This window comes from Schistocerca nitens, chromosome 6, assembly GCF_023898315.1.
Source record: "Schistocerca nitens isolate TAMUIC-IGC-003100 chromosome 6, iqSchNite1.1, whole genome shotgun sequence".
Lineage (NCBI taxonomy): Eukaryota > Metazoa > Arthropoda > Insecta > Orthoptera > Acrididae > Schistocerca > Schistocerca nitens.
In genome coordinates, this window is record NC_064619.1 from 328,981,149 (window position 1) to 329,125,327 (window position 144,179).

The 144,179-nt window shown below is 41.2% G+C and overlaps 1 protein-coding gene across 2 annotated transcripts; it reads left to right on the forward strand.

The window, feature by feature from the left end:
* Window positions 1-3,003: 3,003 nt before the first annotated feature.
* On the forward strand, window positions 3,004-118,627 carry LOC126262832 (uncharacterized). Of its 2 annotated transcripts, XM_049959685.1 has the most exons (7): window positions 3,004-3,086; window positions 3,346-3,489; window positions 23,953-24,161; window positions 64,627-64,801; window positions 93,304-93,387; window positions 110,034-110,205; window positions 116,642-118,627. In XM_049959685.1, the coding sequence occupies exons 2-7, from the start codon at window positions 3,460-3,462 to the stop codon at window positions 118,126-118,128; spliced, it is 2,157 nt and encodes a 718-aa protein (XP_049815642.1). In that variant the 5' UTR covers window positions 3,004-3,086; window positions 3,346-3,459; the 3' UTR covers window positions 118,129-118,627. The 2 variants fall into 2 exon arrangements, with proteins under 2 accessions (XP_049815642.1, XP_049815641.1); XM_049959684.1 differs by having other exon boundaries at window positions 3,005-3,489.
* Window positions 118,628-144,179: the final 25,552 nt, after the last annotated feature.

A 144,179-nucleotide genomic window follows, 5' to 3' on the forward strand; every position in this document is an offset into this window, starting at 1 on the left:
GAAAAGTCATCTGTTTCACTCCTTAAAAAAAGTGTAAGATCATAAAAATCCACAATTTCTAATAACTTCATCAAATACCATATTACATTTATCTGTTCTTATCACTGCATTATGTTCAATTCATATGACTTGTCCTACATTTAACTGTAATGGAAATGATTAAATATATCAACAGAAACAATTTCTACCCTCCAGTTATCTGTATCATAAGTAATTCTTCTCCTGCCCCATATCTGAATCGAACGTGGAAACAATTTGTATGTGGTTCAATGGGAAGTGCCATCTGCCATGTGCTTTACAGCGATTTGCTTAGTATGAATGTAGAGGTAGAAGTGAGATTCCCACTGTGAATAATGAACAGTTAACCCAGGGCCAGAACCCAGCAGTGACAACACTTGGGGCGCCAAGTGGAGAGGGGCGCCACAACTGAACGTCGTGCTGGTGTGTATCATAATAATTAATAGCGAAAACTGACACAGGTGAAAGTGTGCAAACAAACAGGTGTGGTGTCTGTGTGTGTGGAGCGCGCCATATGATAAATCGCTTGTTTGGAAAAATGTTCTCGAACCGGCCCTGAACTGAATACATGAATGTGTCCTTACCTATACTTCTTCACCGCCTAGTTTCAAATGCGTCGATGCATGTATTACAGGCCCGGATCTAGGGGCCAGGGTAGTGGCAGGCGGGGGGGGGGGGGGGGGGGGGGGGCAAGCCGAGGTATCTGCCTAGGCGGCAATTTCAGGGGGCGCCAAATTCAGATTCTCGAAGAAAAAAAAAACTTCGTTTCACAAAGCGCCTAATATTCAGTGCACGTCGTTCTATCGATTATTCATATGATTTTCAAACACATTCCTGTTGGTTTCTGAACATTTTTGAACACATTCCTGTAGATTTTTGAACGAAGTTGATTTTTGAATGAGTGCATAGTGTACGTGATATCTCTGCCAGGGGACACTCCGTTGCATCAAGAAAGAAAAGCTTTCCCACAGACAAAATGGGATGGAGCTACATGAACTGAGCCGAATAAACCCGAACCGGTGATTGCCAATTGCCTTTTGTTTATGTGGTTGATTGGGTGTGCGAATGATAAACATTGTTGCAATTATTAGCAAAATCCATAGATTCAGACTACCAAAGTGGAAATTAACGAGTAATAGGAATAACAGATAAGAAAGATCACATATTATCTTTTCGGTGTATCCAAGAAAATGAAATTTTTGGCAGAAAGTTTTGCCAGATCTCTACACTGCTAAGGGCCAATTGCACAGTCCCCGGTTGGCAGGCGCTTCTCCTGTTCTCGAGATAGCGCGAAAACGCGTTTTACGGACACGTAATAACGCCGAACCGTGAATAAATGCGGTGTAACTAAATCGGTGATTCTGGCAGGCTCAGTCATATTAACAGGAGAATATGCTTTGCCAATGGCAGGAATAGTTACAGAATTAGTGATGAAGAGATTGTTTGCTAGAACGAGGAAGGAGAAGAAACTGGGACATCACTCAAATTATGTGGAAGAATATGACGATTCCAAATTGACATAAAACTTTTGTACTACTACTACTTTTCGATCTCATGCTTGGAAAACTGGAACATATGAATGAAATGTGAAACTATTTCCTAACATAAAACTTTTTGCTTGTAATAGGCATTTGATATGGGTACTTAATGAATTACATTCCATCGTGTTATATATGTAAATGAGGTAGATAAAAATGACCATTTGCGATGAAACAGTCTTGCCTATTGGCGTGTATTTGCTGCAATATTAGACAGGCTTATTTCGTTTTGTCTAGCATACAGTGACAAAATAGACGTAATCAAATCGAGAAAACACACCGCACTTGGATATTTTTAGTATTAACAACATTTTCAGTATTAGACAACGGCATTTTGATTTTTCATGTAGCAAAACGTTTGACGAACTTTGATGAGGTAACAGATTCTTTCGCAGAAAGAAAAGAACGCCTTCTAAAGCTGTAGCAAGATTAGAGAGAAAAAATGCTGGAACTTAAGGAATGAAGAACTGTGTACTGCCTTGCTTGTGTCTTGTCCATACTTGTTTATGTTCCTTTATTTAATTTTATGTCACACAAAAGAGAAAGTCATTAGTTAATAGGCAATAAAGAGTGGAAATTTTCTTAAGAGATCTTATCCTCTCTGCCACAGATAACCCCGCCTAGTATTAATTGTGAGTTTTTTTGAGTGACGGTAGGATGTCAGACCGGCCCACTGGGAGTAGGAGAGGCAGCAAAGGCTGTATTCATTTGCACTGTCCTGAATATAGGTTTGATGGCTTCCATTACAAAATACACACGTTTGAATTCCACAGAGCGAAATACAGTGACGTGCGATAGAAGAATGCCGTGTGAAGAGGCGTGGCACTGAACTTTGGCACACTTAAGACAAAGTAACGATTCTTACTTTTCCTCGAACGTATATGTTTTGTATATCAAACCCTTCAGAAAGGTGTGCGCTACAAAATCAACATATTTTTGAAAAATCATTTTTTTTAAATTTCTGACTTCATGTCAGATTATCGGGTTGCCGGCCGGGGGGGGGGGGGGGGGGTCGTCGCCATTATCATGTTTTTGCCCCGGTTCGGAAATATCGTAAATTCGGGGCTGGTGTATTATCACATATAGTTTTTATAAGATACTTAAATTGCTGTTGTATTCGTTATATGACAATATACTGAAACGCTTTTGTGTACTATTTTAATTAGTGCTGTATTCGTTGTACGACAGTATGCCAAAATATTTTATGCTATGATCATAATTCTGTCCATTCACCTTCAAACGGTTCTTCCTCGAAACTAGGGTATCAGACGAAGCTGTCTCATTTTTTTTTTCATTTTGAAAATTAAAAACAAAAACAGGAAAACTATATTTGTGCTCATCCAGGGATCATCTTGATTCCTCGAAAATTTGGTATTCTTAGCAGTACTCGTATTGTGCGCTTTGAGCACTGTTTACATCATAGGTATCATGTTTTCTAATAGGTGGTGCTGTGAGTAAACGTCATACCGAGTGAGGTGTAATATGGTGCTCAAGGAGGCTGGACGTTAACAAGTTAATAAGATATTTGTTGTAAGTTCCAAAAAATTAGTAGCAGCAGCTCTGTTACTGTGAATCGTCTTTATACGTGTCACTTCCAGGATTTGAAGTAATCGTTGAGCAAATAAAAGCAGTCACTTGTTTCAGTCATACGTTTTTCGGGTTCAGCGAAATCAGCGAGTGATTAAAAGGGAAGAACTAAATTACAACTTGGCCGATAATGCAGACTAAATGTTCCAATAATGGAACTGGATTATCAAAATGTTCATGCGGCGCACTTTAATTCTTGCAGTTCATAAAATCTGTGGACCAAAACAGCTGTTCAGAAGGAGGTTATGACAGCTCTACGGCGTAAAGACATACTGACAGCAGCACAGTTTACTCTTTCGTCGTCATTAATTTGGAGATGGCACTTCAAACAGCGCCCATGTGTAAGGTAAGAGAGAATGTAGAATTATGCTTTCGATCTTTCCTACTTGATTATATAATTCCTTACTGTTTTGAAAGTTTTTAATTTCGTGCGTAGTGGCATATACAGTGCCAGGTGCCAACGACCTTGAAGCAGTATTAAAAAACCCATAGTGTGAATATCATAAAGTTAACAACACGCCAATAGCTAACAGACGTGAACATACATAATTTTGTATGTATGTTTGATCCTGTACATATTGTCATTGTGGTTAAGCTATTCCGAATCAGTTTGAACTTATTAGTGTTGTGCACAGTGTTTCTTGAGATATTTTACATGGACTAGCTTATAACATTTGTTGGTATTGAACAGCCAGTAATGACATATCTCTTATGAAGTTGTGGCATAATATGCTAGTTCTTGTTCAATATATATTTGTAGCTTTACTCAACGTGAACAGTACCTATCATAGTAAGAAATCCTGTGAATATCCTAACTATACTGAAAAGCAACAGCTAGTAGTCTTTCCTTGATTTTTGTCACTTATGGTGTGTCTGCTTTGCTATTGGTGTCACATTTTGTTTTTTGAGAGAGACAGCTGCCAAAGGCATAGACAGATTGGCTAGAAACCTATTACATTTTGATGTAGTGCCAAATCCTTCCCATGTTGCATGCATCACAGCAATTGATATTGTGTAACCTGTCTCTGCAGAAATAGCTAGAAACTTTTCTTAGCTGTGGCTAAGTGTGGGTGGTGTGCGTGGGGAGAGCTCCCGATGGAGTAGGTGGCACCATGGTGGATGACTTGTGTATTAAACTTTCTCCTACTAGTGGTCATATAGCCCCAGCTGACTCTTCGCAAGGAAAGAAATCATTCAACACAAAGGGAGATGACCACAAAATGTTTCCTTCCTTGGGTACACTGTAGGAGGAGGGGGGGACTAAGTGACCAGCAGAGAAATACTCCCCAGTACGTGGTTTACACAAAGGCAAGTGGAGAATCTTTTCTGTCCACAAATCCTTTATTCTTTGTAGAGAATATAGAGGACAAGTTCGGGGAAGTTGTAGCCATCTCTAGAGCGAAGAGGGGGGTCAGTTTTGATTAAAGCAGTATCCCCTGCCCAATCATGAGCATTGTAAGCTTGCGACAAGCTGGGTGACATTCTGGAGACTATCACTTCCCACAATAGTCTAAAAATGGTTCAAGGCATCATTTTCCATCTAGACCTTCTCTTGCAGTCTAATGATGATCTACATGCCAACTTGGAGCGATGAGGTGTACACTTCGTCCATCGTATTCATAGGGCACCAGAGGACAGTAGGATTGCTACTGGGGCCTTTGTCATGGCCTCTGTGGGCAATTTGTTGCCTGAAAAGGTCAAGGTGGTGGTATACCGATGTGTGACGGAAAACTGTGCATTCCCTCCCTCTGCTTCAAATGCATGAAATTGGGGCACATGTATTTGCATTGAAAAGCCAGTCCAATCTGTAGGCGTTGCGGATGACCATTTCACGTAAAGTTCCTTTTGCACCTCTCCCCTTCCCTCCTGTGTCAACTGTGGAGAGCAGCATTCTCCCTGCTCACCAGATTGCACAGTCTTTCTAGAGAGGAGAGAGGCTGTGTGATCTTCCTCAGTCCCTGAAACAAATTCAGAAAAGCCCACCCATTCATTGAAACCATCTAAGGAAAAGAAAGTTAAAAAGAAGTCTTCCAAGACAAAGAAGGTTCCGGTGGCTCTCATTGCGCTGAATATCACATGTTCTGCTTCAGTGCCTGAGATGGAGATCCCAGTGGCCCCTGAGGCTCCAGATCGCACCACGCAACATGTCTCAGAACCTAGTTGTGGTGGTACTGTAACCTCTCAAACCAGTGACAGCAGGCAACCTTGGGGCGTAACTGGCTTCCTTGCACCCTTCACACCCACACAGTCTACCAACGGCATGATTCTCCAGTGGAATTGTAACGGCTTTTTCCACCACCTGTCTGAGTTAAGACATATCTAAATAAACTCCTTTGCTGCTTTCTGCATTGCCCTTCAGAAAACTTGGTTTCCAGCATCACGGACTCCTGCCCTTCATGGCTACTGGATGTATTTTAAGAATCATGCTGATGTGCTCGGTGGTCTGAACTGGCGCCTACCCTTCCCATCTTTTTATTCTCCTTATTGTCTTGCACTTGCTGTTTTTATTGTTTAATGTTTCGTAAAATTTTATAGTCTTGTATGTACTGCTCACTGGCTTGTGGTTACAGAGTGCTGGTCAGATGCAGAGGGTGCATCTCCCATCGCATACCATGCTCAGAAGAACCTCAAACTGTATTCTGGACAGAGATCCTTACTCCCTCTCACTCCTCTCCTACTTCTCCTTGCTTTCATCTCTGTATTTTTGTCTCTTGGTTCCCTTCAGCCTTCCCAGGATTTGCCTTTTGTATGCTTTTTCTGAAGATTATTCCTGGTTCAATACATGTAGGATGAAGAGGTTGATGACCTCGCAATTTGCTCCCTTTAACTTCAAAACCCAATCAGTTCACACCTGCTCTCTGACAATATCTTCCTACCTCTTCCCTCTGACCATATCCTCCTACCCCTCTCGCTTTCTGTCTTCACGTCCCCCTCTTCCTTTTCCACCTGCGCAATACCCCACTACATCTTCAACCTGCCTCGTGCATCTCCTCCTCCACCCCTTCTCTCTATCCAATTTCTCCTCCTCCTTCATCCATCTCAACTTATCTCCAGCCAGGCTCATTGGCACATGTAGGCCTGACAGTACAGTTCAATAAAGCAGGCTGATTCTACTACACAGCAACATGCCTGTCATGAAGGGCAGCTTACATACAGCAGCCTGGAAAACTGTTGCTTGCCCCCAACATGTAGGCTACCCTGCAAAACAGGCTGATTTGGCAGATACTGTTCCCACACAACATGCTTATTGTGCCAGATGCTGGAGAATAACGCATCTTTCCAATATCTCCGCTCTTATGTGGTTATAAACCCCACAGTGCTGGTACTTGTGAGGGCTGCAGTTTATGTGCCCAGTTCAGTTGAAATTGATCCAGAGGTTTGGAAAGAGGTTAACAAAAGCTCAAAACCTAATAAATATCAAACATTACAAGATCTATTCAAAAAATTCCAGAACTTTATTGCCAAAATTTTTCTATGCTTACCTTTCACTTATTGTGCATGGTCTCCTTTGAAATACTCAACTCCACAACTGACATACTGCTCCACATACCATGTCAACTTCTGGAAGCAGTCTTGGTACACCTCTTGCTGGATTGTGTGAAGTGCTATCTGCAAATTTTCTTTTATCTCGCCTGTCATTGCAAATATTCGTCCTTTCCATGGGGGTTTTCAACTTTGGAAATTAAAAAAAAAAATTCAGAGGAACCAGAACTTGAGAGTACAGAGGATGACGCAGCACAGTGATTTTGTTTCTTGTACAATAGTCGTGCACCAACAGGGATGAATGTTTGGGTGTGTTACTGTAATGCAAGAGCCGTGAATTGTCTCACCACATTTCAGGCCGTTTCCTTCTCACAGTTTTTTGCAGGTGTCACACCATGTCCCACTAGTACCATCAATTAACAGTTTGTCCCCGTTGTATGAATTAATGATGAACTAATCCTTCAAAGACAAAGAAAACTATCAGCATGGCTTTGACATTTGACCCAACATAATGAGCTGTTTTTGGCCATGAAGAACCTTCCCCGACCCATTGTGAATAGTGAACCTTGGTCTCAACATCATAACCATAGACCCATGTCTCATCACCACTTATGATTTTCTTAAGGAACGTCTTGTTCTCATTCGAGCAATCCAAAATCTCTTCACAGATTGCAAGGTGCAGGTCTGTCCAGTCTTGACTCGTGAGCCGTGGGGCGAACTTGCCAGCAACATGATGCATTCGAAGTTGGATTTCACGGCATGATCCAGCTGAAATGTTACATTCTTCTGAAATCTCTCGGACAATCAGTCTTTGATTGGCATGCACAATTTTGATGACATTCCTGACATGAGCGTCATCGATAGATGTTGAAGAGCATCCTGGACAAGAGTCTTCATTAAGTCCCATCAAGCCAATACAAACCATGTAAATCATTCATAACACGAAGTATGGCTTAAGCACTTATCATCGTAGGCTTCCTGCATCATGTAGTGTGTCTCTTTAAAGGTTTTCTTGAGTTTCACACAAAATTTAATGCAGACACATTGCTCCTTTAGCTCTGTCATCCCAAAATTTGCAAACTGTGACACAACATTCTAGTCAATACAGTGACAAACAGACATATAGTAATTAAACTTCCAGCAGTTACACATTAAACACAGGCATGTGCAGGAATACTTGCATCTCACTCCAACACATCACTGGCATGAAATTACGAATAATCTAGAATTTTTTAACAGACCTCATACTTGAGGTATAAAAAGTTAACTTCTCTCTTTTATGAAAGCAAACGTGTCTTTTGAGCTTTAATGGAAAGGCGCAAGTTGTAAAAAATGTATTTGAACGCTAGAATTTTCATTACTTATATGTGGATATGATTTTACCAAGTATTTCTTATTTATAATACAGGCTTACATTGAAAATATTATTAGAATTTTTAAAGTAATAGAAGTATGGTAAGAGAAGTTCTAGTAGAATGTAAATAATTTAGGAGTAAAACAGATCACTCACACTGTAGTTAAAGTGTTGTGTCATTGACAGGCACACAAAAAAGAATAGAAATTTGCTAGCTTTCAGGCAAACCAGCAACATACAATGCCAGGATTGTAGTTCGGCAGGAGGATTGAGTCAGGTGAAAGCATGGATTGGGAGCGTGTGATAGGGCAAAGGAGAGGAGACTTGGATAGAGGGTGTGGATGCAGTGGGTTAGCAGAGATTGAGGTGGAGGGATATGTCCCATCTGCATATTCCAGAAAAGCTGATGGTGGCTGAAAGGTCCAGGTGGCACAGGTTGTCAGTCAGCCCTTTAACTTGAAAATGTGCTCAGTGGCGTATTATGCTCGAACCCATCAACCAGCAACAGTACCTGCATCTTGACAACTGTCACCCTTTCCACGCCAAAACCTTGCTCTCATTTAGCCAGGCCCTCTGTGGATGGTATATGTACAGTGACAAGGAGTCACTTACCCAGTATGCTGAAGGTATCTCAAAGGCCTTTATAGATATATACCACTCCCAAAACTAGGCCTCATAGGGATTATTCTGTGCCATGTCCTCACACTCCTAATCATCCCACCATCCCCAAGAATGAACAGCAAATATCACTCCAGACCGTTGCAACTGTACCATGTTTTTTGCCATGGCTTTGATTATCTACCATAATGCCCGGAAATGATGGATATTCTACACACATTCATTCCCACCCCTCCTTAAAGTGGTACTCTGCTACCCACCACTCTGCTGCTGCATCTTGGTGTAACCCTACGCCACTGTCACACCTGACCCCTTGCCACAGGGACATATCCCTATGGAAGAGTAAGATGAAAGACCTGCCTGATTCATCTACCCAGCATGTCCTCCTCCAGTCTTGTCACAGGCTTATCGTGTACCATCAGAAGCAGGGCCACCTGTGAAAGGAGTAGTGTCGTATGCTATCTGTGATGCAATTTTTGCACAGCATTTTAAGTGAATACAACCACCAACTAGCTGTCTACAAGAATGAATGGCCACTGCCAATCTGTGCCCAAGAATGGAATGGAACACCCAGTTACAGAACACATTGTTGCACAACATGGTAGAAGTCAGTGGCTGCTTCACAACGCATGCCAACTGGATCCTTGCCCCCCAGCACCAGCTTTCCTGAAACACACAGATGGGTTATATCCTTACTCCTGTAGTCCTTACGGCCTCATTCTCTGCTAACCCAAAGCAATCACACTCTGAACCCATCAGATTTCCACTCTTCCACACAATCCTGTGCCTCTACCTCCCACATTCTTATATCACGTACCAGCAACCTCCTCCTAAGCCATTAGATACCACTCCCCAACCCCTCCTCTGCCCATCCGATCCGACACAACCCCTTATCCCAGTCCACCTGCTAACCTGGTGTTGTATATATGTATGTAAAATACAGTCAGTTTTACCCCTGACGAAGATGACAGAGGTAGTCATCGAAAGCTCGGGATTTTATCCAAATTTGACGCGGCAAGTAAACCGAGAACTATTTATGCAAACAGTTACTTTTTTTCATATTAGTAATAGAAGTACTAAAGAATTTATAAAAGCACAAACACAGAAAATTTATCACAGCATACATCAGTCTTGCCATCTGAATTAGTTCTTCAAGAACTTACTTTCTTGTTAGTAAATATTTAGCTTTGCATCCACAATTACGAAGAAATTACAGTGTTACTATGTGTATTTTACATAGTGTAGGGCACTTTGATCTGCAGTGCAAGAAATACACCTACAATAATGAAAGATCAAAATTTTTTAAATGTGATTTTGGTTTCATTTTTGGTGGAATGACCCAGGCAGTAGTATCATCACTAAGCGCTATCAAAACTTTGTCTGATTTTAGTTTGCTAATGTTTTCATGTTGTTAGTGACATAAGCCATTTCCTGATCATTTTTTAAGGCTCGTGTGTCTCCCATGTTAATGGTTTTAGTAGTTATTGGTATATTATCACATTGTTAACTAGTACTACTTCCCTGCCATGTTTTCCCATGTCTTTTACCCCTGTACCATTAGGATATCTCTGACTTTTCTTTCCTCTTGGAATCCATAAAAGAACTTACTTGATACATTTACCATTCATTATTGTAGGTATATTTCTTGCAGTGCAGTTTAAAGTGTCCTACACCATATAAAATACACATAGTAACACTGTAATTTCTTCATAATTGTGGATGGAAAGCTAAGTATTTACTAATAAGAAAGTAAGTTCTTGAAGAACTAATTCAGATGGCAAGACTGATGTATGTTGTGATAAATTTTCTGTATTTGTGCTTTTATAAATTCTTTAGTATGTCTATCATTAATACATAAAATTTAACTATTGTGTTGTAGTGCAAACATACCTTTTAATACAATAAAAAATGCAAGTTTTATTATCATGTTCCAACAAAGTAAAGCAAATAAGTTTATATTATCGTTTTCACACACACACACACACACACACACACACACACACACACACACACACATCGTGCCAGCTGTACACACAATGCTGGGTTAGCAGGTGGACTGGGGTAACAGGTTGTGTCAGGTCGGATGGGCAGAGGGATAGAGAGAGAAAGCAGGAGGGGGGGTTGGGGAGTGGTAGCTGATGGCTCAGAGGGAGGTAGCTGTTGTGTGGTATAAGAACATGGGAGATGGAGACACAGGATGTGAAAGAGTGGAAGACTGATGGGTTAAGAGTGTGTTTTGGGTTAGTAGGGAATTTTTGGTTTAGTAGAGATGAGGTGGTAAGGATTACAGGAGTGAAGGATAACTCCCATCTGTTTGTGCCAGGAAAACTGGTGCTGGAGCAAAGATCCAGATGGCTTGGGTTGTGAAGCAGCCTTTGAACATTAGCATGTTCTGTTCTGCAATTGGGTATTCCATTCTGTTCTTGGGCACAGATTGGCAGGGGCCATTCATTCATGTAGACAGCTGGTTAGTGGTCATGCTTAGATAAAATGCTGTTCAGAAATTGCATCACAGATCGTATATGACATGGACTTCTTTCACAGGTGTCCCTGCTTCTGATGGTACACGATAAGCCTGTGACAAGACTGGAGGAGGATGTGCTGGGTAGATGAATCAGGCAGGTCTTTCATCTTACTCTTCCTCAGGAATATGTCCCTGTGGCAAGAGATCAGGAGTGGGGGTGTCGTAGGGATATGCTAGGATGCTGTGTTTGTTGGGCAGCAGAATATGACTTTAAGGAGGGGTGGGAAGGAACATGTGTAGAATATCCCTCATTTCTGGGAATTATGGTAGATTGTCGAAGCCCTGGCAAAAGACATGGTGCAGTTGCTACAGTCTGGAGTGATTTTTGCTGCTCGTTCTTGGAGATGATGGGATGATTAGGAGTGTGAGGACATGGCACGGAATAATCCCTATGATGTCTAGGTTTGGGGGGTGTTACCTATCTATGAAGGCCTTTGAGAGACCTTGAGCATACTGGGTAAGGGACTTCTTGTCACTGTACATATGCCATCCATGGGTGGCTTGGCTAAAAGAAGGGGTAACAGCTGACAAAATGCAGGTGTTGTTGGTGGTTGATGGGTTTGAGCAAAATAAACCACTGAGCAAAACATGTTCAAGTTAAAGGACTGATTGACAACCTGTGCCATCTGGATCTTTTACCCAGCACCAGCTTTTCTGTAATACTCAGAATGGACTTATCCTTCCAACATCCTTTGCTTCTGTAATTCTCCTGGCCTCAATCTCTACTAACCCACTGCACCCACAACCTCTATCCAACAGTCTCCCTCTCCTCTGGATGGGGTGATACCCTTCTCCTCCCAGAATCGTTAATGGTACAATATTACCTATACTATGCAGGAGCTTAGATCATTCTCTCATTTCATCCCAATCTTCTGCCACAGGGCTGGATGATATTCATATTAAGATGTTGCAGCACCTTTCTCTTACAGGGCAAGTGCTTTCTCCTTCATACATACAAATGCATTTGAGTGTATTGTATGTTTCCCAAATGCAGCCGTGAAACCATTGTCATACCCATACCTAAGCCCAGTGAGGAAAAAACTTTCCTTCTAGCTACCCTGCCCCATTTCTCTCATCAGCTGTGTTTGCAAGGTGGTGGAATGTGTGATTCATGCCCAGCTGGTATGGAGGCTTGAGTCTTATAAATGTGGGTTTCGGGCATGCTGTACTGCAATGGACCATCTTGTCGCTTTGTAAACCTATGTCATGAACAGTTTTCTGCCAAAATACCAGACTGTAACCCCGTTTTTTGATTTGGAGAAAGTCTGAGACACCTGCTGGAAGACTGGTATCCTCCATGCTCTCTACATTTGTGGCCTCTGAGGCCACCTGCCCAGTTTCCTTCAGGAGTTTTTAAAAGACAGAGTTTTCAAGTTATGTGTGGGTTCCACCGTGTCAGACACCTTCATCCTAGAAAATGGGGTGCCTCAGGCTCGTCCTGAGTGTTGTCCTCAATGGGGTGCCTCAGGCTCGTCCTGAGTGTTGTCCTCTTTGCTATCACCTTTAACCCTGTCAACCGCCGGGCATCTCTGGCTACCTTCTGGTTGTGATTTTGTGATTAATTGCAGTTCTCCACGGACTTGTGTCCTTGAGTGGCATCTTTAGTGATGTCTGATTGCCTTTACTCGTGGATCATCGACACTGGCTTTTGCTCTTCTGCCGACAAACCTGTTTGTGCGAATTTCTGGCGGTGCAATGGGGTTTTTCCACCATCCGTGCATCTTGGGCTTGTTGCTCTTCCGCACTAAAACTATAAAATTCCTGGACCTCATACTTGATAGCAAACTTGCTTGGCCCTCCCACTTGTCTTACCTGGTCCCCTACTATACCTGGTCCCTCAGTGTCCTAAGCAGTACTTCCTAGGGAACAGATTGGACAACCTTCCTCTGTTTGTACTTATCCCTTGTCTGTTCGAAAGTAGACTATGGGTGTTTTGTTTATGCAGATGCATGCCATCCATCTTATGCCATCTAAGTACAATCCACCATTGTGACATTCGTTTGGCCACTGGTGCCTTTACACGAGCCCGGCTGAGTGTCTGTGCAAAAGCTGCTGGACTACCACTGACATAAGGATGTGATGTTGTCCTCAGCGGATACACATGCTGTTTTTCTGCTATGCTTGGCCATCCATGCTATGCCTCGTTCTTCATGACTGCCCGTATGGGGCGTGTCTCCCTTCTCTGTTACCTCTTGGAGTTCGCTTTCAGCTATTGCTCAGGCAGCTTACTTCGCACTACCTGCCATGTTCCTGATAGATGTGAACCCTTCACCACATTGGCTTTGTGTGGCAGCCCATGTTCACTTGGACTTCATTTGCTTCCTAAGGATAAGACTACTCCAGATTCAATCTTTACGTGAAACATAGTGTTAGTACCTCTGTGTACACTGATGACTCTTGGACTGACTGACTGTGTGTCGGGTATGCCTTCACCATTGGCCCCATCCATTTGTGGTATTGGCTTCCAGAACACAGCTCAGTGTTTACTGCAGACCTATTTGCCCTTTATCAGGCCACACAGTACATCCGTCGACACAGTCTTTTCAATTGTGTTATCTGCTCCAATTCTCTCAGTGCACTTCAGAGCCTCTGTATGCTGTAAACAGTCCATTCCTTAGTGCAGCAAGCACAAGAATGCTTCCACTTGCTCACTCTTGAGGGAGCCACTGTAACGTTTATAAAGGTCCCAGGTCACATTGGTCTGATGTGAAACAAGGTTGCTGATGCTGCTGCCAAGACTGCAGTCCTCTTACTTCGGCCTGCTAGTTCTTCCATTCCTTCCAATGATCTCTCTGTTGCCATTAGTCAGCAGGTGGTGTCACTTTGGCATCACCACTGGTGTCCTCTTCATGGGAACAAATTCCACGGAATTAAACCTCTCCCAGCTGCTTGGCCGACTTACTCGTGGGGCCTCTCACTGTGAGGAGATTATTTTAACTAGGTTGTGTATTGAGCACTGTCGTTTTAGCCATTGCCGTGTGTTAAGTGATGTTCCCCCACCACTTCGTGCTCATTGTCACCATTGTTTGATGGTTTGCCATTTCCGAACCAAATGCTCTTTTTTTTTAACCACTTATGTTCTAATGTATGTTTGCTGTCTGAGTTATTGGCTGTTTTAGTGAACGATGTGGGGGCTGTCAACTGCGTTTTACTTTTTATCTGTCACGACAACATGGCAGAGGACATTTACTCTTTATTTCGGGACCTCTGCTGCCTTTATGGCGTATTTTGTAGACCTTTCTCCAAGTCGTTATTCTTAGCTCTTTTCTTCCAGTGATCAGGCGTAATGTGAAGTATTTTTTAACTCCTTTTTTTGTCCTAGTGTTCTGAGGTTCTCACATGGGTGTGTATGACCTTAGTTGTTTTTGCACCCTAAAAAGCAAGTTCCATGCCAACCAGCATGGATTTTGAAAACATTGATCATGTGAAACCTAATGTGCACTTTTCTCACTTGACATACTGAAAGCTTTAGAAAAAGGCAGTCACATAGATGCAGTCTTCCCCCATGAACCATGGACCTTGCCGTTGGTGGGGAGGCTTGCGTGCCTCAGCAATACAGATGGCCGTACCGTAGGTGCAACCACAACGGAGGGGTATCTGTTGAGAGGCCAGACAAACTTGTGGTTCCTGAAGAGGGGCAGCAGCCTTTTCAGTAGTTGCAGGGGCAACAGTCTGGATGATTGACTGATCTGGCCTCGTAACATTAACCAAAACGGCCTTGCTGTGCTGGTACTGCGAACGGCTGAAAGCAAGGGGAAACTACAGCCGTAATTTTTCCCGAGGACATGCAGCTTTACTGTATGATTAAATGATGATGGCGTCCTCTTGGGTAAAATATTCCGGAGGTAAAATAGTCCCCCATTCGGATCTCCGGGCGGGGACTACTCAAGAGGACGTCGTTATCAGGAGAAAGAAAACTGGCATTCTACGGATCGGAACGTGGAATGTCAGATCCCTTAATCGGGCAGGTAGGTTAGAAAATTTAAAAAGGGAAATGGATAGGTTAAAGTTAGATATAGTGGGAATTAGTGAAGTTCGGTGGCAGGAGGAACAAGACTTTTGGTCAGGTGATTACAGGGTTATAAATACAAAATCAAATAGGGGTAATGCAGGAGTAGGTTTAATAATGAATAAAAAAATAGGAGTGCGGGTTAGCTACTACAAACAGCATAGTGAACGCATTATTGTGGCCAAGATAGACACAAAGCCCATGCCTACTACAATAGTACAAGTTTATATGCCAACTAGCTCTGCAGATGATGAAGAAATTGATGAAATGTATGACGAGATAAAAGCAATTATTCAGGTAGTGAAGGGAGACGAAAATTTAATAGTCATGGGTGACTGGAATTCGTCAGTAGGAAAAGGGAGAGAAGGAAACATAGTAGGTGAATATGGATTGGGGCTAAGAAATGAAAGAGGAAGCCGCCTTGTAGAATTTTGCACAGAGCATAACTTAATCATAGCTAACACTTGGTTCAAGAATCATAAAAGAAGGTTGTATACCTGGAAGAATCCTGGAGATACTAAAAGGTATCAGATAGATTATATAATGGTAAGACAGAGATTTAGGAACCAGGTTTTAAATTGTAAGACTTTTCCAGGGGCAGATGTGAACTCTGACCACAATCTATTGGTTATGACCGGTAGATTAAAACTGAAGAAACTGCAAAAAGGTGGGAATTTAAGGAGATGGGACCTGGATAAACTGAAAGAACCAGAGGTTGTACAGAGTTTCAGGGAGAGCATAAGGGAACAATTGACAGGAATGGGGGAAAGAAATACAGTGGAAGAAGAATGGGTAGCTTTGAGGGATGAAGTAGTGAAGGCAGCAGAGGATCAAGTAGGTAAAAAGACGAGGGCTAATAGAAATCCTTGGGTGACAGAAGAAATATTGAATTTAATTGATGAAAGGAGAAAATATAAAAATGCAGTAAATGAAGAAGGCAAAAAGGAATACAAACGTCTGAAAAATGAGATCGACAGGAAGTGCAAAATGGCTAAGCAGGCATGGCTAGAGGACAAATGTAAGGATGTAGAGGCTTGTCTCACTTGGGGTAAGATAGATACTGCCTACAGGAAAATTAAAGAGACCTTTGGAGAAAAGAGAACCACTTGTATGAATATCAAGAGCTCAGATGGCAACCCAGTTCTAAGCAAAGAAGGGAAGGCAGAAAGGTGGAAGGAGTATATAGAGGGTTTATACAAGGGCGATGTACTTGAGGACAATATTATGGAAATGGAAGAGGATGTAGATGAAGATGAAATGGGAGATAAGATACTGCGTGAAGAGTTTGACAGAGCACTGAAAGACCTGAGTCGAAACAAGGCCCCGGGAGTAGACAACATTCCATTAGAACTACTGATGGCCTTGGGAGAGCCAGTCATGACAAAACTCTACCATCTGGTGAGCAAGATGTATGAGACAGGCGAAATACCCACAGACTTCAAGAAGAATATAATAATTCCAATCCCAAAGAAAGCAGATGTTGACAGATGTAAAAATTACCAAACTATCAGTTTAATAAGTCACAGCTGCAAAATACCAACGCGAATTCTTTACAGACAAATGGAAAAACTGGTAGAAGCGGACCTCAGGGAAGATCAGTTTGGATTCCGTAGAAATGTTGGAACACGTGAGGCAATATTAACCTTACGACTTATCTTAGAAGAAAGATTAAGAAAAGGCAAACCTTCGTTTCTAGCATTTGTAGACTTAGAGAAAGCTTTTGACAACGTTAACTGGAATACTCTCTTTCAAATTCTGAAGGTGGCAGGGGTAAAATACAAGGAGCGAAAGGCTATTTACAATTTGTACAGAAACCAGATGGCAGTTATAAGAGTCGAGGGGCATGAAAGGGAAGCAGTGGTTGGGAAAGGAGTGAGACAGGGATGTAGCCTCTCCCCGATGTTATTCAATCTGTATATTGAGCAAGCAGTAAAGGAAACAAAAGACAAATTCGGAGTAGGTATTAAAATTCATGGAGAAGAAGTAAAAACTTTGAGGTTCGCCGATGATATTGTAATTCTGTCAGAGACAGCAAAGGACTTGGAAGAGCAGTTGAATGGAATGGACAGTGTCTTGAAAGCAGGATATAAGACGTACATCAACAAAAGCAAAACGAGGATAATGGAATGTAGTCAAATTAAATCGGGTGATGCTGAGGGGATTAGATTAGGAAATGATACACTTAAAGTAGTAAAGGAGTTTTGCTATTTAGGGAGTAAAATAACTGATGATGGTCGAAGTAGAGAGGATATAAAATGTAGACTGGCAATGGCAAGGAAATCGTTTCTGAAGAAGAGAAATTTGTTAACATCTAGTATAGATTTAAGTGTCAGGAAGTCGTTTCTGAAAGTATTTGTATGGAGTGTAGCCATGTATGGAAGTGAAACATGGACGATAACCAGTTTGGACAAGAAGAGAATAGAAGCTTTCGAAATGTGGTGCTACAGAAGAATGCTGAAGATAAGGTGGGTAGATCACGTAACTAATGAGGAGGAGGTATTGAATAGGATTGGGGAGAAGAGAAGTTTGTGGCACAACTTGACTAGAAGAAGGGATCGGTTGGTAGGACATGTTTTGAGGCATCAAGGGATCACAAATTTAGCATTGGAGGGCAGCGTGGAGGGTAAAAATCATAGAGGGAGACCAAGAGATCAATACACTAAGCAGATTCAGAAGGATGTAGGTTGCAGTAGGTACTGGGAGATGAAGAAGCTTGCACAGGATAGAGTAGCATGGAGAGCTGCATCAAACCAGTCTCAGGACTGAGGACAACAACAACAACAACAATAGATGCAGTATTTCTTGATTTCCAAAAAGTTATGATATGGTTATCAAGTGAAATTTTTGACTGGCTTGAGGACGATTTGGTAAGGAGGACATAGCATGTTATCGTGGGTAGAGAGTTATCAGGAGATGTAGAAGTAACTTCGGGTGTGCCCCTTGCAGTCTTTGTTGTTATCAATGATCTTGCAAACAAAATTAATAGTAACCTCAGACTTTTTGTAGGTGAACATTTATCTGTAATGAAGTACTGTCTGAAAGAAGCTGCACAAATATTCAGTCAAATCTTGATAAGATTTCAAAGTGGTGCACAGATTGACAACTTGCTTTAGGTGTCCAGAAATGTAAAATTTTGCACTTCAGAAAATAAAAGGAAAAAAAAACCATAGTAGCCTATGACTATAATATCAGTAAGCCACAGTTGGAATCCACCAAGTCATATAAATACCTAGATTAGCACTTTGTAGGAATATGAAATGGAATGATCGGATGAAATCAGTTGTGGGTAAAGCAGGTATATTGGTAGAACACTGGGGAAGTGCAATTAGTCTGCACAGGAGATTGCTTGAAAATCACTCATGCGACCTGTTAGATTAGATTAGATTCAGTTTTCGTTCCATAGACTCAAAACTGAGATGATTCTTGTGGGTGTGGAACAAGTCAAAAGTAAAACATAAGAAATATAAAGCATTTAAATATAATACTCACTACCCAGATCATTGGTCGGGAGATTGTCAAAATAGCTGAATACATTACAGTAAACTGGAACTGTCAATATTTACAGAATTATTACAGCGTCAGAATCAAATGTACGCTTTAATAAATTTATTATACACAAAATACCTAATTTTGTGTGTTGTGACCAAGTCTGCCAAAACTGAAATCTAACAGACATCTTTACTTAAGCTGGTCTAACACCCCATTAAGATACTCATCTATGGAGTAGGAGGATTTGGCCTACCAAAAAGACTTTGACTATGTTTAAACTGTGATTTATCTGAAACTAAGTTTTTAATGATTGCTGGCAATTTATTGAAAATGTATATTCCTGAACATTGGACCTCTTTTTGAACCAGACATTTTTACTTATGTTGGTCTAGTATTCCCTGTTAAGATATTCACCTATAGAGTAGGAGTAGTCACCTACCAAAAAAATTTTCAAACTCTGTTTAAACTGTGCTTTATCTGAAAGCAAGCTTTTAATCATGGCAGTTTATTGAAAATGTGTGTTCCTGAATATTGCACCTCTTTTTGACTAAGGTAAGTGATTTTAGGTCTTTATGTAGAGTGTTCTTATTCCTAATATTGATACTTAGTAGTGACACATTGGTTGGAAAGAGAGAGATTATTTTCAACAAATTTAATTAAGGAATGAATATACTGAGAAGCAGTGGTTGGAATACCCAGTTCATTGGACAGGTTTCTACATAGGTTCTTGAATTTACCCCACAAGTTAGTCTTATTACATGTTTTTGTTCTCTAAAAACCTTTGCTTTTAGAGCCTCTTTCATTTCAAGTTGTTGCACCTCTGGCACCCCCTCTCAGCTTGGTGCCCCAAGTGGCAGCTTATGTTGCTAGAGCCTTAAACCAGCCTCGATTCTACATGCTTTGCAATTCAGGATCGTAAGTCCTCTATCATCCACAGAAGCCATCTTCTTCATTTCTTTGGTAAAGTGTCACCATTGTATAGCTGTTTAAAGCCCATACAGATGAGACAATGTTTTGAATCAAATACACTTAGCTTCTTCTCACAATATGAATGCAGATCCAGCCTTTCTCCACCAAAGCAGTTCCAGCCTTTGTCCACCAAAGCAGTTGAGAGCATGGTAACAAAAATATGTAGTTGTTTTGAAGATAGAGATATCTGTGCAACACTTTTGCACCTAAGGAAAGAATATGGAATGATCTCCCATGACATCGTTAAAAAAAGCACTCCTCTAGAGAGGGAAAGACAATGTTCTGTCCTAATGCAGTCTACTTAACAATAAAAAAGAATTAGTGAAGATAAATAATCAGAAGAAGTCAAAATGTCTTCCATTTGTAATAGGTGCACCTCAGAGATTTGTTTTTGGACATTTCCTTCCCCTTATTTAGACAAATGTTTTACCCAAAGTTGTGACATATGATGCAGTCTGATATGCAGATAACACAACACTCATCACTTGTGAAACTAACTTTGAAAATGTGCAACACAGCATGGTGGTAACGGTGGAGAGATGTACTGACTGATTTGAGGCAAATGTACTGCAGAAAAATGATGCTTAAACTGAAGACATTGCGTACAGTCTGAATGCTTCGTCATAATAAAAAGCAAAATATTAGGATTTTGCATAGACCAAAAGCTCAGCTGGGGAATCCACACAGGGAAATGCTGAAGTGCAGTGTCTACTCCCACATGAGTTATGGAATACTAATATGTGGTTATTGGATAATTCTGTGGGCTCTAATTAGTGTTTAAATGGCAAAAGAAAGCTATCAGTTGCACTGCAGTACTTAGCTGATGTATACACGAGAATGCCAGCACAGTGTCCAAATAAATTTAAAGGTAGTATTGTGAAATGGATAAAAAGTAAATGATTTCACTCTCAAAAAGAATTCCTGGAGTGTGTGACAAATGACCTACATTTCTTATAAGAATGAACTATAAATAAACTACAGACCTTATGTTATGGTCATACATGTACTTCATGCTGTTTACTATTTTATTACTGTCTTGTTGTCATTTGCCTCTTTAATTACTTATTATTTTTGCACTCACCTAACTATGTAAAGCATTTATCTTGGAATTGTTCTATTATGTTAGCTAGTTTCATGTTCCATGGATATTTTGCATGATAAATCATGATCTAGAACAAGTTATTTTACATACACATCACAACTTAATTTTCAAATATGGCTACATGCTGAATATTTACAGATACATATTTTTTTTTTTTATCTACGGACATAGTTAGTAATTCCTGCCCACTGTTTTTTACACATTAGAGTAATAGAAATTCTTCTACAGAATAGGAGTTGTCAAGGAGGAACTTTTTTAGTTTGTTTCCAAATTTTACTTTGCTGTCTGTCACACATTTCATGGTTAAGTTATCAAATTTTTGTTGCAGCATTGTGCACCCCTTTTGGGCTTAAGGTTGTCTTTATGTGGAGTAATGAATGTCATTTTTCCTTCTGGTATTGTAATTCTGTACCTCACTGTTCCGTTTGAATTGCAGAGTATTAATTACAACAAACTTCATGAGGGAATTACTGTGAAGCCATAGTCAAAATGTCCAGTTCCTTAAACACATGTTTACAAGATGATCATGGGTGTGCACCACATATTACTCCAACAACACATTTTTCTGCAATGAAGACTTTTGTTTTTAAAGATGGAGTTGCCCAGACGTTATTTCATATGATATTATTAAATGGAAATATTTCAACTTAATTGATTCTCTCCCCAAGATTTGCAGTGAATCTAAGTGCAAATGTGGCTAAACTAAATTGTTTTAGCAGTTCCAAAATGTGCTTTTTCCTGTTTTCAAGTTTCCACTTTATTTATTATTTTGTCACAATGTGTTACAATTCACCCCTAGATGTGCAGAACTGAATTTGTTGTGTATTTTTCAAATTGAGGGTGAGACCATTCACAGAAAACCAGTCAATGATACTTTTAAGAACATTGTTGACTGTTCCTTTTGTTTTTGTATGTGTTCTCGTATTGATTACAATACTAGTTTCATCTGCAAAGAGATTAATTTTGCTTGTCATGTATTATAAGAAAGATCATTACATATGTGAGGAACAATAGTGGATCTGAGATTTGAACCTTGGGGAACCCCATACTTGATTTCTCCCTAGTTTGAATAATGTCCTTGAATAAATTGGTTGAATTACTAGGTATAACTTTCTACATTTTTTCGGTTAGATATGACATTGTCAATTGGTTTGCTACACCATCAATCCTATAAAACTTCAGTTTATTTTGGAGAATACTGTGATTTGCAGAGTCAAATGCCTTAGATAGGTTGCAGAAAATACCAGTCGGCACTATTTTATTATTTAATACTTGTAAAATTTGGTGACTGAATGTGTAAATGGCATTCTCAGCAAAACAACTCTTCTGAAATCCATACTGTGATTTGCTGAGGATATTATTGTTGCTCAGGTGAGGTACTATTTTAGAATACATCGCCGCCTTAAAAATTTTAGAAAATGACATCAGCAGTTAAACAGGTGGATAGTTATTGACATATCTCTTTATCACCTTTCAGTCTCTCTGGAAAAATGTCTTACGTTAGTGATGCTTTTATGTATTTTAGCTAACACAGCCCTTATGAAATGAGAACAAATCTTTAGTACTCTATTGGAAACATCATCAGATTCAGATGAGCTTTTATTTTTGAGAGAATGTATAATTTTCATAATTTCATAAGGAGAAGTGGGTGATAAATTCATTTGATGGAATTCTATGAGGGTTGTTTTTGCAACATACTGCTGTGATTTTTCTGTTAACTGCGTGTCCCTCAACTTTTGACTATATTTAAGAAATACATATTAAATATGTTTGCTACCTGTGACTCATCATTTGTTGCCATTTCATTCAGTTCAACAGTGATGTTATCCTGTTCTGTGTGTGGTTGTCCTGTCTCTCATTTAACTACATCCCATATAGCTTTAAATCTGTTGTCAGGATTACTGATTTCTGACATAATGTGCATGTTCCTTGAGTTTTTAATAACTTTTATTAGTAATATTGAGTAGTTTTTGGTGTATGCAAGTACTGCAGGTCCTCTACTTTGTCTTACAACCAGATATATTTCTCTTTTTCATTCACAAGAGACGTTAATCCCTCTAGTGATCCATGTTTTTTTACATGGTTGTTTAATGTCCTTTCTGATTAACTTTTGTGGAAAACCTTGTAAGAGATAGCAACACATTACCCAAGAGTATCTACAATGTGATAGCTCAGGTAAGGATCAGTTTGGGAAATAAGTCCCAAATTTATAATTATGCTGATTTGTATGAGGCAAAACTATTTTCTGCATTGTATCCATCAGTCTGCGGATTAAACAAACAATAGTTAACTCTGTTCTATACTTCTGATAATTTATGGGCTGTGAAATTTTGTATTTTGCGTGTATTTTTCACAATAATTAAAATTGTTGGATTTCATTTCAAAGTATATTCACAGTGTAAAATATAGTCAGTGTAAGTTCATTGTTCTCCACCAGCTTCTAATCTGCCAACAATAAAAAAGTTTCTTCAGCGATTTTGGTATGCAGATATGTACATAATTTCTAAATCTTATTAAATCTTGTAGCAACAGGCGTCTCTCAGTTGAAACTTTCTGGCAGATTAAAACTGTGTGCTGGACCAAGACTCAACCTCTTGCCTTTCGCGGGCAAGTGCTCTACCAATTGAGGTACCCAAGCATGACTCATGACCCGTCCTCACAGCTTTAATTCCACCAGTACCTCGTCTCCTACCTTCCAAACTTCATAGAATCTCTTCTGCAGAACTTGCAGAACTAGCACTCCTGGAGGAAAGGATATTGCAGAGACATGGCTTAGCCACACTCTGGGGGATGTTTCCAGAATGAGTTCAATCTCGGCCCGGCACACAGTTTTAATCTGCCTGGATGTTTCATATCAGTGCACACTCTGCTGCAGAGTAAAAATCTCATTCTGGAAGCTGTGGCTAAGCCATGTCTCCGCAATATCCTTTCTTCCAGGAGTGCTAGTTTGTAAGTTCCGCAGAAGAGCTTCTGTGAAGTTTGGAAGGTAGGAGATGAGGTACTGGTGGGATTAAAGCTGTGAGGTCGGATCGTGAGTCGTGCTTGGGTAGCTCAGTTGGTAGAGCACTTGCCAACGAAAGACAAAGGTCTCAAGTTCGAGTCTCGGTTGGGACACAGTTTTAATCTGCCAGGAAGTTACATATCAGCACACACTCCGCTGCAGGGTGAAAATCTCATTCTGGAATCTCCCAGTTGTCCAGTTGTCTGTATTGCTCTGCTAAGTCTCTGCACTTAATATAATTGTCATATTTATTTTTTCAGGAATGTGGATGGAGCTGTAAAAGCTGTGCTGATCAGTCTAATCTACATCTTCATGTTGAAATTGAAAATTTAAAACAACGCCTTCTAGAACGAGAGCATCATATAGTTACCATGGAAACAAACTTTTTAGCTGAGGCAGAAAAGTTTCCAAATGGAGAGTATGCCGCTCTTACCGAGGAACTTCTAATGTGGCAAGATAAATATTCAAGGTAATTCAGAACTGGAAGCTAATTTTTCCTCACAGTTGTACATAGACAGAAGTCCAAAACCATCATCATTTCATTGTTTCTCTCTCTCTCTCTCTCTCTCTCTCTCTCTCTCTCTCTCTCTCTCTCTCTCTCTCTCTCTCTCACACTCTTTTCATGGGTGCAGGGGGATAGAGTGTACAGCACAAATGACTGCAGGCTTAGAAACTTTAGGGTAGGGTTAGTAGTATGTGAATGTTATATCTTTTGGCAAGAATGGTTCAGAGGGTGATAGAAGGCAACATTGAATGATTAATTTTGGAGAGGTCATTGGTGTAAGTTTTGAGGGACTTAATGTTGGAGCAGATCCGTTTACCATAGATGATAAAGCAGTCGTCACATGGGACGTGTTTCTCATCACAGTGCATGCCAAATGTGGTGTCTGCCATGGTTGCTAGACACTCTGAAATGACTTGCTACATCTCACAAAATGTGCTCTTCATCGTAATTTGTGACTGCAGCACATTCCACCGGCAGATGTCAGCTGCATTCACCAAACTAATCACACAGTTTCCTTATGAAAATGGGCATGCTTCAAATAGTTGCATTAACTCTGTTAGCAATAGTCAAATAACAGTGGAGAAAATCCAAAAGGAGGTTCTGGACTCATCGATGGCTTGAACAGCAAATTGTTGATAGAGGTTACACTACATACAGTGCCCAACAATCTAAGGTACATACTAGTAGAAGTTAGTCATTAACTCAGTTGGTTTTCCATCACATTTTTGGTTTTAAATTGAATATAATTAAAGTATAATGTCTAATATCAGCTTGCACATGCATAATAGCCATATTCTTAATGTTGCGTTCACTAGCGTAATTCTGAAGCAAAGTATTTCATCACATAGGTTTAAGGATTGAGATTCCTCTTGTAATTTCATTCAATTCATTAAAATGAAAGAGGTTTTTTGCAAGCTAGACACTGTTAATGAAAAACGTACTTGCCACAAGATACAAACATATGCCAGTCCATTAAAACAAGAGCTGGGTATATGTCTTTTGCACAAAGTTTCATAGTAGCAGAAAATTCCAGTGTGTATTTCGTATTTACATTCTGACAGACTGCCAGTCACATAAATATTTCTGGCCACCAGAGAAACTTTCAAGCCATTGGTCCAAGCAACAAGAATTGCAGAAATACGTTATGTATAAAAATGACATCAACTATTGCATATAATACTGCTAATAAATTAATAAGGAAATCCCAGAATCTTTTAGGAAATAAAGGGTAGAAAAAAATATTTGGATGTACTACCTAGACTTGAACTTGCTACCGTCCTCTCTATAATAACTATGCTATTGACTATGCTTTGACTTCAACATGAGAGCAATGCCTAAGTTTTATGGTTTAAAATGTCTAAAGGCTGTAACTACACATTGATGACCTGCTGAAATGTTTGAGTTCAGCCACTTATGCAATAAGGGTCATTGCAAATTTTGGTGATAAACATCTTACTAAATTAGCGTACTATGCCTATTTTCACTCATTCCTTTCATATGGCATCATATTTTGGGGTAATTCATCACTGAGGGGTAAGTATTTATTGCACAAAAGCATGTAATCAGAATAATAGCTGGAGTCCACCCAAGATCATCCTGCAGGCATTTATTTAAGGATCTAGGGATATTCACAGTAGCTTCTCAGTATATATACTCTCTTATGAAATTTGTTATTAACAACCAAACCCAATTCAAAAGTAATAGCAGTGTGCATAACCACAATACTAGGAGAAAGGATGATCTTCACTATTCAAGATTAAATCTAACTTTGGCACAGAAAGGGGTGAATTATACTGCCACTAAAGTCTTTGGTCACTTACCAAATAGTATCAAAAGTCTGACAGGTAACCAACAAGTATTTAAGAAGAAATTAAAAGAATTTCTGAATGACAACTCCTTCTACTCCATAGAGGAATTTTTAGATATAAATTAAGAAAAAAAAACAAAAAAAATATAAAAAAATAAAATAAACACAAAAAATAAAAAAGTTGTTACATTAACTTAAGTATGTTGTTAAATTAACTTAATTATGTCATGTATTGGAAAATTTGACTCATTCCACATCATTACGAAATATCGTATTCATGATCCATGGAACTAGTATTAATCTAATCTAATCGTTATTTGATATTTAACTATGGCAAATTGTACTAAAAAGACACACTTTCATTAATCATCATTGTGCTGTAGTGCTGACACGGTGTACTTTCATAGTATCCAACTTACAACACGAGAAGCATCAAGTACGAGAAGCCTTTAGCCACCAGTACATAATTTCGTGTGATTTTATTATAACAAGTCCTCAGTATGGTGCTTTGAAATGGCTTATTTATGTTCATCCAACATACACTACAATATAAAAATGGTGACATATGAGTTCAACTTCTACAACTTAATACAGTGTGGTGTCTCCTCAGTTCTGTTTGTGATGTAAAACCAACACTGCATCTCATTGACCATTTTCCTCTCCATGAGACAAAAATCAGATATGGTAGATTCTTCCTTCCACACTTCTCAGTGTATTGGAATGTGGAATTCCATACTGTGATGTCACCAGCTGTTCATCCACATCCATGAACACAGGCTAAGTTTTGGACTATAGCTTCAGTGAGATGGACATCAATATCTGGGAAGGTGACTTTGAGTTTGAAGAAGGAAAAGACAAGCACAGTTGTAGGCAGTAGTTACTGTTTCAAAACCTGGAATGGTTCTTCACTGTGAATCCATACCATTGAGACATCAGAGACACTGCTGCTGCACCTGAACCAAGCCAGAGGACACAGTGTGGAAGTTGAGGAGTAGCCCTCAGCAAAGAGCTTGGGAGTAATAATAGACGAAAATCTAAATTGGACGGAGCACGTAACTGCAGTGTGCAAAAAAGCATCAGCATTGCTTCATGCCGTTCAAAAATATAAAAAAAACTCTTCCCTTTTGATCTGAAAAAGAAATTGGTATGAACACTTATACTCCCAATCATTCACTACATCGATATTATCCTACAAGGTCTCTCTCAGGAAACTTCGTGAGGTCTGGAACTGGTCATGAATGCCTGCACCCGATATATCTGTGACGTTCGACTTTTTGATCGCATTTCACCAGCAGATGCACAACTGTCCTGGTTGCGTGCAGACAAACGCAGAGATTTCCATACACTCTGTCTGATTTACTGCCTTATAAATGTACACTGTCCCTCATATCTCTCCTCGTCCTTAATGCTCGTGTCTGACATGTCAGAACAACACGACAGAAACACACATTCCCATCACAATAAAATCCTCTCTGTTCCACTACATCGCTCAGCCACCTTCTCGAAATACTTTACAGTAGCAGGAACCTGACTCTGGAATAACCCCCCTCGTTATATTAGAGAAATTAAAAGAATGTCTGGCTTCAAAAAACAGTTAATGACATATCTATTTAAGTAACAGTAATGCCTTCCTCTGTACATGAATGCACTTCACCTCATTACTTCCTTCTTTCCTACTACATCTCGCTCAGTTCCCAGTTTTTTCTTAACTGATGCGTCCTCCTTAAATCTCCCTTCGCCAAAATTTGCTATACCAGTAAACATCTACTTTATACACCAATATATTAATGTACATCTGCACAAATCTTCATTACTAATGCCAATTTTTCTCATGTTTTGCTATTTCGTTTTTCTTTTACTGTTGTTGTTATTGCTTTTATCATAATTTTTATGTATAGCAGCTGTTGTAAAAATACTGCCAGTAGTTAAGTTACTTTATTAGGTCTTAGTCATTACTCTTTATTCATATTGTCACTAGATTAACCTATTTTTCTTATTCAAACTACTGTCTTGGTGTAACTATGATGTGTAAAATGCTGCATGTGTGTAACACTGGTCTGATGTAAGAGAGGGCCTGATTGCCCTAATCTGATCAGGTTAAATAAATAAATAAATAAATAGCCTATTCCACATGATCCATGAAAAGATTTGTAGAAGACTGTCCCCATAGCCATATACTTCCTGTGGCTATGAAGTTTATGATGGAGTCTTTGCATAAAATGTTTTTATTTCACTTGCCGTGTCTCAACAGACACTTGCCGATCATTCCATCGAGCGTCAACATCACTTTAAATACAGATATTCGGATAAATTAGTGGTGGCAGAGCACAGCCTGTTAAAAAAGTATAAGATTTTGTTCGAACAGATGAGAAGATTAGTCACACATCAAACTGTTGGGACTCTTTGAACAGAGAAACAATTGAAATTAAACTTTGCTAAAAAAGATTCAGTAGAGACACTGGCTATGTGCTTAGCAATGCAGGTAAGCACACACTTGACAAGAAAAAACCACAGAGGAATACTTCTCACAGTTCACTGCCTGATGTGATGGATGGTGCTGCAAGCAACACTATATAGTGCAAACAAAATTTACGGACATAGAGGGCGCCACCTCTGCACACACTTTCATGACGTATTCCAGCCAGTCAGATGCCATCCTTTGGGTGTAAAAAAAGGCAGTTCATTCTAGTCAGTTTTAAACCCTGACAATGGTGATGGAAGGTATCATCAAAACTTGGAATTGTATTAGTATTTGACAAGGCAAGCGAACTGAGAACTTTTTATGCACATCCCTCCTGTGTGTGTGTGTGTGTGTGTGTGTGTGTGTGTGTGTGTGTGTGTGTGTGTGTGTGTAGATCTGCCTTTTTAAGGTGAAGTAGTTTTGGGTATAATGAAGTTGGTTAGTGCAACAATGAAAGAGTTTTTCTGGGAGAGTTCCAGGTGGGCTTTGGAAGCAATAGTTGTCAAAGGCTGGGAGGCCATGTGTATATGGTTTGTTGGTGTAAGAAGAGGTTTTGTCTGTACTGTCAAAGAGAATGAATATAGTAGTACTAGTCAGAATGTTGTCAGTATATTTTACAGAAGTTGCCTGGAGTAGCTTCTTCTGCTTGTTAAAGTACAGTAATAATTACATAAAACATTATTTACGGATTTAGTTTATAAGTTAATCTTCAGCAATCTAATATTCTTTTTCCATTTGATAATCTTTGAGCATATTTGGAAAATTTCTGTATGTTTTGACAAGAAAACTTACGAACTTCAGACCTGAGCACTGAGATCCTTTTCCAAGCACTGCCATTCAACAAGTTACACTTTTTACTGGTTCTTCTTCCATGTTCATTTGTTTGCTTGCTGTCTGTGTAGCAGTCAGTTTTCAGACATTGTCATAGATTTCAGTTCACATATACAAAGGTTTAGTTAACCTACATAAGTGCACACATTGATATAAATAGTGAAAGTCAGAAATATTTATTTTTGTGTTGCAAAAACAAACAATTCTGTGAAAATTTTCCATTCCCCGTGATTGTACCTATGTACATTACAGTTTGTTACATTATGTTATGGACTCTGTTACACACACCTTATTACCTGCAGGATGTCACATAGAGTAGGTGGTTAGTTCTTTATATTTTCTGAAGGTTTCTTTAGAAGGCTCTCTCTTGTTAACTTAGTTACCACTCTTACTGCCTTTTGTGTGGTCTGAACATCCTGTCTGTATAGACAGCTGGTGCCCCACCTCATATCTCAATACCATACTGAAGATGCGGATGTATCACTCCGAAGTATATATATCTGAAGCTATCATGATCCAGGAAAGCTGAGACCCTTTTCAGTAGATACACATTTGTACTGATTTCGTATAAATATGATCTATGTGTTCTTTCCATGACAGGTGTTTGTCAACAATTATACACAAAAATTTGTGTGTGTTTGTGTAGCTAAGGGCCAGTGGATGTGTAAATACAGTTCTATTTATGTTCTGACTATAGCTGAGCATAAATTGCATTGTCACTGTCTTTCTTTTCTCTTTATTTACAAGTAGCTTATTTGCAGTAAAGTAACATGACAGAAAATTACAATTAATGTCACCACTGGTTGTAGTAATTTGCAGTTTTGGGGTTCAGTTAAATTGTTAACATATACAAGAAACAGAAAAGGCTCCAATATACTTCCTTGGGGCACACCACATTGAAGTACCTTGTGGAGTGATTTGGTTGTTACCAATTGTTCATTCCTTTTATAAGTTGATTGACAAGCTGTTTTCTCCTCTTTCATATAGGAGGTAAGTAGTTGTAAGGCTACCCCTCTCATCCCGTATGCTTCCAATTTGTGCAGTAGAATTGTATGATTAACAGTATCAAAGCTTTACTCATATTCAGGAAGGTGCCAGTTACTTTGTCTCCTTCATCTAGCTTGTTTAATATTCCACTGTTAAGAAAAGGGAAGTTGCCACTCACCATATAGCAGAGACGCAAATGCAACTGACACACAGTGACAGTCTTTTTGCTGTTGTATCTGCAACTCAGCATCTCCGCTATATGGTGAGTGGCAACTTTCCTTTTCTTAATATTATTTCATTCCATTCTGGATTATCCGTTGTTTAATATTTCATTTATAAAAATTGCTATTGCTGTTAGAGTAGATCCTCCTTTTCTAAAACCATGTTGTAGATTGTTAAATAGATTAAGTTTGATGGAAGATGCATCAAATTGATTTAATATTACTTTCTCTTAATAATTTCCCAAGCTCTGAAGTTAATGATATTAGCCTATAGCTTTTATGGCAGTTTTTATTCCCTTCTTATATATGAGTGAGATTTCAGTGATTTTTGAAAGATCAGGGAATTCTCCATGGAAGAGGGTGATATTATTTAGTTATGTCAGAGGCTTCACTAATTTGTCTCTGCATTACTTTAGCAGCTTGGTGAAATGTCATCCCTGCCACAAGACATTTTAGCTTGAAATTTTGAAATGATTGCTAGGAGATCCCTCTCAGTAATACCTTGGATGAAAAAAGATCAGCTAGTTTCTGTAACATTTAAATTGGATGTCCAGCCATGTGTCTCATTGGTGCCAAGAGTGTGTAATAGTCTTTAATGTTCTTTCACAGTCTAATGATTTCTGGAGGGAAATTCTCAGATTTGTGATTAATAGCTTTGTTTACTTGTTTTACTAAAGGGCATGTTTCATTTAAAGTTTTATTGAATAGTTTATAGAAATTTTTCAGTGTATCATTGACATTTGTGCATTGTAAACTGGTTCCCATGTTTCATTGCCTAAGCCTTCTTAAGTTTATTACAATTAAATTTTCTTTTCTACATAAACAGATCACTTTCAGTTACATCTACATTCCCAACACCAATTTCCGTAGTAAGATCAGATATATCAGATATGTCATTTTCTATGGTGGTTATGTTTAAGTTCTCCTTTGTTATGTTTGTGAGAATGTAGTCGGCGCATTTCTGTGTTTCTACAGTAATTCTTGTAGGTTCCGAGTTTATGTGATAATAGTTATAACACTGAAGTAAGTCAATATAATGCAGATAATTATTGCTATTATTTAAAGAGTCTATGTTGATGTGTCCAATAAATAGCATATTTTTTATATGCTGATGTCTTCTCCAGCAGGTCCTCCAGACAATTGAAAAATTCTTCAATACTGCTTCCAGGTGACCTAGACAGAGCTGCTATTATCAGGTTGCTGTTCCCTCATTTTAAATTTATTGCTGCAAAATCAAGTACCCTTTTTTTACTCAAATCATCAGTACATTTGACTTTTTCACATTCTATATCATTTCTGTTGTCAGTGCCTACCCCTCCACCTTTGTGTCCTTCATCAGTACAAGTTTATGAGTTTGTAATTTCTTAGCCTGTATCCATATGCTTCTTCTTCCTTGCAACCTAATTCACTTGTTATGAAGAAAAGTGGTTTTGATTCATTCAGGTACATGTCCTAGTGCTCTGTTTATTCATTGTATTCTGAACATTCCAGTACATAATGATTAAATTGCTATGTTTTACTCTAAAAAAGCATCCCTATCACCTTGAAGATTGATGATTTTGTGTAAGTCCTCTTTCTCTGCAATAATTTTGTTTATTTTCTTATGTGAAAGTTTCTGGCATCCCGTGTTTGGTATGTAGACATTTGTCCATTTTACCTATATCCTTTGTTCTGTATTCTCGAAACGAAGCACCCATCTGTTTGATTTTGATATTTGTTTTTCGTATCTCCATGTCAATGTGCAAATTATATATTAAGTCATGCTTGTGAGGTAGCATTTTAACCATTGTGTTTTGAGTTTTGTTAGCTTCTAAGAACTTTTCCAAGCTTGCTAAGCAATTTTGTGCCTCTTCTTGAGATGTCATTGGCACCAGCTATGCACACGACATGCTTATTTTCATGTTTTATTTTTTCATGCAGGTTAACATCGGTAAAATTTTTCATACTTGCACCTGGTTTTACTACTCCTTTTGCTTGGAAGTCTTTGTTATTGTCTTCTAAAATACTTACTAGGTTTCTGCCATAGTTGTCTGTTAAGAAAATAATGTTGTCATTTTTTTTTTCTTTTTGTCAACTGATTCTTGGCTCTGATGTTACTGTGTCTTGTTGTTGTTTCGTTTGCTCCACCACTGCATTGTTAACGAACATCATTGCCATCGCACTTCATGCTTTCATATTTATCACTAACGGTCATTTCAGTAGTAATTGCGGTCCACCAATTTGGAAGAGTTCTGGAAGATCTGCAGCGGATAGGCACTTGGTGCAGGGAGTGGCAACTGTCCCTTAACATAGACAAATGTAATGTATTGCGAATACATAGAAAGAAGGATCCTTTATTGTATGATTATATGATAGCGGAACAAACACTGGTAGCAGTTACTTCTGTAAAATATCTGGGAGTAAGCGTGCGGAAAGATTTGAAGTGGAATGATTATATAAAATTAATTGTTGGTAAGGCGGGTACCAGGTTGAGATTCATTGGGAGAGTGCTTAGAAAATGTAGTCCAGCAACAAAGGAGGTGGCTTACAAAACACGCGTTCGACCTATACTTGAGTATTGCTCATCAGTGTGGGATCCGTACCAGATCGGGTTGACGGAGGAGATAGAGAAGATCCAAAGAAGAGCGGCGCGTTTCGTCACAGGGTTATTTGGTAACCGTGATAGCGTTACGGAGATGTTTAATAAACTCAAGTGGCAGACTCTGCAAGAGAGGCGCTCTGCATCGCGGTGTAGCTTGCTCGCCAGGTTTCGAGAGGGTGCGTTTCTGGATGAGGTATCGAGTATATTGCTTCCCCCTACTTATACCTCCCGAGGAGATCACGAATGTAAAATTAGAGAGATTAGAGCGCGCACGGAGGCTTTCAGACAGTCGTTCTTCCCGCGAACCATACGCGACTGGAACAGGAAAGGGAGGTAATGACAGTGGCACGTAAGGTGCCGTCCGCCACACACCGTTGGGTGGCTTGCGGAGTGTGGATGTAGATGTAGATGTAGATGTAGATCATCTGTAAATGTACACAATTTTCATAGTGATAATAGTTCACAACACTTCTTAGACATTAGTTTTTTTGTATTCATATTAGGAACAGATTGGCTATCAAGTGAAAGTATACACGATTTTCATGATGGCTCACACTTTTCAGATGTAAGTTTTTTTCGTATCACTCATTAGGATATTAATTGTTAGTTGAAGACTACTCTTATGATCATTTGACTTTCTGATTTGACCCCTACAATTAGTGCACACGCTGCTTTTACCCGCATAATTTTCACTCCTTTTTTGCGTGAACACTACATGTGTCTATACAAGCTGTCATCTGGTGAGGGGGAAAGTGGAAACTCACATTGGTTTTCCACTGTGGACTATCTTTCGTAAATTAAAAAGAAGAGTAATATGTATAGAGATTTAAAGGTTAAGGTGCTGAGGCATTTGTAGTAGTTTTTCTGTGATTCATGTTGCTTTTTCTCCCTATACAGTAATCATAAATACTTGTTTCCCCAATGTGAACCACTTCCTGTTCCTGAATGTATGTTTCCACATACAACATGTATAGTAGGTACAGACAGTTGTACACTATGTGCAGAAGCTGTTTTCCTTATGCCGCTGTAGGTAATGGTCTCTTTATCAGCAGACTGCTAAATTCTAATTTTTCTTATTTGCTTATCTGCCCATCTTGGCGGTACATCTCTGGATGTAGTGTTCAAACTAACCTTTTGGTTTGTGATTGCTTTACATATTTTTTGAGTTAATAGTGGTGAAATGTTTATCAATGTCATTTCCTATTACCCCTTTGCTTAAAAGTTAAGCAGAAGCTTGTGTGCTCTTATATGTGAATCTTACAAAATAACTATAGCTTCAGTGTTGATTTACTTAAGGTGTATAAGTCTACCTAAGTTATATTCTGAATATATTTTGATTAAGTTCCCAGTGATATCAGGTTGAGATTAGTTTCAGAATTACTTCTGGACAGTAGTGTCAGTTATGCTTGGCGGCATTTTAATGGATATTGCCAGGGTCATGAATTAGTTGTTGTTCTTGTGGTGGTGGTGGTGGTCTTCAGTCTGAAGACTCTTGATGCTACTCTGTCAAGTGCAAGCTTCATCATCTCTGAATAGCTACTGCAACTCACGTCCTTCTGAATCTGATTACTGAATTCATCTCTTGGTCTCCCTATGAGCTTTTTACTTCCATCCAATACTAAATTGATGATCCGTTGGTGTCTCAGAATGTGTCCTATCAACTGATCACTTCTTCTAGTAAGATTGTGCCACAAATTTCTTTTCTCTCCAACCTGGTTCATTACCTTCTCATTAGTTGTTACATAATGTGCCCACTTCATCCTCAGCATTCTACTGTAACACCAAATTTCAAAAGCTTTTATTCTCTTCTTGCCCATACCTAAACTGTTCACTGTCCATGTTTCACTACTGTACATGGCTACACTCCATACAAATATTATAAGAAAAGATTTTCTTACAAACAATATTCAGGGTTAACAAATTTCCCTTCTGCAGAAACACTTTCCTTGTCATTGCCAGTCTATGTTTTATATCCTATCTACTTTGGTTATCATCAGTTATTTTGCTGCCCAAATAGCAAAACTCATATACTAATTTCAGAGTTTCATTTCCTAATTTAATTCCCTCAGTATCACCAGGTTTGATTACATTCAATTATCCTTATTTTCCTTTCGTTGATGCTCATCTTATATCCACCTTTCAAGACTGTGTCCTTTCCATTCAACTGCTCCTTTAAGTCGTTTGCTGTCTCTGAGAGAATTACAATGTCACCAGCAAACCTCAAAGTTTTAATTTTTTCTCCCTGTACTTTAATTCCTTTTCTGAATTTTTCTTTGGTTTCCTTTACTGTTTGCTCAGTGTACAGATTGAATAAGATTGGAGATAGGCTACAACCCTGTCTTACTCCCTTTTAACCACTGCTTCCTTTTCATGCCCCTTGACACTTATAATTGCTGTCTTATTTCTATACAAGTTGTAAATAGCCTTTCACTCCCTGTAGTTTACCCATGCTACCTTCAGAATTTCAAAGAAAATATTCCAGTTAACATTGTCAAAACCACCTATAAGTTTACAAATGCTATAAATGTAGGTTTACATTTCCTTGACCTATCTTCTAAAATAAGTCGTAGGATCATTATTGTCTCATATGATCCTCATTTCTCTGGAATCCAAACTGATATTCTCATAGGTTGACTTTTGTCAGTATTTCCATTCTTCTGTAATTATATTAGTATTTTGGAACCATGGCTTATTAAACTTATAGTTCAGTAATATTCTCACCTCTCAGCACCTGCTTTCTTTGGAATTGTAGTTTTGTAGTCTGAGGGTATTTCACCTGTCTTTTACATCGTACTTACTAGATGGTAGAGTTTTATCATGGCTGGTTTTCCCAAAGCTACCAATAGCTCTAGCAGAATCACATCATTGTTTCGACTTAGGTCTTTCAGTGCTCTGTCAAATTCTTCTCGCAGTATTGTATCTCCCATCTCATATTTATTTACATCCTCTTTCATTTCCGTAATGTTCCTTTCAAGTTCACCTCCCTTGTATAGATCCTCTTCATACTCCTTCCACATTCCAGCTTTCCCTTCTTTGCTCAGAACACTTTTTCCATCCGAGCTGTTGATATCTATACAGTTGCTTCTCGTTTCTCCAAAGGCCTCTTTAATTTTCCTGTTGGCACTCTCTTTCTCCTGTTGATATATGCTGTTAAATTCTTACATTTGTCTTCTAGCCATTGCTGTGAGCCTTTTGTACTTTCTGTCAGTATCACTTTTTAAACATTAAATTCAATATCCCCTATGTTATGCAAGGATTTATACTAGGCCTTGTCTTTTCACCTGTTAGATCCTCTGTTGCCTTCACTATTTCATCTCTCAAATATACCCATTTGGCTTCAACTGTTTTCCTTTCCCTGTTGTAGTCAATTATTGCCTAATGCTTTCTCTGAATCTCTCAGCACCCTCTTGTTCTTTCAACTTACTCAAGTTCCATCTCCTCAATTTCCTACCTGTTTGCAATTTCTTCAGTTTTAATCTACATCTCATATTCAGTAAATTGTCTTCAGAGTACACACATGCCACTGGAAATGTCTTAAAATTTAAAGTCTGGTTCCGAGCTCTCTGTCTTACCATTATATAATCAATCTGAAACCTTTCACTGCCTCCAAGTCTCTTTCACATAGACAGCCTTCTTTCATGATTCTTGAACCAAGTGGTAGTGATGATTAAATTATGCCGTGTGCAAAATTCTACCAGGCAGCTTCCTCTTTGTTTCTTTTCCCCAGTCCATATTCAACTGCTATTTTTCCTTCTCTTCCTGCTGTCAAATTCCAGTCCCTCATCACAATTAAATTTTCATCTGTCTTAACTATCTGAATAATTTCTTTTATCTCATCATACATTTCTTCAATCTCTTCATCTGCAGAGCTAGTTGGCATATAAACTTTTACTACTACAGTGGTTGTGGGCTTCATGTCTATCTTGGTCATGATAATGCGTTAGCTATGCTGTTCAAGGTAACTTACCTGCACGCCTATTTTCTTATTCATTATGAAACCTAGTCCTCCATTACCCCTATCTGATTATGTATTTTTAATGCCGCATTCACATGAACATAAGTCCTGTTCCTCCTGCCACCAAACTTCACCAATTCCCACTATATATAACTTCAAACTATCCATTCCCATTTTTAAATTTTCTAACTTACTCACTCAATTAAGGGATCCAACTTTCCCTGCTCGGATCCATAGAATGCCAGTTTTGTTGCTCCTCATGACGACATCCTCCTGAATTGTCCCTGCCCAGGGATCTGAATGAGGAACTATTTTACTTTCAGAAATGCCATCATCAGTTACCCATGCAGCAGAGCTACATGCCCTCAGGAAAAATTATGGCTGTAGTTTCTCCTTGCTTTCAACTGTTTGCAGTTCCAGCTCATCAAGGCCGCTTTGTTTGATGTTACAAGGTCAGATTAGTCAGTCATCCAGACCACTGAAAAGGCTGGTGCCCCTCTTCTGGAACCATGTTTGGCCACTCAACAGATATACCTTCTTTGTGGTTGCACCTATAGTACAGCTCAGCTACCTGTATTGCAGAGCACACAAGCCACCCCACCAATGCTAATGTCCATGGTTCATGGGCATGGAACAATTCATTATTTTTCCAAATTAAAATGCATTCTTGTCCACCAGTACTGAATGTTAAAAACTAGTTTTAAATCCACAGTTGCATGAATTTTTGTGTTCTTGACATTTTGAATACACTGTCACTTATTAAAACAATTCCTCCTTCCTGATACAAAATTTAGAGCAATAGGATTACTTTTATGAACAATTTAAACATTACTTACTTAAGACAAAAATCTCAACCATTAAAAGTTGAAATTAAGTTATCACTATGATGCAAGACTCTCTAAACTGCATCTGGGGTTTGCCAAGACTTTGTGCTTTGTGGTCTAATAATTAACATCACTGCCTCTAGATTGCGAGGTTCTGTGTTTGATTCCCAGCTGTGTTGGAACTTTTCTTCCCATCATCTTTTGACACTTTCTCGATAAAGAAGGTATCATTGTGTAGGAATATTATGAACTTTTTTTATGTGCCGAAACCCAGTGTCTCTTCTGGAATTTTTTCAATCTCAAAACCCAGTTTAACAGCAAAGACGCATGTCACATTGAAAAACTGTTCCATCGTATAATGGAAAGCTTACTCACGTTACCGAGCGAGGTGGCGCAGTGGTTAGCACACTGGACTCGCATTCGGGAGGACGACGGTTCAATCCCGTCTCTGGCCATCCTGATTTAGGTTTTCCGTGATTTCCCTAAATCGTTTCAGGCAAATGCCGGGATGGTTCCTTTGAAAGGGCACGGCCGATTTCCTTCCCAATCCTTCCCTAACCCGAGCTTTCGCTCCGTCTCTAATGACCTCGTTGTCGACGGGACGTTAAACACTAACCACCACCATTACTCACGTTGTTGTGGTCTTCAGTCCTGAGACTGGTTTGATGCAGCTCTCCATGCTACCCTATCCTGTGCAAGCTTCTTCATCTCCCAGTACCTACTGCAACCTACATCCTTCTGAATCTGCTTAATGTATTCATCTCTTGCTCTCCCTCTACGATTTTTACCCTCCACTGCCCTCCAATGCTAAATTTGTGGTCCCTTGATGCCTCAGAACTTGTCCTACCAACCGGTCCCTTCTTCTCGTCAAGTTGTGCCACAAACTCCTCTTCTCCCCAATTCTATTCAATACCTCCTCATTAGTTATGTGATCTACCCATCTAATCTTCAGCATTCTTCTGTAGCACCACATTTCGAAAGCTTCTATTCTCTTCCTGTCCAAACTATTTATCGTCCATGTTTCACTTCCATACATGGCTACACTCCATACAAATACTTTCAGAAACGACTTCCTGACACTTAAATCTATACTCGATGTTAACAAATTTCTCTTCTTCAGAAACGCTTTCCTTGCCATTGCCAGTCTACATTTTATATCTTCTCTACTTTGACCATCATCAGTTATTTTGCTCCCCAAATCCAAATAGCAAAACTCCTTTACTACTTTCAGTGTCTCATTTCCTAATTTAATTCCCTCAGCATCACCCAACTTAATTCGACTACATTCCATTATCCTCGTTTTCCTTTTGTTGATGTTCATCTTATATCCTCCTTTCAAGACACTGTTCATTCCATTCAACTGCTCTTCCAAGTCCTTTGCTGTCTCTGACAGAATTACAATGTCATCGGCGAACCTCAAAGTTTTTATTTCTTCTCCATGGATTTTAATACCTACTCCGAATTTTTCTTTTGTTTCCTTCACTGCTTGCTCAATATACAGATTGAATAACATTGGGGAGAGGCTACAACCCTGTCTCACTCCCTTCCCAACCGCTGCTTCCCTTTCATGCCCCTCGACTCTTATAACTGCCATCTGGTTTCTGTACAAATTGTAAATAGCCTTTTGCTCCCTGTATTTTACCCCTGCCACCTTTAGAATTTGGAAGAGAGTATTCCAGTCAACATTGTCAAAAGCTTTCTCTAAGTCTACAAATGCTAGAAACGTAGGTTTGCCTTTCCTTAATCTTTTTTGTAAGATAAGTCGTAAGGTCAGTATTGCCTCACGTGTTCCAATGTTTCTACGGAATCCAAACTGATCTTCCCCGATGTCGGCTTCTACCAGTTTTTCCATTCGTCTGTAAAGAATTCGTGTTAGTATTTTGCAGCTGTGACTTATTAAACTGATTGTTCGGTAATTTCTCATCTGTCAACACCTGCTTTCTTTGGGATTGGAATTATTATATTCTTCTTGAAGTCTGAGGGTATTTCGCCTGTCTGATTCATTTTGCTCACCAGATAGTAGAGTTTTGTTAGGACTGGTTCTCCCAAGGCCGTCAGTAGTTCTAATGTAATGTTGTCTACTCCTTGGCCTTGTTTCGGCTCAGGTCTTTCAGTGCTCTGTCAAACTCTTCGCGCAATATCATATCTCCCATTTCATCTTCATCTAGTCTGGCCCCGGTAGCTGAGCGGCCAGCGTGACGGAATGTCAATCCTCAGGTCCCGGGTTCGATTCCCGGCTGGGTCGGAGATTTTCTCCGCTCAGGGACTGGGTGTTGTGTTGTCCTAATCATCATCATTTCATCCCCATCGACGCGCAGGTCGCCGATGTGGCGTCAACTCGAAAGACCTGCACCAGGCGAACGGTCTACCCGACGGGAGGCCCTAGCCACTCAACATTTCATTTCATCTTCATCTACATTCTCTTCCATTTCTATAATATTGTCCTCAAGTACATCGCCCTTGTATAGACCCTCTATATACTCCTTCCATCTTTCTGCTTTTCCTTCTTTGGTTAGAACTGGGTTTCCATCTGGGCTCTTGATATTGATACAAGTGGCTCTCTTTTCTCCAAAGGTCTCTTTAATTTTCCTGTAGGCAGTATCTATCTTACCCCTAGTGAGATAAGCCTCTACATCCTTACATTTGTCCTCTAGCCATCCCTGCTTAGCCATTTTGCACTTCCTGTCAATCTCATTTTTGAGACGTTTGTATTCCTATTTGCCTGCTTCATTTACTACATTTTTATATTTTCTCCTTTCATCAATTAAACTCAATATTTCTTCTGTTACCCAAGGATTTCTACTAGCCCTCGTCTTTTTACCTACTTGATCCTCTGCTGCCTTCACTACTTCATGCCTCAGAGCTACCCATTCTTTTTCTACTGTACTTCTTTCCTCCACTGCTGCCAGTTGTTCCCTTCTGCTCTCCCTGAATCTCTGTGCAACCTCTGGTTTAGTCAGTTTATCCAGGTCCCATCTCCTTAAATTCCCACCTTTTTGAAGTTTCTTCAATTTTAATCTGCAGTTCATAACCAAAAGATTGTGGTCAGAGTCCACATCTGCCCCTGGAAAAGTCTTACAATTTAAAACCTGGTTCCTAAATCTCTGTCTTGCCATTATATAATCTATCTGATACCTTTTAGTATCTCCGGGATTCTTCCATGCATACAACCTTCTTTTATGATTCTTGAACCAAGTGTTAGCTATGATTAAGTTATACTCTGTGCAAAATTCTACCCGACGGCTTCCTCTTTCATTTCTTAGCCCCAATCCATATTCACCTACTATGTTTCCTTCTCTCCCTTTTCCTACACTCGAATTCCAGTCACACATGACTATTAAATTTTCATCTCCCTTCACTACCTGAGTAATTTCTTTTATCTCATCATACATTTCATCAATTTCTTCATCATCTGCAGCCCCAGTTGGCATATAAACTTGTGCTACTGTAGTAGGCATGGACTTCGTGTCTATCTTGGTCACAATAATGCGTTCACTATGCTGTTTGTAGTAGCTTACCCGCACGCCTATTTTTTTATTCATTATTAAACCTACTCCTGCATTACCTCTATTTGATTTTGTATTTATAACCCTGTAATCACCTGACCAAAAGTCTTGTTCCTCCTGCCACCGAACTTCACTAATTCCCTCTATATCTAACTTTAACCTATCCATTTCCCTTTTTAATTTTCTAACCTACCTGCTCGATTAAGGGATCTGACATTCCACGTTCCGATCCGTAGAATGCTTGTTTTCTTTCTCCTGATAACGATGTCCTCTTGAGTAGTCCCCGCCCGGAGATCCGAATGCGGGACTATTTTACCTCCGGAATATTTTACCCAAGAGGACGCCATCATCATTTAACCATACAGTAAAGCTGCATGCCCTCGGTAAAAATTATGGCTGTAGTTTCCCCTTGCTTTCAGCTGTTGACAGTACCAGCACAGCAAGGCCATTTTGGTTATTGTTACAAGGCCAGATCAGTCAATTATCCAGACTGTTGTCCCTGCAACTACCTCTTCAGGAACCACACGTTTGTCTGGCTTCTCAACAGATACCCCTCCATTGTGGTTGCACTTACGGTACGGCCATCTGTATCGCTGAGGCACGCAAGCCTCCCCACCAATGGCAAGGTCCATGGTTCATGGGGGGGAGCTTTCTCATAGTCAGCTGTAAAATATTTTCCAATAGATTTTGACATTCAGCTGCATTCCATAAACATTTTAGGAGACTGGATATTAAAAGTTTGTTGATGTTAGTTGCTAGCAACCACTGAGTTCTTGGCTGGTTCACTCATTTCATAGCACTTACAACAAGGAGACACCCACATCTGATAGTTTCAGCACTCTAAGGAAGATGTTGCAGGTTAAGAGTTTTTGTCCACAGCATTCTCATCTTTGACTACTTGTATAGATTATTTGTGCTGTTAGCAGGGGGAGGGGCAGGTGCAGAGACATTTGAATAGGGCCGCATCAGTGGTGTAACTGCTAAGGCCATCCTCCTAGAAGTATTTTTATTTTGCAGTTGTTATGCTGTAAAGAAAGTAAAGCTGTGCTCAGTCAAAAGGTAGCTTTGATCACTGCAGTGTTGGGGGACCTAAGTTTCAGTATGCACTCTGAAACACAGTGCAACTTGACTTGGCATTTTTGTTTGTAATCGTTAAAGGTGAAAGAAGTGATAAGTAACAGAAAATCATAGGACCAATGGGGATCGAACCCCTGACCTTTAGTTTTATAGTCTGGAACTTAACCCATTGAGCTACTGATGCACATTTTTATACAAACCATTAATAAGTTATTTATCAAATAGAAACTGCACATAGCCAAGGGAACAAGTGCCATATAATTCTGTAGAAGTAGTAAACAGAGAAAATGTAGTGATTGGCATTCTGTGTTGTTCGTTATTTAAGTTACACATAATATCTTTGCAAATTTGTTTGAATGATCTGCTTATTTGAATAATTATTTAGGTAGAAATTTATTTAAATTGTGCCCATGTCTGCTTATCACTGTACCTTGCGCTTCCTTCTTCTTCGCTGTCATTGTAGTAAGTCCTAGTAGTATTGTAATAAGTCCTAGTATTTCATTTGCTCAGTTTATTCAAGAGAGCCTACAATATAGCTGGATTGAAATTTCTTTTGTTAATTACAAATAATTTTTCATTTATTCTGTCTATAAAACACGTCAGTGTCAGTGCAATTCTGCACGATGGCCCAGATGAAAGTAAGTTTTAAATGCAGTGAAATTACAGAAAGAAAGAGCTACGATGGATTTACAGTTACAGTGAAAAATTCATTTACAGATGATGTTGAAAGTGACCCCCTCCAATATCAATACACAGCTGTCCATGTCTAAGCATATTCATATACGCCCAGCGTAAAGTTTGGTTATCAATGGCAGCAACTTCATGGCTGATGCTGTCTTTCAGTTCCTGTATTGTGTGTGAATTTGTTTCATAGTGTGTGTATTTCAAGTGTCGCCAGAGGGGAAAAAAAATCACACATTGTTAGATCCAGTGAACATGGTGGCCAACAAACTTTTGCTGACAGTGCCTTCCTCAGATAAGAAATCATGGACTTGTTCCAGGGATACCTTACGTATGTGACATCTTGCCCCATCTTGCTGGAAGAAACAGCGTTGAGCACAAAAGGCATCAAAAATTTCCATATATGCAACTTTGTAGAGGGTGCTATCAAAGAAGATCAGTCCATTGTGTGTGTTCCTGTTGCACTGCACCAAACACCAATTTTTTCATGATGAAGTGGTTGCTGACACACAGTGTTAGGGTTCTCTGTTGCCCAGTACCTCATGTTCTGTGAAATCACATAATGGGAAACGTGAGACCATGCTTCATCACTCATGATGAAAGGGTCTAACAAACCATCATTGAAGTTATTTAAAAGCCTTGTGCAGTAATCTATGCATTTCTGATGGTCCTCCTCCCATAATTGCTGCACAATTATCACATGATATGGCTTAAAACTTTTCAATTTCCACTAGCAACTCCTCCTACTTACATGCATCTGTTGGCTTAATTTATATGTAGAGTTCCTTGGGATCTGAATAATTCTTCGGCAGATGTCTGCTGTAACTTCTGGTGTGCGAACTGAAGGACTTCTTTGTCGTTTTACATTTTGCACAGATCCGTAGGAATGCCAATTTTTATACAGACTTTGTATTGCTCTCTTGTTGGTAGTCCTCTACCTTGATGCCTGACCCCAAAAATTTCATGAGTTTCCTTAACCGAACATTTTTTCACATATGTTTCCACAATTTCAATTCTTTCTTCCCTCAAGAAAGTCAGTTCGCAGACCGCAAAGAGAAATGCGTAACTTTACCGATGAAATAAACTAAAATACTGACAGAAGAATACTAACAATCGATTATTGCATAAAACTGTCCATTGTTGTAGCTATTCACTCTATTTCAGGAGTCGAACTATTGCTTTCGCATTCAATGCAGATGTGGGCTATTTTTAACTGCGCCACCCTGTAGCTGCAGACTGAATGCGAGCATTATTTCATCGTCTTTCATCCATGCAAATTCACAGTTCCACAGCTAAATCAGTGACCTTCAATAACATTCAATACTCAATTATCACTTTACATGTTGTTATACATAATTGTTCTCGGTCACTGTGGTAATACTTAATGAACCTCGGGTATACAGCATTCACTTTGTCCAAAGAAAACATGGAAAATCGACAGCTTCTAGTAAATTCTAATTCTAAATGCGTTCCAGTGCTTGCAGGGCCCATTAGTGCCACTATGTTGTGATGAAGCTCTATAAAGACAGTGTTCCCACAGTCACATGGCAAGGCCACATGCTTGTTGTCCTTGACTCTGTGAGTGTGCTCCACTTGATACCAAGCGAGGAAATTGCTGGGTGCGTACTTCCACAATGTGTGCAAAGTGACTGATGGGCAGCGAGCACTACTCACATGGTTTTGCCTGTTGTATACAGTCCTCTAATGATTAGGGGTACTTATGATGAATAGTGGACAGAAGTTCCATAACTCTGTGAGTTTTTACAAGAAAGCGTCAAAAACAGTTTCAACAATGCAGTTCCCATGTTGTGTGTTGTTTGCAAAGCTCCAGCTAAAATCAGCTGCCAGTAAATTAATTGATATATTCATCTCTCTACCCTCTTATTCATGTAACACTAGATTTGGTGGTGACTGATGTCTGACTTACACAACTGTTCACTGCAGGATGTTAAAATTAGCAATTCATGATCTGATAGAGCTCCACCAGCAAGTCTGACATCTATATTTACATTTACATATGTACTCTGCAAGCCAGTTCATGGTGCACAGTTCAGGTTACCTTGTACTGCTACTAGCTATTTCCTTTCACCTTTCCCTAACAATGAAAGCATGGGCAAAATGACTGTCTACACATTTCTGTATGAGCCCTAATTTGTCTTACCTTCATTGTCCATATGCAAAACGTACATTGGTGGAAGAAGAATCATTCTACAGCCTACAGTGAATGCCGGTTCTCTAAATTTTCTCCTTAGTGTTTCACAAAAAGAATGTCATCTTCCTTCCAGAAATTCCCATTTGAGTTCACGAAGCATCTCCATAATACTCTCATGTCGATTGAACCTGCAGGTAACAAATCTAGCAACAAGCTTCTGAATTACTTTGGTTTCTCCCTTTAATCCAAGTTAGTGGGATCCAAACACTCGAGCACTACTCAAGAATGTGTCACACGAGTGTTCTATACCCAGTCACCTTTACAGACAAGCTATACTTTCTTAAAATTCTCCCATTAAACTGAAGTCAACCAAATGGCTTCCCTGCTACTGTCCCTATGTGCTCTTTCTATTTCATATTGCGTTACACCCCCCAGGGGGTCCACAACTCTTTTGTGGATACGTGCATAGCGAGCACGGGATCCCGAGCTAGTGTGGCCCTCTTTCCTTTCTGGGCTGCATACCTTCCTTTTCCACATCCTTCCCCATCCCCCATCTTCCCCCCTCCCCCCCCTCCCCCCCACCTCCGCCTCTTCCCTTCCCTTTCTCCGACTCTGGGAGTATGTTTAGTGCCTACGTCCGGAGATGGACGCTTGAAACAGTCTCTCTCCTTCGCTTTCACTGCTGGCAAGTCTCTGTCTTTCCTTTGTCCTCCTCTTTTCCTTACCTCTTCTTTTTAACCTCTTCTCTGCTGCGGCGTTTGAGACCTCTCTTCTTTCCTTTCCTTTCCTTTCCTTTCCTTTTCTTTTCTTTTCTTTTCTTTTCTTTTCTTTATTCCTCCCTTTCTCTTTTTTCCTCCCTGTGGTGTCTGTAGGCTGACCCACACATTCCCATGCATAGCCGGTGACAGGGTAACATGTAATTCCCCGCCCTGGGTAGACAGGTAGGACACATATGTACCCCTGGTAATGGCCAGGTGCAGGTAGGGGCGATTACCCGAGCTGGTACCTTCTGAAAGTGCCGATTGGTCCCTCTGTCCGTTTCTCAGGAGGTGTGACGTGAGGTGTGAACAATCACCTAAGGCGGGAGTGCCCTCAGAGAGGGCCCCCACAAGGAAGGAGCGTGCCATCGGAGACGCCGGTAATCATGGGGGATATTTCCGCAATGGTTTCATCATCATCTACTATGTCTGCTCTAAAGCGAAAGTTAAATGAGTCTCAGCCATGGACAGTTCTTCCATCAGTGCCACAGTTCCTTGTTGTTCCTTGGTTGGATGAAGGTCAAGACTTCTCCACAGTCAACCCTTTCATTATTTAGAAAGGTGTCAACACAATTGCAGGTCCTGTAAAGTCTTGTTCCCGATTACAAAATGGCACCTTGTTGTTAGAAACATTCAGTGCCCTCCAGGCACAAAATTTGCTGCGTACTTCACTGTTACACATCTTCCCTGTCTGGGTGGTAGCGCACCGCACTTTAAATTCATCACGTGGGGTGGTTTATACATGCTTCCTCGACGGACTGTCCGACGAGGAAATTCAAAACTACCTGTTTGACCAGGGCGTAACAGCTGTTAGAGTCATGTCTTCTTGACGTTTGACAGAGTTCAACTTCCATTGAACATAAAAGCGGGCTATGAGATAATTTTGCGTTCACCCTTACATCCCAAACCCTACGCGTTGCTATCGGTGTCAGCGGTTCAATCATACCAGCCAGTCACATTCCAATCCGGCCAAATGCGTAACGTGTGGCAAGGATGCCCATGAGGGTGCTTGTCCACCTCCATCCCCTCGTTACATCAACTGTATGGGTGACCATGCTGCTTCCTCTAGAGATTGCCCCATTTTCAAAGACAAATGGCTCATTGAGGAAATCAGAGTGAAGGAAAAGGTGTCGACCTTTGCTGCTCGAAAGTTATTCATCAGTTGAAAGCCCACTGTGCCTAATGCAGGTAAATACAGCACTGTCCTTGCCACTCCTCGGCCTACAAAGGAGGCAGCCACACAGACTTGTGATCTCACCTTTAGTGCCACGGTCGTCAGATCGGCCAGCGCAAAGATCGCCTGTTCAACCTCTCCACTATCACCTGCTCACTCTATGGCTCACCCTTCATCAGGTTCTGCTAAATCACGAGCCCCAAAATCAGATACCCGGACTTCCAAAAGAGAGCCTGCTCATGAAGATTTTTTACATACCTCAACTTCACAACCATCGATTCCTCCCTCATCTCAACGTCCTGTTTCCAAGAAGGCTAATAAGAAATCCAATTCCTCTCCTTCTCCACCACCGTGTGTCTCATCTACAGCACCACCTGGCAGTAACTGCCCTCAGCCGTCTTCTGTGTCGCCAAGGCACACTGCTGGCGACCGATCAACCGGCCAATCGCTGGTGGCAGGAGCTGCTCCAGAACAACCTATGGATCAGGATCTTCTGCCTTCGGCAGAATGCCGTTCCACACTGTTGGCCGCTGGGTCGGAGCAGTCGTTGAGTTGAGGGCAACCTTGGTCACATTCTTCCCTTTTCTGTCCACCCTATGTCCAATATCCATTGGAATATCCACGGCATTCGAGCCAATCAGGATGAATTGTCGGATCATCTTACAATCCTACTCGCCAGTCATCTTCTGTCTTCAGGAAACAAAGCTGCGTCACCCAATTCCCTTAAACAGTTCCTTCCAAACTGTTGCTGTCCGTGTTTCCCTTTCTGGATACACCTTCTCTCTTTGTACTGTATACATTCCATCGTCCACACCAATGACAAGAGCTGATCTCCTTCATCTTCTTGGTCAGCTTCCGACCCCCCCTATTGTTTGGTTGGGAACTTCCATGCCCACCACCCGCTTTGGGGGATCTCCGCGTCCTTGTCCGCGTGGCTCACTATTGATAGACATCTTCCACCAAGCAGATCTTGTTTGCTTCAACACTGGGGACCCTACATTTTTGTCTGCCTCCACAACAAATTTCTCTCATTTGGACCTTCCGGTTGGTACTGTTCCCGCTAGCTCGGTGCTTTGAATGGTTCGCTCTTGCTGATACAACACTCGAATGACCACTTTCCATGTGTCCTTAGATTGCAGCCACGACTGCCATATGTGCACCCAAGACGCTGGAAGTTTGCCCCAGCCGATTGGACACTTTTTTCATCTCTAGCGACATTCTATGACCGTCACTTTTCTAGTGTCGACGATGAGGTCACTCATATTACAGAAGTTATTCTTACGGTTGCAGAACGTTCAATACCTCACACCTCCAATTTGCCCTGGCACTTCGCCAGTTCCTTGGTGGAATGAGGCATGCCGTGACGCAATACGTGAGCGGCGACGTGCTCTTCACGTTTTCCGCCACCATCCTACTTTGGCCAACTGTTTCCACTATAAGCAGTTCTGTGCGTGATGCCATTGTGTCATCTGCGATAGCAAGAAGGCAAGCTGGGACTTCTTTACTAGCTCATTTAACACATTCACTCCCTCCTCGGAAGTTTGGAGTCAGATTCGATGGTTATCTGGTGCGCCTAGTTTCTCCCCGGTCTCTGGGCTCACTGTCGCGCATGATACCTTAGTGGACCCTGTTGCAATTTCTAACTCCCTCGGTCAAAACTTTGTTGAGATTTCGAGCTCTTCAAATTACCCGCCAGCTTTTCTCCCAAAGAAACGTGCAGCGGAAGTGCAACCTCTTGCTTTCTCCTCTCAAAATCGTGAAAGCTATAATACTGTTTTCTACATGCGTGAACTCCAACATGCACTCTCTTCTTCTCGCTATTCCACCCCAGGACCGGATGGTATCACATTCAAATGTTGCTGAATTTATCATACCATAGTCTGCGCTACCTCCTTCGCCTTTATAATCGAATTTGGACCAACAGTACTTTTCCCAGAAGATGCTGGGAAGCTATTGTCGTTCCTGTTCTGAAACCTAGAAAGGACAAACATCTCCCCTCCAGCTATCGCCCCATTTCTCTCATGAGTAGTGTATGTAAGGTTTTGGAGCGTATGGTGAATTGCCGTTTAGCCTGGTGGCTGGAGTACCCAAGTATTTTAACACCTGCCCAATGCGGTTTCCGAAAGCATCGTTCTGCCGTTGACCATCTTGTTGCTCTCTCCACTTATATCATGATCAATTTTTTCAGGAAACGCCAAACAGTAGCAATATTTTTTGATCTGGAGAGAGTATACGATACCTGTTGGAGGACAGGCATCCTCCGCACACTGTTCTCTTTGGGCTTTAGAGGTCGGCTGCCGCTTTTTCTTTGTGAATTTATAGCAGAGCACACATTTAAAGTGCGGGTGAACACTACTTTCTCCCCTACTTTCTCCCAAAAAAAAAACGGTGTACCCCAGGGCTGCGTGGACGATTTTGCGATCTACTACAGCTCTCAGCGGATCAGCCTTCTTGAACGACTTCTTCAAGGATGTCTCAATCGCTTCGACTCTTGGAGCATCAAAACCGGCTTCCGCTTTTCTCCCAATAAGACCGTTTGTGTCAATTTTTGGCATTGTACGGAGTGTCTTCTGCCTTCCCGACATCTAGGCCCTGTCAACCTTCCGTTCGCAGACATCGCTAAATTTTTGGGTCTTATGTTTGACAGAAAAGTGTGCTGCTCCTCACACGTTTCCTATCTTTTGGCTCGCTGTCTGCGATCCCTCAACACCCTCCATGTACTGAATGGTACCTACTGGGGAGTGGTCCAAGTGGTCCTTCTCTGCATTTATTGCACCTTAGTGCACTCGAAATTGGTCTATGGAAGCATAGTTTACTCCTCTGCTCGGCCGTCTATTCTTCAGCGTCTCGAAGAGTCCACCGTGGATTACGTTTAGCGTCTGGAGCTTTTTACACCAGCCCTGTGGAAAGCCTTTGTGCTGAGACTGCTGAACCTCCGCTGTCCAATCGGAGAGCTGTCCTTCTGAGTCGTTATGTTAGCCATCTGTCTTCCATGCCTGCTAATCCGGCCCATGACATTTTTTCGACGCCTCCTTGGATTTAGGGTATGCAGGCCACCCTTCCTCTCTACCACCACCGGGAGTCTGCTTCCGTCAACTGCTACATTCTCTTTCCTTCCACTTTCCTAAAACTTTGACAACTTGGGGTACAGCACCGCCTTGGCTCCGGCTCTGGCCCCGGACCTGCCTGCTCTGTGACCTTTGTCAGTTTCCCAAGGATGGTACCCCTTCTCTTGTTTATCAGCGAGCATTTGCTGCTCTATGCGCACAAATGAAGGATGCCACATTTATTTACACTGATGGCTCAAAAACATCATTTGGTGTTGGGAGTGCCTATATTGGTGGCGACACCACTTATCGATTTCGGCTTCCCGACCAGTGTTCGGTTTTTACTGCGGAGCTTTACGCTGTTCTCCAGGCTGTCCAATACATCCGTCGCCATCAGCGGATACAGTATATTATATGCTCAGATTCGCTCAGCTCTCTCCTCAGTCTCCAAGCTCTCTACCCTGTCCACCCTCTGGTCCACCGGATTCAGGACTGCCTACGCTTGCTCCACATGGGGGGCGTCTCTGTGGCGTTCTTCTGGATCCCAGGACATGTTGGTATCTGTGGAAATGAGGCAGCCGATAAAGCGGCCAAGGCTGCAGTCTCTCTTCTTGAGCCTGCTGTTCGTATGGTTCCCTTCACCGATCTACACAGAGTTTTACGTCGTCATGTTGCTCCTTTATGGCACGCACATTGGTTGACACTTCCCAATAATAAATTGCGGGATGTAAAAGCTCTTCCCTGTGCTTGGACCACTTCCTCCCAAACTCGTCGTCAGGAGGAGGTAATTTTAAGTAGACTCCGGATAGGGCACTGTCTTTTTAGCCATTGACATCTTTTAAGTGGCGATCCTCCCCCGCTTTGTCCCCACTGCTCTCAGCTGTGGACGGTAAGACACCTTTTACTTGAATGCCCCTATTTTACTCCATTACGCGCCTGCCTACAGCTGTCGCCTGATGTATCTTCGATTTTAGCAGAAGACACGTGCTCAGCCGAACTCGTTCTCGAGTTTATTAGTGTCAGTGAGATGACGTCAGTCATTTGAAGCTCTTTTTGGGGGCAAACAACCCCCCCCCCCCCTTTCTATGGCAGTTTTTTAAGCTTTCCTTCTGCTTTTAGTTTCCCCACTTTTTTTAGTTTCGCTCCCATTGCTGCTGGTTTCCAGTTTGGTTTTTTACATTTTCCTAAGTCACAGACCGGGCACTAATGACCGTAGCAGTTTTGCACCCTAAAACCATAACAAAGAAGAAGGGGGGGAAAATGCATTAAGACATTATGCCTAGATATTTAATCGATGTGACAGTGTTAAGCAGCACACTACTAATGGTGTATTCAAACATTACAAAAAATGGTTCATATGGCTCTGAGCACTATGGGACTCAACTGCTGTGGTCATCAGTCCCCTAGAACTTAGAACTACTTAAACCTAACTAACCTAAGGACATCACATACATCCATGCCCGAGGCAGGATTCAAACCTGCGACCGGAGTGGTCACGCGGTTTCAGACTGAAGTGCCTAGACCGCACGGCCACACCGGCCGGCTCAAACATTACAGGATTGTTTTGTTTTTCCTGGTCATCTGCATTAACTTACATTTTTCTATATTTAGAGCAACCTGCCCATTCATCACTTCAACTAGACATTTTATCCAATTTCTCTCGTATCCTCTTGTAGTTGCTCAGCAACACCACCTTCAAATACGCCACAGTGTTATCAGCAAACAGCCACAGATTGCTGCTCATTCTGTCGGTCAGAGCATTTATGTGTGTAAAGAATAGCAGTGATCCTATTGTGCTTTCCTGGGTCACTTCTGATGATACCATTGTCTCTGATTAACCCTCGCTGGCAAGAACAGTATTCTGAGTTCTATTACTCAAGATGTCTTCAAGCCACTCACATATCTGAGAACCTAATCCACATGCTCAGACCTTCGTTAAGTCTGTGGTGACACACTGTGTCAGTCACTATTTGGAAATCTGGGAATATGGACTCTGCTTGTTACCCTTCATCCATGGTTCACAGGATATTGTGTGGCAAAAAGGTCAAGTTGCATTTTGCTTGAATGATGGTTTTTAAATCACTGCTGCTTAGTGGATGGAAGCTTTTTCTTCTCAAGGAAAATTATTATACTCCAACTCAGAATATGTTCAACAAATCTGCAACAAACCGAGCAATAAATGCAAATTAAGTAAGGCAGTCAGTGGTGTAAAGTATTCTCTGTAAAACTACATTGGATTCCATCTTTACCAGGGGATTTATTTGTTTTCAACTCTTTCAGTTGCTTCTCTGTGCCATAGACACCTATTCCTGAATCCTCCATAAAGAGGTATGTGTGATAGTCAAATGTTAGCATATCTGTATGATCCTCCTTCATGAACAATTCCTTCATTGCAGAATACAAAGCTTCAGCTTTCCTTTCCTGTCTTCTGTTGCCATGTCAGACTACTCAATAAGTAACTGGATAGAAGCTTTAAGTCTGCTTAGTGATTCTACGTAGAACCAGAATTTTGGATTCTTGGCAAGATCTCTCACTAACGTATGACTGTGGAAGGTGTGTGCTGCACTCATCGATCACACATACCTAGTGAAAAATCTATGTAAATAAAAATGTAAATGTATGTATGTTCAAAATTGTAAATCCTCCAGGGGTGTCGCTGCACTTTTGACCGGTTAGTGCTTGGCTAACATGGGGCCCCAGCATTTGCAGCATCTTTTCCTTTCTGTGCTGCTGGTGTATCCTATTGCTATTCTATTTCTCCTCCGTTGGGTAACATGTCTGGGGTGTTTTTGGGAATGTGTTCTACATTTTCAGTAGTTGACATAAGAACAGTCTCACCTCTGTTTTTCGTTCCTTTTTTTCCTTTCTTCGTTCACCTTTTCCTATCCTTCCTCCACTTTGGCATCTGAGGCTCCTCTTTTTCTTCTTGATCCCTGTGCAGTCCCGAACGTCGGCCCACATGTCTGATGAGTAACAGGTGACTCAATAACATGTAATTCCCAGCCCTAGGTCAACAGCTAGAGTTCACATGTACACCTGGTACAGGCCATGCCCACAGAGGGGTGATAGCCTGAGCTGCTACCTTCTCAAATTGCCAATTGGTCCCTCTGTCAGGCTTTTGGAGGTGTGACCTGAGGTGTGAACAATCACCTAAGTGGATAACCCACTTCTGAGGGGGGCCACTAGTTGGATGGAGTGCACCATCGGAGATGCCGGCAATCATGGGGGATTTTCTGGCAATGAGCCAATCATCATCTTTGCAGTCCACGTCTACCAAAGTAAAGGGGTTGAAGCTCTAGATTCAAAGACCCTCCTAGCTGCACCACAGTTCCTCATGGTTTCAAGTACTGAAGATGTTCAGTCCTTTGCAACGGTAAGTCCGTTTCTTATTCAGGAAGGTGTTGATGCAGTTAGTGGCCCTGTGAAGTCCTGCTCTCATTTAAGCAATGGCACTTTGCTTTTGGTGACTACTTTTGATTCTCAAGCACAACAACTGCTTGCCACTTTGCTTCTCCACCGCTATCCTGTTCGTGTCAAGGCCCATAAAACTCTGAATTCTTCCTGTGATATTATTTACACTAGGCTGCTCGAAGGTCTGACCAAGGCAGAAATCCAAATGTACCTCTGTGATCATGGTGTCATTGCCGTCCATTGGGTGATGAAAAAGGTAGGTTAATCCGTAAGGGCCCACATGCACTCTTCTCAATTCTGATAGAGTGGTGCTTCCATCAAAGATCAAAGCAGGCTGTGAAGTTATCACACTCTGACTGTACATTCCAAACCCGATGCTCTGCTAGCAGTGTCATTGTTTCAACCACACTTGAATGTCTTGTCAACAGCCAGCCTAATGTGTAATCTGTGGTAGGGTTGAGCACGAGGCCGATTGTCCACCACCTTCTTCCTGCTTCCTGCTGTATCAACATCTATGCAACAAGCCACCAAACTTTCGCCTTAAGGGCAAAGACACATGTTGCACAACTGGCAGGCCGGAAAGTACTGAAGGAACACTCCCATGAAGACTTCCTATGTCCCTCCACCCAACAAACATGTGAGTCTTCCTCTGCCAACCAGAAAGCCTCCAAGAAGTCAAACAAGAACAAATGGTCTTCTCCTTCACCGACTTGGAGATCCAGTTCAACGGTGTCACCACTGATACACTCCCCCAGCCGACCTCAGTGTCGCCAGTGCGCACCACCAACTGTTTTTCTGCTCTGGAGTCCACAGGACAACAGGGGAGGGGGGGGGGGGATGCTGACACCTCTGTAGATCTCATGGAGCAAGATCCTCCAGCCTGTGCCTCCTCTAGCAGTGAGTCTTCGAAGTCTGGCACTCAGCTGCTGCCAACGTGACACCCCTTCATTTATTTCCCTCCTCGCTTTTCTTCATTATCAATCTTCTCTAATGGAATGTCGTGGCCTTCAATCAAACAAAGATGATTTATGGATGCTCTTAGAATCACAGCGTCCCCTTGTTCTCTGCCTCCAGGAATCACAATTGCGTCCTCATAACCACTTTGAGCTCTTGCATTTCTTCCCGGTCCGTTTTGACCTTCACCCTATGGGACAGCATTCCATCATATAGTGGAGTTGTGCTGCCCATGTGGGGATGACATTCATGGGCAATCCATCTCTCTGACTACCTGCCTTCAAGCTGTTGCATTTTGCTTTTTCCTTCCTCACTTGATCATTTCCCTTTGTACCCTTTGCATCCCTTCGTCATTTGATGTAATGAGGGCAGACTTCCTCCAGCTTGTTGGGCACCTACCTTTCCCCTGTGAGCTGCTCAGTGACTTTAATGTGCACCAGAACCCGTCAGAGAGGTGCCGTCTTGGCTGACTTTCTCAATCAACTTGACCTCCTATGTCTTAGCACGGCAGCACCCACATTCTTTTCAGACTCTATGCACACCTTTTCACATTTGGACCTCTCCTTCTGCACTGCCCAGCTTGCCGATAATCTCAAGTGGTCCATTCTCTGACACATACTCGAGCAACCATTTCCCGTGTGCTATCCATTTGCTGATTCCTACCCCACCTACGTGCCACCTAAAAGGCTGCTTACTAAGGCTGACTGGAGCCTTTACTCCTCCATGGTGACCTTCAACGAACATTTCCCCAGTTGTGATGACCATGTAGAATATCTCACAAATATTATCCTTACCACCGCAGATCGTTCCATTCCTCGCACTTCCTCTTTACCATGCCATGTCCCAGTCCTTGGTGGACTGAGGCATGCTGTGATGCAATTCACACAGAGACGTGCTCTCTGCATTTTTAACAGTCATCCTATGATGGCAAACTGCATTCAATATAAACAATTGCATGCACAATGTCGCAGTGTTCTTCAGAATAACAAAAAAGCTAGCTGGATTTCATTTACTAGTTCTCTTAACAGTTCCATACCCTCTTCCATTGTATGGGCCAACCACTGAGTGCTCTCTGGAACCAAGATCCATACCCCAATTTTGTGGCCTGAGAGTAGCAGATGATGTCATAGTGGACCCTATTGCTATCTCCAACACCTTGGGCCACCATTTTGCAGAGATTTGGAGCACCTCCCAGTATCACCCTGCCTTCCTTCATCGGAAATGAGCAGAGGCGACATGGGTGATACCCTTCTCTTCTCCTGGGGCAAGACAATTTTCACTTTTAGATTTTGCACCACCATTCTCTTGCAGGCAGGCACTTTCTGTTTCATACGTACAACCACATCTGGGCAGAGGGCACAATTTCCAGATGTTGGCATGAAGCCACCATCATACCAATACCTAAGCCTGGTAAGGACAAACACCTACCTTTTAGCTACCGCTACAGTGTAGATTTCAAGTGCGCCATTCTGCAGTTGACCATCTGCATGCCCTGTTTCCTTTAGAAATTTTTAAAAGATCAAGTTTTCAAGGTATGTGTGGGCTCTGCCTTGTCGGACATCTCTGCTATCGCCATTAACCCTATAATGGCCTGTCTCCTGCTGGGCATCTCCGGCTCCCTATTTTTTGCTATCTATTGCAGTTCTCCACGGACTTGTCTCATTGAATGGCATCTTCAATGAGATCTCGATCGTCTTTACTCATGGAGCGTTGACAGTGGCTTTTGCTTTTCCACTGAAAAAACTGCTTGTATGAATTTCTGGCGTCGTCGTTGGTTTCTTCTGCTGTCTTTACATCTTCAGCCTGTTGCTCTTCTGTTTGTTGAAATTACAAAATTCCTGTGGCTCTTGCTCAATAGGAAACTTCCTTGGTCCTCCCATGTGTCTTACCTAGCAGTGCGCTGTATGTAGTTCCTCAATGTCCTATGTGCCCTCAGTGGTACTTTCTGGGGAGCAGATCGAACCAAGCAGATCGAACCACCCTTATCTGTTTGTACCGGTCCCTACTCCGTTCGAAACTAGTCTGTTGGCGTTTTGTTTATGCATCTGCACGTTCATCCCTCTTAACAATGTCTCAATACTACCCACCATTGTGGCATCCATTTGGCCACTGGCACCTTTTACACTAGCCCAGTTGAGAGTCTGTATGCAGAAGCTCCTGAACTACTGCTGCCCTACTGCTGTGACTTCCTCCTTAACAGATATGAATGCCCTTTCTCTGCCATGCATGGGCACCCATCATATGCCTCCTTCAATGATTCCTGTGATCACCACTATGGGGTGCTTCCCTCTTGTCTGTTACCTCCTGGAGTTCTCTTATGGTTATTGCTCCAGTAGCTTAACTTCACGCTACCTGCCACTTTCCTGATGGGTGTAAACCCTTCACCACCTTGGCTTCATCTGGCGGCCCATGTTCATTCACTTCCTAAGGACACTACTCTAGCCTTGCTCCATCACCTTCAGTTTCACGACCTTCACACGGAACTTTGCAATAATACCTTTGTTTACACTGATGGATCTCGCATTGGCACCGACTTTTTTCAGTTCTGACATCTGGAACACCATTCAGTATTTACAGCAGATCTCTTCACCCTGTATCAGGCCACGCAGTACATCCGGCGACACAGGCTTTTCAATTGCGTCATCTGCTCAGACTCTCTCTATGCCCACCAAAGCCTCTGTGTGTTGTACACCATCCTCCCTTAGTACCAGGAGTCTAGGAAAGCGATCACTTTCTCACTGTTAATGGAGTCACTGTGATGTTTATGTAGGTTTCTGCTTATGTCAGTCTGACAGGAAACAAGGGCGCTAACACTACTGCCAAGGCTGCAGGCCTCATACCTCAGCCTACTAGTTCTTACATTCTCTCCGATGGTCTCTGTGTTGCCATTTGTCAGCTGGTGGCGTCACTTTGGCATCATCACTGGTCCTCCCTTCATGGGAAGGAGGTACGGGTTATTAAGCATCTACCAGTGGCTTGGGCAACCTCCTCTCGCCTTGAAGATATCATTTTAGTTAGGTTGCATTTCGGGCACTATCTTTTTAGCCATTGCCATTTGTTACGTGGTGCTCCCCCACCACTTTGTACTCACTGTACTCACCCTTTGATGGCCCACCATTTCCTTGTGGAAGGGCCTTTTGTTAACCGTTTACATTCTGGTGTGTGTTTGCCTTCTGAGTTATCTGCCACAATGACGTGCGGGCTGTTGACCACATTTAATTTTTATCCATCATTGCAATATGGCGAACGCCATGTCATTTTTAGTTCAGTACCTCCACTTCCGAATGGTGTATTTCATAGACCTTTCACCACATCCCTGTTTTTATCTCTCTTCTCTTCCGTCTATTAGAATTAACGTATAATCGTTTTTAACTCCTCTCTTTGTCTTAGTTGTTCTTCAGTTCTGACGTAGGCACATATGACCCTAGTTGTTTTTGCGCCCTAAAATAAAACAAAACAAACCGAACAAACAAAATTGTAAATCTCCAAAAGTTCTTCACTGATTGCTTCAAAATTTTGACACAACATTGCTTTCAAATACATGCATGTTTTTATATATCTGTTTTTTTTAATTTATATGATACATAAACAAATATGCAATGTATAAAGGGGAAACATTATTACCAAAAATTGTGATTAGCTCTTCGCCAATTTACTTCAGATTTTTATGTAATACTGAAATGAACTTTTCAGTAGACTTGGGTTATATATAATAGTGAAATGTTGTTAGCAAATAGGAAAGTTGTATTTATGGTTAAAAATACTACCACTGATTGTGAATTTGCAGTAACAATAAACCAGGCTCGAGGAGAAGGATAGATGGAGAGAGGAATGGGGGGAAATAGACATAGAAAATGGAAAGGTGGAGATAGACAGGGAAGGGAGGCAAGAGAAGATGGGGAGGGAGGGGGGAGGTGATAGCTAGAGAGGAGGGACAGGAGGAGTTGGAGAGAGAACAGGGGGAGAAGAAGGTGGACAGAGAAAGAGGGGGTGATGGACAAAGTAAGGGGGGGGGGAGAGCAGAAGGGAGGAGACTGACAGAGAGAGGAGGCAGGAGAAGATGGAGAGAGAGGAGGAGGTGATGGACAGGGAGGGGTGTAGAGAAGGAAGAGGAGGAGGTAGAGAGTGTGGGAGAGGAGATGGACTGGGGGGGGGGGGGGAAGGAGGAGATGGGCAAAGAGAGGGTGAGATGAAGATGGACAGAGATAGGTGGAGGAGGACATTATGAAGTATACTCAATTACCATACATATTGGAAACATGTGCTTTCTTGTTTCTTCATTTTCCATTTAACCAGACCGAGCCAGAGCGACACATAATCGGGAACAGATAGTTAACTGTGGTATTATCTGAGCAATCATTATTCCTTGTGGTATTAAAGAGACTTTGGAGAAAAGAGAAACAGGAAATATCAAGAGCTTAGATTTCAAACTGGTACTAAACACAGAAGGGAAAGCTGAAAGGTGTGAGGAATATCGAGGATCTGTACAAAGCTGCATCCACAGCACACACACAGTACAGCACCATGCCACAAATAAACACATGGCACAGACCAGGTCAGAACTGCACAGAATGGAGCAGTGTGTATGTAGGTGTGCAACAGTGTTCCATTATGCCTACGTGTGTGTCAATAAATATGGAAAACAAAAAAGGACATGCAAATGGGGCACTCACAAATGAACAGTTCCTTTGCTGTACCAGTGCAATGTGGAACTTGTTCATTATTGCACGAGTGGCAGGTTTGATATCCACACCGTGGTGCTGTGGTGCACCAAACTTCCTTCCTAGGTTTTGCGCAGTGCAGTGCGGTTTGGCTGTTGTGGGCATGACTTAAGGGAAACAAACTTGAAGATAATATTGTAGAGAGAGACATAGGTGACGATGAGATGGGAGATACGATATCACGAGAAGAATTCAACAGAGGAGTGTAAGTGGAGTAGACGACATTCCCTCATAATTACTGAGATCCTAGGAAGAGTCATGTATGACAGAACTACTCCACCTGGTGTGAAAGATTTATGAAACAGGCAAAATACCCTTTAACTTCAGAGGAATGTAATAATAGTAATTCCAAAGAAGGTAGGTGCTGACAGGTGTGAATACTACTGAACCATCAGTTTAATGAATCGTATTTGCAAAATATGTTGTGAATTATTTAAATAAGAATAGAAAAACTGGCAGAAGCTAATCTTGAGGAAAATCAGTTTGGGTTCTGGAGAAATGTAGGAATATGTGAGGCAGTATTGACCGTATGACTTACACTAAAAGGTAGTTCAAGAAAAACAAACCCTATATTTATAGCATTTGTAGATTTAAAGAAAGCTTTGGCACCGTGGGCTGCACTACACTATTTCAAATTTTGAAGGTAACGGAGATGAAATACAGGAACCGAAAAGTTATGTACAACTTGTGCAGAAACCAGACTGTGTATAAGTATAGAAGGATGTGTACGGGATGCAGTAGTCGAGAAGAGAGTGAGGCAAGTTGCCTATCCACTATGTTATTCAATCAGAATATTGTACCGTCAGTAAATGAAAAACGAAAAATTTGTTAAGGGAACTAAAATTCAGGGAGATGAAATTAGAACTTTGATGTTAGCCAGTAACGTAATTCTCTCAAGGCCGGCAAAGTACTTGAAAGATCAGTTGAACGGAATGGGTAGTGTCCTGAAAAAAGATTGCAAGGTGAATATCAGAAAAAGTAGAACAAACATAATGGAGTGTAGTAGAATGAAATCAGGTGATGTTGAAGTAATTAGATTAGAAAATAAGACACTTAAAGTAGTGAGTTAGTTTTGCTATTTAGGCAGTAAAAAACTGATGATGTAGAGAGGATATAAAAATTTAGACTGGCATGATAAGAAAAGTGTTTCTGAGAAATAGAAATTTGTTTACACTGATTTTGAATATAAGTGTTGGGAAGTCTCTCCTGACGGTATTCGTCTCAAGTGTAGACTTGTATGGGAGTGAAACATGGGTGATAGGCAGTTCATAAAAGAACAAAATACAAGCTTTTGACACAAGATGTTATATAACGATGCTGAAATGTAGATGAGCAGATCATACAACAAATTACATGCTGCTGAATCAAATCAGGGAAACAAAGAGTTATGGCACAACTTGACTAAAAGAAGAGACCAGTTGTCTAAGGATTGAAGGCAATTGGATTTGTCACCCATCACTATGAAATTTTCATCTGCTTTTGTGTGAGAATATATCAGTTAATTCTTCTTCATCAATGGGTCTTGAAGGTATATAAACTTGTGCTACTACGGTGGGTCTTGGCTCTTTGTTTTTTCTGTTGGCTTTGATAATGTGATCACTATTTTGTAGTAGTTCATCTGTATTCCAGTTTTCTTATTCACTATTAGTCCTACTTTTATATTACCCATATTTGATTTAGTATTGATAAACCTGTATTCACTTGACCAAAAATAATAGTCTTCTAACCTCAACATATCCATTTCTCTTTTCAAGTTTCCTTACCTTTCTACCCGATTAAGGAATCATTTCACATTCCACTTTCTGATTCATAGAATGACAAATTAGGTTTTTCTAATGATAACAACCTCTTGGGAAATCACCAATTGGAGATCCCAATTCAGGGAGGAGGGGGGGGGGGGGACTATTTCACCCAAGATGGTGGCATTATCATTAAACCATACAGTGTAGCTGCATGTTCTTGGCTAATATAATGGCAGTGATTTCCCCTTGCTTTCAGCCATTTGCAGTACCTAAATCTAGCAAGACCAAGTGTCCAGTGTTGCATGGCAAGATCAGTAGTCAATCACCTAGATTGTTCCACTTGTAATTACTGTAAAGGCTGCTGCCCGTCGTCAGGAAACAAAAGTTTGGCTTCTTCACAGAATCCCATCCAATTTGGTTGCACATATGGTATGACGGTCTACTATATCATTCAGACACACACACCACACCACCACCACCACCACCACCACCACCACAGCAGGGTCCATGTTTCATTGGGGGGGGGGGGGGGGTAGTAATAAATGTAGAAAGGAAGAGTTCACTAATTGTGTGCATATGGGGTTTGGGGGGGGGGGGGGGTATAGTGTATGACAGAATTTGGAACTAGGCAATAATGTTACATGAGCTGCCCATGAAACTTCGTTTAGAAGCACGCTCTGAGTGAGATGGCACACTGGTTAGCACACTGGACGGACTCTCATTTGGGAGGACAAACTTGTGACCGGCCATCTTGATGCAGCTTTTTTGTGATTTCCCTACATTGATTAAAGCAAATGCTGGGATGGTTCCTTTGAAAGGGCATGGCCAATTTCCTTCTCCATCCTTTCCTAATCTGAGCTTGGTGCTCCATCTCTAATGCCATTGATGTTAACGGGACGTTAAACAAAAAATGTTCTTTTCTTCCTTCCTATAGCAGCACATTTCATTATATCTTTTTTTTTCTTTTGTTTTGTTTGAATCTGTTGATACAACTAATTTTGTTTCTTAATACATCATACAATGTCTTGTCTTGAGTCATTTCCATACAAATTGTTGTCTTCTTTTTTTACTTTTTTTTAAACAGCTGACTTTAGAAAATTTCATTTGTTAATCATCTCTTTGCTTACTATCTTGAACGAATTTGAAACAAATTGTAGCTATTTCTATTAAATGACCCATGAACAATGATATTATGATAAGAGATTCTGCAAGTGTTTAAATTTTTTGAAATATTTATTATAACAATTTCAGATCCAATAAGTCACACTTTATTCCTAGTTTTAATTACATGTAATGATTATCTTTAGATCTGATTAATCTAAGGTGACCATATTTTTGGAAGCCTAAGCTGGGACCAACAAGGGTGCCCATACAGGAGGGAAAGGGAGGCCACCCCCACACCACCACCACCACCACCACCACCACCACCACCACTGATACAATAACTACTCACTACTCAGAATACAACAGCATTCTATAATTGTTATACTTTATTAAAGTTTGCACTGAAATAAGTAACACGTATCCAATGACAATATAAAAAATGTAATATAAAACATAAGACACATTCACAGTTACTGTATAATAACGATGTACCAAAATATTAAAAGTTAATAAAGTATTTGATTATATAACCATATACAACTTTAAAAATTCAGTTGCTGATGCCCCCATATTTTTGTGATGAATGAATTTTATTTAACAAACGTTTACTTTCTTTTAAGTTTAGGAAATCGTAGAATTCTGAACAGCTCTGTTTCAGGTTAATTTTAACAGTCAGAATTGATATCAGTCTCTATTTTCATTAGAGTTTTGTCAGATATCCACATCGTATTCATCAAAGAAAAGACACGCTCAACTGCTGCATTTGTACCTGGAAGACACAAATTCCACAATCCTTGAAATATTCGCGTAAGGAATTTGTTTCGATGTGAAGAGCTGAAATGTATGTACCCAACACATATCAATGTCAGTTTTCTCTACATTCCATTTGTTTTTTTTTTCTGAGGGCTGACAAACTGCTGAATATTAACACACTCTTGAAATAATTACTACCTATTGATGTTACAGTTTGGTAGTATGTTTATGAGCAATTTGTGGCATTTTTATACCTCAGCCCATGTAGGTACATTGTAAAAAGAACCCATATGAAGTTCGAAAAGGCGTTAAAATGATCTGTCCACTGCTCATTGTATTGTGCTATGCTATCATAAAATTAGCGATGGTTTCAGTGAACTTAATAAAGTTTATGTCACCCCTCAGATTCAAGTTTGCTTAAAGCACTTCTTACAACATGTGACACGAATCTGGTTTTTCGTTCTTCTGTCATATTCACTTCCAATTCACGAAATGCTTCTCCAACCTCTGCATATGTAACATGCTGGCCTTCTATCTTCAATATTTCTGCATGAAAAGTTGATGCTTGATTATGTAAAAACATAAAGATGGCTTCAGAACATGTATCTCGTCTGTGCCAAAGATTGTATTCTCGCAAGTGTTGGCATTGGTGTGGAACGGCAGGAAAAGAACTAGCAGTGGGTGTGGTAGTTCTTTCAAATGTTCTAGTGTATAGTAAAAACAATTTTGTCTTGCACCATTCCATTGTTGTTGTACAATTGCATGCCTGTACTTATTTCGTCATTCATGTGACCAGCAGTAATATGAAAATAAACATTGAAATGGGTGACAAAAAATTTACAATCCATGCAAGAAAATGACCCAGATTCTGGGCTAGCAGTGCAATCCGACTATGAGGCAGTTGTCTATGACATCATGAGTAATTGAACAAGTGTTTAGCAGAAATCTGATGCAACAATGTTGTTTAATGCTCCAAGGAGGACATTGCTGTGAGGTAACACTTGAACACAGGAGCTGAGTGATATAATGAAAGTTTATTTTGTTATTGTTTAATTAAGCAGTGATTTAGCTCATATAATACAAGTTTATTTTATCATTGTTTAATTAAACCAAGATTAAACTGTAATTTCGCTCATACATTTTTGCCTTGATAACATGAAGACAGCTATTCTTAGACATGTAAAAATTATGAGTCGTGTCCGCTCGTGTTACAAAAAATCGGCACGCCTGCTTGAGTGAGTGTTAAAAAGAACATAGTGAAAGCTGTAAAGTAAGGGCAACAACACAATAGTACATCTATGACAACATTCTGTAGCTTCTAGCATTTTACTAGATGCCAAGGACTTTTGTCACAGGTGTACTATTGTGCTGTTGCCTTTATTTTACAGCTTTCACTGTTTTTAAGAAGTTTGACTTTTCACAATTCATGATGAATCAGATCTGAAGATGATCATTACATGTGATCAAAACTAGTTATCAAGTTGATTGTTTGCGACTTAGGCTGTTATGATAAATATTATAAAAATGTTTTGCTTTTGTATGCTCATTGCAGTATACATTGGCCTCTGGAGTGCATGAAGTACATTGTGCTTAGTTATTTTAAGTGAATTGCAATTCAGATATTTAAATTTCTAAATTGTCATCTTGGTACATTACCCTGTCATTTTTTTTTTTCCTTCCAGACTGTACGAGTCATATAAGCGAGTCCAAAAAGTGAACCAAAATTTGGAAGATAAATTATTAAGAATTGTTGATAAATGTGAAACAGAGAAAAATGCTTTAGTTCGTGAAGTTGCTTCATTAAATCAACAACTTACGGACTCAAGAGTCAAAGTGAATTACCTGCAAAATGAAAATGTAAGTATGTTGTGAACTGTCATTTCATTATCTTTATCATTCATGAACTTGGCTGTCATGTAGTAAAATTGACATGATTAGTGGGTAATGTGAGAATGTGTAAAGCCAGATGAAGTGTACTGGGACTTGGATTCAACCCAAGAAAAGATGAATGGAGAAGTTATTTAAGAAAACGAAAGTATGGAGAAGCTTTGTGTCATTTGAATATCCCTCTAGGCTCTTATATTTAAGGTAAAGGAACAATCTGCATTACAAGACTTGTAAATGATGTTATGTGATTAAAGTGTGTGTGGGGGTGGGGCCACGGGGGGGGGGGGGGGGGGGCATGTCTGCGGGCGATTGTCTCTCCATGTCCTCAGGACAAGTCATAGACATTTTCTCTGGTGTTTTGACAGATATTTTCAATTCACTTTTGCAATGTGTGGAAATAGTCATCTGAAACAAATAGTGCTCATCACGTGTTTCAGGCGACGCGCCGTGATAACAGAAATTTACGGTTTGTTTCATGTTGTAATAAAATGTTTTTCTTAAAGTGGGATTTTTATTGGCCATTTAATAGAACTGTTCCAAATCAGCGTTTTCACGATGACAGTAAAACATTAAGAGTATTAATTATGACAACAGTGATTAAGCAGTGCTGTTGCATTGTAGTAGTGCATACAGGGCAAAATGGGCAAGGAATCTTTAATAATTATTTATTTGCCAGTGATCATTTTACATGAAATATCATCATCATTTTATCTTGGAACTCTTCCATTTGGATCCTTTTGCATACAAAATATTGGGAAATAAATAAATAAATGAATAAATAAATAACAAAAACTGTTTTGCATCAAGGTGGACTCGCAGCTCCCATATTGAAGTGTCATATCACATCCCAGCAAGAAAAATGACCCAAGTCAAAAAACCGCAATTTTTAGTTTGTCACTGAAAAATATGTGTGAAGTACTCCAGTGTGCACAAAAAATATGATGGAAATTACTGCTAACGATTTTTACTTGAAATTTAAAGGAAGCTTATACTATTCCAATTTAAGTTTTATAGAGTTAATTCAAATTGGATTTTTCTTAAGTATTGCATTGTTGATTTATGTTACTCTTTTTGCCAGGGTGTGATAAGTAAATAACGATAGTGTAGTCAAATTAAAGGATACAACTACCATGCTAAATAATAAAATCAGTATTGTCCATATCAAATGAAAGATGATGATGATGATGATGATGATGATGATGATGATGATGATTGGTTTGTGGGGCACTTGACTGCACGGTTATCAGTGCCCGTACAATTTCCCAACCTTTGCTCAGTCCAATTTAGCCACTTTTGTGGATGATGATGAAATGATGAGGACGACACAAACACCCAGTCATCTCGAGGCAGGTGAAAATCCCTGACCCCGCCGGGAATCGAACCCGGAAGCCATGATACATTGAATTAAAAAAGTACCAATGAGTGACACAGACCAACAAAGTGAAATCAATATAATTAAAACAGTTGCTCATAATAATGGATATAAACCCATAATAATAGAAAAATTCCACAACAAAATGCAAACAAAAAACACAGTTCCCGTAAACAGCAATCCACACAACATTCACTCCAAACCAAATCAGTATGCCACAGAAGCCAAACCTAAATATGCTGCTCTCCCATACTATTTATATTTTAGGATAACTAATCAGTAAAATCCACAGCACATATTCTAATGAAAGCATGAAAGCCTTCTGACAATGAATTATAATGATCAGAAACTGGTAATGGTACTTTTTGTATAAAGGACTAAAAATAAATTTGTGGCTGGTTGCTTTTCTCAGCACCATCAACATTTGTCTTTTGTATTGTAATATGAGTTTTTCATTAGCCAGTAATACAGTTCTATTTTGAAATTTTTAAATGGCAAAGAACAAGCAGAGAGGGGAAACGACGTAAAAATTTTGAAGACATTCATTTCGTTAGTTTTCTGTTCTTGGTAGTCTGTGCCTTGGAATGTCAGTCTTCGCCTTATTTCTATTGTCATGCTTGTGAATTTCTTCTGCAGCAATGCATTCTTATGCTGTTCCAGGTAAAAGGTGCAGAGACGTAGACATAAAAATTTACAACTTTTAGAATTTGAAACTTTGTAAAAAAGAGGGTGTCAGAGCTCCATAGGACCAGCCTTCCATATTATACATTCTTTTAAACATGGAGTACCCTCATTTAATTTGGCCTTATGACATGTGAGTGAAAGAGCCCAAAATAGGTCATAGAGAGATGGTTACTACTAACTATATCTTTCCACATGATGTAGGACATCGAGAGATCTTTTTGCAAACTTGGTTGATATGCTTTTCCCATCTGAGTTGGTCTTCAATATGTATTCCTAAAAGATGACACATTTATTTTTTTATTCTGTTAAACAATTCTAACGTAAGCTTTTGAGTTTTTGTCTGTATTACAAACCAGTTTTATTTGCATCACACCAATTTAATGTTGGATATCATTACACTGAGTAAGTAAAGTTGTGTCTTCAGCATAACAGACCTACAGTAGTGCCGTTTATTCTGGACACTTTCTATAGATTCATTGAATATTGCATTCAGGAGTTTATTTTAGTTGAAATGTATACTACTATGAAAATTGCCAGAAGACATGCCTTAGTGTCCAGTATTTGAAAATTAAAGTTCAGATATACAAACTTATTGTGAAAAGGAAAGTTGCTGCTCACCATATAGCAGAGATGCTGAGTTGCAGATAGACACAACAAAAAGAACACATGCAAATGCAATTCACACACGACTGCAGTCTCAGACAACTGAAACCACACGCCTGAGACTGCAGTCGTGTGTGAGAGGCGCGCGTGCTTGTGTGTGTGTGTGTGTGTGTGTGTGTGTGTGTGTGTGTGTGTGTGTGTGTGTGTGTGTTTTCTTTTTTCTTTTTGTTGTGCCTATCTGCGACTCAGCGTCTCTGTTATGTGGTGGGTAGCAACTTCTCTTTTCATAATATCGTTACATTCCATCCTGGATTTTCCATTGTTTAATATAAAAGCTTAATTATAAGTATTTAAAATCAAACAAAATACTCACAACCCAACAATTACAGAAAGTTACAAATTACTTGGCACAAAAGTTATTGCAATATTTCTCAATATTTTGTGGGATAGCCCAATGATTTGATCACTGTATTGACTTGACTTGGCATGGCACTGAGTCCACCAAATGTCGAAGACCTACTAATTTGATCAGTTTGAGCCACAGATTGATGATAGCATCTAGGAGCTCCCTCTAGTTGTTGGGATTCCATCATGAAACCATCATTTTAAGCCTTGACAGCCCGTTCTCATTTGGATTGAGGTCAGGACTGTTTCTGGCCAAGCCAGCACACTAATTTGGTAGTCATTGAACCATTTCGTATTGATTGTCATGGTATGACATGGTTCACTGTCTTCCCAGTCTCACAATGTCCATTCACTCTGTGTAATGCCCATTGTGCATATTTCTGCCTCTGTATTTTGTTCAAATAAGGCTTCTTCCTTGAAGTCCTCACTTATAAAACATTTCCAAAAAGTTACTGGCTGATGGTTTGATCCAGATACTTCAACCCCTGAAGTCTTCAAGATAGCATTGATGTCTTTTGTGGTACATTGATGATCTTACTGAGAAAGACGACAGGTTCTATCACAGTCTTGATTAGTCAGTATTGGTTTTCTGCTGGTTCTTGCAGCAGTTTTGATTGATCCTGTTACTTCATAGCAGTTGCAGGCTTTCCTCACACCTGCCTTTGCAGCATATCCACCCAACGTTTTTGCTATTTCCGCATCGTATAACCTTCTTTACAGAGTGGTACTGCCTTAATCCATTTACTTGGTGATCAGTCACCACATTTCTGTACAGGAGACGTCATTTTCAATCCATCATCCCCCTCAACTCAACTCTCTCTAAAGAAACTGTAAACACCAACAACAACAACAATGTATTGCTGCTACTGGAGTTACAACAATGATCAGAACACTTCTTATCACTCCATAAAATAATATTAACATGCTTCCCATGATTGATTTGTTGGAGCAGAACAAATTGAAAAAAACTGCACTAGCAGATAAGAGTGAAGTTGTTCAATCACTGACAGTTAAGTCATTTTTTTTTAATAAAAATTATAACATCACAGTCTCTAAAAATGATAAATATTCAGCAGGAGATACCATAAAAAAATAAGACCATAATTTATTAATTAGGTATATCAATACTTAGTTACATCTCACAATGTTAAAATGAGCAATCATTTCAACAAAGTGTCCAGAATTAACGCCATTACTGTACATGCAAGACATGTGCGTACATTCTCTCACCACCATCACCTAGTCCAGTCTGATCACAGGCATCACTTATCTCATCAAAGGCAGGGCCACCTGTGAAGGCAGTCACCTGATCTACAAACTAAGCTGCAACAACTGTACTGCTTCTTATGTGGTGTGACAGCCAACAAGCCATGTCCGCATGAATGGCCACAGACAAACTGTGGCCAAGAGACTCCTGGACCATTGAGTTGCTGAACAAGCTGCCTATCACAACATGCTTCACTTCACTTTAATGGCTGCTTCACAACTTGCACCATACGGATTCTACCTACCATCACCAGCATTTCTGAACTGTGCAATAGCGGAATCACTCTGCAATATAGCCTACATTCCCATAGCCCCCCTGGCCTCAACCTTTGCTAGTCCCTGTCCTTCACCCACCTATCCCCTCCCCTGCTGCCATTCCAGCACTACACAGCCCTCTGTCCCACCACTGTGCCCATTAACAATATTGTGAGAAGGAAAGTTGCTACTCACCGTATAGCGGATGCTGAACCGCAGATAGGCACACCAGAAAGATTTTCACACTTAAAGCTTTCGGCCAGTGGCCTTTGTCAACAACACACACACACACACACACACACACACACACACACACACACACACGACTGCAGTCTCAGGCAACTGAAACCACACAGTTGTCAGTTGGCCGAGACTACAGTTGTGTGAGTGGGTTGCGTGTGTGTGTGTGTGTGTGTGTGTGTGTGTGTGTGTGTGTGTGTGTGTGTGTGTGTGTGTACTGTTGACAAAGGCCATTGGCCAAAAGGTTTAAGTATGAAAATCTTTTTGTTGTGCCTATCTGCGACTCAGCATCTGCACTAAATGGTGAATAGCAACTTCCCTTCTCATAATACTGTTACATTCCATCCTGGATTTTCCATTGTTTGGCTGTGGCCATTAAGTTTTTTCTGCCTCCTTTACTTCTCTCCCTTCCCTTTCCCTTCTCCAACCCCTCTCCTCAAACCTCCTGACTACACCTAGCAGCTCTACCGTATTCCCTCTCCTCTCACATCCCTGCATGCTCCCACAAGCAACACACACCTTACCCTACCCTGTCCTGCTGTCCCTCTCCCTCAACCCCTCCCCCTGCCCCCAGCCTCCTCCTTACCACCACCACCACCTACAGACTGCTACTGCCATTACGCACAGATGCTGTGTGCAGTCCGGCATTAGTGCCCAGAGGCAGTGGTCATGTGTGCTTATGTGAATGTGTGTGCATTTTCTACTTTAGAAGCACTTTTGGTCGAAAGCTCAAGTGTGTAGCAGTCTTTCTGTTCTGGCTGTCTGTGACTCATCGTCTCCTCTATAAGGAGAGGAGCCATCTTATCATTTCCATAATATTGTCGACATTTATTAAAATAATGTAACACAATACAGTGTATACAGGGTGGTCAGAAAGTGTCTGAAAAGCTTGTAAGGGTGTTGTAGGGAAGGCTGGGTTGAGAAATAATTGTTAAGGAAAAAATCCAATACATTGGGCTGCTTCTGAGAGCATTGAAGTTAGCCAATCAGGCTGTTGTGTGCACAGATTCCAGTGGCCTGCCAGATTCAGTCAGTGTCGGTTGTCCTCATAGCACAGATAATTGTGCATGAGACTGCTTAGCCTTTGGCTCAGGACTCTGGATTTCACTATACACTTGGCATTTAACTGTCAAACTATCACTCGTAAACAGCAGCTTGCTATTACAGCAGCAACTATTGATCTACGATGGCTGATGATAACTTTAGACTGGAGCTATTTCGGGGTGAACTGTGACATAAATTCTTGGGTGAACTGTGACATAAACTCTTCAGCTGCAACTGAAGAACTATAGAACTGCAGCAAGAGGAGCTCCAGGAACTGACTGAGCAGAAAGTAATGTACTGTATTTCAGTGCATTCTGTGGTGGTGGATAAAGCCAATTCTCCAAAGGATTTCATCATGGAAGCATAATTTGGTTACAGATTATGAGCGCTCTCTACACAGCAACAGGATGGAACCTGTTGTGATACCTGAAAGGTATCTGTAGGCATCACTGTCTATTGTACAACTACATACACAGCATCCTCCCCTGGGGAGGGGGAGGGGGAGAGCTGATGAAGTTGGCAACATTAGCTGCATGCTTTCTCACTTGCTGGTGTGCAAATACAGTGGCTGCACACATGTTGCTCCTGCTGGCATTTGCCTGCAATGCCAGACAAAAACACATCCAAAACATAACATCAGTGATGGGGCAGTCCGACAAGCATTGGGCCACATCTGTCTCTATAGACTCTTCTGTGGGGTGAGGTGTGGCATCCACCTCCATATGGTTATCACTGGTTGACTGCAGCAGTGCCTTGCTGACAGAGGTGAAGTTGGAGATGACTGCTGTGGCTGCATTTGTATATCCTCCAGACTGGTGATATTATATTCTAAACTTGACGTTGCCGCTGTTCTTGTCAATGGAGCTACATACCCATAGTCACTAATGTTCCCCCAAAGGAAAAGCCACAAGATACTGGATCAAGTGACCTGAGGGTGGGGGGGAGACAAAAGAAAAGAGTCGCATCATCGTCATTGCTACTCCCAATCCATTGATGCAGAAGTTTGTCATATAGATAATGGTGAACATCACTACCCCATTGAGGGGGTGCCCAATCTTGTTAGAAGATGAAATTCTTGGGAACAGCAATTAGTTGTGGAAACAATCATAATTGCACAATTGCAACATATCAGTGTAGGAGGCACCAATCACCTTCAACAGAAGAAAAACTATCCATTCAGCTTCATCTGTGACCTTGCACAGAAAACCTTAATCTTCAGTCAATCTTATACATACATTACAATTTCATGAGGATGTTCAGTGCACCACACCCACATTGTGGCGACTAACCATTTCTGATAAATGGAAGGTTCTTTGTCAGTGAATGTCAGCTTCAAGACAAAATGTTCATCTTAAGTGCTTCATGCATTGTGATGCAAAATTGAGGGCACGAGCTGTGATCATCTGGTTTTAATTGTCACGTGAACTGAAGATGTACAGGTTGAAATGTAACTGCTGTTGTAGTATCTTGCACATATTTTGCTGCAGTATTCTCAGATCATGGCATGTGTAGACCATTGATTTTTTGGGCTGCATATAAATTACACTCCCATCCTCTCCACAGTTGTGTCTGACGCACTTGGTCGACCAGTATTGACACACACACACACACACACACACACACACACACACACACACACAGAGAGAGAGAGAGAGAGAGAGAGAGAGAGAGAGAGAGAGAGAACACCAGTGTCACTAAATTGTCAACACCAACGTACAGTGCTCTGGTTACATGCCGATTGTTTTTCATAATTTCTTTTGAATCCACACTGCACTGTTGTAACACATAAACATGTCACACATTCAAACGCTAAAACTCTTTAATTGCTTTTTCGCCATTTTGTCAAATCATGGCAGTCACAACGCCAGCCGGTGGGCACAGTGCAAACTAACTGAGTTCATGGTTCTATTCTTGATTGAGTTGCATTTGTACATGTAATACTTTTGAAAATGCAGAACTTTGAAAATGAACTACTCATTTGTAGTAGCCCTGTATTTTTACAGTAATGATGCCTCTCTGGCAGTGCACGTGGTTTATACTCTGCCACAGTGACATTGATGTAACATTTGAAGTACTTTAGATTTAAGTACCTTAGAATTCTGAACGTTTACAGCTTTATAAACTGTAGGTCCATGTCTCATGTTCCAGTGTGATGTAATCTTGGGCTACTCTGTCTGAATGTACTGTTTAATCTTAGATAAAACTGCATCCTTTGGCGCAAGCTCTGCAATTAAGCTAGAGTTCAACAAAAAAATTTCCACGGTATCATGACTAATTAAATCTAATGGAAAAACAAACATGCTGGTGTATGAAAACTTTGGTCCTGCTTCACTGGTAGTTGTGAAAGTACATCTTCATTCGCATGTTGAGCTGTTGACCTGAAAATTATTCCATAGTCAACTGACAAAACTAGCAGTCATTACTGCAATTGTCGAGCTTTTCACAAAGGAACAGTATCGTTTGGTCCAAAGATAGCCACCAAAGACTTGTGGTCCGTGAGTATAATGAATTTACCACCATAAATATATTCAAAAATAATTGCAGGAGCCTTCTTCTCAATCTGACTGTACTTTTCTCTGAGCTGCTGTCAGTTTTTTGATATGGATGCTATTGGTCATTCAAAATCATTTTGTCAGTATGACAAAACAGTTCCGATAGAATATTTTGAGGCATCTGTTAATATTTCGAGGCATCTGTTGTGGTTGTCAACATTTTACTTGGATCATATGTCATAAGACATTTACCATCCAGCAAACTTTGTTTTATCAAATGCACATTGGCATCCACTGTTCAAATTCAGTTTTGTGCCTTTGCATAATAATTTATGAAGTGGTTCACTCATGGATGCTGCATGTGGGATGAACTTCCTGTAACAATTAATTTGTCGCAATGCAGCATGCAATTGCTTGATATCTTCAATTGGGGGAAGATTTTCGATTGCTTCAATTTGTTGCAGTATCAGCCTGATGCCATACGTAGACAGTAGGTGTCCCATGTATCATGCTTCATGCTGTAAGAATGTGCAGTTGTCTTTGTTACATTTTAAATTTCCCACTTTTAAAATTTGAAGACAGATTCCAAATTATGTAACAACTGGTTGAGAGTTTTTCCTGAGGCGGTGATGTTGTCCAGGTAATTCACAGTTTTCAGGGCTTTCCAAATTAATTGTTCTTTGTTTCACTGGAACAGATTCAGCACACTGGCTATTCCGAACGGTATTCTTTGGTTTCGGTATAACTCAATGGGACATGGTTGCACTGAAAATTATGTACTTGGCACAACTGAGTAAAATTAAGGCTTTGCCTTCAGGTGCTCAAAGACTCCAAATAAATGGGTCAAGCCAGTTGAGGTGATTATGCAGTATGGCACACTGATTCAGCAGCAACTGCTGCACTGAGACTGAGATGGTTACTTTTCAGTTTTCTCGAGCTGAGCGACCAGAGGCATGAAAGACTGACATGGCAGGACAACCTGTGTGGACGGCCTGATTACCTTGTGCTCCAGCTAAAGTTCTGTTATGACTTGACTGGATGAAACCAGTGCTTTATCAGAATAAGCATAGGCCAGGCCCATACAAATATTTCTCACTTACAGTTAGAAGTATCTGTATGCTGGCATCCAGCTGCAAGGACAGACCTGTGACAGTCTGGAGTCCTCATATCTACTGATTTTCAGGTTCCACGGGTGCACGCATCTTCTCTTGTGAACTTAGATGCTGCTAACCTCGACGCTGTGCTCGTGTAGAGTGCAACACTAGGGACTAGTCTCTGTGCAACTGAAAGGCCTCTTGGTGGCCTCTAATTTGTGACGAGGCATGCAGCAGCCCATATGCGCCCACTTGTGTTGGCAAACTATTTGCTGCCTGCACTGTTCATGCGGGAAGACTCCACTGTTGAGGGGAGCTCCTTCTACTTGCAATCTATGCTGTGGTTGCCTACTAGTCGCCTACTCTTGAGGCTGCTAGTGGTCACTGGTACATGAGTGTGACATAGCAGGCAACTCTGTGGGTTTAAGAGCCGTGCAGCATCACTGATGCTCATGATGTTGCTTCCTTCACCGCCACCTGCGTGCAGCTGTGAGCCACATGCTGGTCAGTGTCTATCTCAGCAGGCATGTACTACCAGCAACCTGCAAGTGCTGGCTGTCCAGTATGTCACTCATACTGAAATACTATGAATAATAAATATATGGTTTGTTAACACTGTTTCACTGACACATCATGGGGCATTTCACAGGCACCCATTCATTGTACAACTGCTCACCCACGCTACAGGGTGGTGGTTCGTTGACATCTTGACCTCAAACTATCCATCACATTGTCACGATAATGGCCTGAAAACTTGGTAGTTACATCTGATGTCAGAATTGGGATGTAATCTCTACATTTATGTGATAGAAGAAAAGATAATGAGTGTTAGTTGATGTCATTTTGGAACAGGCAGTGTTTTTCAGTTTCAGCTGGAAGTGTGGCTCATTATGTTTAAATATGTGACAGTAGTAGCAATGAGTAGCGATTCAGGCAGAAAGTTATGTTATAAGAAGTGTTATGCTAGTAGCGTATTTAAGTATCTGTATCATCATTTTATTTTGTTCTCTTGATGTTTGTTTGGTTTTATTGGGGTTATACCAATACCAAAGATTACCATTTGGAGTAGCCAGTACGCTAAATTTATTCCGCCGAAACTTAGAGAACAAGTCATTCTGAAAGTTCTGAATTATCTTGACGAGACCGTTGTATCAGTAAAAACTCCAGTCAAATCCGTACATAATATTAGAACAGCAAATTTAAAATGTAACAAACACAACTGTGTATTCTTCCAGCATGAAATATGGTAGTTGGGAAATGCTACCCGTACATGGCATCAGGCAGACACTGCAACCTACCAAACAATCAAAAACCTTCTGCTACTCAAAGACATCAAGCAATTATATGCCATATTAGGACAAATTAATTATTATAGGAAGTTCATCCCACATGCAACATTCATACGTGCACCACTTCACAAATTATTATGCTAAGTCACAAAATAGAATTAGAACAGTGACTACCAACAGGCATTTGATGAATTAAAACAAAGTTTGCTACGTGCTAAACTTCTTATGTCATATGATTCCAGTGAAACGTTGACAATTGTAGCAAATGTTTTGGAATACAACACTGGCACCATTTTCTCACATTGACAACATGAATTTGAAGAGCCAATATCATTTGCATCAAAAACACCGACAGTGGCTTAGAGAAAGTATAATCAGACTGAGAAGTAGGCTCATGCAATTATTTTCAGGTGAAGAAGTTTCATGAATTTATTTACAGCCATAAATTCATTTTCCTAATGGATTGCAAACCTGTGGTATCTTTGGACCAAGTAATACTGTTCCATTGCAAACATCTCAACAATTGCAGCATTGGTTGCTGGTTTTGTCAAATTATGATTATGAAATAATTGTCAGCTAAATATCTCAAGACACCAATACAGATTTACCTTCACAACAGCCAGTCAGGAAGAATAAAATTTTTGCTTCATCAGCAGATGTTTGTTTTTCATTAGATTTCATTAGTCAAGATAGTGTGGACAATTGCCCATTAAACTCTACTTTAATTGCAAAGCTTGTGCCAAAGGACCCAGTTTTATCTAAGACTAAAAAGGCTTTCAGTTTTCGGTTGATCAGTAGAAAGGATGTTGGTGGCCCCTTAAATTTTTCATAGCCATTTTTTCTTTCCTTCAAGTTTGGCTAGATGCGCGAGCAACATTTCCTTTGCTGAGGAAAGTTGCTGCAGCAAGATTTTTGTAGGTGGCAGTACATCATGTTGAAGTAATGGCAGTTGAGACTTGTCTGAAAAGTACAACTCAGAACGGTGTACAAAGACTGTGAAATTTTCCTGGAGAGGAAGCGGGGTTAGCAGTCCATAGTACATACAAGAAATCAATTAAGTATAAGCCACACTCTAATCATGTTGCCACAGAAATAGATCATAAATTCACTCAACAAATTCTTTATAAATATTGGTTGCACGTGTTAAGATTTTCATTTGTCCTTGAAAACCTAGTTTCACTTTGCCGCCATTTTTAGTGGTGCATTAGAAAAAAGTTTCTCTTGTAGATTGCATTTTGGGGCATAAATTCTTAGTTTTACCTATTTGCATGCTTGCAACTTATGTACTGAGAGGTCACTATCTGTTAAACATTTGATATGGGCAACACAATGTCAAACATGTAGTGAACACTTATTAAAATATGTGGAAAATAAATATAAAAATACTCAACTTTGAGTGCTGCATGACACTGGAATCCATCACATCACACGTCAAAATAAATTATCCATTATATAGAGTTCTGTTCACACTCTGATTGTGCCACCCATTGTTGAAGAAGTTACTGTTACCATGATTGAGAATTCTGGACACAATGTACAACCTTCAAGGAGTGCACAAGCTGTGTCAAGACAGCTAAACATTCCATGGTCCACCACTGAAATAGTGCTGCGAACAATTGTGAAATAGTACCCAGACTGTCGTGGACACAGATAGTCATGACATTGAGCAACGTTTGTAACGTGGAAAGTAAACATGATATGCAGTTAATGAATGTTACTATCTCATGTGGAAATTAAAGTATTTCATTCTGTGGGTTATTCATTATTTCTCTTTTCACATGTCCTTACAAATGGGCCCACTAATTTTAATTGTCCTACAACCACTCATTTTTATACAGGCTCTTTCAAGTAGCAAAAGGTTAATTATAACCACTCTGTGCAGTAGTATCTGGTTAAAAATTTTCATCAGTGAGCAGAAACTTCCACCCATTTTTATCTCAGTTAACGTGAAATGCCAACTGCACAGTTAAGAAAATCTGATGTTTGTGGGAAGAATCTAGATGGCATAAGCTTTGAAGCAGTTGTTAAAGTCAAGCACATTGTGTTTGGGTGACATGCTCAGCAACTGGATGGTCTAGTTGTGACAATTTGTTGGCTGTTTAGCCCACATAGAATACTTAAAAAATGTATTACATACTAAAATGGTTGTGTCTTGCAAATTAATTACTTCATAAGTGATATGCCACTGAATCACACCAGAAGCAGTATCTTAAAATTTATTATGTGAATATAAATGTTTTTCTGTGAGAAAATATTGTGTGTTAAAATCAATCCCATTACATGTTCTTAGATAGTTTGGTAGTTTGTTAAACTAAATCAAACCATTAATGTAAAGGATTCATTCTGTCATTTTTAACTTTGTTCTTTTCCAAAAGAAGTTATATTTTGTTCTGGTGTTGTGTATGATACTGCACTGTATAACTTAAGTTGGTTGAGTCATAAAGAATGTAACTAATTTATATATGTATAAATAACATATTGTTAAATATTTGTGCTGCATGAATGCTTCATGGCATGAAAATCTCTATGACCTCTTTCTATACGCTATGGCTAAGGAGGTATAAGCCACTACTAACTCTTTCATATACAAATTTAATGTGGTTTGCCAACTGCAAATTTTCATAATGCAAGTACTTGTGGAGGGGAAAAACTACAAGTGGTAGAGAACTTCAAGTACCTGGGAAGTGTGATTGAAAGTAAGGGGGGAAACGCAATGGAAATAAATGAAAGGTGCAGAAAAGCAGGGCAGTTCTATAAATGCATTAGGGGGCTTATTTGGAGCAAGGAGGTGCCACAGAAATCCAAGGGAATTATATACCGAACCTACTTTTTCCCCATATTGGCATACGGAAGTGAGACATGGGTAATGCACAAAAGCGACAAAAGTCGAATAAAGGCTAGTGAAATGAAGTTCCAGAGGAGCAGGTTGGGTGTAACAAGATGAGACAGATTGCGAAATGTGTATGTGAGGGAAAGACTAAAGGAGGAACCAGTACAGGACAGGATAGAAAAATCAAGACTGCAGTGGTATGGACACATGAAGAGAATGGATGAGGGAAGAATTCCAAAGAGGATGTTTTATCTGCAACTGGAGGGGAAGAGGCCCAGAGGAAGACCAAGAGATAGATGGGTGAAGGGAGTGAAGGAATGTGTGATGAGAAGAGGAGAGAACTGGGCGAAGGTGGAAGAGGGGGAATGGTGGAAAGACAGAACACGATGGAGAGGCTTGTGTTCCCGACAGACCCAGCCAGTGGCTGGAAACTGTCCAAGATGATGATGATGAAGTACCCAGAAATTTACAGCGGCTGCATTCTGTTGCTGAGATGATATATGTGCATTATTTACATTGGTTTGGTGAGAACTACCTGTATTAAATGCCAGTAATAGGGTATTTTACAATTTTTTTACAACCCCCAAGCTCAGGGGTTGTAATATGTCACAATGACCGAAAGGTATGGTTCGTGAGAGAGGGATGACTCATGCCAAAGCATGCAGAGGAACACAGGCAAGTGTGTCATTGACTTTATTACATCAAAAGCACCTCACATTGGCGCCTCGCAGCATGTGTGGGTCAGCGTCGATACGAATACTGGAATCTGTAGCATTGGCACCCAGTTGCAGCCTTCTGGATGTAGTGATCCTACTCACACCACAGTTAAGTTGGCACCACTACATGCGTTAGCTGTGCCCATGGCCCTGAACATGGCTGATTGCTCCCTCAAGTGCAACTCGTGGACCCCACGTAGAAAGTTGACAGCTGACCACTGTCATTATAGTGAGCCTTAGCAGCTCTGGTCATCCTCCCAGGGCAGCTCATTCAGTGGCTGCAGACAGCTCTGCACGTGGGAGGCAACAAGTTCACGTGGAGGCCAGCAGCCCTCTCGCTCCTCACACCGGTGCAGCTCCAAGGTGCGATGCACCCAGCCACAGCAATGACTCATCCGTGCAATGGAGGTTGGAGGCAGCTTCAGCAGGCCACTTGTGATATCCATCACCAAAAGGTCATCATGGTTAGCCTGCAACTTAAACAATCATCATTCTCTCTGGTTCTAGACGCACACAAAATGGAAACATGACTGCTGCTTTGGGCCTCATAGCTTGCTTATTTATATGTATTTTCCCTGTGCCTCTGACAAAGTTCCTCTGGAGGGGACAAGTGGAGTGCTCTTTAATAATTACAATCTCAGCTTTCCTCGCCCACTTCAGCTGCAACATACAGGTCACTAGACACTATTGTAACTGCAACGTATGGGTTCTTCACAACACATCAGTGCTCTGTGCCGCTCTGATTACTTCACATTTGTATGTAGTGGGCACCGGGCCGTGCCTTGCCGTCTGCAAGTGGGACCGTAAACCTGCCGTGCAGAATCATTTGCAAACTATCAACATGCCCGCGTCTGCCATCTGATGTGCTTATTGGTCCCTTAACTACTGCCATCCAGCCATACCTGCGTGAGATTCACAAGAATTCCCCAAGTCCTTACCTGTACTTATTTGTGGCACAGCATATCTCCTCCCTTCTGAGAAGATTCATCCTGAATCTTTAACATTGCGTTCCCACTCAGCTACCTTAACTCTAATAATTTACACATTGAGGACAATCCCCTTAATTCACCGTACAAGACTTATGCTCACATTTTACTACTCCCATGTATCCTTTATTGCACTCTTATACACTAATTAAGACCTTGCAACTAATTGCTTCCCTGACCAATTTCGGCCAACTATTCTGCTGGTAACTAGTGTGTTGGCATGTCCACAGCCTGTACCTTCTTGTGCCTTACTCAGAAATACAGTACATGAAAGCCTGCTAGAAACACGCAACAACTGGTGGCCGATACACTAACCACTAATACTTTATGCTCCTGTTCTTCTCAGAAATGGTGTACATCTTGCCACATTTGTTCCATCGAAATTCCGCCTTGCTGGGACTCTTATTAGTCTGTCCAATGAGTGCAAAATCTTTGGATTGAGTGTGTCATTTAAATACACTAAATTTTGAAAGGGTAATACCCTCAGAGACTCTTCTGACCAATACAACATAGTCTGCGATGTCATAATGAATGTGAATGAGTCTAGTGTGTTTCTGAGATATTGTCATTTAAATGCATCATCTCTAAGGGTGTCATCCCTTCTTGTTGACTTCCCATTTGCATGATCACATTTATTTAAGTTACAGTCTTTACACTAACCTTTTGTGTTAACTGTTTCCTTAGATCTGTGTTGCAATTATTTTTTATTTATTACACAGCTCGTCTTTTCTTCAAGTGGACTGGACTCAAACACATCTGAAGTACATCCCTGAATGCTAGTATGTTGGTCCTTTACCCTGAAAAAGCCTCATGGATGTAATTCATGACAGATGGATGTTTTTTGTTGCTTAATGTTGACTCTCAGTTCACTTACCTGGAAAACTAGCATGGCCTTTCCCTTTCTGCTTATGTTTCATTTTACTTAGGTCTAGCAAATGATATAGTTAAACTTGTCATATAGTTTTTAGCTCAGAATCCGGACTTGTACTTCTTGATTTACACACAATCATTGTGCCAAATAATGTTTCACTGGCATCTTGATGAGGATGATGTTTGTATTTCAGAAGTAAGTTTCCATAACATGACAGGACTATGTTCCTTTTAATTTTATGCATGTCATTGTTACTGCCTACAATCGCATGATTGTTATGTTGCCCCTACTCCCTCATTTATAATATTCTCCACCACTGCATTTAACATGGCCTAAACTGCACAAAAGTGAAGTCCTTGGAAAAAAATGTGCATGGACAGGTCTTTTCCATGACTGTTGGCATACAGTAGTAGTCCTTTGTTGTGCCTTGCATTAGAAAGTTCTTTTTTGAATATTTATTGGAAGTTTTGTCATTGCTCTTTGTTCATATATATTTATTGTATTATCACCAATCGTGTAGTGCAAAACATTTGTCAGCAATACCACTGGGTCTGTACTTGTTTGTTGTGCTTGCTTGCATGTTTCGTTGAAAACATGCCACATTTTCTGCACAGAATGACCATTAACAACAATGCTGTCTTTGGCCAGGCAATGTTTCTGATCAAGTGCTTTGTATTTCATTAGAAAATACCTTGTCCAGCTGTTCAAAAAAAAAAAGTGTGGTCAAACCAGTGTATATAAAGGGAAGTTATAAAGCAATTTAAAACCATAGACCAATTGTAGAGATCTATGCTGTTTATGGAAGGGCATGTATCATGTACATCAAATATAGCGCTCAGAGTAAAGATGTGCTTGATCACAATTAGTTTGTTAACATCGGACCACATACTGTGGGAAAGTATCACTCAACAGTTGCAGAGTCTACTGGCTGGATAGCATTTGTAACCTCCATGCAGCAAGGAGGAATGAAGGAGTTCTGGTACCATGGAAGATCTCCGGCACCAAGGAAGACAAATATGATGTAAATAAGTGATAGTTGTTTTTATACTATTCATAGAATGTTAATGAGAATGTATTTGAGACAGCAATTATTAGTTGGTTCTGGGAATAATTATTTCCCATGTAACATGTAACAGCTTATGAAAGTTTGTGACAATATACAGAGTTAATTGGAACCAATACACACTTGATTTAACTAGAGAAGCAGTGTTTTGTTTTATAGCCACTTCACTTATAGAAATGTGCATGGAAGAAAAAGTTCGATGCCGAGGAAGTACAGGGCACAGCACAGCTGGACCCTGAGATAAATCACAAGAGCTGCAAGGCTTAATCTCTACACCAATCTAATAAGGGAGTGTTAAGGCGATGATGTTAGGTGTAGCTGCATGGAGCTATATGTCTGTTCCAGACACTGACCAAGCAGTGAAAACATCGCCACACAAGATGAATAGAGCAGTCATCGGTCGCTAATAAACACTCCACAATGTTATTAATCTTTACATTTAGTAAAAGCGTGGGAAATGTTAGCCTGTCTGAAATTACTGCCTTTCTCCTGAGAGACAAACTACTTACAGAATCACAGTGTAGTGGGTGGGTGCCATGAGGTGCCGTATTAAAACTCGACAAGAACTTTTCAAATGATTTATTGTTTCCACTACATTGCTCCGTTCACCTCGGTCTGCGTCATAGGGCCCTGCATTGCTGAGGTAGCACCCCAGCGGCCTGTGCACGCAACGCTGTGTCGAGCCGGCCTTGTACGCCTGCTGCAGAGTTCCAATTATGTCAGGATGGCTGTGCCAGCAGCCGACTTAACAATCACTGTCATCGTTGTCTCCGCGCTGCTTCGCCGGGAGCTGTAGGCCGGCCCCGCTGCTGCTTCTTCCTCGCTAGCATAGCTGAGAACATGGCGGCAACGACCACCCGCGATCCGGCATCCAAATTTGTGGCCCTCATCTCAGGAGTCTCCAGCGTGTGTCGGGAGCCGAGATGACTGCCCACGGTAGCGAGCCGAAGAGTGGCCCGCCCTGGCTGGCTGCGGACTCCACGTCAGCCTCAAAGGGTCGAACCAACGACCCAGCATGGACTGGGACGCTGTCGCCCCATCTGTTACTGCGTGTAGCCCGGCGGTGTGACAGGCCCCGCTGTCCAGAAGAGCTGCCACACTTGAATCCCCCTGTTGGCCTTAGACGGTTGAACCAGTGACCCGCTGTGGACTGGGACGCTGGGTTGAACCAGTGACCCGCTGTGGACTGGGACGCTGGCGCCCCATCTGCTGCCATGTGTTGCCGGTAGTGTGATGCGCCCTGCCATCCAGGAGAGCTGTCACACTTCAATCCATCTTGTTAGAAAACAACACCTATTTATACTCGGCTGCAAGCCTCTGTTTAGCTAAACATCGCTTCGCGTCACGTACGCACCACACCCCAGTTGCACCAGTGGGCCCCTTCTGCCTATAGCTTGTGCCATGTGAACCACTGCATTTACTCTTTTCAGTGGTTTGACTGCCCTGTAGCCTCCATTCCACTTCGCTGGTCAGAGTAACTTACTGCAATCCGGCCCACACCTGACTGTAACTTGTGCTCAGAATATCGCACAAAACTAACTTTCCCTATTCTAAATGGTAGTGCTGCTACAACAGAATGGTTTTAAAAAAGAGCTAAGCACAACCACAGTAATTACACAGTTCTTTCAGAGAGACAGACTACAGGAAAATTTTAGACTTGATAAAATCCTTTGATTCAATAAACAATTGATTATGAAATCAGTAAACATAGGCTGCCCATCTATGGATGTATAAGTCTCTTACCTAAAGCATCATAAGCATATGAAGTAAAATGATATGTAACGTAGGATGACAAGATCATAAATTTTCAGTCTGCCAATGAAACAATAACCATGGTGTAACCCAGGGCTCAATACTTGGTCCGTTTCACTCCATGTATGTTAATAACATAATACAACCTCATAACTCCTACATCTACATCTATTCTCTGAAAAACCACTGCGAAGTGCATGGCAAAGGGTACATCCCATTGTACCAGTTATTATGGTTTATTCCTGTTCCGTTCAGATATCAATATCAAGTGCAGGAAGAATGACTGTTTAAACACTTCTGTGTGCGCAGTAATTAATCTAATCTTGTCCTTATGATCCCCATGGAGTGATACACAAGGGCTTCTAGTACATTCTTAGTCATAATCTAAAGCTGGTTCTTTTAACTTTGTAAGTAGGTTTTCTTGGGATAGTTCTTGTCTGTGTTCAGGAGTCTGCCAGTAGTTTTTTTAGCATCTCTGTCACTCTTCCAAGGTTCAACCAAACCTGTGACCATTCATGCTGGCTTCTCTGTATATGTTCGATATATATATATATCTCCAGTTAGTCCTATTTGGTATGGGTCCCACACACTTGAACGGTATGTAAGGATGGTTCAAACAAATGATTTGGAAGCAAACTCTTTTGTAGATTGATTGCATTTCCCCAATATTCTACCAATAAACAGAAGTCTGCCTCCTGTTTACCCACGACTGTACGGATATACAATTGAATGATCACATATGCTCAAAGTTTTACACCCAGGTATTTGTATGGGTTAGCCGATTCCAACTGTGACTTATTGATATAGTCATAGGATTATTACATTTTTTAGTTTTGTGAAGTGCACAGTTTTACATTTCTTAACATTTAAAGTAGGTTGCCAATCTTTGCAACACTTTGAAATCTTATCAATATCTGATAAATATTTATGTAGCATCTTTAAGACAATACTTCGTTATATAAAACAGCATCATCTTCAAAAATTCTGGGGTATTATTAATATTGTCTGCAAGGTTAATGGTTAATAAGACGCAGCATGAACATAAAGGGTTGCAGTACACTTTCCTGGTGCACACCCGAAGTAACTTCTGCACCTGTTGATGACTTTTCATCCAAGATAATGTGCTGCATCATCCATCCCAAAAAATCCTCAATTCAGTCACAAATATTGCTCGATATTCCATACGGTCTTCCTTTTGATAATAAGCATAGATTTGGTGCTGAGTCAAATGCTTATCGGAAACTGAAAAATGCTGTGTCTGGTTGACTACCTTGATACAAGGCTTTCAGTATTATGCTATGTGAGAAGTTTGTGTTGTGTTTCACATGATCCATGTTTCTGAAATCCATCTTTGTTGGATTAGAGGAGGTCACTCTGTTCGAAATACTATATTATGTTTGAGCTCAGACTAAGTTTTAAGAACCACACGGTTTGAGGCGCCATGTCACGAACTGCACAGCTCCTCCCGCTGGAGGTTTGAGTCCTCCCACGGGCATGGGTGTGTGTGTGTGTGGGTGGTGTTCTTAGCATAAGCTAGTTTAAGTAGTGTGTAAGTCTAGGGACCGATGACCTCAGCAGTTTGGTCCCTTAGGAATTCACACACATTTGAACATTTTTAAGTTCTAAGATTCAATAACAAAATGGATGTCAAGGATATTGGTCGGTAATTTTGGGGATCACTTCTATTACTCTTCCTGTGGATGGATGTGATCTGTGTTTTCTGCCAACTTTTGGGCACAGTTTTGTGTTTGAGTGACCTACAAAATCTTATAGTTAAAAGAGGGGCTAACTCAGCTGCAAATTGAGCATAGAATCTGTTTGGGGTCCATTGGGCCCTGGATCTGTTTTCAGTATATGCTATGCCTTATCTTAGTCTATGGTGGAGAGCGTAAGGAGTTGGAATCTTTTGTAACTAATAGTATAACAGAAATATCCAAATACTGCAGTGATTAGAGCGTGAATGTGAATGTAAGTAAATGACAGTTATTGACATTTAAAATGAGTAGATGTCACCACACTGATGTAGATGATGTATGTAGTATCTTGGCAAAAGGAACTGGTAAATGTAAATTGATTGGCCAAAACTATATTAATTTTGTATATCAAAAAATGAGTAGAAGCTTGTATCTCCTTACAGAGCTGTCAAATGTAGTTCCTAATTGAACAATAAGAATTGTACATTATGGGAAGATTTATCATTTTCTGAAGTATGGGCTTGAATTAGGAGGGCTGCACCTTGGATATTCACTTAAACAAAATGTTTTTGTCACAGAATGGGGCAACAAGACTTACACTTGAAGTAGATCACAGAAAATCTTGCTATGAAGTGTTATTGCAGCGTAAATACTTAACAAGATTTATTTATACCTTTTTAAATTGATTACATTTTGTAGCCCAAAAATGAAGCAAATAAATATACTGGTGTGTATAATCACAATGTCGGACAAAATATAACTACTTTCGATGAAGAAAGAAATTAAAAATGTCAGATTGAAGTGCATTTATCAGATGTTTGATTTGGTTTTAACAAATCACTGAATTCACTGAGTAAGAGCCTGTAAAGGAATGATTTTAACACACAATATTTTTGATAGAAAAATGTTTTTATTCCTTCAAAGAATTTAATGTGGAGAACATTTGTATCACACGTGTGTTATCAATTAGTATAAAGTAGCAGCTTATCAGTTGTAATGTAACAAATATATACTTGAGATGTAAGAATTATCTTTTATTTTACGTAGCATATTTTCCAAGTACGATCAGTGTATTACTATTATTTGTGATGTTTGCAAAAGCGATTGATTTGATGATGCTGTGAAAGAAGTAAGTAAATAAATAAATAAATAATCAGCATAGATAAATAAATAAGTAATCAGCATAGATAAATAAATAAGTAATCAACATAGATAAATAAATAAGTAATCAACATAGAAAACATAAATGAAATACTATGAAAGAGGCGACTGCTATTTTTTGGACACTTATACAGAATGAACAGCAACAGGTTAACCGAACAGATTTTTAAGTATCTTTTGCGACAAGAAGTCAACAATAGCCTAGAAGTTAGGAAAGATTTGGAAAGAAACAACACAAGTGAAAACGGTGCAACAGAAAGAGAGATTTTCAAGAGGAAAGTGTTAAAAATGGAAGGATTCCAATGCAGGAGGGAGAAGAAGACAGGGTCAAAATTTTCCGAGGAGAGAAAAAGGATACATAATGAAAAGATGAAAGAATATGGGGGGAAACAGAAAGAACAACAAAGAAGGAAGCATTGAAATTGATGCGTTGTCATTAGGTGACCCAAACGAAGAAAGAAAGAAGAAATAATCTTGTGATAACGTTTAAATTATGAACTTCCGTTCTGCAATGCCAAAAGGGATAATAGTTTGGTAACCTTAAGTTCAGGCACAAAAGATGGTTTTAGTCCACAACTATGCCATTTTGGTCACCTGTGGTGGTAATGTGTGAACATTCTGTCAGCCAGTATTTAAATATGCTGAGAAATTAGACACTTGAGTTGCAGTACATCTGCTCTCTCAGGGGCTGTGTTGTTCACAACATGAATTTGTGTGAAATGAGAAACTATATTCATAAACACAAGATAGTGAAGCAAAGTGTGTGCGAGGAAGAAACACACCATTTCTTGTATCTCAGAGAACACTACAGCATGTATTTTCAACAGGCTTCTAGAAGAATTGAGGGCAGTCATTCATTAACAGTATGTTCTCATACCAGAATTGAAGGCTTTTCTCTTAACAAACTGCTTTGACTCTGCAGCTATATCCAGGAGTCATTTAACTGTGATTGTTGTCGTTGGAATTTGCTGAACTGATTAGAGTTCATGAATTTTTGTATGTTTAGATGCCAAAAGGCTGTAGTTGTATCTTGCTTATCTTTCTTGCTCCTAGCCAATTTTAAGCAATGCAGTCTAATTATCATCAGTGCACAATGCTTTTTTTTTTAAACAGAATGACGTATTCCACTATCAGATGATGATGATGATGATGATGATAAGTCACATCTCTCTGGATGGCTGTGAAAATCTTAACATTACTGTAAACCTGATTTTCAGTATCATTTCTTAACTTATGATGTGATATAATTAATAACTAAAGCATGTATTTGATTTTTCTAGACAGTTGTGTTAACTGACCATGGGATCTCCTACGCTTTAGGTCTGTTGTCAAAGTACGAGGCGTGTTTTTTAAGTAAGTACAGTTTTGAAATTGAAAAAAGGCGTTCTTAGATATCTCAATAATTTTATTTTTACATGAAAGCCTGTACCTTAATTTGCTTTTCCACATAATTTCTGTCAATACTGAGGCATTTGTCATAATATTGTACCAGTTTTTGAATATCCGCCTCATAGAAGTCTGCCGCCTGACTTGTTAACCACTGCATCACCACTGTTTTGATTACATCATCATCTTGAAGACGCTGACTGCTCAGGTGTTTCTTAAAGTGCAGGAACATACGGTAGTCGCTGGGCGCAAGATCGGGGCTGTACGGAGGATGATCTAGAGTTTCCCATCAAAAAGATGTGATGAGATCTTTGGTCTGATGCATCACATGCGGACGGGCATTGACTTGCAGCAAAATGATGCCCTTGCTCAACTTCCATGGACTGTTGCTTTGATTCCGGTGTGACGTAGGCCACCCATGTTTTATCGCCCGTAACAATTTGGCTTAAGAAATCATCACCGTCGTTGTGGTACCGCTCAACGAAAGTCAATGCACTGTCTAAACGTTTGGTTTTGTGCACATCCATCAACATTTTTGGTACCCAAAGTGTGCACAATTTTCAGTAATGCAAGTGCTTGGTCACAATGCCATACAAAACACTACAAGAAACATTAGGAAAGTCATCCCACAAGGAGGAAATCATAAAGCGTCTGTTTTCTCTCACCTTATTGTCCACTTCTTGCACCAGACTTTCATTAACAACCGAAGGACGCCCACTCCTTTGTTCATCATGCACATTTGTGCGGCTATCTTTAAGTGCTCTCACCCACTTTCTTACCATTCCATCACTCATAATGTTTTCTCCATAAACTGTACAGATCTCACAATGAATATCGCTCGCTTATAGGCCTTTAGCACTAAGAAATCTTATAACAGCCCGTACTTCACAGTCGGCGGGACTCAAGATTATCGGAGGCATCTTAAACACTCAGTACACAACGTAAACAAGGAAGAATCAGACTGTAATGGCGTTAGTGCGTAAATTAAGGTACAGGCTTTCATGTAAAAATAAAATTATTGAGATATCTAAGCACGTCTTTTTTTTAATTTCAAAACGGTAGTTACTTAAAAAACACGCCTCTTACTTGAAAGATGCTACTGTGAAATCAAAAACTGGAATGTACTTGCAACCAGATCAGACCTTGCACGTTCCACATGACCAGTGACAAGAATGATTGAATGAAAACTATTTTGGGAATTCAGCAATGTTAAGGAAACGGCAGGGTGCTACTCACCATAAAGATAACTCATTGAGTTGCATATAGGCACAACTAAAAGACTGTTACACTTTATAGGTTTCATCCACATGTGTGCATGAGATATGATTGCTCATGTGGATGTTTGTATGTTTTCTTTGCTGACGCAGACTTTGGCTGACAGCTATGATGTGTAAGTATTTTCATTGTGCCAGTGTGCAACTCAGTGGTCATCTTTAAGGCAAGTAGCAATCTATCCTTTTTCTAATATTGTTGATATTCCAACCTGGAGTTCATGGAGGGGGCATTAATTGATAAAGGGACTGTTGTTATGTTGTCCCGATGATCACTTTGTTTCTCCCCTATATTATTATTTGTATGGTTCGTAGAAACTGAAATACACAGGAAAAGGTACAATGAAGGGCAGAAGTGAAACATTGAAGTTTATTTTGAAACTTCCCAGTGGATTAAAACTGTGTACAGTTTTAACCTTCAATGAAGTTTTAAAGGATTGGACAATCCGCTGCAGAATGAAAGATTTACACCAGAAAGTTTATGTGGGTGATTTCAGTGTAACTATTCATGCTTAACATATATTTGTTTCCTTCCTAAACGCCGGCCGCTGGTGGCCGAGCGGTTCTGGCGCTACAGTCTGGAACCGCGCGACCGCTACGGTCGCAGGTTCGAATCCTGCCTCGGGCATGGATGTGTGTGTTGTCCTTAGGTTAGTTAGGTTTAAGTTGTTCTAAATTCTAGGGGACTTATGACCTCAGCAGTTGAGTCCCATAGTGCTCAGAGCCATTTTTTTTTCCTTCCTAAACATCCTTCATAGACAGTAACTTCCATACGGCATAATAATCTCATCTACTATGCTTTGAAAAAATAAATTCTTTTCAAATGGTGATTTCTCACTTCTTATGGCAGTAAATAGTTCATGGTACCCCATTTTTTGAGTGTTTTCATCTATGCTTGAAGATATTTTATTATGAAAAGGATAGATTGCTACTCAGCATATAGCTGCTGTACTGAAATTCTTTCTTGGAAGGGACCTGCAAAAATGATCTACTATTAACAGTAGACATAATAATGAAGCATTTGCACTACTGATTAATTTGGACAGACAAAATATATTTGCTATTACAACATATCCAAGTATGCACCAATTTCTACATAATTGGTTGCTTTCAAAATACAATTCCAGTGCATACACAACTTCTTGATGCTCTTTTAATAAGGTAAATGGGGCTTGTCACCAGTCAGTTGCACACAGTTTTTTCATGGCTGTGTCACCTTCAAATCATTTGTATCCTGGTGCCTCGTACATCGCTTCAAACAGGTGAAAATCACACAGCAGTGAATCTGTGCTGTATTATGGGTGGATAGGTGCTGTTCATCACATTTCTTCCAAGAATTGGCAAGTGAAATGTGCATATAAGGGTGGTAAATTAATAGAGGGAAACATTCCACGTGGGAAAAATATATCTAAAAACAAAGATGATGTGACTTACCAAACGAAAGCGCTGGCACGTCGACAGACACACAAACAAATACAAACATACACACAAAATTCAAGCTTTTGCAACAAACTGTTGCCTCATCAGGAAAGAGGGAAGGAGAGGGAAAGACGAAAGGATGTGGGTTTTAAGGGAGAGGGTAAGGAGTCATTCCAATCCCGGGAGCGGAAAGACTTACCTTAGGGGGAAAAAAGGACGGGTATACACTCGCGCACACACACACATATCCATCCACACATATACAGACACAAGCAGACATATTTAAATACTTTAAATATGTCTGCTTGTGTCTGTATATGTGTGGATGGATATGTGTGTGTGTGCGAGTGTATACCCGTCCTTTTTTCCCCCTAAGGTAAGTCTTTCCACTCCCGGGATTGGAATGACTCCTTACCCTCTCCCTTAAAACCCACATCCTTTCGTCTTTCCCTCTCCTTCCCTCTTTCCTGATGAGGCAACAGTTTGTTGCAAAAGCTTGAATTTTGTGTGTATGTTTGTGTTTGTTTGTGTGTCTGTCGACCTGCCAGCACTTTCGTTTGGTAAGTCACATTATCTTTGTTTTTAGATATACTTTTCCTACGTGGAATGTTTCCCTCTATTATAACCATATATATATATATATATATATATATATATATATATATATATATATATATATATATATATATATATATATATATATATCTAAAAAGAAAGATGATGAGACTTACCAAACAAAAGCGCTGGCAGGTCGATAGACACACAAACAAACACAAATATACACACAAAATTCTAGCTTTCGCAACCAACGGTTGCTTCGTCAGGAAAGAGGGAAGGAGAGGGAAAGATGAAAGGATGTGGGTTTTAAGGGAGAGGGTAAGGAGTCATTCCAATCCCGGGAGCGGAAAGACTTACCTTAGAGGGAAAAAAGGACAGGTATACACTCGCACACACACACATATCCATCCACACATACAGACACAAGCAGACATGTTATATATATATATATATATATATATATATATATATATATATATAATTTATTGTAATGGGCACTCATATAATTTTCTATGTTAAGTAAAGCCAACCCCACTTAAAAGGTTACAGTAATATGCTGCTCATATGCAAGTTGGCTAGAAAATGCAGTTGCATGTATCTATCAAGCTGACCATTGAGTCTTGGCTTTCACTGGAGTTGTCTCAATCCCCTTTTGCAACTCCTTACTAATTTTTTATCACTATCACAAAAAATTGCAAATTACTTGTTGTTGACTTTTATTAACAACAAGTTCTTTTTTAAAGAGATGTGTAAATAGGTCCCAAACCTGAAAGAAAGGGGGGGGGGGGGGGGGGGGGGGGAGACCATGTACACACTTTACAGTGTCAAGTGTCATGCAGCACTCCATAAATACTTATATGCAGAATACTGGAAAACAAAATGATTGCTGTATAATACTGGTGCCAAAGAATAAAGAAGCTAGTGTCTGGTCAAAAGTACAACTACAGCTGCTCAAGAATAAGGAATTTACTGGACTATTTTAGAGTCTCTGAAAACATGAATATTAATGCTGAAAATGTTAATGTCAGTTACTGAACTTTCTTCAAACCCAAACAAAAAAAGCCATATTGTTAGAATCAACAGGGTTGTTGACAGCATTTGTCTGTGTACTTTGTGTGATTTTTATGTTGTAATAACGGTGCCTTTAGTCCAATTGACATTAAAGCGCTCTTTTTAGAGCAAAAGATCATGTGAAGACCCATGCATCCACCATTGTTATTTCTCCAACCTGCAAACACAGTAAAGAGATGTTTCATCCACAAATATAGTGCTTATTGCGTATTCACTACTGTCACCAGATGTGATTGTCAGGTTGAACACTAAATCGCAGTGTGTCAAAGACAAAACTGTTCTCTCATCTACAAACATCATCATCAAGCATTATGATAGTGTTGTGTTTAAGAAATGCACTTTGTGGGCCTGTATACATAAATACCACCTCACAAAAGTGAGATTTTGGAGTGATAGTAAATACAGCTTGTTTGTGTGTATGTATTGCTGAATCTGGTTACATTCTGCAGGCTTTTGTAATGAGCTGCAAGCAAGATGTAGTGATATATCTGGTTGAAAATAAGTCAGCCGTTGGGAAATTATACTTTATGATACTCTAGTGTCAATTACCATCTTGTGTCCTGCCAGTAGCTCATCCTGTTACAGATTCCACTAAATCACAATTCTGAGCCATTGCACAACTTTTACAAATAAAAGTGTGAACAGAGAGTATGTGCTTTAATAGCTACTGGTTTTCCTGTACACAACATAAGAGCAAATCCTCATATATTAACTATCTGTTCAATTGATGTGTCTGGGGAGTGAAACAGCCTTGCTTCCTGTAATAATACTGACTAGATCTATCCTAGATCTCCCCAAGATGTATCAGAATATCTTGACTGATCCCTTAATTCCATTGGACACTGTACATGTCATTCATTGTAATGGCTTCACCACCACCACCACCACCACCATATTTATTGTTACTTTTGTTTTACAGTGTTAAAAAGTTTTAATTTTTTCCATTTCAGGAACGTTACAGGAATGATGTGAACCTTGCTATTCAGTTGCTACAGTGTAAACCAAACAATTTTGTGCCACAAAGATATGATTCTGTGAGTACAAGTCTTAATAATTCCTTACCTCTAAATCTAAGTGTATTAGGACAAACCCCTACTTACTGAGTGAAGAAGGCATTGTGCAGCAAACAAGTGCGTAGTAAAGGACAATTACCAATTTTTCATTAATTGCTGCTTGGTGCCTCTTCTGTCTTAATACAGAAATTTATATTTCATCATGTATATATTATTGCCATTTTGACTTTCAGTGGTCAGCCACAATAATTTTTTTTAAAATTAAACTCAATGTGTGAGTGTTGTCATTTTGGCTTTGCTGTTGTTGTTTACAGCCTTTATTGTAAAAATATGAAATTTAATATTCTCATTTTCTATTTTGGTAGAATCTTACTAAAAACATGAGTCTGCAGGATGGTGCTCATCCTTCCATACAGTGAATGAGAAAGTGGTATTTGAAGATATAAATTTTTTTGCCACTACTCAGTGTCTATATCCAACCATTCACTTTGTATGTGCCCATTAATTAGTTATAAATCCAACAGGAAAATGTATGTATGTAATTGATGGCAGTGTTAATCTCATAGATTATTTTACAACCGTGTATATAAAGTTCACAGACTGACACTGCAAATCGTTCTGATGTCTCCTTTTCTGCATTAATATTGTCTTCTGAGAATACACATCTGTACCACAGAATATAGCATGGTCGGCCACAGTAATGAACATGAGAAAAGTTGTGATTTTGCCATATACATTAGCATTTATGTAAGTGAAGACAGTGGCACTTAGTTTCAAACAAGACTGGGAATATGTGAATATGTTGTGGCATTTGAAAAATGTATGGCACTCCGAGATTTGAAACCAGGTCTGTTTACTGTGAGCAGTTGCATTAACCATTAGGCTGTCTGAGTATGTTTTCAAGCCTGACTCAGACTTTCATTGTCACTGATCTTTCTACCTAAAATTTACAAATAATACTGCCAGAGGTTCTAACCGTGGAATATGTGGGAATAGCATCTCTGAGGGAATGGAGTTGTTGCATAAAATGATACCAGTGAAAACCGTTTAAATGTGGCGAATGTACAGCGTAATGAATATGTAGCAACAGAAGGGTTCAATCTTGGATTTCCTGCTTACCGTGAACAGTCGCCTTAACCAATCTGCGATCTTAGCATGCCACCAGGCCCAATTCAGGCTTTTATTGTTGGTGATGTTTCCACCTATAATTTACAAACACTACTATCAGAGATTTTTCACTAAGGTAACATATTAGGTGGAGAATCGTAGCTTACCTTGCCGTAGGTGCAGCATCTTGGTTTGTGCTAATATCATTTTGTCACTGCATCTTCATTGATAGGAAACCACATAATAGTATCTTCTACCCTTCTGACTAAAAGAATTTTCTTGACTTCTCATCCAAGTGTTACATTAAAGCAACATTTGACAAGTTTTCTACTGATTATCTTGATTATCTTCAGGAGAAATGCCAGGGATCTTGTCAGAAGTCATGTTTCATAGAACCTGCACATCATCTCTCTTCTCTAGAGGGATCACGAGGTGGCTAAACCATGTATCCTCAGAAGTGTGTGTTTCAGCTTTTGGTGGGGGATGTGGTATATGCAGGAAAAGGCATTGAATCCTGACATTGCCAGTCCATACTGTCCACTGTTCTTGCCAAATCTGCGGTAATGCAGCCATCCTTGTGGAGTTCAGGTGAAAATGATTTCCTTATTAACTTGTCCTTATTTCCACCAACTTTTTGACCACAATGCCCCACAACCCATCGCCAAAACACAGCTGCTTCATCTGTTTGAAACTGAATATATGTTGATACTGTGGTATATCACTTCATAGAGCTGTGTGCATAGCTGAAGCAAACACTTCTTATCTGCTGTCAAATAAAGAATTGTATTTTAGTGCTGTATTGGTGGCCACACTTCCACCCAAAGCTGTAAATGCCAGGGATTCCTACTCTTAGTGTAGCTTGGATTGAACCTCCCATGTACTTAAATAAGAATGTTGATGGAAGTACAGTCATTGTTACATTTGTTTTACTGTGGTGGCAGTCTTAATGATGAATGGTCCTCCTGCCTGAAGAGAATGTTTAGTTTACATCAGCAAGTAACACTTCGTGGAAGAATTTGTACAGATGCTGTAACTCAGCATGCAGACATTTCTTGTAACAGATGGGATATGAAGTGTGTGCCAGGGTGGTGACTTCAGTATTAGGCTGTGCTTAACAGTGGTATCTGCTAGTTTTCAGTTTCAAGTTCATGTGTGTTAACTCTCCTGTAGACAGACAGCCCCAGGAATCAGAAAGCCCGAGAATAGCACACCTCCATTTGCCACACACTTCCAAAGTGAACTTTGTTTCTGTGTATGCTGTTAAGGTGACCTGGGAATTAATTGTACTTTATTTCACTCTGTGATCAAACTACAGTTGTGTTGACCCCCATATCTTTTGGTTTCAGGCACATAGGGTTGAGTATTGTTTCCTCTAAGTGCCCCATCGAATGATGTTTAAAAAAAGGCCCCCCATATTCTTATAGGGGATAGTATTGTTCAAAACTATAAAAAGTAGTTCTGTAAACATACACCCAGAAACAAATACATGTTGGGATATGGGTAATTTTACTTTGGTCAAGAATTGTTTGTCAGTGCTGTAGGCTGTCTTCCTGTCGACATTCATTGCTCATTTCTTATTGACTCCCCCTCCCCCTCCCTCTTCCTCTTTCCTCCGCCCCCCCCCCCCCCCTCCTTAGTCCTCTGTTTTCTGCATCAGCCATTTCATACATATCAAGTTAATATTGCGTTGACATTGGAACAGGACTGATACTGTTGTGGAATGTGAATAGCATAAACAGTGAAATGAACTGTTATTCCTCTCACGGTATTCTTTTATGGTTTAATTAGCACCGCTAATTGATAGGCATGTGTCATATGTGCCAGATGACATCCTCAGGGCCACTTTCCATCTAAAAAGAATGTTCGGCGGGCTGTAACTGAAACTTGAAGAAACAGTGTTATTCTCCACAAGGACCAGCACTCAATGGACTGGACACAGACTGCATGCAAGATATGGAGCAGCGAGTGCTGCAATGGAAGGCGAATAACCCTGAAACAAGTGTGTGAATAATTGGACCTGCTGAAACCGTAAACCGCACTCTTGTAGGGTTATTTCTGCACAATTGGTCACTTTATTTATATCACTTACAGTTTGTGCAAACTCTTGGGTCACAAGATCATCATGCCAGGTTAATGTTCTGCCAATGGATTCTAAAATCAGCATTTTACAACTTTCATTTTATTTAAAGGTGAGGCAAGATTCACACAGTGAGATAATAAATTTCCATCAAACTACATATGAGCAGATGTGAATCTTTGAGCAGTCATGGAAGCAAGGCATCTTAGTATCAGTATGTGGGTGGGAGTTGTGAGTGAGTGATTCTTTGAGCTATACACTTTACTAGCAAATTAACAAGTGTTGTTTACCTCTTTTTTTACAACACGTTACCTGCACTATTGAAGAACATTACCCCTGCAGAAATGCAATGGTTGTGGTTCATGCACAATGGGGAACAACCACATTTCCTAAGTCTTGTACAACAGTACTTAACACAAACATTTAATTAGCTGGTCCATTAGCATGACCTGTCTGTTCATGTGAACTCAATCTCTGAGATTTATAGCTATAGGGACATTTAAAGACATTGGTGTATTCCACAACCATCAATAAGGTGCATATGTTACAGGGGCATGTATCTCGCATATGTGACCAAACCTGAGGGCAGCCATGTGTGTTCACATGAGATGTAATTCTTTGAGGTGAGGTGGTGGTCTGAATGGTATGTAAGGAGGAGTGGTAACCGTATTGAACACCTCCTGCAGTGCCGAACAAACAAATGGCTATCATAGTATAGAGTGGCCGTTATCCCAACAAGTGTTTGTTTGCCAGCATAAGTTTTCTGGTTTGTTGTGTACTATTTGCTGTAGGTATGTAGGACACCTTTCTTTTTTCCAAATACTATATAAGTTGGCGATTACAGACTCTAGAGTCAATCACTTACTGATATCATCTATTTGTTGATAGCCGCCACCCTTTAAATAACTTGTGGTGGGCAGTGACAACACAGTTTGTGTTCTTGTGAAGTGACTCTTCAGTAGTGCCACAAATACTTGCAAGGGGAGGGTGCAGCATGGGGCTCACCAATTTGTCTACTGTGTGAGTAGAAGCAGATAGAAACCCCTTTCAAGTTCCCAGAATATCTCGCCTGAGTGTTTTATAGGAAAGGAGAAAATGCTCTCCAAAGATTTTCAAATACAATGTGAAGGATTTTCAAATACAGTGTGAAGGATTTTTGAGCAACAATGGTCGAATAAGTGGCATAGCACAGTTGACAGGCGTGCTGAATACCAGTTTGCTAGCTCAGGTTCAGTTTCTGTTACTATCATCTTTCCCCCTGATATTGTCATCGTTCTAATGTTCTCATCACTTATTCATAAGTGTCTCATGCGTCCTGAAATATTTCCCATGTTTCAGAGCTGACAAAATTGCATTCATCACTTCTGGTGCCACTATCTTCTATTTTTTCCCATCACATATAATTATCTTCCCCCGCTTTTTGGGTGAGCATCAGAAAAACCTATGACTTTTCGGCCAAGGACACCATGTCAGGTTTGGTGTATGGTAGCAAATCATCATCATTCACTGTGAAATTATAGTTCATAATTTCAGTAACCTGTTCTGCAATTGTTATATTGATAGATGGCCCACTGATATAGGAGGCTTGTTGGTGATCATACATTTGTCTTTAAAAATTGAAAAAGTATAATGAAAAGCACTGTTGAATTTTTGTTTTTAAATCTTCACCAGAAGTTATAGTTTCAATGTTTTTACCAATCACTTCACTGCTAGAAAGATCTTGTATAGTTTCCATTTTCCAATAAAGTATTAAGTTTTCATGGAAAACCATGGCTGCCACATGGTGAGATGCTACTCACAACCATAGAGACCATTACAGAATATCAGAAAACAAGTGTAGTAAGGACCGACTTTAGAGGATTTGAAATAGCTGCCAGAACCATGTGCTCTGAACTCAGGAAAGCGTGCAAAGAAAAAGGAGAGAATGGGTATATGACAACAGAATGTTGTTGTTGTTGTTGAAGGATAGTTAAAATCGCAGACCATCATAAATTAAAACAATTTCTGTTTAAATACGTATACATAAAATAAGGGAAAGGCAACTGCCCACCGATAGTGGATTGATGTGTGGAGAACGGTGACACATAACAGAAAACAGCATTCACACTATCTTTTGAGCACTAGCTCTTTTTTCTAGCAGTAGTACACTCGTTAAAACACACAATCACACAGATACCCAAACACTTGCTCCTGTGGCCATGACAAGACTGGTGTCTTGCTAGGAAAAGAGCTAGTGCTGGAAAGCTACTTTGATTGATGTGTTACTGTGCTCTATGCATCAGTCCATTATAGGTGAGAGTGGTTGACTCCCCCCCCTTGTGCTCCATCCAGGAATTTCCATCCTTGTGTAAATATATTAATTAATTAAATTTAAGTAATTGCAAATAAATTGAGTATATTGACTTTGCGTATATAAATTGAACTGTGTGAATATATTTAAATTTTATAAGTAAGAGTTTAACATTGTGAGGGGGGGAGGGAGGGGGGCAAGAAAAGATAAAGAAAAGGAATCATGGTAGCAACTTGAATCAAACCCGAGCCAGCAAAGATGTACTTGACCACACTGCACTAACCCACTTGCTTGACCATTGTTGTTGAAAATCCCTCATATTGTACTCGAAAAAGTTTAGACTGTGTTTTCTCTTTTCCCATGACCTACTCAGGTGAGATGTCCAGGAACATGGAAGGGCGTCTACCTGTTCCTACTCTCACTGAACCAAACCGGTGAGCCCCATCCTGCACGCTCCCGTTTTTAGTGGTAACCTTGTGTAAAGACTTGACATCAGAGTTGACTATGAGATAACTCTTGGAACACTTTGGCAAGAAATTCTGTTCTCCATGTGAGGGAGATGGGGGCACGAGAAATTCAGCAGCTTTGCTGGCTATTTGCCTGTACCACACATCAGTAAATTTATTGTGTTCACTATTGGATATCATGGAGCCCATTCATTCTGTAATTTTGGAAGTCCACAGAACCATGTGAACTCTACAACATTGTGACAACCTTCTTGTCTAATCTTGAGATCTTAACAAGTGTTACAGTCTTCAGCGTAACAGCTGGTGTAGGTCACCTCTCAGAGCCGGAAGACTACACCTGCCCCCTTGATGGTGGGTGGCATTTCCCTCCCTGTTTCTCCTGCACCCCACCTACTTCGGGAGCAATACCCCCCCCCCCTCCCCAACCATTGAGGACATCCATCCCCACTTTTAAGCCGGAGAAGCATAAGTCTTCTTCGGCTTCTCTCGCTAGTAAGGGATCCCTTGGGTCACTCCCTTCCCAGGTTTCTTCTAGTGGGAAAGACGACACCCGCCAGTGGCTGAAGAGCCCAAAAGCAGCTGGTCGTACGGCTTCACGCTCATCCTCCGTCCCGGAGACTGAGCCAGTGAAGTCCTCCTAGCCAGGGAAACCCAAGGAGCAGTGAGAAAAATCCAAAAAGAAAACCCCTAAGACCAAGGAAATTGCGGTGGCACCCACACCACCGCTACCTACAGGCTCTGCGGCTGAGGATGGTCGTGGAGATTTTGGCGTCTGCTCACTAGACCCTCAGACACAATGGATATAGACTGCTCAGACAATAAACTGGTGGCAGCAGGTGACTCTGAGGCGTAAGCTGCCACATTGAATGTTCAATGCCTTCCCAGTCTCACAATGTGATCCTCCAGTAGAATTGCAGCACTTTTTCCACTGCCTGGCTGAGCTATGGCAACTGTTAACCTTTACACCTGCTATCTGCATTGCCCTCTAGGAAACCTGGTTCCCAGCAATGCAGACCCCTGCCCTTCGTGGCTATAAGAGATATTACAGGAACCATAGCGACTATAATCGATTGTCAGGTGGACTTGTTTATGTCCTAAAGTCGGTCTGTAGTGAACGTGCCCCTTCAAACCCCTGTTGAAGCTGTGGCTGTCAGAACGCAGGAAATAACTGTCTGCAATGTATATCTTCCTCCAGATGGTGTAGTACCCCTGAATGTATTAGCTGTGCTGATTGATCAACTCCCTAAACCTTTCCTACTTGTGGGAGATTTTAATGCCCATAACCCCTTGTGGGGTGGTACCATGCTTACTGGCTAAGGCAGAGATGTCAAAACTTTACTGTCGCAATTCAACCTCTGCCTCTTAAATGTTGGGTCCACCACACATTTCAGTGTGGCTCATGATAGTTACTTGGGCATTGATTTATCAATTTGCAGCCCAGGACTTCTCCCATCTATCCACTGGAGAGCATATGACAACCTGTGTGGTAGTGACCACTTCCCCATATTCCTCTCATTGCCCCAGCGACAGGCACACGGACGCCTGCCCAGATGGGCTTTGAACAAGGCGGACTGGGGAACTTTCACCTCTGCTGTCACCGCTGAATCTCCCCCACATGGTAACATCGATGTGATGGTTGAGCAGGTGACTAGCACAATTGTTTCTTCGGCAGAAAACGCGATCCCTCGCTCTTTAGAGTGCCCAAGGCATAATGCAGTCCCTTGGTGGTCGCTGGAAGTTGCTGGAGCAATTAAGGAGCGTCAGCGAGCTCTACAGCGGCATAAGCGGCACCCTTCCCTGGGGCACCTCATAGCCTTTAAATGGCTCCGTGCCCATGTTCACCACCTTATCAAACAATGGAAGAAGGAGTGTTGGGAGAGATACGTCTTCACCTTTGGGTGCCACACATCACCTTCCCAAGTCTGGACAAAGATCAAACATCTTTTCAGGTGCCAGGCCCCAACAGCTGTCCCCGGTGTCACCATAAATGGCGTCTTATCTACACAAACACGATTGCCGAGCCCTTTGCTGAGCACTTTGCTCGAGCCTCTGCGTCAGAGACTTACCCCCACCCTTTTGAACACTCAAACGGCGGCTGGAAGGGAATGTCCTCTCATTCACTACACACTGCAGTGAATCCTGTAAAGCCCCACTTACAGAGTGGGAGCTCTTCAGTGCCGTTGCACATTGCCCTGACACAGCTCCTGGGCCTGATCGCATCCACAGTCACATGATTAAACATCTCTCATCTGACTACAAGTGACATCTTATCATCATCTTCAACCAGATCTGGTGCGATGGCGTCTTTCCATCACAATGGTGGGAGAGCACCATCTTTCCGGTGCTCAAACCCAGTAAAAACCCACTTGATATGGATAGCTATCAGCCCATCAGCCTCTCCAACGTTCTTTGTGAGCTGTTGGAACGTATGGTATGTCAGCAGTTGGGTTGGGTGCTGGAGTCACGTGGCTTTCTGGCTCCATGTCAGGCCGGCTTCCGCCAGGGTCGCTCTACCACTGATAATCTTGTGTCCATCGAGTCTGCCATCCGAACAGCCTTTTCCAGATGGCAACACCTGATTGCTGTCTTTTTTTACTTACATAAAGCATACGACACAACTTGGCGAACGACACAACTTGGCGACGTCGTATCCTTGCCACATTGTATGAGTGGGGTCTCCGGGGACCAGTCCCGATTTTTATCCAAAACTTCCTGTCACTCCATACTTTCTGTGTCCAAGTTGGTGACTCCCATAGTTCCATCCATATCCAGGAGCATGGAGTGTATCTCTATTTTTAATGGCCATTAACGGTCTAGCAGCAGCTGTCAGGCCCTCGTCTTACCTTCTCTGTATGCAGACGACTTCTGCATTTCGTGCTGCTGCTCCAATACTGTTGCTGCTGAGCGGCGCCTCCAGGGAGCCATCCACAAGGCGCAGTCATGGGCTCTCGCCCACAGCTTCCAGTTTGCAGCCACTAAGTCATGTGTTACGCACTTCTGTCGGCGTCGTACCGTTCATCTGGAATCCACACTTCATCTTAATGATGATCCACTCACTGTATTGGAGACATATCAATTCCTAGGACTGGTTTTTGATGCTCAATTGACTTAGCTCCCTCATCTTCGTCAGCTTAAGCAGAAGTTCTGGCAGCACCTAAATGCCCTCCATTGCCTGATCAACAACTATTCCCCTGAGCATTTGAATTACGGTATCGTTTTACCACCCGCGGCAGTCCATCTGCGTCAGCGGCCCAGATTAGCGCTAACGATTGAGGTTCTCGTGCAGTCCCTTCTCTCCGAACTGGAGTTCTTCCTTTTACCACCTCTACTTGCGGTCCGTTCACGTACCCCTCCATGGTGTACACCTTGGCTGCAGCTTTGTCTGGATCTTTTGCATGGCCGTAAGGACTCCATTGACCCTGACGTTCTCCGCTGTCACTTCCTCTCGATCCTTGACGTGTTCCGGGGCTCTGAAGTGGTTTACACCGATGGCTCAATGGCTGATGGTCCGGTCATATCTCGTGCTCTTGAGTACATCCGCTCATGCCCTGGCGAGTCATTTCCCCTGTGTACTGACTCATTGAGCAGCCTACAAGCTATTGACCAGTGCTACCCTTGCCAACCTCTGGTAGCATCCATTTAGATGTCCATCTATGCCCTGGAACAGTCCCGCCATTCCGTGGTGTTTGTGTGGACCCCAGGACACGTCGGAATCCCCGGCAACGAACTTGCCGACAGGCTGGCTAAACAGGCGACTCAGAAACCGCTTCTGAAGATAGGCTTCTCCAAAGCTGACCTGCATTTTGTCTTACACCAGAGTTTTCCGGCTTTGGGAGACAGAATGGCATAACAGCACACACAACAAACTTCTTGTCATTAGCACACACAACAAACTGCTTGTCATTAAGGAGACTATGAATGAATGTGTGGAAGTCTTCCGTGCAGGCCTCCCGCAGGGAATCAGTTGTCCTCTGCCGGCTCCACATTGGCCATATATGGCTAACGCATGGTTACCTACTCCGTCGCGAGGACCCACCTCAGTGTCACTGTGGCTCCCAAATGTCAGTCGTCCACCTCTTGCTGGACTGCCCACTTTTAGCCGCTCTGTGGCAGACTTTTAATTTTCCCAGCACCCTGCCTTCGGTGCTGGGTGACAGTGCCTCTACAGCAGCTTACGTTTTATCCATGAGAGTGGGTTTTACACTTCAATGTAAGTTTTATGCATGTCCTTTGTCCCTTCGTGACCTCCACCCTAGTGCTTTTAGGGTGGAGATTTTAATGTGTTGCAGAGTGGCTGGCTTTCCCTTTTTATTCTCGTGGTTGGCCAGCCACTGTAATCTGCTTTCATGTTTTACTCCCTTCTGTTTCTAGCTTCTCTCTGTTGTTTTCTTGTCCTTTTTTGTTCCTTTTAGTATTTGTTGCCTTCCCTTCATTCTTGTGGCTTTTCCTTTCTTTCCGTTTTGTGTTATACGTTTCGTCCGTTTTATTCTCACCCTTGTGGCATTGTTTTATTAGGAACTAGGGACCGATGACCTCGTAGTTTGGCCTCTTCTCCCGCCTTTAAACCAACCAACCAACCAACCAACAGCTGGTGTAGATTCATTCGGTCCTTTCTTGTAAGACGGATCTCACAGTAGTATTTCGTTTTTTCATTTGTGGTCATGTACCTGTACTAATAGTGTACCATTGTCTTTGTCTACCGCAGAGATGTTAGCCTTTATTATTTTGCCTGTGCTGAGAACTCTGCTGGTTCCCTTTCTTATTACTTGAGTAGGAGACAAGTGGAATTTATAGATGGAGTTCACAACACCACTGATCGTCTTAAGTTTAGCCGATGTTTTAGTAAATGGTGCAAAGTTAAGGCCATTGTTGAATACAGACATTGTCGTTTCATCCAGTTCCTTCTCCTTAAAGCTGACAGTGTTCTCCCATTTGTATCAAGATCTTGGCAAGCACATTTCAAGTGCCCATAGGAACTAGCATTGTTTCATTGTGTTTTTCTGGCTGCAGCCCTCACTAGTCTGAAAGTGTTCGCATTTATCTGTTTCCATATGCAGATCCACAAACGAGAGGCAATATGGAGGTAATAGTTAGCAGAGTTTGTAGATATGTGTTAATTTCTTTCCCTTACTAAGACCAATCTCACATGCCTGAGAATATGCTTTTTCTCTGTTGTGTAGGCAGGGTACCACATTTGAAGAAACAGTCACTTTGTGCTCTTATCCTAACAACATTGTAAGAAAAATCAGTACATAGTTGCAGAATCTCCTTGTTTATTCAGTTTTTACGGTGTATTTCCTGTAAAGATGCATTATATGAGGACTTCAGTAGAGGACACATATTCAGCCTCCTTTGCCTAAATGGGCTCTGCATTGCACCTGTGTGTTCCGAGACTTGGTGATCACCCATGTGGTGGAAATGAGTATAAAAGTCTATCCTGGGCAAACAGGACAGCATATTCTACGTACATTCCACACAGCTAGCTGCTTTCCATTCCCTAAATTGCTAAGAAACTATGGCCATAGAGGAGCTCAGACATTTCTCCTCACTGTTCCCCCAGCTAAAGTTGATGTACTAAACATAGCTTCCCAAAATTCAGTAAAGAAGATGCAGTAAACATTATAGAATTCAAATCAAGAACAGCTGCCAACATGAGTAACTTGGAAGCAGATGCTGTCATTGTAGTAAAGAAGCTTAAGTCAGTTACTAAAGGCAAGTCTTCCAATCCATACGGTATACCAATGAGATATTCTTTCAGAATATGCTGACGTAATTGCTCCATATTTAAAAATCGTACACAACCACTTGCTCAGTGAAAGATCCATACCAAAGTTGCACAAGTCATGTCAATAAATGAGAAAAGAAATAAAAGCAATCTGTTGAATTGTGTACAAATATCACTGACATCAGTTTGCAGGAAGATTTTGGAACATATACTCAGTTCGAACATTGACATGTAGTCAGCATGGATTTAGGAAACAAAGCTCTTGCAAATACGCCATTGGCCCTATATTCACACAAAGTAATGAGTGCTATCAACATGCAATCTTAAGTTTATATGAAGATAGTAACCGCTCTTGAAAGAACAGATACCATTGATGACCATGCAGCTTCTCTAGAATAAATGATAATTAATTGAAATCCTCAGCTGTCGACAGGTGTTGTTGATACACCTCGTTGGGAACAGCTGAAAATGTGTGCCCCAACCGGGACTCGAACCTAGGATCTCCTGCTTACATGGCAGAAGCTCTATCCATCTAAGCCACCGAGGACACAGATGAATAGTGCGACTGCAGGAACTTATCCCTTGCACGCTTCCCGTGAGACCCACATTCCCAACTTTCCAGTCTACATACGTAATGTACCTAATAGATATTTTCCCATCCAGCTGAAGGTTTCACTTAATTATCATTTATTCTAGAGAAGCTGCACGGTCATCAATGGTATCTGTTCTTTCGAGAGCAGTTACTGTCTTCGTATTTAGTTAAAGGCTACCCGGCCATTGACCTTTGTCTGTGCAAATACGCACAGGTTGCCCGAACTCTTACAGGAATCATCACCTTAGTGTGCCCAAGTAATGAGTGGATGGGCAAATATCTATTAGGTACATTACATATATAGATTGTGGACAGTTGGGAATGTGGTTCTCATGGGAAGCGTGCAAGGGATAAGTTCCTGCAGTCGCGCTAATCATCTGTGTCCTCAGTGGCTCACATGGATAGAGAGTCTGCCATGCAAGCAGGAGATCCCAGGTTCGAATCCCAGTCGGGGCACACATTTTCAGCTGTCCCCATCAAGGTATATCAACACCACATGTCGGCAGCTGAGGGTTTCAATTAATTATCATTCAATCTTAAGGTGATTCCATATTTCTAAATTTCCGGAAGGCCTTTTGATATCTAGCAAGTGGCTTCTAATCAAATTACATGCATAAGGAGTATTATATCAGTTATGTCACTATATTCATAATTCTGTCAAAAAGGACACAGTTTGTAATAATCGAAGATAAGTCATTGAGTGAAACAGAAGTGGTGTGTGGTGTTCCCAAGGAAATGTTATAGGCTCCCTGCTGTTTCTAATCTATATAAACAATCTCAATGGTAATGTGATCAACCCTCTTAGATTGTTTGCAGATTATGTCCAATAAAGTCATCAGAAGATCAATCTGAATTGCAAAACGATTTAGACAGGACATCTACACTCCTGGAAATTGAAATAAGAACACCGTGAATTCATTGTCCCAGGAAGGGTAAACTTTATTGACACATTCCTGGGGTCAGATACATCACATGATCACACTGACAGAACCACAGGCACATAGACACAGGCAACAGAGCATGCACAATGTCGGCACTAGTACAGTGTATATCCACCTTTCGCAGCAATGCAGGCTGCTATTCTCCCATGGAGACGATCGTAGAGATGCTGGATGTAGTCCTGTGGAACGGCTTGCCATGCCATTTCCACCTGGCGCCTCAGTTGGACCAGCGTTCGTGCTGGGCGTGCAGACTGCGTGAGACGACGCTTCATCCAGTCCCAAACATGCTCAATGGGGGACAGATCCGGAGATCTTGCTGGCCAGGGTAGTTGACTTACACCTTCTAGAGCACGTTGGGTGGCACGGGATACATGCGGACTTGCATTGTCCTGTTGGAACAGCAAGTTCCCTTGCCGGTCTAAGAATGGTAGAACGATGGGTTCGATGACGGTTTGGATGTACCGTGCACTATTCAGTGTCCCCTCGATGATCACCAGTGGTGTACGGCCAGTGTAGGAGATCGCTCCCCAACCCATGATGCCGGGTGTTGACCCTGTGTGCCTCGGTCGTATGCAGTCCTGATTGTGGCGCTCACCTGCACGGCGCCAAACACGCATACGACCATCATTGGCACCAAGGCAGAAGCGACTCTCATCGCTGAAGACGACACGTCTCCATTCGTCCCTCCATTCACGCCTGTCGCGACACCACTGGAGGCGGGCTGCACGATGTTGGGGCGTGAGCGGAAGACGGCCTAACGGTGTGCGGGACCGTAGCCCAGCTTCATGGAGACGGTTGCGAATGGTCCTCGCCGATACCCCAGGAGCAACAGTGTCCCTAATTTGCTGGGAAGTGGCGGTGCGGTCCCCTACGGCACTGCGTAGGATCCTACGGTCTTGGCGTGCATCCATGCGTCGCTGCGGTCCGGTCCCAGGTCGACGGGCACGTGCACCTTCCGCCGACCACTGGCGACAACATCGATGTACTGTGGAGACCTCACGCCCCACGTGTTGAGCAATTCGGCGGTACGTCCACCCGGCCTCCCGCATGCCCACTATACGCCCTCGCTCAAAGTCCGTCAACTGCACATACAGTTCACGCTGTCGCGGCATGCTACCAGTGTTAAAGACTGCGATGGAGCTCCGTATGCCACGGCAAACTGGCTGACACTGACGGCGGCGGTGCACAAATGCTACGCAGCTAGCGCCATTCGACGGCCAACACCGCGGTTCCTGGTGTGTCCGCAGTGCCGTGCGTGTGATCATTGCTTGTACAGCCCTCTCGCAGTGTCCGGAGCAAGTATGGTGGGTCTGACACACCGGTGTCAATGTGTTCTTTTTTCCATTTCCAGGAGTGTATATGGTATGGAAAGTGCCAATTAGCACTGAACAATAAAAAGTGTGATTTCCTCCAAATGAGTACTAAAAATAAGCCATTAAATTTGGGTTACGTGATAAATAATACAAATTTAAAGGTTGTTGATTCAACTAACCACCTAGGGATTACTATTAAAAATTACTTGATTGAAGCAGTCACATGGAAAATTTCATTTGGAAGGCGAGCTAAATACTGTGTTTCATTGGCAGATCACTTGGAGGATGCTACAAATTTATTAGAGTGGACTATGCTTGTTCTTCTTTTACTAAAGTATGCTGCACAGTATGAGATACTTACCAGATAGATTGACAGAGGACGTTGAAAAAGTTCTAAGGAGGACAGCTCGTTTTCTGTTATCAAGAAATAGGGGAGAGAATGACACTGATATGACAAGCAGTTTGGGGTGGCGATCATGAAAGAAAGGTGTCTTTCATTGTGGTGAGATCTTTTACAGAATTTCAATCACCATCTTTCTCCTCTGGGTACGATAATATTTTATTGACTCCCTTCTACATAGGGAGAAATGACTATCATAATAAAATAGGAGAAATAACAGCTTGCATGGAAAGATTTAAGTGTTCATTTTTCCCATGCACTATTAGAGAGTGGAACAGTCAAGAAATAGTCTGAAAGAAGTTCCATGAACCTTCTTCCAAGCATTTGGATGTGAATTTCAGTGTAGTGATGAAAAAAAGGATTCGTTTTAAAGATAACAAAGTCCCCTGACTCATTTAGGTGCCTGTTGATGACTCAGTGTGTCTACTATTCTGTGGGTTGTTACATTTATTCCAAGATTGTTCATGCTCATATGATTTAAGTTTTCACCAAATATATTGCTGAAACTGGGTTCGAGTTCATCTGGCACTCAGTTTTAATCTGTCATGAAGTTTATTTCAGTGCACACTCCACTGCAGAGTGAAAAGTGATTTTGGTTAACAAATGATGGTTGATCTGGTACACAAGCCGGCCAGTCTGTGTGTGTGTAGTTTTAGATCATTGCCTTATCTATCTAGGCAAATGCTAACTCCAACTAAGAAACACAGGACAAAATCTATGCTTTTGCCAACAAATGGCTTACATCACCTTCCTTTAAGCAATGATGTAAAGATAGTAGTAGTGACCCCCATACAAAATAATGAAATAGCAAGTCCAATGGAAGCAAGTACCCATCATCTGCAGCCCTCATAAATAGAAAGAGAGAGCAATGAGTATTACAGTCTATCTGGAATCTTACTATGCATACAATACATTACACAGGAGATCTAGTACAACATTGAAGTATGATGCACTGATCTTCATAATCCTCTCTGATATTTCATCATGCCCAAGTGATCACCAGTCACATAACTGATTTAATATCTTTTTTTTCTTGTAGTTGACCAACTCTAAGAATGTGTACAAGCTGGTGGATCAAGACGCTTAAGCGTATCTGACCTGGTCCACCAACTTGTAAATGTTCTGCTAGTTGGTTAAATTTTACTTGACTTACCAGCTATTGATAGGAAACGATAATTAGATATTTTCGTGAAGAACAGATGGTCTGGCCTTTACCTGTCTGCAAAAGGCACACTTCCCAGTACAGACAATAGAAACGCAACAACATATGTAACAGCACTCACAGCTTCCAAAACTAAAAGTTCCTTCTTCAGGGAGGAGAAAGGAGTTACATTGGGGAGGTTGGACAGTGGGCTGTGTCATTCAGAACCCAGCTGACAGAGACCTACCTTGTAGGAGGAGGAGGAAGAGAGACTTAACCATGTGTGCAATGGGTAGCCACTGTAACAATGGCTGTCTCAGAGGTATTTGATGACATCAGTAATTTACTATTTTACAATAGTGAATGTATTGTTTTATTTGTGTTTTCTGTTCTCTGCAACATTTTATGCCTGTTCAACACTATACTTTAAATATTTAATTTATGATGCGTAATGCTTGTGTAAATGTCAATTAAAAAATCTGAATTTACAGTTTTGTTTGTATTAAGTTGGAATAAAAGCATTTAATCACTGTTGGACCAGAACTGGACTAAATAATGTGACATTAGACATATCCAAAAAGACAAGACACTGAAATTTAATGTTCTTTCTGCAGCTTCCAGCAGATTTACAGCAGAAAGTCCTTTCATATATATACATGTGTGGAAGAAGAAGAGCCCCTGACAGTAATTCAGCTCCTATTAAAATGGAAATGAAGACCATCAAAGTGCCTATACCCTCTTCCCCACCAACTTCTATGGTTTATTCTGTCAACAAGAATGTTAGTGGTGAGTCTTCATACAAATTAAATGCTATTAGGGTGATAAAACATTACTGACTGAGAATAAGAGAGCAGTCACATTGATTTTTGAGTGTCCTTATGTTTATATAAGCATGCATTTGTAACACTTTAATTAAATAGTTTTTTTGGAGTGAAAAACTTGTAAAGCCTGAATTGCAGATTTTGCTATTTCAATTAAAGTTTGACATCTAGTTTCGGTTGCTATTTGCAGCCATCTTCAAATCGTCCAAAATGCAAAAGAGTGGTAAATATTCATTGGAAAGTGTCATTAGCAGTAGTCGTGCATTGACATGCGTTTGTCAGTAACAAGACAATGACAATATGTAATTCAAAAATTGTAATAGAAATATTTTCAGTCTTGGCATTAAACATTTTTTCTTTAAGAAATTTTTATTTAGTAAACCACATCAAGACTGCTGTCTCCTCCCAGACAGTATTAAGCCTCACTGATAGTTCATTGGCATAACTGTAACTTGAATCCTGGTAGAGTTTTAATATCTTGAGGTAATAGTAATTTAAATGTGATTGATATCCTGTTAATGATTCTGCTGTTGAACAGACACAAAAAGAAGAGATATATTGTGCGAAAAGACATGTAGCTTTGGAGTTTTGGCAGCTGCAGTTTAAGAACTGAGGAATTCTGAGACGACTGCCAGCATGAAGCTCACATATATCAGTATTTATTTCATTAATTATCTTTTGTAGCACAGATAATAACTTCTTGATGAACTGGTAACCTTTTCTAGCACCACAGTCAAAAAGTATAAAGCTATATTCTCAGTAAGAACACACATTTTCTTCTGAGAAGTTTCAGCACTCAGAATTACTAGCCAAATTGGGCACAGAGAATTCATATTTATTTTCTGAAACAGCTAAACTTATTTAGGCAGAGCAGGATTGAAAATGTGATAGCTAATCAGTATAAACTATTACTTTCAGTTATTGAAAACCACAGTTTCATTTTCCAGAACAAGAAAAAAAAGAGTGAGTAGTGGATATCAGAACATACCTACATTAGGTGCATAATCATGTAGATGGCAGTGGGGGAGAGTTAGGGACAGAGGGGCAAGTAAAGGAAGTGATCACCTAGTGTACTCATTTGTGGTTTTCATAGAGTCTTCCATATTTTAAACAGTATTTTTATTCTGCCTTAACTTCAATACTTAAAAGCTTGACATACAAACATTGTGTTAATATTTTTTATTACTATGTTAAAGAGAGACGTAGCTTTTTTTATTACATTGAAATTACCATTTTCTTGTGACAGTCATAGAAGCTGAAGCAGAGCTCATTTTATTTGTTCCAGGAAAGAGAAGGCAGAAAATCTCGTTGTCACAAATCCCTCCTATTGCATTGCACTTAATACAAAATTGAGCTGTGTTTATGAGCAGTAACTCAGTATAAAATATTTGATAACAGTATTTTGTATTTGGGAGCCAGTAAAAAAAATGAAACCTGTTGAAAGGTGACAAGGGTGAAATGAGAAGGAAAACCGTTGTCACATTAAAAATTCACTTTTCCTTTAGCATGAAAAAGTTTGTCAGCTTTCTAGTAATTGTAATCTGTGTTTCAAAAAGACAGTTACACTGGACATTATTGACATTCAGGAGATGCAATGCCTGGTACAGAAAATAGGAACTTGATATACTTGAGAAAAAAAAACTTTTAAACAACAGGTGGATTCTTTGAGAGAGAAAATAGGGAAAAAATGGAGGAGGTATAAAATAGGGTGGCATATCAATTTCCTAATAAGGAGACGTGCATCAGATACAAGGATAAAGCTTAACAATGAGAACAGAAAATGTTTCAGGTGTATTGGGATATCAAGACAGTAATCAGTAAGCAATTTGCCAGCTACAGTTCAAAGATGATACAGTAGAAGGATAAAATAAGGAATAAGTACTGATCTAGACAAAAGAAAACTGCTGCTGGAAAGAAAAACACAAATAATTATTTTTTAACAAACCCATAATGGTTTCACGTAACATAACAGACACAGTGGACGGTTGTTGTTGTTGTTGTTGTTGTTGTTGTGGTCTTCAGTCCTGAGACTGGTTTGATGCAGCTCTCCATGCTACTCTATCCTGTGCAAGCTTCTTCATCTCCCAGTACCTACTGCAACCTACATGCTTCTGAATCTGCTTAGTGTATTCATCTCTTGGTCTCCCTCTGCAATTTTTACCCTCCACGCTGCCCTCCAATACTAAATTGGTAATCCCTTGATGCCTCAGAACATGTCCTACCAACCGATCCCTTCTTCTAGTCAAGTTGTGCCACAAACTCCTCTTCTCCCCAACTCTATTCAATACCTCTTCATTAGTTACGTAATCTACCCATCTAATCTTCAGCATTCTTCTGTAGCACCACATTTCGAAAGCTTCCATTCTCTTCTTGTCCAAACTATTTATCGTCCATGTTTCACTTCCATACATGGCTACACTCCATACAAATACTTTCAGAAACGACTTCCTGACACTTAAATCTATACTCGATGTTAACAAATTTCTCTTCTTCAGAAACGCTTTCCTTGCCATTGCCAGTCTACATTTTATATCTTCTCTACTTCAACCATCATCAGTTATTTTGCTCCCCAAATAGCAAAATTCCTTTACTACTTTAAGTGTATCATTTCCTAATCTAATTCCCTCAGCATCACCAACTTAATTAGACTACATTCCATTATCCTCGTTTTGCTTTTGTTGATGTTCATCTTATATCCTCCTTTCAAGACACACTGTATGGTATATATGAATAAAAATCCATGAGCTGCCTTTTGTCTTTTAGGTTTTTATTTGCGGTATGTGTTTCAGAGTGAAACCCCATCATTCTGGTTTCCAAAATTTATTTGAGCCTTTTCATCATGAGGATGTAATGGATTCTGGAATAGTACCTCACCTGAGGTACAATAATTTGGATTTTAAAAGAGTTGCTCAACTGAGAAAGCTACTCATCAAGTTTTGCAACTACTTTAATAAAATATTGCTGTTTGGTATTGTCTGCATTCTATCTAAGGCATTTGACTGTGTAAATCACAGTATTCTCCTGGATAAATTGAAGTTTTATGGGACTGATGGTATAGCCAACAATGGATAAGACCTAGGCTGTAGGGAAGGGACCGTTTGATGTGGAATGGGTGGCAGCTGTCCCTTCCCTACAGCCTAGGTCTTCGTGGCAAACGAATCTGCTCCAGTCCGGAATCCCTGAAGCATTACACCAACAACCTGACAACAGCTTTCGCATCCCGCAACTACCCTCCCGACCTGGTACAGAAGCAAATAACCAGAGCCACTTCCTCACCCTCTCAAACCCAGAACCTCCCACAGAAGAACCACAAAAGTGCCCCACTTGTGACAGGATACTTTCCGGGACTGGATCAGATTCTGAATGTGGCTCTCCAGCAGGGATACGACTTCCTCAAATCCTGCCCTGAAATGAGATCCCCCTATGAAATCCCCAAACCACCTTCCCTACCCTCTGGCTCCTACCCTTGTAACTGCCCCCGGTGTAAAACCTGTCCCATGCACCCTCCCACCACCACCTACTCCAGTCCTGTAACCCGGAGGGTGTACACGATCAAAGGCAGAGCCACGTGTGAAAGCACCCACGTGATCTACCAACTGACCTGCCTACACTGTGATGCATTCTATGTGGGAATGACCAGCAACAAACTGTCCATTCGCATGAATGGACACAGGCAGACAGTGTTTGTTGGTAATGAGGATCACCCTGTGGCTAAACATGCCTTGGTGCACGGCCAGCACATCTTGGCACAGTGTTACACCGTCCGGGTTATCTGGATACTTCCCACCAACACCAACCTATCCGAACTCCGGAGATGGGAACTTGCTCTTCAATATATCCTCTCTTCCCGTTACCCACCAGGCCTCAGTCTCCGCTAATTTCAAGTTGCCGCCACTCATACCTCACCTGTCATTCAACATCATCTTTGCCTCTTCACTTCCGCCTCGACTGACATCTCTGCCCAAACTTTAAATATGTCTGCTTGTGTCTGTATATGTGTGGATGGATATGTGTGTGTGTGTGCGAGTGTATACCTGTCCTTTTTTCCCCCTAAGGTAAGTCTTTCCGCTCCCGGGATTGGAATGACTCCTTACCCTCTCCCTTAAAACCTTTCGTCTATCCCTCTCCTTCCCTCTTTCCTGATGAGGCAACAGTGTGTTGCGAAAGCTTGAATTTTGTGTGTATGTTTGTGTTCGTTTGTGTGTCTGTCGACCTGCCAGCACTTTCATTTGGTAAGTCACATCATCTTTGTTTATATATATATATATATATATAGTTCACAAAATTTCCTGCAGATGGCGTTGTTGGGTGATGATCGGCCCCCCCTCATTCTTTCTCTCCCTCTTTCTCTCTTGTGTAAACAACCTAGCTGCCTCAGGTGTGACTGCTTATCATGTCATGACAAAACGCCTCAAGTGAACTATAATGGTAGAGCTTCCACTACGAAGTACGTAGATCCAAAAAACACAACAGTCAACTGACTTTCTATCATAAAGTTTTAAACTAAATAACACAATAAATTAATAACAAGGCTGGACAAGTTTTAAGACATAGAAGAGAAGAAACAAGAGTGGTTTAGGAGGTTAAAATAGGTTGAGCCTGGCAGGGTGAAAATATATATTGGATTAGAAGATGTCGTCTCTTTGAAGGGAAATTATTGCTCTCTCTTAACCCCCCTCCTCTCTCGCTCCCCCTCCTCTCTCGCTCCCCCTCCTCTCTCGCTCCCCCTCCTCTCTCGCTCCCCCTCCTCTCTCGCTCCCCCTCCTCTCTCGCTCCCCCTCCTCTCTCGCTCCCCCTCCTCTCTCGCTCCCCCTCCTCTCTCGCTCCCCCTCCTCTCTTACCCCCCTACCACTCTCGCCCCCTCCTCCTCTCTCACCCGACAACAACCATCTGCACGAACAGTTCGATGACATTTGCAGCAGCATCGACTATCAGCTCGGAAACCATGGCTGCGGTTACCCTTGACGCTGCATCACAGAAAGGAGCGCTTGCGATGGTGTACTCAACAACGAACCGGGGTGCACGAATGGCAAAACGTCATTTTTTCGGATGAATCCAGGTTCTGTGTACAGCATCATGATGGTCGCTTACTGAGACCCAGTAGTAGGTCTCAGAACACCTGGGGTCTATAAGATACCTTGAGAGTGTGGCCAATCTTATGTCACACAAACAGTGCGCACTGTGGAAAAATGCAGGAAGCACCGTGAGAGGTTTTGTCGCCTACGCAACCTCGCCTCACCTCACCTCACCTCCCCTACCACTCTCTTGCACCTCCCCCTTCCACTCTCTTGCACCTCCCCCTACCACTCTCTCGCACCTCCCCCTACCACTCTCTCGCACCCCCCCTACCACTCTCTCGCACCCCCCCTACCACTCTCTCGCACCCCCCCTACCACTCTCTCGCACCCCCCCTACCACTCTCTCGCACCCCCTACCACTCTCTCGCACCCCCCCTACCACTCTCTCGCACCCCCCCTACCACTCTCTCGCACCCCCCCTACCACTCTCTCGCACCCCCCCTACCACTCTCTCGCACCCCCCCTACCACTCTCTCGCACCCCCCCTACCACTCTCTCGCACCCCCCCTACCACTCTCTCGCACCCCCCCTACCACTCTCTCGCACCCCGCCCTACCACTCTCTCGCACCCCGCCCTACCACTCTCTCGCCCCCCCCCTACCACTCTCTCGCCCCCCCCCTACCACTCTCTCGCCCCCCCCCCCCTACCACTCTCTCGCACCCCCCCTACCACTCTCTCGCACCCCCCCCTACCACTCTCTCGCAACCCCCCCTACCACTCTCTCGCAACCCCCCCTACCACTCTCTCGCAACCCCCCCTACCACTCTCTCGCAACCCCCCCTACCACTCTCTCGCAACCCCCCCTACCACTCTCTCGCAACCCCCCCTACCACTCTCTCGCAACCCCCCCTACCACTCTCTCGCAACCCCCCCCTACCACACTCTCGCAACCCCCCCTACCACTCTCTCGCAACCCCCCCTACCACTCTCTCGGGGGAAATTATTGCTAAGTACGATGATCCAGTTGAGCCAGGCAATCTACCGCGCACTCGGGTCCTTTAAATCATGCTTTTCATTATTTCTAACAACTTGGGTACTGGATATCCTCAAGGTGGACAGTTCATTTGTCACCATCTGTTTTTCAGTTTGATGTTGGTCATTCAAGTAATAAATGACATGCTTTCATATATGGCCCTGCCTTTGATGATGTAGTTTGTGTTTGTTAGCCATACTTGTGTGAAAACAAATCTTTGGTTGACCTTGTTTAAACTGAGGACTGTAGTTAACCTGCTTGTTTATTTCAGGCTGTAAATGGATATTTTATTATTAGTTACTTAATTTTAGATTTGTGTGTGTGTAATGACTACTATCTCTGCCAACAGAGAGTGATGACAGCACCGATGAAGGGACAGAAACAGCACAGCCACCAGTGGACAGTGTTTCTGCAGCAATAATGGCAAAGGTTCTGGAAGAACGGCAGCGGGAGCGTCAACAGATAAGACATTGTGAAAGTTGTCAGTGCCATTCACAAAGTGGACGGATTGTGGAAAATTATATGAAAGGCAGTGATGCTACTATTCAGGTTGATTTTCCATGCTTGTGGTGTGGGCAGTGTGCGGACTTGGGAAAAACTGTCATTGATGCCACCAACAGGGCTAGCCAGGGCCTTGTAAGGTATGTTGATGTAATTGCTACAAGAACTGGTGAAACTGTTAGTCGCAGTAGCCAAGTGAGGCAGAATGAAATTGACAGTAGCTATGCTTCTAATAATAGCTCGGGAACTAATCCTACTAGGTTGGGTATCAAAATTGACAGTTCCAGACTGAGTACATCAACACGCAAGACTATTAGTAGTGATGTTACTTGTGTTCCACTTAGTGGAAGTTACAAGAAAAGTAAATCAACTGAAAGGTTTTACCCTCAAATCCCAAAAGCTGTGATTACTGTTGGCAGTTCAGTCCCTGCAGTGAATGGTTTCACAAGTGAGAAAAAAGAAGAAAGTCATAAATCATATAGTGAATTGGACGAAATGTTGAGAAATGGTTTTGGTAATAAACAGACATCTTCTGTCAACAACAGAATAAACAACAGTTCTCCTGAACTAAAATCAGTAGATTTTTCGGATATAGATGCTAGTGAAAATTCAAAACAGACTTGTTATCATAATTATGTAAAACACAGTGTAAATAATATTAAAGGTGTTCAGAATTGTACTATAGATCTTGAAGTAGTTAGTGATGGCAAGAGTGATAAATCCGCTACAGTTAGGACTAAAAGTAATGGAGATCTTGTAAATAGAGCGCAAGTTTGTCAGGTAAGAAACACCTCTGAGAATTCTGGAACAAAAGTGAATAGTTGGGATGGGAAAAGTTACATAAATAATGATGAACGTAGCAGCAGTTGTTCAGAGGGAACAAGAGATTTAAATGAATGTGAGAAATTAATACCATATTCCACCTCTGAAAAGTGTGTTAGCCAAGTGCCATTCCCTGGAATGGTGAAGCCTACAGAAACCAGCATAAGTAAGCTCACTTTTCTAAATTCTTCTAAGCCTAAAGACAGACATTTAGATAATTCTGTGCTTCCAGGACCTCGTTTGTGTTCAATGCGTATGCAGCTAGGTTCAAGTAATATCTTATTAGATAATGCTACAGCATATGAACCTGTATTGTATACAGGCAGATCGTCTCACCAGGAAACCAGTAAATTGTGGAATAGCAATTGCAGCAGGCCTGGAACGGCAGTGCTTGTGCATTCTCCAAGATCTCACTCAGTATCAAGCACAGAAGAGATAATACATAGAAATGAGGGAACCACCAATAAATCATCTCAGTGGTTACAAGATAATCCACCAGAAACAGAGATATAGTATATATTACAATGAAGTAAAAAATATTAAATGTAAAACATTTTAAGAATTTTGAATTATATATGTCAAGTTCCTTGTATTTTTGAAACTTGAATTGTGTGTTTGTTAATATGAGATATACAGTTTTATTCATTCAGTGTTAGTTGATGAAATCCTGTATTGCCGCTGATTTGTAATTAAAACTTTAGCTCTCGTACTGTATTTATTCGTAATGGAGCAAGACAGCGCAGTGTACAAAGCCAGTTGGTTGCTGGTGTATCTTATAGTTGCCAAATACAAATTTTAGAATTGTACTACATGTCTTTTTGTCACTTGAAAATTTTAGTTGTTTCTTTTTGCATTTCTGTATCTTTAAATGTATCACATATCACCTTAGACATACTTAAGGCCAGCATTGTGTTGTAACACGCAGCCCAAAGTGAAGTGAACTCTGATAATGTAGTTGTAACATAGTTATAACTTATGGTTTGTAGATTTTAAGCTGGAGTTCCTTTCGGGGGGGGGGGGGGGGGGGGGGAGCAATTAGTGGAAAGGAAATTGTAATTGGTTCCTCCAATTGTGCTACATTCTGGAATGGGGCAGTACTGAAAAAAAAAGGTACCTTTTTTGGTAAGTGGTGATCATTGAACAGGACAGAGTTGTATGTAGAGCAGGAAAACAGATATTAAAGACTTTGCCACATGAAGAAAGCGTCTTTATATCCACCCTGAATTTTGATATTTTCTGCGTACATGTCTATTGCATCCTCTACCAACAAAACATTTTAGTAGACATAATATATTTGGATGTGTAATTCCTCAAATACCAGCTCATTCCTTTCCCCAATTCACCCTTCTCTTTCTCCTAAATCTCATTTTGTATATGGTTACTGGGCATAATAGAGAAACAGTGACTTTGATTTTTGCATTAGTGTTTTGTATTTGAAAATATTTCTATTTTAATTCTATTATAATGTGTTGCATGCGTCACAGTGTAAGATATAAATAACCATTTTTGGCATTTGGCTACATAATAACCATAATGTCATCTATACTGTGTGCTGTTGACTACATATAGCATTATAATTTAAAGTCTGGTGCTAATAACAGAGAGTCTTCCATTCATTGGGAGTAACTGATATGGTTGTATTCTTTGTTTTCTGCAGTTGAGAGGCGATTCAATTGTGATTAAGGCCAGACACACTTATACATTATAAATTTCACTTTGTTTTCAAAACCATATCAAGTAATTATTGTAAACTACATTTCAATATCTAATTTATCTCATTTCTGTATGCACATTCATGTGCTTCACACATCTGGACTACATGTAATGGAACGTTAGTCTTTAAGTCTTTAAAAGAAGTTATAATCTGGACTTGTGAAGTAAACCATGTTTTATGTCTTCTGGTATTGTTAATAACCTCTCATAAAATGTGTCCAACGCTGTACACTCTTCACTGATCAATTTTTTTCCAGTTCACTGTTAAGGTAATTGCACTGTTAACCTAAAAATCTACATCCATACTGCAACATGGATGGATAAAAAAACCTAGTCATGAAGTGGCAGCAGGAGAATGCACATTGAAATTTGCAAGCTTTTGTAGCCAGTGGCTCCTTCTTATGGCAGAAGGAATGAAGTGGAAGGAAGAGGGATGAAGAAAAAGGGCTGGTGAGGATTAGGAAATGGGGATAGTTTGAAAAAGTTGCCCAGAACCAAAGTCAGGGAAGACTTACCAGATGGGATGAGAAGGAAAGACTAATTGTTGGGACTGCACCAGATGATATTTGAAAACCTGAGAGCTTAGAGGTGGAAGATAGAGTTAATAAGAGTTGAAAGCTAAGTGCATTGTATGTGGCGCAGGTAGGTGTGGGTAAAAGTAAATAAATCAGAAAATGAAAGGTATAGAAAACTGAAAGGGAGTGAAGAAAGGAATGGTTACAAAGAGAAATGCTGAGACGAAGAAATTATGGTGAGAACCAAGGACATGTTGTAATGTCAGTTCCCACCTATGGAGTTCTGAGAAGCAAATATGTGGGAAAAGAATCCAGATGGCACGTATGGTGAAACAGGCACTGAAATCATGACTGTGATGTTGTAGAACATGCTCTGAAACAGGATCCAGTGTTGCCAGTGTGTGAGTATGTCCATTAATCCTGACTGATGACTTGGTTGTAGTCATACCAGTGTAAAAGGCTAAACAGTGTTTGCATAATGTCTGTCTTGCTAATTGCCCTATCTTCCACCAGTAAGCTCTCAGGTTTTCAAGTCTAGTCCAATGCAGTCCCCAACAACCAGTCCCCTTTCTCTTCCTGTCCAGTAAGTCTCCCGTAATCCAGGATTTTGTGCAACTTCTGCACACTCACTCAATTTCCTAAACCGTGCCAATCCTTTCCTGCACCCCTCTTCCTGCCCATTTAAGCCTTCTGCCAGAAGGAGCCAGTGTCTCCTAAAGCTTGCAAATTTCCATAACCTTTATAATGTGTGTGTTCTCTTGTTGCTGCTTGGTGAGTAAATCTTTTGTCTATCCAGTTGCATTACATTTTCAAAAATTATTTTCGTTGATCTACATTCATACTGCAACATATTAACGTTGCTTTAAGGAACATTACAAAGCAAATTATTCTCATAGTTGACAGTGGTACAGAGACAAATGATTGTGGAGTATTGACTTAACACAATTTTCCATGAAACAAGTAGGTATCAGTTATAAAGAGGAACAAAAGTGTAATGTTGATTAACACTGTTGGTGATGACACAATAGAAAATGTTTAAATTGGTTAAAGATATTTTTAAGAAAATACTTCCCCGGGGGTCTTGAACATAAAAATAAAAGGAAAAAGTGCAGAAAGTTAGCAGGTGAGATACTGGAAATAATTTGCATCATAAAGTTGAGAAGAGTGTTAACAGAAAAGATACATTGCCTTTCTTGTTTGGAGAGAATAAAAATATTTCTGATGTACAAGACTTCAGATAGTAACAACATGGGAGAGAGTGAAAAAAATTGTGTAATGGGTTTTGTGTCAATACAGCAGTCATTGTCATGGCACGTGGTATAACAGACATTAGTGAAAGTAGCATGTAATTTTAATATAGTGTCAGCCACATGTAAACTTATTTTTCTGCTGTTGGTTTGACTGAAACTGGTTGTGTTATGCACTTTTTAAACAGGAATAAGGGAGCATATTTAATGTGTTGTTAGCAGACTCGATTAAAAGTAATAGTAAACGATGTATTTGTAACATTGCTTGTAAAAGATCCACCTTTCGTAATTTGTTTGCAACACTTACACCTATTAGGTCTGTCCTGTTTCTACCAGTGAGAGTATGATAACACTTTACCATGAGACCATGTGCAGCAAGACCATTAATGCTTTTGTTGGATCTCTATCTGCAAAACCAAACCTAATTTTGTAAATATATTAAATAAAGAAATAGGCTGAAATTTACAGACGTATTGTTGGAGCTGAGAATGATTAGTGTACAGTCACTACTACCTAATGTGTTCCCAGGATCTGAGCAATGTAGGTGCCATTTGTCAAATCATTGGAAAGCAAGGATCAGTGCTAAGACATGTATGTGAATTCTTAGAATTTCAGTTTTTTCTCCCAACAGTCTTGTGACTGATTTGTTGCAGCCCACTGTGAATTAGTCTCCTGCGCCAACCCCTTCATTTCAGAGTAGCACTTGCACCCTATGCTCTCAAGCATATAGTGGGTAAATTCCAATATCTAAGTTTCCCTACAGTTTTTACCCTCTAAATCTCCCCTGAAAAACCATGGAAGTTATTCCTTGATGTCTTAATACTGTCTCCTCTTCTTGTCAATGTTTTACCATGTTCCCTACCTTGCCAGTTCTCTGGAGAATTCCTTATTTCTTATTTTATCACTCCATCTAATTTTCAACATCCTTGTATAGCAACATGTATCACATGTTTCAATCTCTTCTGTTCCAGTTTCCCCTTAGTCGAAGATACACTTCGTAAAATTCTGTGCTTCATACATTTTCAGAAATTTCTTCCTCAGATTGAGACTGATGTTTGATATTGTTAGACTTCTTACAGCCAGAAATGCCTAGTTTGCCTGGGTTAGCCTATTCTTTCTGTCCTTTCTTTGTACATCATTTGTTACTTTTGCTTCCAAGGTGGTAGAATTCCTTCACTTCATTTCTCTGTTTTTCTCAATTTGTATGTCAAGTTTATCACCGATCACATTTTTGCTACCCCTCATTACTTTGATCTTTCTTCGGCATATTCTCAATTTATAGTGCGTGCTCATTAAGCTGTTCATTACATTCAGCAGACCCTGCACTTCCAATGACCGTTTTATTTACTTCCATCATTGCTTCTTCAGTGTGTAGATTGAACAGTAGGGGCAAAAGATTATATCTGTGCCTATTTAACTGGTGCACTTCATTCGTGGTCTGTCATTTTTATCTTTCACCTCGTGGTTCATGGATGTATTGTATATTGCCCGCCTTTTTCTATAGCTTACATCTATTTTACTGAGAATTGACAGTCTTTCACCATTTTTCCAGGTTGACAAATTCTGTGTTTGTGTTATGATTTATCTTAAGTCTTGCACTTATTATCAAGCACAGTGTCAGAACTGCCTCTTGGTGCCTTTACCTTTATGAAGACCACATTGACTTTCATCTAACAGGTCTTCAGTTTGTAAATGCTCACTGAATAGCAGAAGCATTGACACGCACACACTATTATCTTGCAGCAGCTGAACAGACAATGCTGGGATTGCAGTTTAGCTGGTGGATTCGGGTGGGGGTTGTGTCATGTGAAGTGGTTAGAGGGAGAAAGGGGTGGGAGGAGGAGTTGAGGATGAGAAGTTAATGGTTGGGAGGGAGGCAGCATTTTTGCAGGTTAGGAATGCGAGAGAGACGGATGGCAGGTGCACAGGTTAGGCATGTGGTTACTAGCTCCATTGAGGTGTTCGCACAAATAAGGTGATGTGAAGGCATGGATTAGGAGGAGATGGCAGTACAGAGAAAGAGGAATCTGTTGGGTAGAGGATGTGGAGGCACTTGGTGAATGCAGATGGAGGCCGGGAGGATCATGGGAGTGAAGGATGTGTTGCAATTACAACTCCCAAGTACTTAGTTCAGTCAGGATGGTTCTGGAGGGAAGGATTTAGATGGTATGGGTTGTAAAGCAGCCATTAAACTTGAGTGTGTTGTGTTCAGCAGCATGTTAACTTTGTTCTTGGTCACAGTCGGGTGGCAGCTATTCATTCCGGTGAATGGCAAGTTGGTGGTCTTGTGCCTGCATGGCACCCTGCTATGCTAGCCTTTTTATGTACCAAATAGAGCAAATTTTCCTAGCCTCACAAAACCCCAGAACACTCATTGATGATACCTTCATGATCTGGATCCAAGCCCAGGACACCTCATCCTCACTCCTCCACTACCTCAACACCATTTCTCCCATCACCAGGTGATGGTCCTCCTCAACTCAACATGCCACCTTCTTGGATGTTGCCCTTCATCTTTCTAATGACTATCTGCACCACACTCACATTAAATCCACTAACCACCAACAATGCCTGCATTTTAACAGCTGTCATCCCTTCCAAACCAAAATCCTTGCAACTAACATACCTGTGGATGACATATATGCTGTGACAAGAACTCGCTTGCCCCGTGTGCTGAAGGTCTCACAGAGACCACCTCAGATGTAGTCAGCAAACAGATTTCTCAAGCCATATTCTCACCCCTAATCTCACAATCCCTGCCCCCGAGAATCTGCTGCAGAGGAGCACAACCATTGTCACCCTGGACTGGACAGACTGAACCCTATCATTCATCATTATGTCATAGTTCATTCTTATGCCACTCCCAACCCCTTGCCACACAGCTATATCCCTGTCGAAGACCTTGGTGTAAGACCTGTCAGATTCACCCAACCAGCACATTCTACTCCAGTCTGATTGCAGGCTTATCCTTTTCCCTGAAAGGCAGGCCCACCTGTGAAAACAGTAATGGTATGTTATCACTGCATAGCATATATATGGACATGTCCACCAACCATCTGTCTTCGAAAACCCAAATTAACCACCCAGTGGAACTGCACCCTGCTGTGGACAATCACACTCAGATTCAACGGCTGTATCACAACTCGTGCCATCTATAGCCTTTCCTTCAGCACCAGCTTTTCTGAACCATGTTTTTGTTGCAACACATCCTTTGCTCCCATAATTCTGCCAGTCTTTGTCTCCACTAACTCGCTGTCCCCACATCCTTTACCAACAGTTTCCTCTTCCTTTGTCCTATAATTCCCTCCCAACCCATGACTCCACAATGTCTTAGCCGTGCACCCACACCTCACCATTTCTGGCACCCATATTCATAGTGCCTAGCCCATGCCCCTGCCATCCCTCCCTCCCATATTCTAGCTGGTATATCTGCTGCTTCCTTCTGAGTCAGTAGCTACCTGTCCCCAACTCCTGTTTCTTGCCTTATTCTCCCTCTACCCATCCCCCCTGATGCAACCCCCACCCCAGTCCACCTGGCGAACTGCAGTTGTGGCATTGTTTGTACAGCTGGCACAACATAGATGCTTTGTGTGTGTGTGTGTGGGGGGGGGGGGGGGGACTTTTGTATGTGTTCTTCAGCTCGTCACTGTCAACAACTCGACCCTTCTGCTATTTGGTGAGTGATCTGCTTTACTACTCGAGTATTTACATTCTTCCAGAACTTTTCTTATTATTTTGATCCTCCGTGTTCTTTTCTATTCTTCTGTATATTACTATATTACTCTTTTCAGCATCTTGGTTGCTTGAGTTGTTACGCTGATTGTGTGATAGTTGTAATGCTTACCTGCCGTTAATATCTTCAGATTCATTGATGGTATTTTTCCAAAGGTCTGACGGTATGTTTCCGAACTCACAGATTCTGCAAAGCAACTTGTTTAGTCATGTGGATGCCACATTCCCTAATTATTTAGGAAATTCCGAAGAAATGTTATCTGCATTATTTGATCGAAAGTCTTCCAATGCCCTGTAAACTGTGATTCTGATATTAGGTCTCCAATGTCTTCCACACCAATTCTCATTTCTTGTCCTATCACATAATCAGACAGTACTTTCCCCTCACAGAAGCCTCCAAGGTATTCTTTCCACCTGTCTGGTCTCTCCTCTGCAATTAACAGTGTGGCACAGTGTTTAGACACTGGACTCGCATTCGGGAGGACGACGGTTCAATCCCGCGTCCGGCCATCCTGATTTAATCCCGCGTCCGGCCATCCTGATTTAGGTTTTCCGTGATTTCCCTAAATCGCTCCAGGCAAATGCTGGGATGGTTCCTTTCAAAGGGCACGGCCAACTTCCTTCCCCGTCCTTCCCTAATCCGATGAGACCGATGACCTCGCTGTCTGGTCTCCTTCACCAAACCAACCAACCAATTAACGGTGGAATTCCTCATGCACTCTTAATGTTGATGAATTTGCTTTTAATTTCACTGCAGATTGTTCTGTATTTTCTCTACGCTTAATCAGTCCTTCCAGTAAACATTTCTGTTTTCAATTTATTCACATTCTTCCTGCAGCCATTTCAGCCTGGCTTCCCTGCACTTCCTATTTATTTCATTGCTAAGCAACCTACACTGCTGTTCAACTTCTCATGGTTTGGGTTCGCAAACATAATCTTGTAGATTTTTTAAGAATACTTAATATTCACCATTGACTGTAGAGATTATTTATTTCACAGTTGGAATTTTGGCCTCAAGACCATTATCAAGTGGTATTGTAAAAAAGTCTTCTGCAAATCATGTCAAGGGAAGGGTCACTTCTGACGGAGACATGTGTTCAAGTAAGAAGATTTTAAAGTTAGACATTTGTTGAAGCAAAACTTTTTGCCTTACCAGTTGATAATGGCATTAAGGCCAAAATCTTTCTTTTATCAACCAATTGAAGTATTTCTTCTGTTACACAAGGTTTCTTCACAGTTACCTTCCTTGTACCTGTATTTGTCTGTCCAGCATCTGTGATTGCTGTTTTCGCAGACGTCTGTTCCTCTGCAACTTAACTACCAATTGTGGTGTGCATTATTGCAGTATCTACAGCTATAGAAAATTAATCTGTCAGTTGTTTCAGGTACATAAGCTATGACTTACATAGCATAATGTTTTGCTACAGCATCCCCAGTAACATGGTCACATGTTTTGTCTTTTTTATGAAATGCAAACAGCACTTCAGTAACAGTTGAGTTGAAATGTCAAATGTTGTAAGTACCAAATCTCACATTTGTCAGAAGAATCAAAAAACTATATCTCTCTTTTGTACATAACTTATTTGTATCGAAAAAATTTAGAATTACACTGATTATCTCATCGCCTCAAAAATAATGAGGCAAATTAGAAACAAAGCAATTAAGAACATTCAAAGTGCCATAAAAGGTAACTGACTGGTTATAAGTGCAAAAAGAAAATTTTTGTTTCATGTTCATTAATACTGGGGCACCATGTTTTGTGTGTGGTAATATAAGTACAGAAATACAGAGTCATATTTTAACTGGTAAACTATAGTCAACAAAAACCTTTAATCATATCTTACAAATTTTTTACAAGAAAATAACAAAAATTCATTCAAGTAAAAAATCTTAGTATTGACTTCTGTCTCATACACATCTTCATTCTTGGGATCAGATGTTGCTAAGTTTACTGGCAACATCATCAACAAGTCATTCTAATTTGCAACTGATAAATATGGCTGGTCTTTCAGATGAAATACAGCATGGCATATGTGGTGGATGAGTATGAGACACTTTGATCATACTGCATTTGGAGATCTTAAACATCTGCATTGACAAAAATGTTTCAGGATCATCTTTAAAATCAAAGAAGTCAGGTTTGTATGCATTGGAATTACATGGAATGGGTTCATAGCTTTAGCTGACTTAAGTCTTATAGACCAAAGATATTGATGCATGTCACTCCAGAGGGAAGCACTGTTTGGCACTGAAATCGTGCACCATCTAGTAATGAATGTTTGAAATAATTTCTCCATGATTTTCCACTTGGAACAAGTCCAATGGCATGCAACAGAGTATCGAGAACATAATGGCATTGAAGAAGCGTTTCGTGAAAAAATGGCACTTAAAACATTTGACATTTCCTGTCTTCAATTATCCAGGCGATTCTTCAGATTTGTCCCACCAGTCCATTCATAATTTCAAGTCAAAGAAATATCCTCTCTACACATTTTCCATGTAAATGATATTTCGTACCTACTGCAGAATAGTATAAAGAAAACAGTATGTGACTACATGCATTTTGGTGGAAACTGCACATTTGCACATTTTCAGGAAAAACTGTTGCAGCAACTGTTTTGGCTTTAGTATAAAATATGGTGATGATTGCAACAATCTTTGTGCTTAACTTTGAACATTATCTATCTGTAATAGCCGTGTCATTGATAGGACATTAAACACTAATCCTTCTTCTCTACAGACTTTGTGAATGACTTAAAGGGGCAATTCTCTAATTGTCCTACTAAATAATGAACCAAGATGCTTACAGAGAGCACTCTTTATTCATTTGGCGTGCACTAATCATGGTGTGTTGTGAACTAACACATATGATTAAATGTTTTCACAGATGGTTTACATCATATACAGAAGCCCATAGTTGTGGTAGCCATTATTCTCCTCAGTTTCTCAGTTGAGTGCAAAGACAACTAACCTGCTGAGTTGCTGTGGAACAAATTCAGCACACTTTTTCATAGTTACTGAAAAAATTGACTATGTCCAAAATCAGCTTATTCTGTTACTGTTATAATAACTTTTGCTGCTACTGTCACAATGTTGTTTTCTTTTTTAGGTAATAATTGAGGTCCTGTTTTGGTAATTTTAAATTTTTGTTTGTTCTTGACCCATTATGTCAGACTATAAAAGAAACATTGTGAAATTTTCACCATAATTTTATTATTAACTGATATGAAATAGAGGGGGCTTGCATTAATGCAAAAGGATGTATGTATTTTTTGCCCAATCACTGTATGTTCATTACAGATGTATAGTTACAAATAAGTATAAAATAAGTTCAGGTGAATACACATTTACCATTCTAGATCTATAGCTGCACCAAAGACAGTGAAACAGGAGAAAGCCTTGTAAGATTGAATAGGTTAGTAGTAAACTGGGCCTTTGTAGTGAGAAATGTACAAATCGTGACACACTTTAAATTTCCATCAAAAATTTTGTATGTTTAATATATCTTATTGTTAATTAAAGAGACATTGCTTCATGTTGTGGGTCATATTTGTCATCCTTTTTGCCAAGCAACAGCTACTCCTTTCTTTTGTCTTGCCATGTCCATTCCATGAAGCCCTTTAATAGCATAGTTTTGCAGATACTTCTTTAGTGGGCAGCTACTGTCAATCACTACGCATTAAACTAAAAATCCTTCATAAAGGATTCCTCATCAGTATTAGAGAATTTAGAGCAGTGAAAAGTACAGTCTGCTAAAGTTGATAATTTCATAAATTCATCTAGTCAGGCCAGTCAGTGCATCTGATGAAAAGGCAAATTGATAAATGATTTAACTGTTTTGTGGGCCATTGGAAATATACTTAGCAGTAATTTGCTTACTGCATTTATGGGAATACATTGTAACACTTCAGTTTGCTCCCGGCATCTAGTGATAGTCCGCTGCATTTCATTTCATTTACTTATTCATCCAGAAATCTTGTTGTGTTATTACACATAGATGTAGGATATGTTACATTTAATATACTTTGATACATAACTATACTTATTTTGTAGTTATTCAGTTACATGCATAAGTATAGACATTCTTAAGATATACATTTATACAAATTATATGCCGTACATAGCGAATCATAACTTTTTTGGTATGTTACATACAGTCATCAGATAATGATTACAGAATAACACTATTTACATTGTGTTATCATAAGTGCAGATGAGCCATAACAAGGAACAGTTATATCTGTGAATAGAGTCAAATAAATCAGTTGAAAGTAATACTTTAATACATGCAGAAAAATACATTACAAAAATAGTTTTAGATTACTATTCATAAATTCTTCCACTGAATAGAAGCAGTGCTTCTGTAGGATTGACTTTATTTTGGATCTGAATCCTTTCTGGCAAGACCTGACATTTTAAGGTAGCTTCTTGTACAGAAGTACTCCCCTGTGCCTTACACTACTGTGACCTTTATGTAGCAGTTGATCAGCTATAAATATCTCATTGGAATGACAAGTATTGAGATAGTGAACATCTCTATTTTTTGTAAATATATGGAGATTTTCATGAATAAAACACACTGTTTCATGAATATAGATACAAGGCACTGGCAAAATACTGAGCTCCTTAAAGAGATGTTTAGTGGTGGAAGACAGGGGTACTTGTTTCATTGTCTTAATTATTCGCTTCTGCATAATAAATACATTCTTATGCAAGAAACCCCATAAAGGAATGAAGTATGTAATTATTGAGTGTACATGTGCAAAGTAGGCACATTTTAGTGTTTCGATACCACATTTTCTGGGCCATGGAAAGTATACATACCACAAAATAGCATTGTTTTAAAGGCCTTTGGCAAGTATGCATATCAGCAATATAGTTTCTCTGAGACATGGGAAGTATACTTACCAGAAAATGAATTAGATTAGATTAGATTTACTTTCATTCCAATTGATCCGTAGTGACAAGGTCCTCCAGGATGTAGAACATGTCAGAACAACGGTTTTTGAATGGTTTTAGGACTAAAGATACATTCCTCACTATTGTAAATCTCACTCACTGTAAACTTTCCCTTTCAGGCACACCAGAATCTTCAGTTTGGAAACACGGTTTTATCACATCATTTTTACTTCTTTCTCTTCTTGCTTATCCAATTGTCTTCAACTGTCCCCTAAATGCAACTTTGGAGAACCGTCTCCTTCCAGATAAATGAAGTGTCATATGTTAAAACCCCCCTGCGGGTTCGGGGGTAAGAATAGGCCCGCGGTATTCCTGCCTGTCGTAAGAGGTGACTAAAAGGGGTCTCAAACGTTTCGGCCTTAATGTGATGGTCCCCTAAGGGGTTTGACCACTACCTTTCGAAATTTTCTGTTAGTGCGTACCATTTGGGGAAGGACGCCTTACGTGGTGTATTATATATCCCTCTTGCCCTAAGATCTGGCACACCCAATATTGTCATGGAGTTGGCCTTACGCCGTGCTTCCAGCCCGATCAGCTGCTGTGTGTCCCGGGCAGCATACATGCCCTCCATTATGAACTTCCATCTTTGCCCTCCTGACACATATGGATATTCGACACCCGACATCCAGCACGGTAGCCAGTCCGTTGTGGTGGGGCCGTCATGTACCCTCTTGGTAGTAGCCCCCTGACTACACAGGGATCGCACTGCTGATGCCTGAGCTGCTACCTCCCCACATATGCCGAGGAGTAGATGCTTATCCCTCTGGGGCATCGGGACTCTCAGCAAAGGCCATCCTGCCAGGTGGTCTTTGCTGTGGCTGGGTGGCGCCCGTGGGGAGAGCACCTGGTCGGAGTGGGTGGCATCAGGGCGGATGACCCGCAATGAAGCGTGGTACATCATCTCTCGCCGGTGGGCCTCCACCAGCAGTCTCTAAGTGATCGAGGTCTAACCTCAACGGCAAGCAATTCAATCCAAGATAGTTTCCCTCCCTGGCCACTCCATGGGAGGAACGCATGGCTAAAGACAGCAGTGGAGATTATTCACCCCGGTACCTTGTCTGTACGCGTGTCGATGGTGAATCTTTTATGCAAACTAAGCCTCAGTTTTTTGTGGAGCATTTAGAGGACAAGTTCGGGGATGTGGAGGGCTTGTCCAAAATGCGCTCTGGGTCGGTTCTCATCAAAACATCATCCTCTGCCCAGTCACGGAGGTTGCTCACTTGTGACAAGTTGGGTGATGTTTCCGTCACCATCACTCCCCATAAAAGTTTAAATATGGTCCAGGGTATTATATTCCACAGGGATCTTCTTCTGCAGTCCGACGATGAACTACGCGCCAACCTAGAATGACGAGGTGTTCACTTCGTCCGGCGCGTCCATCGGGGTCCGAGGGATAATCAGGTAGCCACCGGTGCCTTCATCTTGGCCTTTGAGGGTGATGTCTTACCCGAAAAGGTTAAGGTGATGGTTTACCATTGTGATGTGAAGCCATATATCCCTCCTCCGATGCGGTGTTTTAAATGCTGGAAGTTCGGGCACATGTCATCTCGCTGTACTTCCAGCATCACGTGTCGGGATTGTGGACGTCCTTCGCATCCTGATACTCCATGTGCCCCGCCTCCTATCTGTGTTAACTGCGGAGAACACCATTCCCCCTGCTCGCCGGACTGTAGGATCTTCCAGAAAGAACGGAAGATAATGGAATATAAAACCCTGGACCGCCTGACCTACTCTGAGGCTAGGCGGAAATATGAGAGACTCCATCCTGTGCCAATGACGTCAACGTACGCCGCTGCTGTAACGACGGTTCTTCCATCTCCTGTGTCGTCCCATACGGTTGGTTCTATGATTGGTCAGCATCCAAAAGCCCCCTTGATTGTGGGGGGCACTTCACACCCTGTTGCTCCTGCTCCATCTTCTCCAGGAGCAACACCCTCCCAACCATCGGGGACATCAGCTCCCCCTTCCCAGCCGGAGAAGCGTAAGACTTCTTCGGCTACTCTCGCCAGGAAGGGATCCCTTGGGGACCACCCTTCGCAAGTTCCGACCTGTGGAAAAGCGGACGCCCACAAGTGGTTGAAACAACCACCAGTCCCTGGTCGTAGGGCCTCAAGGTCGTCTTCTGTCCCTGAGACTGACCCAGTGAAGCCCGTGAAGCCTGAACCACCAAAGGCACAGCGCGACAAGCAGAAAAAGAAGAAAGTCCCCAAGACCAACGATATTGCAGTGGCACCCATTCCCACCGCTTCCTACAAGCTCTGCCTCTGAGGACGAGGTGAAGATTCTGGCGTCCGCTGAGGACCTCGATCTCGCCAGTCCCTCGGACGCAATGGATGGCATTTGCACGGGTGCTCCATCGGAGGCATCAGGTGACCCAGCGGCGTAATCTGCCTTCCCAGTCCTGTCACACCTTTCCCAGCCATGGACAACACCATCCTCCAGTGGAACTGCAGCGGTTTCTTCCACCATCTAGCAGAGCTCCGTCAACTTATCAACTTTCACCCTTTCTTCTGCTTTGCTCTTCAGGAAACTTGGTTTCCAGCAATGCGAACCCCCGCCCTCCGTGGCTATCGGGGTTATTATAAGAACCGAGCAGCTTATGAAAGGGTGTCTGGTGGCGTCTGCATATATGTTCTTCACACTCTGCACAGCGAGTCTGTCCCTCTCCAAACACCTTTAGAGGCTGTCGCTGTTCGGGTGTGGACGCCACAGGCTGTTACCGTCTGCAGTCTTTACCTTCCACCGGATGGTGATGTCCCGCAGCATGTCCTGGCTGCACTGCTAGCCCAATTGCCGCCACCTTTCTTGCTATTGGGCGACTTCAACGCCCATAACCCTCTGTGGCGTGGGTCAGTGGCAACAGGTCGAGGCGCCATCGTTGAGCATTTATTGTCGCAACTCGATCTCTCGCTGTTAAATGATGGTGCCTTCACACACTTCAGTGTGGCGCATGGCACATACTCTGCATTGACCTTTCAATCTGTAGCCCTAGCCTCTTACCGTCTGTCCAATGGAGTGTGCATGACGACCTGTGTGGTAGTGACCACTTTCCGATCTTTCTGTCACTACCACAGCGTCACTCTTCTGGGCGCCCTAGGAGATGGGCTATGAATAAGGCTGACTGGGACTTCTTCTCCTCCACTGCCGCTATTGAGCCTCTCTCTACTGATGACATTGATGCGGTGGTTCAATCGGTCACCACCGGCATCGTTACTGCCGCCGAATCTGCCATTCCCTGTTCTTCTGGGTCCCCTCGGCGGAGGGCTATGCCTTGGTGGTCGCCTGAGATCGCTGAAGCGATTAAAGATCGCCGGCGGGCGCTCCAGCGTCACAAGCGACATCCCTCCATAGACCACCTTATCGCCTTCAAACGGCTGCGTGCGCGGGCCCGCCTCCTTATCCGCCAAGGCAAGAAGGAGTGCTGGGAGCGGTATGTGTCCACCATTGGCCTCCATGTCACTCCATCGCAGGTCTGGGCCAAGATTCGACGCGTCTACGGCTATCGGACCCCTGTCAGCATCCCTGCGCTCTCACTGAATGGAGCAGTTTGTACTGACTCCGACGTCATTGCAAACCGCTTAGCAGAGCATTTTGCTATGAGTTCTGCTTCTGCGAATTACCCCCAGGCTTTCCGCTCCATTAAAGAACACATGGAACGTTGGAGCCTTTCTTTTTGCACCCACGCTTCTGAATCTTACAATGCTCCATTCAGTGAGTGGGAATTTCACAGTGCCCTTGCCGCTTGCGCTGATACCGCTCCCGGGCCCGATCGCATCCACTGTCAGATGCTGAAACACCTTTCAATGGACTGCAAGCGACGCCTCCTCGACCTTTACAACCGTCTCTGGGTCGAGGGTGAGTTTCCGTCGCAATGGCGGGAAAGCATTGTCATCCCCGTTTTGAAACCGGGCAAGAGCCCTTTGGAGGTGGACAGCTACCGTCCCATTAGCCTCACCAACGTTCTTTGCAAGTTGCTTGAACGGATGGTGAGCCGGCGCTTGAATTGGGTACTGGAATCTCGGGGCCTTCTGGCTCCGTCTCAGGGTGGGTTCCGTAAAGGCCGCTCTGCCGCCGACAATCTGGTGAGCCTGGAGTCGGCCATCTGTACTGCCTCTGCCCGCCGTCAACACCTGGTCGCTGTCTTTTTCGACATGCGGAAGGCGTACGATACGACATGGCGTCATCACATCCTTTCTACGCTTCATGGACGGGGTCTTCGGGGCCCTCTGCCAATCCTTATCAGAAATTTTCTGTCGTATCGTACCTTCCGCGTGCAAGTCGCGGCCTCATATAGTTCCTCCCACGTCCAGGAGACCGGTGTGCCACAGGGTTCTGTTTTAAGTGTCTGCCTGTTTTTAATAGCCATTAACGGGCTCGCTGCGGCCGTGGGAAATTCTGTCTCTGCTTCCCTGTATGCTGACGACTTCTGCCTTTACTACAGCTCTACTGGCATTGCAGCTGTTGAGCGTCAGTTACAGGGCGCTATCCGCAAGGCGCAGTCTTGGGCTGTAGCTCAAGGGTTCCAGTTTTCGGCAGCCAAGACCTGCGTTATGCATTTCTGCCGGCGACGTACTGTCCACCCGGAGCCGCGGCTTTATCTTGCCAGCGAACTTCTTTCAGTGGTGGAATCACACAGGTTTTTGGGGGTGGTTTTCGATGCCCGGTTGACTTGGCTGCCTCATATCCGGCAGCTTAAACAGGCATGTTGGCGGCATCTAAACGCTCTGAGATGCTTGAGCCACACCCGCTGGGGCGCCGACCGATCTACCCTGTTGCGGCTCTACCAGGCGTTAATCCAGTCCCGTCTGGATTATGGGAGCCTGGCTTATGGCTCAGCATCCCCATCTGCGTTGCGGGTGCTGGACCCAATTCTCCACAGCGGGATACGCCTTGCCACTGGTGCTTTCCGCACCAGCCCTGTGAACAGCATACTAGTGGAGGCAGGTGTCCCTCCACTGCGGTTACGACGCCAACAATTACTGGCTGCTTATGCTGCCCATGTTTTTAGCTTGCCCGGGCATCCAACTTACCATGTCCTGTTCCTGCAGTCAGTCGTCCATCTGCCAGAACGTCGGCCCCGGTCGGGTTGTCCGATCGCCGTACGCGTCAAGGAGCTTCTCTCCGGGCTTGGGTTTTTCCCTGTTCCACCTCCTTTCCGGGCACCTCTGCGTACACCCCCGTGGTGTGTTCCTCGCCCTTGCCTTCGGCTCGACTTGGCACAGGGCTCGAAGGACTCAGTCCCTCCAGAGGCCTTCCGCCGCTGCTTTTATTCCATCCTGGCCACGTATCAGGGCTCTGGCATTGTTTACACTGACGGCTCGATGGTTGCTGGTAGAGTCGGTTATGCGCTCACTCTAGGGGACCATTCCGAACAACGTTCCTTGCCGGCTGGCTGCAGCGTTTACACTGCTAAGTTGGTCGCCATCTTTTGAGCCCTAGAGTATATCCGATCCTGCTCAGGTGAGTCCTTTGTTATCTGTAGCGATTCCCTGAGCAGTTTACAAGCTCTCGACCAGTGTTTTCCTCGTTCCCGTGTGGTGATGGCTATCTATGAGTCCCTGCATACCTTTGCGCGTTGCGGCCGCTCTGCGGTCTTCGTGTTGACCCCAGGCCATGTTGGGATTCCCGGCAATGAGAATGTTGACCGCCTGGCGAAAGAGGAGATTGGCCTCCCGGAGACAGATTTGCGAGCATTCCTACGCCGCAAAATTCTGGACCTTTGGGACACTGAATGGCGCGCCCTGCCTTCACGCAACAAACTTCGGGCCATCAAGGGGGCTACCGGTGTGTGGCACTCCTCCTTGCGGGTCTCTCGCAAGGAGTCTGTTGTCCTCTGCCGGCTGCGCATTGGGCACACATGGTTGACGCACGGCCACCTATTGCGACGTGAGGACCCACCTTTATGTCGCTGCGGCTCCGTTTTGACAGCGGTCCACATTTTATTGGACTGTCCACTTTTAGCTGTGCTCAGGCAGTCGTTCGCACTGCCTGACACGCTCCCTGCCCTTTTAACAGATGACTCGGCTGTGGCTGACTTAGTTTTACGTTTTATTCGGGCAGGGGGTTTTTATCATTTAATATGAGTGTTTATGTTTTATTTTATTGTTTTGTGTTGCTTCTGGCCTTCGCCTACGGTTTTTAACTGAGTTTTTAATGTGTTCTCGGTGGTTGGCTTTTCCTTTTTTTGTTCCTGTGGTCGGCCAACCACCGTCACACTCTGTGTGATTTTATTTCGTTTTGTCTGATCTCTGTCGGAGTCTTTCTTGTCCCGTGTCGTCTGAGGTCTTCCCTGTTGTTCGTTTTTATTCTCTTTGGGCAGTTTTAATATTTTTTTTTTTTTTTTTTTTTTTTTTGAAAAGGGACCGATGACCGTCGCAGTCTGGTCCCTTTAATCCCCCAAACCAACCAACCAACCAATATGTTAAAAGACTAAAAACCAAAGTTAATGAACTTCATGTCTATTTACATGATCCAGAATGTCAAAAAGAAGTTCATGTATACTGCTGGCTATGCCACCCTATAAATGGCAACAAATAACAAAATTTTAATTATTGCAGTTACAGGTTAGTAGGAAGAATACATTACATTTGTAGGTGACATCATTACACAGAGCTGCCACCTCTGGTTGTGATGATGCCCCTCAACTCAGCTGGAGTCAAAAAAAGGTAGCTCCAAGATTTAATATGCCAAGAATTTTAACAGCTATTGTCCAAATTACAAGCTATGCACACCAGATGCAATCATGTTGTATACTCAGTGGCATTCTATTTCCTCACGCCAGATATTGGGCCCATATAATGGTGAAAAATGTTATCTGACATTAATTGTTCTCCTCGGTGCCTCCACACACTGATATGTCCAGTCTGCTGCTATATGCAGAACCAGGACTCATCTGAAAAGATGACATGGTGCCACTATTGTGTCCAGCATTGTCGCTGGGTGCACCACTGTGAGTATCCTAAAACATAACAATCTTCTTGTTTCACAAACTTTTCATTACCAGTTACTAAATTTCCATCAGTGTGATGGTCATAGCCTCTAGCTGCACAGCATCCAGATAATGTTCCTGTAACACCTCCATTTGACGAAGAGTTTGCAGTGGCTTGAAAACTAGGTGATGGTACAGAAATCAAATTTTTTTAAAGAAGTGAATGAATGGTTGAATGTTATACCCACATAAGTTGCCCATGTAAATTACAGTTGCAGTTCACTACCTGTATTGGATATTGTGAATAACACAGGGAACATCACCAATATCCAACAGAATAGCCAGTCTGTGTACCACATGGTGGTAGCATCCGACTACCCAGGGAACACACTGTTGGTGTCTTTTAACTGTTTCCTCCCCATGAACATCAAGGGACTTCAGACAAAGACTGCCCACCAGGTGACCATTGTTTAGGCCAGGTGGTGACTATGGAGAGAGCCACCAGCCTTAGAGTGGGTGGCACCATGGCAGATTTTTGATCGTTTAACTTATCAGGAAGCAATGAACAAATATGATCACTTTTACCCAATTCGGATGAAGGAAAGTACTTCAAAAAGTGATCCTTCATTATCTATGTATGGGATGAATATTTCCTCTGCCTCTTCATCACTGGGCTTCAGCATCCACTTTAGTTGATCCATAATTTATTTATGTGTGTGTGGAGACTTCTCCCACCCTACCCTCCAACTACCCATTACCTCTACATCTGCACTAGTGATCTTGATCCCCTCAACCAATATAATAAAACCGTCTATGTCACTGACATCCCCTAGCAAAGTGTTGTTCCCTCCTCTTTCAATGATCCTGTCACAACACAGCCTAATAACAGTCAATGGATGCAAAAGGCATGTATCTCAGGCTGCAGAACAACCTACTCCTCAGCTGTACCAGACTTATCTGGATACTACTACTACCAAATCCCATATGGAGGAGGACAAGGGGAAGGGAAAGGGGAGCCTGGAAGTGCCGACAGCCCTAGATCCCTTCTCTACCACTATCAAAATCATAAAATCCAATAACAATCAAAAGGTGGTACTAATCCAAACTGAATCATGGTTAACAAATCCATCCCTTTCACTCTGCCATTGGACACTCACAAACATAATCTAACAAAATTGTTATGGTTACTGTGCCACCTTGCTAAACTAAGACATTTGTTTCCACTCTTTTCAGTGGATTGTAAAGCTCTTCAGGAAACCAAGTTCCATACAGCAATTCAGAAGCCTACTACAAGTACCAAACTGTCCCCGCAATAGCCTCTAGCAGAGTGTATGCTCGTCCTTAAGACTACCTTTAGTAACCAAATACAAGAGGGGAAGGGCTTGAGGGAGAGGTGACATACTGTGAGCTCATTGACTTGACTTCAGTGCCGATAACCTTTTATGGGGCAGCTCTAAGATTACTAAGCATTGTAACTTATTAGAGCGGGTATTTTTAATCTTGATCTTTGTATACTGAATAATGGCTGTTCCACTCATTTTAGTGGTGCACATGGGTCTTTTTCAACCGATACCTTATGATCTGTAGTGCTGGATATTGCTCTTCTATTCAATGGATGGTATACAAAGATAGTGATCACTACCCGATCATTTCACCCCCCTCACAATGGTACTCAGCTGGGTGTCCACTGTTCTGATCCTTAAAAAAGATTGCTGATAAACTTTTATTAACTCCATCAAACTTGATACACCTCTCCATGGGACTGTTAAAAAGAGATCCTCATGCACATGACCAACAATATCTGACACTTATCACAACTAGCAATGCAGCTGTCCTCAAGACCCCTTCAATTAGAGGCCAATCCTATGGTGCACACAGGAGATCAGGGTGATTTCACCTCAAATCATACAGGTCATGTCAACTTATGGTCATACATTTCTCTGGAAAAAAAAATGTATATTACACCTCTATATCATAAGTGTTAAGAAATAAAGTATTATTGTTTTATCTTGATTTTTGTAAATGGTGTGGCCCTTTGAAAAAAGTATATTTTATAAATAACTCTTAAAACAGTAGAGAACAAAAAAATATAATAAACCAAAAGTAATGGGTACCTTGCAGATGTTTTGTGTTAAAACTCCGTCTTAGTGTGTTGAAATTTAGTTGATACCTGGACACTTATTGGCTGCCTTTAAATTTACAATAAAATACGAAATTTAAGTTAATTTTCCCACTTCTTTTTTTTCTAATGTAGAAAGTCTCAGAATGCTATGTTTTCTGTCATGATACCACATACTACTGATGTAATTATAAACAGTATCTTCTCTGCTCCAGCTATCTGATCATGTAAATATTTATTATTAAAAATGTAAAAAAAATTGCGTTTTTATGAGTTTTTATGAATTGATTACTAAAAGAAAAACCTGAAAACTTTTCAAAATTACACAAAATATTGTTTGGTTAATATGTTAGAAGTATGAAAGTGGCTGAGGCTGATTTCTGTTCCGTAGTGAAACACGCGTGTGGAATACGGTTGAAAGCGCCAAGAAATAAGCCGTTCTTAAGTTTTTCATAAATTTACGATGTAATCAGCTTTGAAATTTTACCAGCCCCTGCGTGTAATACTGTTGATGCCTGATGTTATCATTGTAACGCAGTAGGTAGGGTAATGAAATGGTAATCAAATGCGGTTAATGGTTCGTTACATCTAATCATAGACTTACTAACATATAATCTCCCCAGTATCACTCTTTTTCTCTTTCAATTTGAAATACGTACATCTCGTAAATATAAAACTCATCATCATTTTTATGAATATTGTACATCATCTTCTCTCTAATTACATATTGGACGCCAAATTCCTTGTTCCCGCATTATCGCTCAGTCTATGTGCATGTAAAGGTACCATCACACTGAAAACCACTCCAACAAACACGGTTGACAACTGTTTTCAACTCAAAGTTTGACTTAGCTTTCAACTGTTGTCAACAGATGTTTGAAGTCGCGACTCTGAATAGCTGGTTGAGGGAAGTTTTGTCTCCAGTTTGTAGTTTGTCAGTGAGTAAAAAAACGGCAGAGTTGTGTGACTTGTGCATGCGGATTTGCCGTGTCGTTTGCTGTGTTTCTTTCGACAATCGCAACTCACGAGTCATCAATAGATCCAATAATTCAGTTTTTGTTAGAAATTAAAATGAGGAAACCTCTGTAGGATCGTTCTGATTATGCATATAAAGACACATATAAAAGGAAAGATTTGTTGGAAGAAGTTTCTGATGAAATTGGCGAATCGCTTGTGGAGTGTGAAAGGAAATGGACAAACATGAAAACACATTACAATCGTAAGGAATTTAAAATGGTCAAAACTAAAAGTGGGTCTGGGACAACTGAGATCTACGAACCGAAATGGATATTTTACGAGAATATGAAGTATTTGGAAGACATGAACAAGCCAGGGAGAATAATATTTACAATCGTAAGTAAAACGTCATTCACTAGCATAACTGAAGCTGTAAGGCTTTTGGTCGGAAATTTTGTAATTACAACTGTATTTTCACCGGAAATTTATTTATTTCTCTTGTCATATCTTTTGTCAGCATCTGATACAAAGTAGTTTGTAAAAATGGTTCAAATGGCTCCGAGCACTATGGGACTTAACTTCTGAGGTCATCAGTCCCATAGAACTCAGAACTACTTAAGGGGCTCCGGAAAGGATCAAAATCATGAAAAGTTCAATTTTTACTTTTTTGCGTTTTCTGAATCTGCAGACTATTACCTTTTAATAGATATATAATTTATTCAATTCCGAAGACTACAATTATTTTTAAATTTTTTTTGAAATGTGTTCTACATGGGCGCGACCCACTGTGGCGCTGTTAAACTGCTGTCAAATAGTGTTATTATTAACGTCCGTGTTCATCAGGTACATTTTAGTGATGTGAGATAAAGTATGTGTTGCGGCTAACCTGTGATGGTTCAATGTATATCGCTGGTGTGATTGTCGATTGTTTCATGTTTATTTACTCTGTCGTTATCTCGAAAATATTCGTAATTAATTCTGTTTCTTGAGTCTCTGTTTTGTTGAAGTATAATAATGAGTAAAAGTAAAGTTATTAGAAATCCTCTGAAGGCTTTTAAGAAAAGGAGAAATGTTGGAAAGCCAAGGTATTTAGAAATATGGGAATGAAGATAGGTTCTAACATGGTACGAGCGATGCTTGCTTTAGACAAGGAACGCCTTCGGGCTGCAGACAGGGCTGTAAAGAGTCTAGAAATACAAGCAAGAGTAAACAGGAGGAGGAACAAGAGGAAGCTGGAGGAGGAGTTTGCAGAGGATGAAGATAATCCATCCTATGGACCTGGAATGCACTAAAAAGTTAATCCAATCTTTGTCGCTCGATTCCCAAAACTTTTATTTTCTCATACTAGTTACATGTTTTCTAAGGATCTTCCAAACATATTTGTTTCAAACTTTCAGTAAATGTTACACAGTACCTTCTGCATAATTTAACACAGCCTTTTTCCAAAAAACTGTATATTTTTGAATATATAAATAAAAAATTGCAAAAAAACTTGTGAATTTTCATTACAATTGAAAAAAAATCGTCTTTAATAACTGAACTAAAATTTTGTAAAATCCCTGTGTTAAGTTGTAGCCCATATTCCAATAAATAATCTGTAAAAATTTCAACTTCCTACCTCAAATACTTTGTGAGGAAAGATGTAATTTATAAACGTTATTTTAACATTGCAAGTATAGGGCGTTCCGGAGCCCCTTAAACCTAACTAACCTAAGGACATCACACACATCCATGCCCGAGGCAGGATTCGAACCTGCGACGTAGCGGTCACGCGGTTCCAGACTGACGCGCCTAGAACCGCTCGGCCACACCGGCAGGCAGTAGTTTGCAAATTAATGGCTTACATTGTTAATAACTAAAGCTATAAGGGTTTTGTTCGGATGTTTTTACTTACATTTGTCTTTTCATTCGATATTTATTTATTCATATTTCTCTGCCATTTCATTTTACCAACATCCGATACAAAGTAGATTGCAAATTCATCGCTTATATTCTTTGCGGTTCTTCTTGCGTTGCTTCCCTTTCTCTGAAGACATTTATTTTGCGGAGACATCCTCCAACTGCCATTTGTAACCCTGCCTGTTTCTGGATCTTCCACATCAAAACTGCCGGGTTGGCAGTAAACTGTGTCACTTTCTTTATTTCTTCGAAGAAAACTGTGCAAAGACGCAGTTGCAGAAGTCACTAATGTTGCTTTCTCAGGAATTAAGTGCACATTTGTTCTAAGACAGCGGAAAACTACTGACAGTATCCCAAAAATTTCTCCACAGTTCTTCAGGTGCGACATATTCGGTAATTAAGCATTAATTAAGCATTCCTTCCTGGCTGCCTTTCTCTTGCCGTCCTGCATATGGTTTCATCATGTACTCTGAAAGAACAAAATCATCCCCCACCATAACAAATGGCAAATCTTCACAGTCAGAATTCATTTCTGTTGCTTTTCTGTAACAAAAAATAAAAACGCCGAACGTGTGTTCAAACAAATGCAAATGTAAGAGTTTTAAACTGTTGTCAACATTTTTCAACAGTTGTTAGTTTGCCAAGCTCACAACAGTTGCAAGTTTGCCAAATTTACAACAGTTGTATGTTTTTGTTTGTTGGCGTTGGTTTTCGGTGTGAAGGTACCTTAAAGGTCGGGACACACATGTTCGGACCGTGTCCGTGCCGAGACACGTCCAAATATCGGCCGTCACCCGGACAACGAAATACACCATTAAAACAAATGCAGCGGCCCCCACTTGACCGCGCCGTGCACGGGGAACGTCAACGGGCAGGGGCCGGGCGGGATTCGTCGTGTTTAATTTTTCACGTGACGGACACGGCCTGACGGTAGAGTTGTCTCGTGAGCTGTGCAACTGCGCAAGACTGTTCTGTGAACAAAACATGGATGTGGAACGTCCAATAGAAGAAGCTCGTAAGTTTCCTGTTCTTTACGATCAGAGAAGTGAAAACTACAGGAATATCGAATACAAAGACAGAATTTGGAAGACAGTTACAACAGATCAACAAGCCAAAGGTAAGATAAAAACTATACAAGTTTTAATACCCGAAATATATTTATTTACTTTTTATTTGACAAACAGATGTTTGGTTTATGTCATCGTTATATCGCCAAGGCGACATGTTCTTGCCACTCCACAGTCCCTTGTGGAGAATTCAGGAATTTTTTGAGTTGTTCTCGTACAGCAAATGCAGCATCAGTTTGTTAATCTCCCACGAATTCGAGGTAGGTTTCAAAGATTTGATGATCTTGCGGATCCCTCAGCAGTTTCCTTTTGATCCATCTTCTGTTCGGGCACCCTATAACCTTCCATTTTTCGAATAAAGTTGTAAAGTACACACGCAGCGGTCACAATCATTGTAAGGTTATTAGGATCTCCCTGGAGGATTCTTCTAAATATCCGAAATTTCTGTTGCAATGTACCGAATGCATTTTCGGATATTCTTCTTGCCCGACTCAAAGTAGGATTTTTTTCAATTGTACAAGACTTTGAACTGAAGCAACTCATGAATGACGTATCAGTCCATCAGTTCACTCCATCATCCTCCAATTCCTCAGCAAAATCTGTTTCAACATCATATCCTTCACCTGTGGAAAACGAGTCAACAGAACCTACACAGCAGCTTTTGGACCTGCAAAGGGATTCCCACAATTCGTATATAAATAACCAAAGCCATCATCCTCCAAGTTCCCCTGCATCCTCATCAGCTTCAGAAAGTAATTCACTGAATAGTCCTCATTTGTTTTTCTTAGGGTAGTAGGAATTTAACTGTATTATTTACTAACTTATGTATTTATGTTTCAATTGTTAAAGTAATAAAATAAAAATGCTCTCCTTAGAACTACTTATTTATTTGTGTTCTGTGTACTTTTCTTTAACCTACCTATAAAAAAACAGCCAGTCGTTCTTTAGGTGAAACTGATACTCTACAGAAAGTGTCGTTTTTTCTCAGTCTTGGTTCTAGTTTCTTTAAAAGTTCACAGAAGGTGTACTGCTTCAGCCTAAAATATTCATAAAACTTAGTCTCATCATCTATGAGATAAGAAAATAATGTTAGAAACTCTCCCTGTACTGGCACTGTGGATCCATAATTTTCTTCTTCTTGTTTGCCTTCGTTCTTTTTCCTCTTCGTCTAAAGCAAGTGCTATAAGTCCTAATTCGCTATTACGAAAATTAGTGAACATGTTTTACAGCTTTCACACACAGAAACACAGATCACCGCGTCCGAGTCACTACAAGGAACAACAAAGACACGGACGTGCTGCGGTCATGTGTGGCCCCTGCAGGAACGGACCGGAGCACGGCCGTCACTCTTCCGACGCTCGGCCCTGACACGGCCCGGACATGTGTGTTCCGACCTTAACACAACATAAAACGTATGCTTATGATCGT

What these genes read in the sequence shown, in the direction of transcription:
- LOC126262832 (XM_049959685.1), top strand. Translation starts at nt 3,460, where the DNA reads ATGGCACTTCAAACAGCGCCCATGTGTAAG. An exon ending in ATTACCTGCAAAATGAAAAT is followed by an intron (nt 64,802 to 93,303) that starts GTAAGTATGTTG and finishes TTTCCATTTCAG; the next exon opens with GAACGTTACAGGAATGATGT. An exon ending in TGCCACAAAGATATGATTCT is followed by an intron (nt 93,388 to 110,033) that starts GTGAGTACAAGT and finishes TTCTTTCTGCAG; the next exon opens with CTTCCAGCAGATTTACAGCA.